The sequence below is a fragment of the Indicator indicator genome, chromosome Z (genome assembly GCF_027791375.1).
Source record: "Indicator indicator isolate 239-I01 chromosome Z, UM_Iind_1.1, whole genome shotgun sequence".
Lineage (NCBI taxonomy): Eukaryota > Metazoa > Chordata > Aves > Piciformes > Indicatoridae > Indicator > Indicator indicator.
The window spans coordinates 70,894,280-71,038,458 of NC_072053.1; the positions used below are offsets into that span (position 1 = coordinate 70,894,280).

The 144,179-nt window shown below is 40.7% G+C and overlaps 2 protein-coding genes across 3 annotated transcripts; one reads left to right on the forward strand and one right to left on the reverse strand.

Moving 5' to 3' along the window:
- Positions 1-6,119: 6,119 nt before the first annotated feature.
- LOX (lysyl oxidase) lies at positions 6,120-13,662 on the forward strand. Of its 2 annotated transcripts, XM_054398049.1 has the most exons (7): positions 6,120-6,513; positions 6,574-6,852; positions 7,308-7,416; positions 8,651-8,788; positions 10,855-11,011; positions 13,296-13,391; positions 13,543-13,662. In XM_054398049.1, exons 1-7 carry the CDS (start codon positions 6,120-6,122, stop codon positions 13,660-13,662), a joined length of 1,293 nt encoding a protein of 430 aa, XP_054254024.1. The 2 variants fall into 2 exon arrangements, with proteins under 2 accessions (XP_054254024.1, XP_054254023.1); XM_054398048.1 differs by having other exon boundaries at positions 6,120-6,852.
- Positions 13,663-28,192: 14,530 nt separating this feature from the next.
- On the reverse strand, positions 28,193-84,478 carry SRFBP1 (serum response factor binding protein 1). Its single transcript, XM_054397622.1, has 8 exons — positions 84,392-84,478; positions 82,893-82,981; positions 81,911-81,983; positions 55,217-55,288; positions 31,107-31,188; positions 29,538-30,279; positions 29,093-29,130; positions 28,193-28,399 (listed from the first exon to the last, which is right to left on the reverse strand). Exons 1-8 carry the CDS (start codon positions 84,476-84,478, stop codon positions 28,212-28,214), a joined length of 1,371 nt encoding a protein of 456 aa, XP_054253597.1. The 3' UTR covers positions 28,193-28,211.
- Positions 84,479-144,179: the final 59,701 nt, after the last annotated feature.

The window sequence follows — 144,179 nt, forward strand, 5'->3', positions numbered from 1 at the left end:
ACCTCCCTTGACCTGCTGGCCATGCTTCTCTTGCTGCAGCCCAGGATCTGGTTGGCTTTCTGGGCTGCAAGTGCACATTGACAGCTCATGTTGAGCTTCTCATCCACCAGCACCCCCAAGTCCCCCTCCTCAGGGCTGCTTTCCAGCCAGTCACTGCCCAGTCTGTATTTGTGCTTGGGATTGCCTTGACCCACATGCAGGACCTTGCACTTGGTCTTGTTGAACCTCATGAGGTTGGCTTGTGCCCACCTCTCCAGCCTGTCAAGGTCCCTCTGGATGCCATCCCTTCCCTCTAGCGTGTCTGCTGCACCACACAGCTTGGTGTCATCAGCAAACTTGCTGAGGGTGCACTCAATGCCACTGTCCATGGCACCAACAAAGACGTTGAACAAGACTGGTCCCAGGACTGATCCCTGAGGGACTCCGCTTGTCACTGGCCTCCACTGGGACATGGAGCCATTGACAGCCACTCTTTGGGTGCAGCCATCAAACCAGTTCTTTGTCCATCTCGTGGTCCACCCATCAAACCCATGTGTCACCAGTTTGGAGACCAGGATGTGGTGTGGGACAGTGTCAAAGGCTTTGCTCAGGTCCTGGTAAATGACATCAGTTGCTCTCCCCTCATCTATTAATGTTGTCACTTGTTCATAGAAGGCCACCAGGTTTGTCAGGCAGGATTTGCCCTTGGTGAAGCCATGCTGACTGTACCAAATCACCTCTTCACTATTCTTCTGTCTCAGTAGTGCCTCCAGGAGGATCTGCTCCATGATCTCACCAGGCACAGAGTTGAGACTGACTGGCCCGTCAGTCAGTTCCCTGGTTCTTCCTTCTTTTAGAAAATGGGAGTTATGTTTCCCCTTTTCCAGTCAGTAGGAACTTCCCCAGACTGCCAGTTCTCTCAGTACCCATGGGTGTATCCCGTCGGGTCCCATGCACTTGAACACTTTCAGGTTCTTTAGGTGATCACGAACCTGATCTTCACTTATGATGGGCAGTTCTTCCTCCCGGTCCCTGCCATTATCTTTCATGACATAGAAAAGTTAGAAAACAATATTCAGAGATGAAACACATTATAAATTCAAGAAGGGGGGAGTTCTGTGTTTAATGAAAATCTAGGTTCAAGTAAGAAATCATGCAATGGCATGTTGTGAAACCATTCATATTTTGCTTTATCAACACATCAACATTCTAACCTTAAAAAAATACCGTTAGTAAAACCTCATTGCAAAATGATGATTTGAAAAACATCCACTGACATCAGAAGGCTTTTGTCTTAACACCTCATGCAAGAAAAGAGCAGCTATCTGACATCCTGTAGCTGTCAGATCCTGTAGAGGCAGACAAGTATACTTAATTGCCTTCATCAGGCATAGATATGTGCAGTTCAGTAACTCTACCCAAACTGTACAAAACAAAGTAACTACAAACTAGTTTTGTAATGTGGACAAATAAACTCAAAATTTATTAGATAAGCAGCCAGGTGGCATTTTGGCTAATAATTCTGAATTAAAGTGATTACCTACTAACAAAATGATAATGATTTTCTTTCTTCAACAAAATGAAGCAACAAAAATCTCAGTGATCCTTTATAAATTCAGAGAAGGAAAAAAAGGATGAAGTTAATTTTTTCATTTCTTATGGTTGCAGGAATCTGCATGATTAAAGATTTCAAAATCAGACCTATAAATGGTGGCTAAATTTAACTAAAAGATTAACTTTTGTGAAAACAAATTCTTACAGTCTCCTCCAAAGACTACTGATGTCCGAAAAAGCCTATAAACCTGGTCTCTAATTAGAAAAAAATAATCTCACTGTTAGAAAAAAATAATCTCACTGCAGGCCTGAGTCTGAAAATACTTATGCATTCTTAGTTTATAGTGAAGTTCTACTGTAAAGAACATCTTAATTCCAGCTGTTCAGGACAATTCATTATTATTAGAAATCTCTGAATCCAATGCACTGACAAGTGAGTCTTTAAACAAAGACACCTACACCTGCTGTAAAATGTGCTTCAGAAAAATCCACAGTGTTCTAATGTGCAACAAAATTCACCAGTGTTGAATATCTGACTGCAAAGAACTACAAGGTATTTAAAATATTATAAGTATGATCTGCAAAACAAGATGAGCTTGAATAATCTACTTGCAGCCTAGTGTTTATGCAAAGCAGAAAAATAAAGTTGTCTATTTGAGCATAATTCAGATGAGCAAACATTTTTTTCAGATACAGAAAGCTGAATCCAATCACTCCTTTTCAAGCATTTCCTCAGAGCAACTCCTTGATAACCAACCCTTTGATCCCAAATAACTAAATAACTACCAGCTTCAAAGAAATACACTTAACCCATCTAAGTTTGCCTAGTTTCATGTTACGAATTTATAAAAGTATTTGTATTTCTTGCCTCATGTATGTGACTCTACCAAAGCCTTCCAGTTTAACAATAAACAAGAACACAAGTTAGCCACCCTATAACAACAGAGTTGGGGTTTTTTTTGGTTGTTGTTTTAAATAACATTAAAATTAACAAACAATGTGATTGGTATAAACTGTCTTTAATTTAAAATCACTTCCCCATTCACAGGCTAAGATTAGAAAACCTTATGTCTTTCTTGGGACATGTACTAACCCATGCCAATTTCAAATAGCTTTGGTTCTGTTTGAGGTTCCTCTCTTTCTGTTTTTTTGTTTGGGGTTTTTTGGTTTTTTTTTTAGTAACAGGTTGATCTTTTCCCATTTTTGAGATTCACAACAGTTGTTTAACAGTGGTGTACACGCAAGATCTCCAAATGCTACACATGCCATTGGTGATGTTTGTACTCTCTGAACAAGGACTGCAATATGCCAATTAAACATATATATAGAATACCTCCTAATCTCAGGTTTTGAGGAATTACTGTGATTACTTCTTTATACCTGCATTGATTACCATCATTTTCTGGTGAGGGGAAAATTAATTTCTCAGTTGGTATAGACTGTATTCATTTCTATAGGTGACAGAAATCAGCATATCCAGTGTAACAAGGATCTAAGCATGCCTGTCATTCTGGACAAAAAAGAAAGAGGTAGGCCAATGCCTAAGTAACTACATTAACTTCAATCCATTAACTTCAGGGCTGGACATTACACAGTATCTGTATTAACCTCGTGAGAAAGCTTAGTATCAGCATACTTAGCAGTTTTTAAGGTATTTGTAAAGCAATCAGAACACCTGCCATGTTTACAACACTTTCAAGGTATTTCAGATTTTTACATCCATTCCTCTCATTACAGATACTGGTGGACTCTTTTTCATGATCCTGAAAGGCTAAAGACATAAAAGCTAGGTATAATTAGACAACCTATGAACAGAGGACAGTAGTTGCATGGACATAGGCACCTAATGAAAGAGAAAAACATGACTCTCTAGGGATGCCAACAATTATTTTTATCTTTTATGACACCTAAAATAATTAACAAATAAAATTTGTGCCATGGGGAAAAAGAGGAAACAGTGTGAATGGCTAATAAACAGACAGGGATAGCCTCAACTACGCTTTCTCCATTTAAATGGAAAATAATTACTTAATCAGGCAACCCCCTCTCACTATATGACTACAATCCCACTGTGTGGAAACATTGTCTAATGTCACATTGGGCAACAATCTGCTGTTTGTAACACTAGGAAGACTTAGAGGAAGATTAGAAAGACAGAAACCTCATTCCTTCAGTGTTGTACTTTCCCTGTCTTCAGCCTTTCCATTTTACTCAGTCTTAGTCACTGATTGTTCCAGGCAAATCCATAAACGGAAAATAGTATTTTCAAACCCTCAATAAGAAAGATTAGAGGGGATGAACAGCCTGCAAATGCGATGACTAAGGTCAAACCCACTCATCTCTGTAGCAGGCTGCCTAGCATACTAACTGGAGTGTCAGGCACAACCTCCTTGTGGATATACACCACTTACTGGTTCTGGTTGAGGGCCCAGTGAAGCTGATGCTCCCCACCAGTCTGGTGCTGGCTAGCTGTGATAACAAACGCTCACTTTGCTACTGGGGGTATACCCAAACAACACGACTTTGCTTTCCCTGCCCTTTGCTCCTCAGTGTTACCCAGACGGGGAATTTTTGCAGTTAACAACTGACTTCCCAGTGATTTTAACTCTCTAGGTTGTTTGGGTGATGGCAGGGAAGTGAACAGTGCTTAAGACAGTCCACTAGGCTGCACACTTGTCTGCAGCACAGGTCTCCCAAGATCAAGAGCAGAGCAAGCAAACCTGGCTTGGTAAGCAGCTTGTACCAGGTGCTAGTCACAGCCTCCCACCACCTCTCCACGGGGTTACCTTTGATGTCCCCGAGGGCAGCACTGATTTCAGGAGTCATAAACAGCTACTTTAAAGCACAGTACTACTACTAATTGGACGACAGTGTAAATCAGTATTCATGACCAATCAGTTACAAAGCAGGACCACATTTTGCTGGATTTCAATTATTGTGAACCACTTAAAGTAATATGCAATTAAAATAAACCACAATTGAAAAAAAAACCAAAACCAAACACACACACAACCCCCCCACAAACCCCCAAAAGACTAAACTGTATGAAGAACATTAAAATGCAGTGGCAAACATCTGCCTGGCCACTAGTGTGTGAACTGTTAATGTGACCTGGAGAACCTGGTGGCAGTTTGAAGGTGCCCTCCATCTGCCTCGTGAGGATACAAACTACCAGCCTGGGCTGATTATCTTTGACAGGAATCACTTAAGAAATATCCTCACTACCAAACTTTTGTGCATTCTCTTCCATTCCATTGCAAGGATTCATAAGCAAACAACCCTTGGAAAAATACATTCAAAAGGAGTTTGGCTGAAATCCACAGGCCTTAATTCATTTCCCTTGCTGGGTGATTTGCCTTATCAAAACACAGCGTTGGTGAGCTCTTGTAAAAAGCAGTAACGGAGTTCTGGGCCACAACTACAACTTCTTCTCAAGCATGGTTTTGGGGAGATGCAGGCTTATTGGTTCTGGTGACAGGGCTAAACTTCTCCCATGTGAAATTTCACTTTTTAGTGAAAATTCACTCCGGGAGGAGCACCTCCAGTGTATTTCTTGTGTGACTCATACGCAAAACCCCTGAAAGTCAATAGTCAGGAACTTATTTGATGGAAGTTTTCTCCTAGTAAAGAGGTCATTAAGTGGACCCGACTGTTAACGCAGCGCCGAGACGAAAGACCCCAGCAGCTGCTCCGGCCTGGGAGATGTGCCGGCCAGCACATTTTCCAGAAACATGTTTCCTCTCTCGCTAGCGGCCCCTTCCCCCTCCCCGCCACCCCGTTTCTAGTCTCTCCAGCGCTGATGAGCTAATAGCATTTTTCCTTTGCATACTTTGGCGCTGCCCCACGGCATACTCTGGCAGTCTACGTGTGTCTGAGCGCGCCCGCCTGCCGCAGGCTCGGCGCGGCCCGCGTTGCGGGCGGAGGCAGAAGTCAAGCAAGGAGGCTGGGACGGAGGGAGATGGGGAGCCCTTGCCGCCGCGCTGGCTCTTGACGCCCCGTCTCGTCCCCCCTCCCCCCGTCCCCCACCGCGCGGGGGGGGCGGGGAGCGGCCGTGGGGGGAAACTGTCAGGGCCGCACGTTTCCAGTCGCATTACGTGAACAAATGGCGGGGGCGCAGCCAGCCCAGCCAGCGGGGCTTGTGTAACTTTGCGAGCGTGCCAGCAAGTTTAAAGTCCCTGGTCTCTCCTCCTCCGCCTCCTTCCCTCGCTCCAGACACCAGCGCGGGCCGGAGGACGATGAGAGGCTGATTGTTTGCTCCGGCTCCCATTCGCATCCCCTCGCCTATAAATACTAGGGAGAAGAAAAGCCGCTCCCGCTGCCACCCCCGGGCTGAGTTTCCTTCCCGACGTCCCAGCCTTCCCGATGGCACCGACCGGGTGCTTCCGCGACTGAGACCCCGCTGCCCACCTAACCCTTACAGAGGCACAGCTCGCACACGCCCGGCCTCTCCACACATCCCCGCTCCACCCCGGGCAGGAGGAAGCCCCTTTGCTCTCCGGTCGCCCTTTAGCCCCGTATTCCCCCAGCTCCCCGTTTCGCCCGTTTCGCCCCTTTCTCTCCTCCATCGGCACCCAGAAAAAGAGAAGATGCATTTCGCGCCGTCGGGGCTCCTGCTCGCCCAGCTCCACGCGTGCATCTACTGGAGCTGCCTGTGGCCCGCCGGCTGCCAGCAGCAGCCGCCGCCGCGCCACGACCCTCCGCCGCCTCCCGCCGCCTGGAGGCAGCGGATCCAGTGGGAGAACAACGGGCAGGTGTACAGCCTGCTCAGCCTCGGCTCCCAGTACCAGCCCCCCCGGCGCAGGCAAGCGGCGGAGGCGGCGGGCAGCCCCATCCTACTGCTGCGGAACAACGGCACACTGTCGCGGAGAGCCGCCTCTCGCGCCACCACCGCCGCCGCGCAGCCCCAGCCCGCCGCCAGCAGTCGGGGGAGTTCCGGCGCACGGCACTGGTTCCAGGCGGGCTACCAGGCTCCCTCCGGTGGTCGCGGCGCTGCCGCCGCTGGGCAGCACAGCCAGGGGGCCGCCACCTCCGCCGGGGCAGCCAGGAGCAGCACCTCGGGGACGTCGCGCCCCAGCGCTCCCACCAGCCCCGACAGCGGCACCGGCACCGACGGCAACCGGAGCAGCACCGGGGCCGGCGGCCTGCCACCCCTCAGCAACTTCAGACCTGGGCGGGAAGATGTCATGGTAGGAGATGACCCCTACAACCCTTACAAGTACACGGACGATAACCCCTACTATAACTACTACGACACCTATGAGAGGCCCCGCCAGGGCAGCAGGTACAGACCCGGCTATGGAACCGGCTACTTCCAATATGGTAAGAACCCTCTTCCTTTTTCACGTCCCGTCCCTTCCCTCCCGCCAGCCCCGGTCCCGGTGCACCGCCTCGCTCGTTCCCGCTCACGCCGGCGCCAGAACGGCGCGTCCTGACGGGATTGCGGTGCAAGGCGGCCCTCCCATTACCCTCGCTCGGGGTAAAACCTGCCGGGACGGGCGTTAGCAGGGCGCCCGGCGGGCCGGGAGCCCAGTCAGTGCGCAGCAGTCCGTGCTGCTCTGGGAAGATGCGGGGAGAGCTGCGGGGAACACAGCGGGAAGCCTACTGCGGGGGTCTTGGCTAAAAGCCAAAGGGACTGGCAAAAGGGAGAACGGACTTAATGGGGACAAGGGTCCGTAGTAAAACGATGTCTCCTAACGACTGGGATGAAAGCCAGCCATTTGCAGACGTGTCCTGGGTTGATCTTGCTGTTATGTGGTTGGTTTGATGAACTGCAGGTCTCCCTGACTTAGTGCCGGATCCCTATTACATCCAGGCGTCCACATATGTTCAGAGGATGTCCATGTATAATTTGAGATGTGCTGCCGAGGAGAACTGCCTGGCAAGGTAGGCATCGCTCCGGCTTTTGCCTGCTCGCTGCAGGTTCTTGTGCTTCCGCATCCATCGCAGGGCACCTAAGGACATGGTGAAGAGCGGACAAAAGTGAGCCTGGAGGGCCCTTGGAAATACAGCCCCGTTTGTAACCTTCTCAGCCTATGGCAGGTGGTGCACACCAAAAAACAATACCACCTTATTAGACAAACTACAGATGATTCCAAGAACCTACGTTTTGTGAAAAGTTACACTGCACATTTCTATTACCAGTCTCGTTTGAATATAGCTGAGTTTTGCAAAATGGAGACATGTAAAAAAAACCCAAAAACGTTTTAATCCAGTGATTTCATCTGCCTCCTCTATTCCAGTTTATATTCTACTCAGTTTTAAAAGACTCTGTTCTTAACCAGCATTACTATTAAAATTGTAACATGCTAATTGCTAGGCCTAGCCATTGTAATGTCTCTTAAGACTAAAATCTCCCTGAAAAGTGTTTCAGAATCTTTAGTGGGTTGAAATAAGGGCTTTGGTATGATGTTAGGTCCTATCCAATTGGCAAAGTGTGATTTTTTCCTGTTTTGTTTGGAAAGAAAACAACAGGACTGTTTTTAACCATTTGTTTGATACATTATCATGCAAACCTGATTTATTTATTTACTAGCATCATTAACTAATGTCAGGCTGTTTCCAGCATCATGTTCTTTTTCACTTGCTGGAAAAATAAAATACGGTATAAAACTAATGTTTTTTAACTACTTTGACAGTGAAGATTAACTGAAATGTTCTTACTGGCTATCAGTTGATTAAAATATTCCAGTACTTTAAAGACTGTAATAGCTATATGAAATAGGAGAAAATAGGCAGAGGCATGTATTTTACAACAGAAGGAAACATCTGTTGTGTGATCTTACACACACAGTGAGTTACCTTGGTTAACAGCAACTTAAATAATGGTATTTTTGGTACAGTTTTACAGCTAAGTGGTGATCTGCTTCAGACACAGAGGCAGAAAATCAGTGGTCAAACTCCTGTTTGTACTATTGGAAGCAGATCTGAATCTTATTAGGTCTTGGCCTGACACCAGATGCTTGTGAGCACACCAGGTGGAATTCTTGTGCACCTCCAATTCATGAGCCCCTCGCAGGGGGCTGAAGAGATCTGTGCTATCAGTTGCTTCTGAGACAATGTAAAGCATTTTTATAAAGTGTCCTAGGTGTACTTATATCTCTTTTCTATGTTATTACAGTTCAGCTTATCGAGCAGATGTTAGAGACTATGACAATCGGGTACTCCTGAGATTCCCGCAAAGAGTGAAAAATCAAGGCACATCAGATTTCCTGCCCAGCAGACCCCGTTATTCATGGGAGTGGCACAGTTGTCACCAGTGAGTGAAGTGCTCAGTATGGTACCTTCTAATTACCTTTTCCACTTAACAAATTATCACTTACAAGGTGGCATTTTTGAAAACATCAATGAAGAGGGGGAAGCCATGGGGAAACATTAGCCTTTTACTGCCAGATTGATTTTATTGTAGTGGTAATTGCACTTTATATAGCCACATGAAACCAAAATGGATATGAAGCTTACCTTTAAGTGTAAAACTCTTGTAAATTCGTTATAAATAGTTGTCTCAAATCAGTTTTGACAGTAGCACCTTCTCCCTTTAGGTATGTTTTACACAGGTTATTAGGTTATAGCCCAGTTGCATTTATGTGGAACCAATAAATAAAAGTCCCAGTCGTTAAAATAACTGTGGAGGCCCTAAACTGTGCATTGTAAATACTGACCCGTATGTCTTGCCTTGAATTTCATGGGTAATTCTTGACAAGGAGTGGGGTGGTCAGAATGGAAAAAAGAGGACACTAGGTTGACCAATACCATTATTAATAACCTTATGATATGATGCTTTCACATAGTAGTATTGTTCCTGAAGTTGTAAAAGTGCTAGAAACATGTCAAGGCAGATGTAATTGAACATTTCCAGCATTTTGGGAGTAGGTAATGCTGCAAACTGATAACTTTTCAGAAAATTCACATGCAACAATTTGCAGGTTTGTTCCAATTTTCACTATTTCATAGCAAGACCAATTGTAAATATTAGAGAGCTTACCTTAATTTCACCTTACTTAAAATGCAGTTCTGCTGTTACAGATACATAAGTGGTAACTTAGTATTACTCCTTTAAAAAAAATATGTGGGTTTGGTCTGAAGTCCTCTGGAGTAAATAAAAAATTTCTCTCTAGCTTCAGAGGCTTTAAACTTTGAATGAAAACTCAGTATCATTAGAAGAAATTATTTCACAAAAAGACTTAACACTACTAGTTAAGGATCAAAAAGCTAAAGCTAAACCAAATGAACAGCAACAATAAAAATTTTCTGTAAATGCTGTAGTTTTCACCCCGGAAAAAAAACACCACTGAAAGAAAAACCCCACCTCTGGTGCTGAAAAAAGATTGATAAAGATTGCTAGAGAGCTATTGAAATCTTCCCTCTGTAGAAACAATTTCTTACTCTGCCATGATGGCCCAACTATCACTATCCAGATGCAAAGTGTCACTGGTGTTGATTCAGTTCTTGGACAGAAAATGCATTGCCTATAAGGAAAAACAAAAGGCATTTCTTGTGATCATTTCCATGACAGTGAAACAAGTTCATTTAGAAATGAACTGTAACTGCCAACTGCCATCAGACATCACTGTTAGTCATCATCATCTGTGGACCAGCTTTAGTGTTCTTGACAAACATGCTTGTGAGACTTTTGTGCTCTTCTTCATTTTAAGAACACATTTGAATTCTGTTTAATTATATCTTTTTTCATATACCTCTTGATCTGAAAGCATTCATCAGTAACATAAATACGTAAGTATCAGGAGCCAAATGCTGCACGAAGTAGATTATACAAGTTTATTTTTCTCTGTCTGGAAGAAGTGAAATTACAAGAATAGTAGGTGTTTAAGACCACAGTAAGAGCTAGAACTCTGACTGTGCATTTTCAAAAGAAATACATAGTTTTGAAACAATATGGTAGTGTATGTACTAAGTACAGACCACAAAAATTGTTGATATCAGACAAGATCTGCATTTCCAGTACACAGAAGCTGATTTTCTTTTGAAGATTTTGTTTTCATTAATGTTAATGAATATGTTCCATTGATTAAGAACCTTGGAAAAATGTTAAAGCAAACTGTTAGCAAGGAACAAACTTCCCCAGAACTGATAGTATGTAAGGTAAGAATTCCTAGTGAAACTCTGGCTGAAGGTGGTTGAGAGATGTACAATTAAAATACAAACTACCTGATACTTGCTTTTGATACTGGAAAGGACCTGAAACAGGAAATTTTGGAAAGAACAGTGCTGCTAATGCAGCCTTTCCTTTTACAAATTACAATCTATTTTTTTTTAATTGATGGGATCTGTTGCATCTTTAATAATATATGCATGGTTTAACAGACATTATCACAGCATGGATGAATTCAGCCACTATGACTTGCTGGATGCAAGCTCACACAGAAGAGTTGCTGAAGGACACAAAGCAAGTTTCTGTCTTGAAGATACCTCCTGTGATTATGGATATTACAGACGGTACGCATGTACAGCGCATACGCAGGTGAGGGTTGGTCAGAGACAACCAAATTTCTTTTCCCTCTCTAAATCTTTGGACAGTTTTTCTACCAATCATCTAATGCCCTAACCAGCTGTGAAATTCTCCACCACAGAATCAACGAAAAGCAGTGTGGAGGCTTGCAATTTACTTGGGTGCTGCCAGCTGTCCAGGTGTCGTTACAATGCAGGGACACTCATTAGCCTGACACTGGTAACTGAACTATATTAAAACATACCACAAGTTCTTCTCCTTATAAAGGCAGGTAAAGCAAACTCAGTAAAGGAGTAATTACTGCTGTTCATCCTCCCCTAAACTGCTTGGTGATGTCCTTGGTTGGTCCCAGAGTTCACAGCTCGTATTTTCTCCCCCGCAGAGCAGGAGACTGCAGGGTCCTGAATTCCCTTTCTACCTATAGCTACCAGCTGGCAGTCCAACACAGAAAGCTTAGAGCAGAGTTTTATGTGTGTATAAGGAGAACTAAGGCTGTTAAAAACATCATGATATGTAAATGTCAAGTGAGGGGTTAGGGCTTGTTCCGGGAATAGATAGGGATTATACCATTCTGTATTACACAAATTCATCATCAATTCCTACACTGAGTATGTGTGGATTTCTGGTCATGATCTCTCAAAACTGCAATAAGATAGATCAAACCCCAAAACTGACAAACCTTTGGAGCAAGGATAACCAGCAGTCATCAGTACCAGGCTACCTCATAAAGAAGTTTCATAGATACTCCATTTGTAAGACCAGAAATAATGGGAAGAGGAAGCTGTTGATACTGACTGTTTCTCACAGTACAAGAACTTAGGGATATCCAAAAGAACTGTCAGACAACAGCTTTAGAACAGACAAGAGTGCTCTTTTGACATGTGAGTAAAGTATTACATTCCTTGGCATCGAATATTGCAGAGATCAAAAATACATGGGTTCAAAAAATGTAGACAAATTAATGGAGGCTATTACTTACAAAACTCTGATGGTACTGCATGTCTTAAATACAGTTAAATGCCTGCTGGAAGGAATTTGCCTGCATAAAGGGACACTATACATCTCATTTCTTACATTCTTTTCTTAAGCATCTGCTGCTGACTACTCTCAGACATGACACTGAGCTTGATGGATCTGTGGTTTAACTCAATATGGCCGTGTTTATACGTAAACTTCTATCCCTTATTCTGCAGTGTTTAATCTAGGAGGTAGTTATTTTATCACAGAGAAATGACAGCTGTGCTTCACTGGCTGGCGTGTCCACATTTATGTTTTAAATATAATGAATGATCTGCAATACATAAAGACTTTGAAGAGGTTTTGTAAGTATCTTTCTCCTTCTGTAGACTATGACATCTAGCTAAGCAACGTATATATTTTACAGCTGGAGTATTTGTGTCACTAGAATCATGGCTGTGTCAGCATTTCCACTGGAAGCCCATATTTCAGGGTTTGCAATTGGAGTGTAAAACTTTCCGCCAGCCTCAGACTTGGCACATACGTGCGAGAGTTTGAGATGATCACCACTTGGGTCAAGAGGGAATTCCTGCAGGATCTGGGTTTTGTGTACTTTGTGTGTTGCCAGAACAGATGAGCTTTGCCTAGAGCAATCAGTATCAGTCACAGTTGAAGTCACCAGATCTGAACCACCAATATATCAATATTTGGAGGTTTGTTCTTATATTTCCAACAGCTAAGAAGTTTTCAGAAAAGAGTTGTCTGGAAGGAAGGCTACATTTTCAGTTCTCTAAGATTGTTCTGTCACTCTTTGCCTGAAAAGATGCCATTTCCATGCAAAACTCAGTGTCAGTGGCAGAGTACATCTATAGCACAAAATTTGCATCGTTCCTAAGAGTAGGGACAGTTCATACTCAAGGACCTCAGAAGCTATTTCCTTGAGCTTTACAGATATTTAGGGTCAGTCTTTGGTCAGTTTTGATTGTATTCCCACCCTTTATAAAGAACAGGGAGTAACAACATCAATAATGTCTACATAGAAAGGTTTCTGTAACAAACAATAATAAAATACTGATGAAATACAGATACCTCATGGATGACTGACTGCCAGTAATGTAGATGTTTCTTAAGTAGTAGTAATACAGTGCTGTCTATAAGAGTGATGTTAGGCTTATGTGTTCTAGTTCAGATATTCAAATAAAATGCCAAGAAAAATAAGCCTCTTTTCCTGAGGTAATTTTGTTAGTGAAACGTGATATTTAAGTAAACTTCATTCTAAGTATTTTTTGTGTAACTATTCCTACTGGTTTTTGACTTCCATCTTAACTGCATTTTTAAGGGACTGAGCCCTGGCTGCTATGACACTTACAATGCCGATATAGATTGCCAATGGATTGATATTACAGATGTAAAACCTGGAAATTATATTCTAAAGGTAAGGGTGTTGATATTGGGGTGGGGTGGCATGTGTGCTCGGGGTTTCTTCATTGTTTTTATAAAGAAGTGAGTCATATTCATGTGTCCTTTTGAAAGCAAGCTACAGCTCAAACCTGGCAGTAGACCACACTGTGCTTTCTCCCCTTAAGGTGAGTGTAAACCCCAGCTATTTGGTGCCTGAATCTGATTACTCCAACAATATAGTACGCTGCGATATACGCTATACAGGACACCACGCATATGCATCTGGCTGTACAATTTCACCGTGAGTACATTCCTTTGTCTTTGCAACTGTTTTGTATTTGTAATGCTAAGGTTGACAAATAGATTTATAAAGCTTGCTTTTAGCTTTCTTTAAAGATTTACTTTTAATTGAAAAAATAACTTCCCACCATTAAGTCTAGTGAAACCAATTTCTTTGGTTTGTTGTTTCCTGGGTTTCAGGATCTAGCGTGTGAATTCACATGGTACTTTTCAAAGGTCTTTGTTTGGCAGGAACGATGTGAACAGTTGCTTCACTGTTGATAAATGCATAGCCTTCTAATCCTGACCTTTGTTAATTAAAATGTTTCCATAAGGCTAGCACTGATTTTTAAAAATTACTTAGGCTTGAAAAACAATCCTAAGTTAGAATTTTGCTCTTGCAGTTGTGTCATGAGGATACATAGCGATACGTAGCGCTTTCAAAATTGCTGCTAGATAACTGCCTCTGGCTCACACCTTCTTTGTATTTGCACTAAAACCTTTCTGTGCTTATTCAATACCCATTTGTAGCATCCACACAGAACTGCTGAGCAGTTCCAGAGCAGTTAAGACATTCTGCAAAATCCCACACATACATGTTACTGTGCTGATGTTGCTGACACAGCAGCCATTCTCCCTGGAACTGTTCTTCCAGACAGTTCTTTCCATTGACAGTTTGGTAGTTTACAAGCTTAAGCAATGCCATAATTAACCCTTTTCTTTTTTTTCCCCCCTCCAAAAAAGCAAATACGTTTAATTAATGTTCTCACAGTAGATCTATTGTAGCTTAATCTATGTGAAACACATTCACTAAGAGGAAGCAGTTGTCTGTAACAGAGAGGTAAGCAGTTCTCAGGATAATATATTCATTGCTTAAACAAAATATTTATCAAGTAGTTTCATTTGGATTGCATAAGAAGTGAGTGTTAATGTTGTATAGGGGTAGCTCTGAGATAGATTCCATAGCAGTATATGAAAAGTAAGATAAATGGTCTGCTCTAACAGCATCAGTGAAAAAAACATACTGAAGGCATGTGACTAGTGCTTAACTGGTGCTTAAAATATTCCTTACTTTGTATTAGGAAGTTAGTAGTTAAATGAGGTTAAAACAAGAATCATTGTTTCACACCAGTGTGGAAGTCTGTATTTATAATCAGACTTTGGTCATAAATGCGATGAGTTCAGTGGCTTCAGCAAAGTCCTCTATTTGTTTCACTGTGTGGTGGTCAGACTGGCAAGAGATGGAAGAAAAGAACAAGCTTCTTGCAGCTCATGAGTGATTTTTTCTGGCAGACCTGTGGCAAGGGCTTTTAAAGCATTTCCCTCTAAAAGGGAAACTAACTGGCACTTCTGGGACCACTGTTTCTGCTCACATTCACATTTCATGCTTCAGCCTTTAACTTTTAGTTTTCCCATCTTGCCTCTGTAATTGTTGTCAAGTAAATACATTCATGCAGGATGAGGAAACAAAATTTCCTGTATTGTTTGTGGACCTGTATCTTCAAGATGACAAAAGGATAATTAGCAAATACTTTTTTTTTATCTGTTTAGTCATATGCATAACCTTGTTTCTTTTCTTTGGACAGATACTGAGAAAGATGCAAGAAAATGGATGAGACATTGCCAAATGTTTTGAACTGAAGTATCATTATATAAACTTCAATAGGATGTAAACACTATAGAAACAAAACTACAGAACATACACTCATACACCCACACACCTTATGTGATTTTGAAGCACTTCAGCAGCTTCTCAACCATATCTGTAACTGGATTTTGAATATTTAAATTGGCATTGCTTCTATTACTATTGAAATGTGTGGAACTGGTTATTCATGCACAGATACTATAGATTTTGAAATCTAATTCATTCATAAAAATAGGAGCATTTCTTAACTCCTGGAAATTTGGAGTTTAGGTGATAATAGACTTCAGTGGGAATATTACTGGTGAATGAGTTGAACATATTTTAGAAGGTAGCAAAAATTTATGTAAAATGAATTCAATAAAATGCAATAGAAAGTACTAGTGTCAGCTATCTCAGAAAACACCAGAATGAAAACCAGCTTAAGGGTAATGCTACAGTACCATTAAAGTAAAACTTGCTAGGACATGTTGATATGAATGAGAAAAGTACGTTCAGTTTTCAAGGGATATAAACATATCAGAGAAATACACATATATATTCATATAGATACATACATATATATGTGTGTGTGTATATATATATATACATACACATACACACATATATACACACACATACATGTATATATATATGTGTGTGTATATACATATATATGTATATATATGTGTGTGTATATATATGTATATGTATGTTATACCCCTGCAAGAAAAGTTCCATTTACATTGTTAATACCTTAGAAGTTTTTCCATTTTCTGAAGTATAAAAAAAACCAGGTGAGGTTTTGATAGAAACCTGTCATCTGCAGAAGCAAATTTAAATACCCACCTTTCCATGTTGATGTTTTTCCAGGTGGGGCTTTTTAAAGACTTCTGTAAACTTAATGTGTGGATAAACATAAATACCTGTAAAAAAAAGGGCTCTTGGAAATGATGAGTCCCTGATGCAGTCATGTGTGTGAAACCTTAAACAGGTTACCCATCAAAACAATACAGGCATTTAACTCAGGTGGCACCACAAACAAAAGTAGGTTAGAACATCTAACAAAGGATTTCTATTGTGAAAAAGCCTAGTACCCGTTTCCCCCTTAAGTACTGTATTTGACTTTGAAAATGTGTATCTCAGTATTCAAACAATGAAGCTGGAAACATACTACATATAAAGAACAAAAGTCAATGTATTTAACACTTTTATTTAGGCTCTTCAGGAATCAAATACAACATTGTTTAAAGGGAAAAAATTCCAGCCCAAATTAAAGTTTCTGCTGAACTGCTTAACTGGTGCTGAGTACACCACTCTTCCTCCCCTCCCCAGATTATTTTGCTTTTTTAGTGCACCCTGCTGTAAACTACAGTAGCTGTGACTTTGTGTTTAAGCTGTGAAATAACGTATCACAAGGGGATCTGGTGTTTTTGATTTTTTTTTTCAGAAGATTTCTGATTATGTAAAATGAAGATCTACATTTAAAAGAAAGGGACCTAGAAATACTGATATTGGTATTGGTACTGGTACCGGTATTGGTCAAGTTTAATTGGCAGTTTGAAACACCTAATGAAACATAGAAAGCTTGATATCTTTAAAAAATGCATATGCTATTCAGTATAGTTAAAAAATGAAATACCTGAGGAGTATGGAGAGGTTTTATTATCACTATTGAGAGTACTTCAAGCAGTATTTGGAAGTGTTTCATGCAATAGAACCCATGGATTTAATTAGGAAGTTTAATGAATTATCATAATGTCCTTTAAGGATCAGTTTGTTCTTTACCACACATAATTAATCTTATCTCATGATTATAAAGTATTTCCATCAACTTGATTACAAATTTACACAAGTAGCATGTATACTTTAAAAGAATCTAAGAATCAGCAACTGAGTGATTATTACCCAACATTGGGAGTAGGTGCAGAGTGAATATCATTTATAGCTGCAGGTCCATTTTTGTTTGCTGAGACATCCATTTTAGTCATCAGTTACCAGTGTGGGAAATAAACAAAATTTGGATGCTAAATTTATTAGAAATCCGTTTATTACATATGTCTGCAAAAATGAGGGTCTGTTTAAAGTCTGAAATCTCAGACCAAAGAGAGAGTAGGAGGTATTAAGGCGTGCAAGTGCATTCACCTTTCTATAGACTTAGGTCAAAACTGGGGTGAAAGTCCTGATAGTAGCTTGGGCAGTGGACACAAAAGCTACTGTAATGGAAGCTAGGCTGTGGGCATGGGCTGCTTCCTGGTAAGAGGTTGTGAGCTCGTACCTCATTGTGCCTGATGCTGAATGTGAGATAAGAGCACTAACTGGACACAGAGCAGCCACAGAAATTTGGTTTATCCCTCATATTACAAGGCACTAACCTGCTCACAAGTCTATACCCAAACTACTTGCAGAACTCTGCTGAAGTCAGCAAGGAGCCTGAGGACCGTGAGCATCTGCGTAGGTGGAGCTATTTGTAATCCTGGACTTAGCCCTTTCAGTGGGAATGGCCTGGTTCAGACAGATGTTGAACGCCGTAACTTTGAATATTGGGGATATTGTGGCTACAAAAATGTAGCTTTTTTTTCCGTAGCAAAGTATTATATTTGTTTTGAAATGTGTATTAAGCAACATGACAGTGATGTACAATAGCACAAAAATTGCAGAAGATAACAAGAACAATATTTAGAAAAACAAGGAATTTTAGGATTAAAAAAAATGAAGGAATGTGACTTTTGCTTCCCCTGTGTAACTACAGTAAATCACAATGCAGTAGAAGAGTATTATTATGTAGCATGTGTAAAAGTAGTTCTAAATAGGGGAGTGCCAACTGGTATTTACAATATCATGGCTCTGCAGTTTTGACCCAGACAGACATCTTAACTTACTTTTTTTCATACTGGAATATATTTATGGGATTAAATGCATTTCTGTTGAGAAACATTTATAAACTTTGTTTTGATAAAAGCTTATTTTATACAGCAAATTATATTTTGGAAGCCTTTTTACCAGATGTGGGGCTTATGCCCATCTTTGAAAGGCATTGGTCTCAGTGGGAGCAAAATCAGATTTAAATTTTGTAAGAATTCTGGTACAATTTTATTTTTTTGTTTGTTTTGCAGTCTGAAATTTCCTTAGAAAAGCCAAATTGCAAAAATGTGTGTGAAGCAATTACCTCCCACATTTCAGATCTTTAGCTAAAAATTGCACATAAGGAACTTAGTATATCATGCTCATTACAGGAGGGGTTTGTTATATATATTTTTTTTTTTAATCCTGAAATACATTTGCTATTTGCATATTTCTAGACAAAAGTGTAACAAAAATGACAGATTGGTCACCAATGGAACCAACATACTGCATAGATTGTGTTTTTGTGTTAGTAGAAGTGTACTCATTTTCTCTCTGCTCCAGAGTTTACTGTTTAGTCTTGAATGAGTGCAAACACCTAATGTGCCTTTTTATAGTAATTCATGTGTTGTTTGCAGTGTACTCATTCAAAACCAGCAGGGTGAATTTCAGAAATGAGACATTGAAAGGTGGTTTATCCTGTGTCTCACGTTTATGCTGATTAGGCATTTTCATTTTCTCCAAATCCTAAAAGGTGCTGAAAGATTTTAACTTGAATTAAAACGAGAGAATATGTTATTGGGAAGTTTTTATTATGAAACTAAGTGCTACAGATACAGTGAAATGCCACTTGTTTTTGCAACTTTTTTTTTTTTTTTTTAGATTGTTCATTATTTCTTTAATTTTTCTTCCAAGAGTTTTAATTTCAGTATCTTTGCATCTTTATCTGAAGAGCTCTAATTTATATTCAGGCACTAGCTTTGTATTCTTCATTGCACTTTCATATTCTTGTGTTACATGCTGGTATTATGGTTGCAAGTTTATGTGAAAATGACTTGAATAAAATGTTTCAAGCGTTGTACTTGTCAAAGTATTGTACTTTGTGCATAGGCCAGATACATCTCTCACTGAAAAAGCTTCAATTAGAGTTGTTACCTCTATATGAAAATGAGGAAGACCCTGTCATGATGACATGGTCTTAGAAAAAATGTCACAAGTTAGAAATCAGAAAGAAAAAGTTACAAGGCATGGTAAAAGTACCTCATGCTACCCAAAGGCTTACTAACACTTGAAGGCAAAACAGGATGAAGTGGGGTTCATCCGGATGCAAGATTTCCTTGCCATATTGGCTGTTTCTGTAGGAAGAGGAACTTAAAAACTACTTTCAGAGTTTCTGCTCTGAAAATTTAACTTTTGTGTAAAGTACATTTGAGCAGTCTATGGTAGAAAGTCTTCATACTCTAGAAAACTGACTAGCACGTTTAATTCTCAATTACTCCAAACCCATTATAGCCTTTGTTATTTACATTCTGTGAGTACAAAACAATGTCCTTGCTGTCTCTTCAGTATGTATGCTAAACTGATGAAATAGAATGAGTTGTGAAGCATCTTTTGTACATTCACTGACAGATTAAAAACTTTGGGGTGTTCATTCTAGTAAGAGGTTGTCAAACGCTTAAATACCAACTACTGGCACTCTTGCCTTTGAGTAAATGGAGACAAAAGCAATGTAGTATCTTAAAATTTGTTAAATAAATGTAGAATTGCTTCAGATATGAACAATGTTGTGATGTTTCTATAATTTCTTAAAATTATTCCTGTACTGTTATGTAGTACATCTAAGAGCTTAACACTGAGAAAAGTGTGATCCATAGAGTGCAGAACTCAGTGTAGTTCAGAATCCATGCAGATACAAAAATGCAGTAAAAAATGCACACAATGATTGCCGAAAGCATATTCAAATGTATTGAAAATAAAGTATCTCCTAGTTGGCAAATGCCTTTATTCTGCTCTTTCATTTTTACATGACTGGTGTTGCTAGATGATCTATCACCAGTTTACAAGTAGAAAGGCCCCCCAGCATTTTCAATTACGAAAATACTCCTGTAACTGAATTTTCATTGAAGTTCTATGTCTTGTGATCTATCAGTCCATAAAGTGATGAGCTATTTGTGCTTGTTTGGAAACCTTCAAACTAATGTCATCAGCAGTACACACTTATTATTTTTTCTTTCTTTCCCCCTTTTTTAAAAGAAAAATCACATTTAAGCTAATAATCTGAAAAATCAGACTGTTTCATCAGTAGATTACTCTCTCAGTAAATCTGAAATGAAAAATGGTGTACCTGAAGCAGTCTAACAGTATCTGACAGTACGTATCCCGACAGAATGTTTCTTCTGTGGTATGTTACTGACCTAGAAAGCATGATTCTCAAGAGTTTTTGAAATCTGATAATCACAGAGTGTAATGAGTTTCCATAACACTATAAAAATAAATTTGCTATACTTTGTGAGACATCTCTGTCTAAACAGTATTGCAGATATGAGTTATGTTAAAATCATGTATATACTAAAAGTGTTACATTGTTATAATGAGAAAGTGTTGTGTGAACTTTATCAACAACCTCCAGGCCAAGTTCACTGGGTTTATCCGTTCACAAAAAAAAATGCCCAGTTGTAGATAAAAAAAAAATCTTATCAGGTTTCAACCATTGCAACTCTTTTACAGAGTGCATTAAGGCTGCGATTCAGGTGTCAGTAAGTACCAGCTAAAAGTAGTAGTAATACATTAAAATATGAAGTAATGCCAGTAACCTAATCTCTGTTCTCCCAGTCATGTTCAGTCTGTGCTATCTTTTTTCCTTTTCTTTAAAATAAGCTCTGAAGTGTTTGTAAAGATGAAAAAAGGAGATATTTTCGTTAAGTCAGGCTTCCTTCAGGAAGAATACTACAGCCACAAATTACTGCTCTAAGAATGCAGTAAGAAGCATGCTCAAATGCCAAGATAAACCAATGCTCCTAAATCTCTAAGCACATGTTAAAAAACACCATTAGAACATATCCTTCTTAAAGAGACTTTCCCCCCCACCCCATCTATTTGCAGTCTTTAACTTTTTGTTCTTTAATGTGTCTCACTTATTCGTACTCATCTGCTAAAACAAAGATAGCCATCCATTCAAAACATTATTAGAGTTGATGACATCTACTACTTGCCCTTTTGTTGGAACCATACCAAACATTTGATGGCATAGGGATCACTTAGGATCTATTTACTTATTTATTTAAAGCACTAAAGATTAGCATTTGCACCTGGAAATATTAAAGAAGTTTGCATACAGCAGGTAAATGCATGGCTTTTTCTACAAAATGTGATCCTTCCCTACAAAATGTAAACATTTCCATGCTTGATGCTCCTGGCCTTAAATGTTGTTCTATATGGTATAGTGAAAATAACAGCAACAAGGGCCACTGGGAAATGGAAGTTTATCTGAATCTGTAATTCCTCTGAGTGACACTGCCATTCAGGAGGATAATACCAGATGATGACATTTGTTTAGGATGCAAAAGAGAAAGCCTAACCTGAGTGGGGCAAGGATGAGCCTAGATGATAATACAAAATGGATCAGCCAGAACGTTCAGCCTTCAGGAACTTCACAAAAGATGGGAGAATGGGCAGAAACTGCTGGTGCATAGATAGAAAGTCTGCAGGAGAGAGAGGTGGGCATACCTGCAACAGAGTCACATTACATTAAAAACCCTAAGCTTTTTGCTGCCGTTTGACTCTAATGTCATCCCAAGCAGAATAGACTGAAGTTATCACACAGTGACTAACTACATATTCTAGGCATACCCAGTAACTCCTTTGTGGAGCTGCTTCTGGTTAGAGACTCACTGCTTAACTCAGTCCAAAGTACACAAAATCAAAAGGAGTAGATAGAATATTAAGACATCTCTGATTATCATCTAGTTCCAAACCACTGTCCAAGCAGGATCATCTTGAGACTGCAACTCAGGACTGTGTACAGGCAGATTCTGAGTATCTCCAAGGATGAAGACTCCACAATCATTCTGGTCACTTGTGCCAGTGCTCTGTCATCCTCAGCGTGGAAAAGGGTTTTCTTGTTCAAGCAGAATTTCTTGTATTCCACTTTGTGCCCACTGCCTCTTGTTCTGCCATTCTGGCTTGATCTTCTTTACATTCCCCTGCCACCCTGTATTTATAAACACTGACGAGATCTCCCTGAGCCTTCTCTTCTCCTGAACAGTCTCAGTTCTCAGTTTGTACTTGTATGTCATATACCCTAAGCCCTTAATCATCTTGGTAACTATTTGCTGGAATCATTCTTGACTGTCCTTGTCTCTTGTGTACTGGGGAGCCCAAACTGAACCCAGATTTGGTTCAGGTATGGCCTTGCTGCTGCTAAGTACAGGGCAATGCTCTGTTGTCAATACTCTCTAATGCAGCCCAGGGGGGTGCTGGCCTTCTTTGTCAACATGTAGTAAAATACTGTTTTTCATGAAAGTGCAATATATAGGGAAGAATTCTACAACTTAAAGCTTTGATTCCACAAGTTTATGTGGACTTAAGAGCAGAGAAGGAATCATGGAATCATTTTCTTTGGAAAAGACCTGTAAGATCATTGAGTCCAAACATTACCTAACTTCACCAAGTGGTGATAAACCATGTCCCTTAGTATCACACCTATACAGTTTTTAAACACCTCCAGGGAGGGAGATTGAACCACCTCCCTGAGGAGACTTACCCAGTGTTGATAACCCTTTCAGTGAATCCTTTCTTCTACTATCCAATATAAACCTCCCCTGGTGCAGCTTGAGGCCACTTCCTCTCATCCTATCACTTGTTACTAGGGAGAAGAGACCAACATCCAACTCATTACAATCTCATTTCAGGTAGTTGTAGACAGCATAAAAGATCTCCCCTCAGCCTTCTTCAGACTAAACAACCCTAGGTACCTTAGCCACACCTCGTAAGACCTGTCTTCCAGACCCTTCGCCAGCTTTGTTGCCCTTATCTTGGATCTGCTCAAGGACCTCAATGTCTTTCTTGTTGACTAAACACAGTACTCAAGCTGTGGCTTCACCAGTGCCAAGTACAGACACATAATCACTTCCTTAGCCCTATGCTGACACACTATGCCTGATACACGCCAAGGTGCTGTTGGCCTTCTTGGCCACCTGAACACTGCTGGCTCATGTTCAAGAGGCTGTCAATCAACGTCCCCAGGTCCTTTTCTGCTGCCCCCAAGCCTGTAGCATTGCATGGGGTTGATGTCACCCAAGTGCAGGACCCAGCAGTTCACTTTGTTCAATCTCATACAAATGGCCTCAGCCCACTTTCAAGTCCGTCCAGGTCTCTCTGTAGAGCCATCCTACCCTCAAGCAGATTAGCACTCCCTCCAATCTTTGTGTCATTTGCAAACTGAGGGTGCACTCAATTCCCTTGTCAGGTCATCGATAAAAGTACTAAAGAGAAATGGCCCCAATGCTGAACTCTGAGGAACACGACTTGTGACCAGCCTCCAACTGGATTTAACTCCACCACCACTCTTTGGGTCCAGCCATCCAGCCAGGTTCTTAACCAGCAAAATGTCCACTCATTCAACCCACAAGCAGCCAGTTTCTCCAGGAGGATGCTGTGGGAGACAGTCTCAAAGAGAGGCAGGTCTGTAGTCCCCTGGATCTTCCTTCTGGACCTTCTTGTAGATAGGTGTTACACTTGCCAAGTCTCCACTCAACTGGGACCTCCCCAGATAACCAGGACTGCTAGAAAATGATGAAAAATGGCTTGGTGAGCACTTCCATCAACTCTCTCAGTACCCTCAAGTATATGCTGTCCATGCCCATAGACTTGTGTATGTCTGCATGGTGCACTAAACATTTACCCTTTGATTATGTGGGCCTCATTCTGCTCCCCATGCCTACCTTCCAGGTGAGAGGGTGGTCATCCAGACAACAACAGGTCCTGCTGCTAAAGATGGAGGCAAAGAAGGTATTGAGTACCTCAGCTTTTTCCTTATTCTTGACCACTATGTTCCCTCCTGCACCCAACAAAGGACAAAGACTCTCCTTTTGTTGCTAATATATTTGTAGAAGCATTTATTTTCTTTAACAGCTGTAATTTACAGCTGGGCTTTGGCCCTTCTAATTTTCTCCCTGCATAGCCTCACAACAACTTTGTTATCTTCCTGAGTGTCCTAGCCCTTCTTCCAAAGACCATGAACTTTTTACCCCTGAGTTTGAACCGAACCTCTCTATTCTGCCAGGACATCCTTCTTCCTTGCCAACTCATGTTCCAGCACTTGGGGAGGGCCAGTTCCTGTGCCTTTAAGATTTCCCTCTTGAGCAGTGTCCAGTCTTCCCAGACTACTTGGCCATTCAGGATTGCCTCCCAAGGGACTCTGAACCAGTCTCCAAAACAGGCCAAAGTCTGCTTACTGGAAGTCCAAGGTGGCAGTTCTGCTGACTTTTCTCTTCACCTCTTCAACGACTGAGAACTCAGTAATTTTGTGACTGGGGCTGTGCCCAAGAAGGCCCCTGCCCATTACATCACCCACAAATTCTTCTCTGTTCACAAACAGCAGGTCCAGCAGGGCACCTTCCCTAGCTGACTCCCTCACCAACTGTGTTGGTAAGTTATCCTCCATACTCTCTAGATACCTCTTGGAGTGCTGCTTCTCTCTTGTGCTGTATTTCCAGCAGACATCAGTGAAGCTGAAGTCCCCCACAAGAACAAGAGCAGTGATTGTGCTACTTCTTCCAGAATATTTTATGTGTCTTTTCATCCTGGCTGAGTGGCCTGTAACAGACACCCACCACACCTGCCTTGTTGGCCTTCCCCCTGATTATTACCCAAACCCACTCAACGCTATTGTCACCATCATTAACCTCAAGACAATCAAAATGCTCCCTGACATACAAGGGGCACCCCAGGACCTCTCCTTCCTTGTCTGTTCCTTCCAAAGAGTTTATAGACATCTATTGCAGCACTCTAGTTGTGTGAGACATTCCACCACACTTCTGTGATGGCCACTATATCAGTTTTCCACATGGAGAGTGGCTTCCAGCTCCTCTTGTTCGTTTATCAGGCTGCACGTGTGAATGCACTTCAATTGGTCAAATGGTCCTCCCAAGTTTTTAAAGGGAGAAGTCCTAATTCCTATCTGACCATTATCAGGTGCTCCCATGGTTACTAACCCACCAATACCCCTTGTGTCTTTGCTGCCATTGAGTATTAATAAACACAATAAACCACAGGACATTACCAGATGTCCTGGAGTTGCAAAACTGGAAGCTCAATGAGCTGGAAATTGGATGATCAACTGGCGCATTTCTCTTATGAGAGGCTGAGAGATTTGGGGCTCTTTAACCCTAAAAAGAGACTGAGAAGGGATCTTATCAGTGTACATAAATATCTAACGGGTGGGGCTAGGCTCATTTCAGTGGTCCTTGCAGGACAAGCAGCAGGTACAAACTAGAACACAGGAGGCTTCACTTGAACTTGAGGAAAAAATTCTTTGAGGGTGATGGTGCACTGGAACAGGCTGCCCAGAGAGGTTGTGGGGGCTCCTTCAATGGAGATTTTCAAAACCCACTTGGACATGTTCCTGTGCAACCTGATATAGGTGTACCTGTGTTAGCAGGGAGGTTAGACTAGATGGCCTCCCATGGTCCCTTCCAGCCCCTACCATCCTATCATTCTGTGATGTATCACTGTGTGCTTCTCCTATCCCTGTGCTTAAAATACCCCTTTTTGAGGACTGTTGAAGATGGCCAGATGAACCTTTGGTCTGATGCAGGGCTATTCTTCAGGATTTAGAAATGCTACGTGAATTCTACAGTGTATTGTCCTATATCCACTGCAGTTATTACCAAGCTTCTGAATTCATCTTGACCTCAGTTCCTGGCAAGGTTATGGAGCAGCTCATCCTGAGTGCCATTAAGTGGCATGTTCAAGAAAACCAGGAGATCAAGTCCAGCCAGCATGGATTTAGGAAAGGAAGGTCCTGCCTGACCAACCTGATCTCTTTATATGACTGGATGGCCTGCCCGGTAGATAAGGAGAGGGCTGTGGATGTGGTCTACCTAAACTTCAGCAAAGCTTTTGACACAGTCAAAAGAAAAGCTGTCATCCCATGGCTTGGAGAGATGTACCCTTCGCTGGGTTAAAAACTGGCTGGATGACTGGGCACAGAAAGTGGTGGTGAATGGTGTGGCATCCAGTTGGTGTCCAGTGGTGTCCCCCAGGGATCAGTACTTGGCCCAGTTCTGTTCAGCATCTTTACTGATGACCTGGATGAGAGGATCAAGTCTTCTGTTAGTAAATTTGTAGGCGACACCAAGCTGGAGGCAAGTGTTGATCTGCTGGTAGGTAGGCAGACACTTCAGAGACCTGGACAGGCTGGGTCGATGGGCTGAGACCAACAGTATAAGATTTAACAAGGCCAAGTGCAGGGTCCTACACCTTCGCCACAATAATCCCTGCAGTGCTACAGACTGGGGGATAAGTGGCTGGAGAGCAGCCTGGCAGAGAGGGACCTGGGGATACTGGTTGGCAATTGGCTGAACATGAGCCAGCAGCATGCCCGGGTGGCACAGGTGGCCAATGGCCTCTTGGCTTGTATCAGGAACAGTGTGGCCAGTAGGACTAGGGATGTAATTCTGCCCTGTACACAGCACTGGTGAGGCCTCATCTGAAGTACTGCGTGCAGTTCTGGGCCCCTCACTTCAAGAAAGATATTGAGGTGCTGGAGCAGGTCCAGGGAACATTGAGACTGGTGAAGGGACTGGAGGGGAAGTCTGATGAGGAGAGGCTGAGGGAGCTGGGGTTGTTTAGCCTGGAGAAGAGGAGACTCAGCGGGGACCTTATCACACTCTACAACTACCTGAAGTTGTAGTAAGGTGGGGGTCGGGCTCTTCTCCCAGGTCACTTGTGACAAGATGACAGGCATGGCCTGAAGCTATGCCAGGGGAAGTTTAGGTTGGATATTGGGAAGCACTTTCTCACAGAAAGGGTAATTAGACACTGGAATGGACTGCCTAGGGAGGTGATGGAGTTGCCATCCCTGGAGGTGTTTAAGGAAAGATTGGATGTGGCACTTAGTGATGTGGTCTAGTCACTGTGGTGATGTTAAGTCATAGGCTGGACTTGATGATCTCAGAGGTCTATTCCAGCCTCAGTAATTGAGTCTGTAAAGATTATGAAGTATATCTATATTTACCAAACAACACTGTTAACGTTTAATTACGAGTTCAGAACTTGTTTCAACTAAGCAGTAGGAAAAGCTCTTGAAGGAAAGTACAATGAAGACTTTACCTCATATCCAAATTAAATGAAGACCCAAACTTAGAATGATACTTGAAAGTCAGATGTTTCTTAGTGTACAAAGACCTTCCAGTCTTTCAGCATTTTTTCAGAAAGTGCAAGACAGACATGTTGGAGCACCCCCAGATAACAGTATTAAAGACACTCTCAGTTGTATAAACTGGCAGTATAATCAAGTGACACAAGATCACAACTTAACAGGCCAATATTTTATTGCTCACCAGAAATTTTCACATCAAGCATACTACTGACTTGGCTTCTCCAGCTACCTGACACATCATGAATCTGTGAAGTCTGAGCAAGTTTAAGAATCTCTTTTTAACAGCTGAGATACGTTTCATAGGATAATCACTTCAATATTTTGTATTTTCTCCTTTGTTTTGACATCCAAGTCCTGATGTAGCTAAAAGTACATTTTTACCTGCCACACCCCCCCCACCCCCAAAAAAAGAAGTTCCAAAGAATCTCTACAAATAATGGTCCTAAAACGCATTCGTTTGCATTAAGGTATATTTCATAAATGGTGGCACAGCATCCTGGGACTTAAGAATCAAGACCACACAACATTAATCCACAGACTGCACACTGAATAAATGAAGCAATCTTCATTATTAACAAAGGGTTCAGTTCTAGCAGTTACCTTTTGTAGGCTGCAAACGAAAACGACAGCATAAGAAAAATGTTCAAACAAGCACTTGTTACTTCATAAGAAAATACCACTGGATGCAAAGCTGAGATTTAAAAAAATCTCAGTTTACATATAGTCTAGTCATCAAATTTGATCTTTTTCCCTTGGAATGCTGTAATTTGAGACATTTGTTCCCGGCGTCTCTTGCTTGCTTCCCATGACGGATGAAGAGGCTGCTCTAAATGTGCTTTCTTATTGTCACCCTTAATACTTCCAGCTTTTGCAAACTGTTGCTTCTTGAGATGTGGTTCCTTTTGAAGAAGAGCTGTGCAAGAAGTACAACATAAAATGCTAACTACACCACGAACCTTCACAAAAATATGCTAAAATTACCTTGGCATTGCAGATACCGACAAGAATTTCTTAATGAGCTTTGGGAAGGACATTAATGTGAATGTTTACAGCAAGATTTTCTCATCTTGCAGTCCAGATTTATTATTACTGACCACATTCAACATTTGTGTAGACAAATATTAATCACCATCTCCCCTTTTTTTCCACAATAAACAATGTAACACAGTATGGTTTTCAAGATGGTACCACACTCTATAAATTGAATAGAATATTGAGGAAGGTATTGAAGGAATTACTCACAAGAGAGACTACTTGTTAAGTATCATAAACCAGCACCTTTACCTGTGCACAGGTTAACACTATCTTCTCAACATGAAGGCAGACGGAAAAGCACTTTATTGTATAAACCCTACTGTAGGCATTTCTAATATTCAAAGCTAGAAAAGCACTTTACTGTACAAACCCTATTGTAGTTATTTCTAATACACAAAGCTAGAAAACAATAAACAATATCCACAGTCTAAAATGAAAGCTCAACAATTGTTACAGTATGTGCCACAAAACTGAAATGAAACAAAACCCAGCATAACACTATTAAACTGCAGAGGCAACAAAATCTCACCATGTTTTTACTCATAACTTTACCAGATTAAGTAATACATACCTTTTCTTCCATTTCTAAGAGCCTGGTCTTTAGTATTTCTAAAAATAAAAAGAGAATTTAGGATTTTTTGTGAAACTTGTATGTTAACCAACACCTGCACACAAAGAATTTTCATCACCAAAACACTTGTGCAGCAACTTTTCAAACATTAACATAGAAACCCCTTCTATATCTTTATTAATAAAGAAATAAAAATAAAAGTATTCAGTAGTGATTTAATTTGGATGCAGGGCTAGCCAGGAATCCTGTGCATATGTCACTGCTAATGTGAGTATGAAAAATATGTAAGTGAGCATAAGAAAGCATAAGAAGACTGAAAAGTAGTTTATGTCAATATGTTTTAAGCTGTAATTGGCTGCAATTTTCCTTGTTTGGTAAGGGCTACAATTTCCATCAGTGGGAATATGGGAGGGAACGGAAAACATAACAAGGGGAAAAGGTTTACCTTCTTCTGCTTTCAGATTTCTGATTAGAGGTAGACAAAGAACTGCAGAACATTGATTCTATCTTGCTTCCTTTTGCATGTGGCTTTCCTTTTTCCATGATAAAATCTTGTGCTGTCTCAGGTGCTGTGTTCTTTTCTTTCTTCAGAACTTTTTCTCCCTGAAGCCTATCTTTTTCTTTTGCTGAAGAAAGATCAGTAACTGCTGCTATCTTTTTCTTTCTTTTTACTTTGCCAATGAAGAAATCATCATTGCTGTCACTGTCAGAATCTGATGACTGGTTATAAAACCTCTCCTCAGTGCTATCATCAAAGTACTCATCTTCATTAGGATGCTTCTGTTTACTATCATTCTTGCTTTCTTTTATTGCATTTAATTTGTTCACACTCATATTTTCTTTTCTTTTTTGATAGGCATGTTTCTTTCCTGTCTTACTCTGAGTGACTGCTTGAATTTGTACTGCCTGAAGTGAGGAGTCTTCTGGAGCACATGCTTTCTCTATTTCCACATGTTGCTCAGAGTCACTCTCACAAAGTTCTTCAGGCACTCTGTCAGTTTCTATTTTCATACTAATCTTTGTTTTGTGTTCACATCCTTGCTGTTTTTGAGCTAGTTTAAGAGCTTGGTCATCCAAATTGTTATTGAAAGGTTGTGCTGATTTAGCCTCTTCTTCTGATGTAGCCTTTTTTGAAGGACTGGATTTGGCTGGGCTCTTTCTTGAATCCTTAAAAGCTGTTACAGCAGCTATACAAAGGCAGAAGAAAAGCCTTTTGTTGCAGCTATGCATGAGTTTACATAAGTTACATTAAAATAAATAAACATTTTTGCAGGTTAAGTGTGTTGTATTAAGTAAGCATATTTTGAATGTCCTTATCAGTCATTTACTGAACACATGGAGCAAGAAATACCTTAAGAGTCCAATATCAACAAAAGTTAGGAAAAGAAATTATCAACTGAAAACATTAAACTTGAGTTTAACTGTGAACTTTCAGCAAATAATCTGCAGCTGGTAATCATGTTCATTTAGGGTGTTACTCTGTGCATAAAAACTGCAGACAAAGAGTACATTACTCACATATAATTAAATGAGTATTTGACATTGTCTGTTATTAACTCTGTGTAATTATTACTAGGATTTGACCAATTTTTGCAACAATTTTAGTTAGAAAATTAGTTTAGAGAGAACAGGAGTTCTATATACAGGACTTGACTTTGGAAACCCAGTTGTAATGCTTCTTTTATCTGTCAGTTCAATCCTATTAAATTTAAAGATTCTCCACTATATCCATTAGATTTTTAGAGTTCCAGTTATGAACCCTGCTTCTCCTACACCCTGTATCTTAAATGTCATACAGAATACCATCACACATAAGCACACTGCAAACAATGTACATGAATACAAACTTGTGACACTCGGTTCACTGCAGCTAGTTAAGGTAATTACAGGAGTTTTTTGTTAGTGGTTTTCTTTTACTTTTCATACTTGTTGTTCATGTCAGGAATATACAGGAACAAGGTGACACAACAGTAAGCGACAGAAGTCATAAGCCAGTTAATGTAAATTTTCATACCTTTAAGTTCAACAAATTTGGGTTTCAAGATGGGATGTGATGCAAGTCTTGCAATGGCTCGCTCAGTTGCAGTACAGTTTGGCTATACAAAATAAATTCCAAACTATGAAGTCAACAGAATACTTGAGCAGTTCTGCTACACTGCATACTAATGTAATTCACTGAACAAGAGGAAAAACTTATAAAACTATAATATTTTTCCTGTTTTCCTGTCATTCTAAGTAAGGAAAAATCTGACTGTCTGAACATTGACAGTAATGCAATAGACATGTAAATCTACTGTGTCTCAGGTAATGAATAGGAATAACATGATTTTTTCTTTAAAAGCATGCCTTTTAAAAGGATACATCTTTCAGAGATAACACACTGATCTTACATTATTTCTTATAATTGCAAAGCAAATTCATAAACCCCTCAAATAAAGAACACCACACTGGTAGAAGGCATGAAGGAATACAACAGCATGCAAGAAGTGCAGTACGTATGCAAAAAGCAGGTAAAATGACATAGCAGGTGCTGAAGGAATATACACTAAATGTGGTTGAGAGGCAAGGTCAAACCTTGTGGCAGAATACTATAACTCTGCATACTGACTCAAAGAACAAATACCATCTTCCTGCTTTAATGTCAAGTAAAAGAAGAAGAATGGGAATTCCATTTCTGACTTCCTCTTTCCTATATTAGAAGTTACAGGTATAACACATTGTAAAAGCTATCTCATTTTTAGTTCTTTATCATAATTCTGCTTGAAGAACAAAATAAGCAGTTTTTAAGACCTTGCTAAGGACAGTTTTGACTTTTTGTTGGAAGGGAGGGAGAAGTGGTGCAATAGGCTTGTAAAACTAAAACCTACAGTGGAATATTTTTGGGAGACAGAAGATGCACCTTTCTTCCTTTCTCCAAGTAATACTGTAATGGGTACAGGTTTACATTGTTGTTACCTGTGACTTGAGCTACAGAAAGCCACACAAACCAACAGATGATGAGCCTTGCAAAGAGTAGGGCAAATGCCCCATGACCCAAACTGTGCTACTTCTGTGCCAAACAACTCAATACAACACACTGCCTCCTGTCCTGAGTGACCACCACAAAAGATGGAGTCCAGCTCACAGGTATGTATGGAATAAAGGGTGGAGACTGTACTTTCTCTGCCCTGAAATAGAGTTAACTTTCTCTGTGGCAGCCAATATGGTGCTGTGCTTCGGATTTGTGATTAAAATATCACATACAGAGTACATCAGAGGCTGGAAGGGACCTCAAGAGATCACTGGGTCCACCCCCCTGCCAGAGCAGGATTGCTCATGGTAGTCTGCACAGGAATGCATCCAGGTGGGTTTTGAAAGTCTCCAGAGAAGGAGATTCCACAACCTCCCTGGGCAGCCTGTTCCAGTGCTCCGTATCCCTCACTGTAAAGAAGTTTCTCCTCATGTTGAGGAGAATCCTTCTGTGTTCTAGTTTGAACCCACTGTTCCTTGTCCCGTCACTGCGAACCCCTGAGAAGAGCCTGGCCCCCTCCATTTGTTGCCCACCACTCAGATATTTATAGACATTGATCAGATCCCCTCTCAGTCTTCTTTTCTCAAGACTAAACAGCCCCAAGGATCTCAGTCTCTCTTCATAGGGGAGATGCTCAAGTCCCCTAATCATCCTCATGGCTCTCCGTTGGATTCTCTCCAGCAGGTCTCTCTCTCTTGAACTGGGGAGCCCAAAACTGGACACAGTATTCTGAGAGTGGTCTCACCAGGGCAGAGCAGAGAGGTAGAAGAACTTCTCTAGACCTGCTGGACACACCTTTCTCGATGCACCCCAGGATCCCATTGGCTCTCTTGGCCACAAGAGCACGTTGTTGTTCCATGGAGAACTTGCTGTCCACCAGCACTCCAAGGTCTTTCTCTGTGGAGCTGCTTTCCAGCAGGGCAGCCCCAAACCTGTACTGGTGCATGTTGTTATTCCTCCCCAGATGTAGGACCTTGCACTTGTCCTTATTAAACTTCATGAGGTTTGCCTGCACCCAGCTCTCCAGCCTGTCCAGGTCACGTTGGATGGCTGCACAGCCTGAAGGGGTGTCAGCCAACCCCCAGTTTTGTATCATCAGCGAACTTGCTGAGGGTACTCTCAATGCCCTCATCCAGGTTGTTGATAAAGATACTGAACAAAACTGGACCCCGTACTGATCCCTGGGGGACACCACTTGCTGTGGCCTCCAAGTTGACTCTGTGCCACTCACAACGACTCTCTGAACTTGTGGAGCCAGTTTGCAATCCACCTCACTGAACAACCATCTATGTCACATCTCCTGAGTTTGTCTACGAGGATGTTACGGGAGACAGTATCAAAAGCTTTACTGAAGTCAAGATATATGACATCCCCTGCTCTTCCCTCATCTACCCACTTGGTCCTAACTTCATAGAAGGCTATCAGATTAGTCAGGCAGGATCTCCCCTTGGTAAACCCATGTTGGCTACTCCTGCTAACCTTCTTGTATTCCCTGTGATTACAGATGCCCTCCAGGATGAGCTGCTCCATCATCTTTCCAGGGATGGAGGTGAGGCTGACTAGTCTGTAGTTGCCTGGGTCCTCCTTGCCTTTTTTGAAGACTGGAGTGACATTTGCTTTCTTCCAGTCATCAGGCACTTCTCCTGTTCTCCATGACTTTTCAAAGATGATGGAGAGAGGTTCAGCAACAGTATCAGCCAGCTCTCTCAGCACTTGTGGATGCATCCCATCAGGGCCCATGGGTTTGTGTGTCTTCAGTTGGTATAAGAGATCTCTAACCTGGTCCTGACTGACCAGTGGAATGTCCACATCTCTCCAGTTCTGCTCCCTTGCTTCTACAGTCTGAGGTTCCTGAGGGCTGGTCTTAGGAGTGAAGACCGAGGCAAAGAAGGCATTCAGCAACTCTGCCATCTCTGCATCATCAGTTACGATTTCTCCCCTCTCATTCAGCACTGGGCCTACCTTTTGCCTGCTCTTCCTTTTATCATTGATGTATTCAAAAAAATTCTTCTTGTTCTCTTTCACCCCTTTGGCAAGACTCACTTCCAGGAGGGCCTTGGCTTTCCTTGTTGCATCTATACGTTCTCTGGCTATGTCTCTATAATCCTCCCAATAGTCTAGTCCTTTTTTCCCACATATTGTAAACCTCCTTTTTGAGTTTACCTAAGAGTTCCTTGCTTATCTATGCAGGTCTTCTGCTTGCCTTACTTGATTTTTTTTTCAAGGGAATACATTTCTCCTGAGCTTGGAGGAGGTAATGTTTGAATATTAACCAACTCTCTTGGGCCAGAGCCCTAGTCCAGAGCCCTAGTCCACTGGATATTTCTGAGTCTTGAAGAGGGGAAAGTTGGCCCTTTTAAAGTCCAGGGTTGAAATTTTACTTATCACCCTGCTTCTTTGTCAGTTGATACTAAATTCTAACATGTCATGGTCACTGCAACCAAGATTATCCCCAGTCTTGACATCTACAACCAGTCCTTCTTTCGTTGTTAATGCCAGGGTCCAGCATTGCACTTCTCCTTGTTGGTTCTTCAACTACTGCAGGAGAAAGTTGTCATCAGTGTTCTGCAGGAACCTGTTGGACTGTTTGTGCTTGGCTGTGTGATCTTTCCAACTAATATCAGAGTGGTTGAAGTCACCCATGAGCACAAGGGCACTGGATGATGAGGCTGCTTCTATCTGCCTGTAGAAGGTCTTGTCAGTAGCTTCCTCCTGGTTCGGTGGTCTGTAGTAAACACCCACAACCATATCACCCATGTTGGTATGTCCCTTCACTCTTGCCCATAAGCTTTTAACACTTTTATCATCTCTCCCTGGGTTGAGCTCAACGTATTCTAGTTGCTTATTCACATACAGAGCAAGTCCACCACCTTGCCTTGTCAGTCTGTCCTTCCTAAAAAGAACAGAGTCATCCATAACCACACTTCAGTCATGGGAGCTGTCCCACCATGTCTCTGTAACCCTGTGACTGCACCCAGATTTCCAGTTCATCCTGCTGATTCCCCATGCTTCTTGTGTTGGTATACAGACACTTCAGAGACCTAGCAGAGGAGTATTTGTTACCATTGTAGGAGTTGCATAATCCACTATCCCCTACAGCCCCTGGGATAGCAGTGGAGCTGGTACCCTGCCTCACAATTGTCCCAGGAACATCCTCAGTGAGGCACATTTTTCCCTCCTCCCCTTTCAAAATTAAAGACCTGTCAATCAGCCCTGCCAGTTCTTGTCCCAGGATTCTTTTCTCTTCTCAGAGAGAAGCAGTTTTTTTTCTATAGTCAGCAGGCCTGGAGTCCTGTAGAGTAGCCTGTGATCAAAGAGCCCAAAAACCTGCTGCTGACACCAGTCCCACAGCCAGGCATTAATCTGCTGGATTTTCATGTTTAGTCCATCATTAGGCATAGCTAGTGGGGGGACAGAAGCAAATAGTACTTGTGCTCCTGACCCCTTAACCATTTGTCCCAGGACTCTGAAGTCTTTCTTCACTGGTCTCAAGCTTCTTTTTGAAATTTCATCATTGTCTACTTGGAAAACCAACAATGGGTAGTAGTCAGTTGGGCAGATCAGAGTAGAAAGTTTTCTTACTACGTCCTTGACCCTGGCCCCAGATAGGCAACAGACTTCCCTAAGGAGTGGATCAGGTCTGCATATAGGACCCTCAACGCCCTTCAGAAGCGAGCCCCTGATGACAAGCACCCAGCGTTTCTTCTTGACTGCAGATGTTTAACAGGAGGTTTGCTCACTCCTAGCCTCTCTGAAGAAATTAGACAAGGTTTCATACCTGCTCTTAGTTGGCTTCACTTGCTGAACATTGGTTTTGGTGAAAACAGGTTCACTAAGAACTCAAGATCTATTATACAGGGGCACCTGAGGGGGGTTCAGTGGATTTTGGAGTGCCATGCCTGGAGCACTTGGGAAGCATTTGTCTCCATTGCTCTCCAGCTTCTGAGGCATTCCATTAGGGAAGCTGGTAAGAGAGTAGGGAGAGCTCAGTGTCCTTACTACTACATGTGTACATGACTACTACAGCATCCTGAGTACTACAATTTTCAGAGCTGGTAACATACCCATCTTTTAGTCATTGCTGAGCAATGCCTCCCCCAGCATCAAGGTCTTTGTTTCTCACGCTACTCACACAACAAGCAAGCAGGGGGTGGGCAGGAGGTTGGGAAGGAAAACCACACTCTGAAGAGCTGACCTAAACTCACCAAAAGTATATTCCGTTCCATGTCAAGGCACGCTCAGCAATAAAAGCTCAAAGAAAGGAAAAGGAAAAAGGGGAGGTGGTGGGTGTTTGTGGTTATGGCATTTGTCTTTCAAAGTAACCTTTATGTAAAATGGATAAAGAACTGGCTTGATGGCTGCACCCAAAGAGTGGCTGTCAATGGCTCCATGTCCCAGTGGAGGCCAGTGACAAGTGGAGTCCCTCAGGGATCAGCCCTGGGACCAGTCTTGTTCAACATCTTTGTCGGTGACATGGACAGTGGCATTGAGTGCACCCTCAGCAAGTTTGCTGATGACACCAAGCTGTGTGGTGCAGCAGACACACTGGAGGGAAGGGATGGCATCCAGAGGGACCTTGACACGCTGAAGAGGTGGGCACAAGCCAACCTCATGAGGTTCAACAAGACCAAGTGCAAGGTCCTGCATGTGGGTCAAGGCAATCCCAAGCACAAATACAGACTGGGCAGTGACTGGCTGGAAAGCAGCCCTGAGGAGAGGGACCTGGGGGTGCTCGTGAATGAGAAGCTCAGCATGAGCTGTCAATGTGCACTTGAGGCCCAGAAAGCCAACCAGAGCCTGGGCTGCATCAAGAGAAAAGTGGCCAACAGGTCGAGGATGGTGATTCTCCTCCTCTACTCAGCTCTGGTGAGACCCCACCTGGAGTAATGCATCCAGTTCTGGAGCCCCTGTCACAAGAGGGATATGGACATGCTGGAAGGTGTCCAGAGAGGGCCACCAGGATGATCAGAGGGCTGGAGCACCTCTCCTATGAGGACAGACTGAAAGAGTTGGGGCTGTTCAGTCTGGAGAAGAGAAGGCTCCGAGGTGACCTTATTGTGGCCTTTCAGTATCTGAAGGGGGCCTACAAGAAAGCTGGGGAGGGTCTTGTTAGGCTATCAGGTAGTGATAGGACTAGGGGGAATGGAATAAAGCTGGAAGTGGGGAGATTCAGGCTGGACGTGAGGAAGTTCTTCACCATGAGAGTGGTGAGAGCCTGGAATGGGTTGTCCAGGGAGGTGGTTGAGGCCCCATCCCTGGAGGTGTTTAAGGCCAGGCTGGATGAGGCTCTGGCCAGCCTGATCTGGTGTGAGGCAGGGGCGGTTGGAACTAGATGATCCTTGTGGTCCCTTCTAACCCTGACTGATTCTGTGATTCTAAAATGAAGCCTTGTTTTCTGGGATGTGCCTAAACATCTGCCCACTGATAGGAAGCAGTGAATAAATTCCTCATTCTCCTTTGCTCGCACATGCAGCTTTGCTTCCCTAACTGAACTGTCTTTATCTCAAGCCATGAATTTTTCTTACTTTTGCTCTTCTGATGCCATCCTCATCCTACAAGGGTGGGGTAAGTGAGCAGCTGCTGGGTGCTTTGTTGCCAGCTGGGGTTAAACCACAATGACATGAACACTACCTAATACATCAGCAATGCATTCTAAAGTATCTGACATGCTTAACATGAGAGCACTCAGTGGGGAATCTTACTTGGTTGTATGCACATGTTCTTCCAGCAGAATGACGCCACTTAGTATGAACAGTTATGTATGCATTGTATAAAGGTAGAGGGTCAAAGATGAGCTTACTTTCAGGCTAGCTTAGCTCTAAGAACATGAAATATAAATTCTGATTCCTATGTGACAGTATTGCATGCTGCCACCAGATTCCTTGGACAGCAACCTCACATTTCGGAAGATCAAACACCATTTCTTTGTTTTGAGATTTTTCTCTAGCTGGAAAATCTATTTCTGAACTTAATTAACACACTTTTCCCCTCAGCTACTTCCTGTGGGTTTTGAAAGAAGACACCATGAAGTCCAGAAAGCAGCAGCAGCTTCTGTGCAACATCTGGTGTCCTTTAATTACAGAAAGAGTTTAAGCATATACATGCCAATCCATACAGAATAACCACATTTTTTACTTATGGAAAAATGCTTCACAAACACTACGTTCACTGACAGACGGCAGCTAGCAAACATACAATATGACATTTACATTCTTTATACTTTGCCTTTTTTAAATTTGTGTTTGTTTGGTTGGTTGGGTTTTTTTTGTTTGTTTTGTTGTTTGGGTTTTTTTTTGGTACATATCCAATGTTCAATTTATTTTTCCTCAAGTATTTTCCAGTATATAAAACTTTGGCAGAAAAGAAAACTTCCAAGCATCAACTGAATTCACACCAAGAACACCTCTTCTCTCCTTCTGGCCCCAGTATGTAAGCTGCAGACAGAACCACCTGACAGTCTGGTCAAATTTTTTATCTCAGTAAGTTGCTAAATGACGCATTATTTCTGTGTACAGTATTAAAGACTTCTGTCATCACTGGTACATTACATGCTCACTAAGACAAAAACAGATTCACAATATACATTTTGAGACGTACTAGGGTAAGGGTCAGAAGAAGTATGGAATGGCTTTGAGAGCTGGCAGCACTGTGTAAAGATCAGGCAGAAGTGCATACTGCTTCATAAAACACAGGTGAGAACGGAAACTGAGTGCGGCAGAGCCTTGGGGCAGATGGGGTTACAGGGGTTAAAAGGGAGCCCTTGTACCATATTTGAGATAGCAGAGCTTCAGGAAGAATCAAAGGGCAGAAACCTGAGATTAGTATGGCAACATGAATGGAAGACTTCTGACCATCACTTCATTCTGATTACTCTTCCTATTAAAGTCTACTTCGGTTTGTACTCTCTGACATAATCACCGAATCACAGAATCAACCAGGTTGGAAAAGACCTCAGAGATCATCAAGCCCAACCAATTAACTAATACCTAACACCTCCTGACAACTAAACCATAGCTCCAAGTGCCACATCCAATCTTTTTTTTAACACCTCCAGGGATGGTGACTCCACCACCTCCCTGGGCAGCCGATTCCACTGGCTAGTTACTCTTTCTGTGAAGAAATTTCTCCTCACCTCGAGCCTAAACTTCCCCTGGCGCAGCTTGAGACTATGTCCTCTTGTTCTGTCACTGGTTGCCTGGGAGAAGAGACCAACCCCTACCTGGCTACAACCTCCTTTCAGGTAGTTGTAGATAGCAATAAGGTCTCCCCTGAGCCTCCTCTTCTCCAGGCTACAAAACCCCAGCTCCCTCAGCCTCTCCTCATAGGGCTTGTGCTCGAGACCTCTCATTGACCTTCTCTGCACGTTCAAGTGTCTCAATGTCCTTCTTAAATTGAGGAGCCCAGAACCAGACACAGTACTCAGGGTGTGGTCTAACCAGCGATGAGTATAGGGGTTAATGACTTCCCTGCTCCTGCTGGCCACACTATTTCTTATGCAGGCCAGGATGCAATTGGCCTTCTTGGCCACCTGGGCACACTGCTGGCTCATGTTCAGCCTACTGTCAACCAGTACCCCCAAATCCCTCTCTGCCTGGCTGCTCCCCAGACATTCTGACCCCCACCTGTAGTGCTGCAATGGTTGTTGTGGCCAAAGTGCAGAACTCAGTACTTGTTGAATGCCTTCATGTTGGACTCTGCCCATCTGCCCAGCCTGTCAAGGTCCCTCTGCAGAGCCCTCCCAGCCTCCAACAGATCAACACCTGCTCCCAGCTTGGTGTCATCTGCAAGCTTACTAATGGTGAACTCTATCTCCTCATCCAGATCATCAATAAAGATATTAAACAGGATTGGGCCCAACACTCATCCCTGGGGGACACCACTAATGACTGGCTGCCAGCTGGCAGTGGCACCATTCACCACCACCCCCTGGGCCCAGCCCCTTAGGCAGTTCTTAACCCAGTGCAGAGTGCTCTTGTACAAGCCATGGGCTGACAGCTTGGCCAGGAGTTTGCCATGGGGGATGGTGTCAAAGGCTTTGCTGAAGTCCAGGTAGACTACATCCACAGCCTGCCCCACGTCCACCAGGTGTGTCACCTGATCATAGAAGGAGATCAGGTTGGTGAGGCAGGACCTGCCCCTCCTGAATCCCTGTTGGCTGGGACTGATCCCTTGGCCGTTCTGCAGGTGTGCTGTGATTGCCCTCAAGATGATCTGCTCCATTCTCTTGCCTGACGCTGAGGTCAGGCTGACAGGCCTGGAGTTTCCAGGATCCTCCATCTGGCCCTTCTTGTGGATGAACATCACACTGGCCAGCATCCAGTCGTCTGGGACCTCTCCAGTGAGCCAGGACTGGTGGTAAATGAAGGACAGTGGCTTGGTGAGCTCATCTGCCAGTTCTCTCAGTATCCTAGGATGGATCCCCTCCAGTCCCACGGACTTGTGAGGTTGCGAGTGGATCAGCAAGTCTCTATCTGCTTCCTCATGGATTTCAGGGGGACTATACTGCTCCTTGAATGCATCAACTGGTTTAGGAGACCAGTTATCCTGAAGCCCACAAAAGCTGCTCTGTCACTGCCTCTGCTTAGCTGAACAGGCACACGTTGTTTCTGTGAACTCCCTCCTCAGGGGGAGGGCTGCAGTTGTTCATTAACTGCTCTACCGTGGGTCCTTTCCACAGGGTAGAGTCTTGAAGTAACAGACTGTTCCAGCATGTGTCATTCCCAGAGCCAAATTCTGCCAGCAAATCTGCTACAGTGTGGTCCTCTACATGGATCACATGTCCTGCCAGAAGCCTGCTCCAACATGGGTTTACCATGGAGTTATGGCCTCCTTCAGAAGCATTCATGTGCTCTGGATTGGAGTCCTCCATAGGCTGCAAGTAGATGTCTGCTGCACCATCAATGTCAGCCTGCACCTGTCTTGGTCTTCACCATGGACTGCATAGGAAATCTTTAGGTCAGTACCTGGAGTGCCTCCCCTTACTCCTTGACTGACAATGGTAGCTGTAGGGCTGTTTCTCTCAAATATTTTCATTCCTCTCTACAGCTAGTTACACAGGCTTCTCCCCTCCTACATTACCAGAGACATTACCACTGTTGCTGACAGGCTCAGCCTTGGCCAGCAGTGAGTCTGTCTCTGGAGCTGGCTGGCATTGGCTCTATCAGAGACGGGGGGAAGATTTTAGCAGCTTCTCAGAGAATCCAGTCTTGTAGCACCCCTACTACCAAAATTCTGCAAACAAATCCAATACACTCACCATGAAAACAGGAGGATGGATCAACTAAGAAATGCAGGATACAGGTCTGTTGGAATTGGCAAGAGTTTAGAAAAGCATGGTTCTCCAAATACAGAAATAACAGATTCCATACTATTAAATTACCAGCATATTCAAAGGAGAGAAACGTCAGCACTAAATGCTTCAGACTCTGGACTGCAACTGCATAGTTAAAACTAGTTATATTCACAATCAACTTTACACAGTTTTCACTCAAGCTTTCCCCATTTTCCACATAGCATCAAAATGATGGTACACGTTACTAAGAAACAGGCAAGTTCTTATGGCAATTACTTCTTTATGGATCTCAGGAAATCAGGCATGTTTCAACAGATATTATTTTTTGGTACTACACTGAAATTTTAAAACAGACTGATGAAAAATGTACAATTGAAGCTAAAATGTATGTCCAAACTGATATAAAGCCTTTGCAAAAAATGATGGATCCATTATCAGCAGGTTAACGTCTGGTAATAGGACAGAAGAAAACCTGAACAATTGCTTACCAAACATCCAGATACACAAATAAATCTGAAGAAGTCTCCCTTGGCTTCTTGTTTAATTATTAGTCTTCTCAACACTTGCAACAACTATGTTGGTTTACATTATTTTCTGTTATCATGATAATTAAACTATAAAAATATTTGGATATTTATTTACCATGCAAGCATTAAGGAAGTTGAAGGCCCATGGCAAGAGCTGTGCTTGGACCATTTTTCTGGCTCATCTGCAGAACTGCACACAATAAAAGGTAAAAGTCTGGAGAATATAATTGACCTTGCACTGACAGCAGCAGCACTGCCTGTCATCTCATCACTGACTTCTGCAGCCTCTTGAATCCAGCATCAGAAAGATGGATGACATTCTTCTAAATACTATCAAGGTGCTTACACTGTCATAACTTCACTTGTATGTCTGGACCGAAGCTACTATTTTCCCGATAATTTCTTCACTTAGATTTACCTTTACTCCTACATACAGCTTGGCTTGTCTTTTACCAAAAAGGATTGCAAGTATAAACTTGTTTCCAGCACTGTCTCTTTTTAAAATACAAATTTCAAAATACGCTATAAGTTTGAACAGAAATAGCCTTCTTGATGCTTTTTGCAGCAAGATAAAAAATACTTACTATCCAAGCATTTGAAAAGTTTAAGGGTCCTTTAAGAAGCCCATCACTTGTACAGCTGCTTGCAGAACATATTTATTTGTAGTATAAAAGCATCGGTAGAGTTCCTCTGGATTAACCTGTCACAACTAACTTAACCAACCATACAAATATGAGCTAAATGCTTATTCTCTGCTTTGGGAAACGGTCAAAATGGAATGAGTGTTTCATCCCAACTACCACAGTGATCTACAGAGATTGGCATAAACCCTAGACCTGCCCAAATACCAATTATGTACTTACCTGTCTACTAATTTTTTCCTTCTTCTCTTTATACATAAAATAATTCCTGTGATTGTTTCAATAAAGGAAAGTCACAGTAAAAATGTCCTGAACAAAGTAGGCATGGATTCTTAATTTCATCTCCTCATGGAGAACAGGGTCAGCTTTAGGGGTAAACTAAAATAGCAAGACTGTGGGAAAACTAAAATGCTGCTAACTCTTCTTCACATCTCCCAGGGCTAATAAGAATGTGTCTATAGTTTTCTCAGTATGGCATCCCACACAAGCAATGCACATATCTGAAGAAAGAAAATGTTAACTTCTCAAAAGTTATGGAAGAAGACATAAAACAAGCACCATGCCAAGTCTTCCACACAGTTGTGGTGTTTTAACTCATTGTGACTACCAATACTGAAACCTTGCTGGCCTTTACAAAAACCTACAAGCATGCTGAACGTTACTTTATGCTATGGACAACTATGTGTGTCTATGATGAGGACAAATTCAGAGTGGAAAGCAGATGTGAAGAGAGTACTCCCAGTATCAGATTTAAAAAAAAATTTTAACATATATCTGTAATGTAAAATTATTACATAATTTGAAATGTACATCCAAGTACAATTAGGCAGTATGATGTATGCACAGTTCTGAATTACAGCAACGTAAAATAAAATATGTAACTGTAGAGAGGATAGATATTTTTGCTTTTTATATAGAGCTTTGTATAAACTCTATTTCCATGTATTTGGACATTCAAACAACTGAGGTGCTGTGTCACTACAACATACATGTCTTGCCAAACTGAATAAAAAAATTCTGGGACACAATACAGCCAAACGGATGCCACTGAAAAAAACAGCTCAAGTCTTCCCCAACCCAAATCAAGCAAAGGACAATCATATTGAGAAAGTAAACTGGAAAGCAAAATATGATGAAATAGAAACCCTGAAGCAAAAAGTGTACATCAGGGGAAAGAGAAACAAAATGCATTTTGGGTAATAGGCAGTACCTGTGGACAATACAAAGAGAATAAATAGTCTTTGCCACAAAATTCACATACATTTCTTTGGAAAACATAATGAAATTTGGATGAAAGGTCATATATAACTCAGTTTGACAATCACTATGTATCAGATCTGAAATCACAACTAACTTTTGCAGAAACATTGAAAGATCATTTGCTTCCTACTGGCCATCTAGAATGAAGGTGTGAAGACTCAGGCAGTGGTTTATTAACTCCAAACAGAGGGTGAAGCTGGCCAATCTCAAAACAAAATCTGAAACAACCACTATTTGGGAAAACAAAATCAAAGCCACTAATTACTTATTTGTTACAGAAAAAAGCTAGCAGAAACACAAAGCAGACCAGCAACACTTATGCAATGCTGCGAGTCAAGCAGAATTGTCCCAGTTCGCTATGATCTGAATGCATCTGAGCTCCCAAGGTTCAGCTGTGCATCACAGGATGAGCTCCACATTGTTAGTACTATTTAAAGGACCAAGAAGGTCACCCTATTCTGCCTTGAAGGAACCTGAGAAGTTTCAGAACTGAGATATCCACTAGCAACTTTATGAAGTTGAATTGGTTACAAAACTCTGTATTGAAAATTTCAGGGATGAATCTTGAGAGCCTTACAGTACTTTACTGTAAAACAGATGCTCATACCTCAAATTATCACTTGTCAGATGCAGCCTGATACAGCACTATGTGTACAAGCATATATGAAAGAGACAGAGAAAGCAGACATAGGTCTTAAAATTTAAAACAGATGCGAAGCTTCAAAAATAGCTAACACCTGACAACCAAGCTGCAATTTAAACAAGTACGTTCCAGGTGATTTATAATGTAATCCCTGCCAACAATCCCTTTCTTGAACTTCACAGTTACAAGCTTGCTACCAGAACACACACCGAGATAGATATACATATACATATGCATATATATATATATATGAAAAACTAAAGTATTGTCAGGTCAATGTCTTCAGATAAAACTCTTGGGAGAGATGTATTTATGTTTCAGAGCACTGCTGAAAGAACTAAATATGACAACCAGGGATTTGGAGGCACAGATGACTTAAAAGACTTCATGAACACAGCACACACCAAGCAGGGGTAGGCCATGTTATAATATACTTCTCAAAACAAGACAGAATTTCTTGGCATACCACATCACAATTTTTGTACACAATTGAAAACAGATTTATTTTAATCTATATGTGTTCCAGCCACTTTCTAAAAAAGACAATGGAAATACAAATTGTGTTCACTAAAAAAAAAACTATTAAAACATCTGAGATAAACATACCAGATTTTTGGCACTGAAATATATGTTTTCCATCATTAAGTAAGTCTATTGAGAGAGTATATATACTTGAAACTTCCTCTTAATGATAAACACATGTCAGATATATATGGAAGCCTTGATACTGGCTTGAGCCCATCAGTGGATGAGGGATGCAAAATAAATGAAAATCCTGGATGTTCACATTTTATAGCAGGTGTTTCACCATATGGTACACAGAACAGATACCTTTATGCTTAGAGGCTCTTAGGCATCTTGTAGGCCATTACATTATTATTACTACTGAACTCTGGCATGCAGAATTTTCCTAAAATCATTGTCCAGTTATTTGTATCCCAAATCTAAGAAAATTAGACCATCACCTTTTAAATTAATGTTATTATACTTTAATTGACAAGTTACCTCACATTTCCCATACTTTCTCTTACCTAGTAATCTTGCCATAGAGAGGCAATAAACTGTAAATTTATACTCTCATTTTCCAAAGCTCTAACTTTTTTATGTAGACAGTTTAGCAGCTATATTGACTGACATCCCGGTCAAAGAGATTTTCTTTAAAGAGAATTCCAATAATTCAAGACCATCTAACTTTCCTCCTTCTACAGTCAAGTTTTAGAAAGTTCAAGCAATAGTGCCTCCAGCACTTTTCATCTAATTTTCCAGTGTTAGCAGACTGATGGGCTTCATACTGAGCTGAAAGAGCCCTCCTAATTTCTTAACATATAGTGCTTCACAACACAACATCAGTCTCATGCACATAAATCTTACTCCATTATGGTACCTTTATTATCTTGAAGATCTGTTGGAAGGAAGATATGTATTACATCTGTCATGACCTTTTATGTCAGGTATTCTAGTTTCCCCACATTAATTTTTTTTTGTTTGTTTGTTTCAAGGACTAGTATGGAAATATTAATAATTTACACCCTTTCACTAGCATTAACTGGAACTGTAGACAGTCTGATTTACCTTCAGTATTTATTGGATCAAGCTATTCCTCATTGGTCTCTAAACAACATTCTGAAAAGCAGCCATGTGGCCCCTGTTGGTCATGTTGTTGTGAATCAGATGTTCCTCCATGCATATTGTTTTTTTCATGTTTTTAGTTTAAGCATTAATTTATGAACTTTAAAAATATCAGTGCCAGCAGTCTGACACATTCATCTTTCCTGTCCAGTCTTCTCTTGCCCCAAATGCTCCCCAAACACTTAAATCTATTCTTTCTATACCAATACCATACTCCTATCCATGCACTGAGATTCTGGTCCTCTATCCTCCTCTTGGGCATTGTATGCAAGTCTGAACAATATTTTGGAGAAGGATACCAAAGAGATTCTGGACATCAGTAACTTGGCTTACCTTTATTTAAAACAAACAAACACCAAACACAACCAGACACAAACACCTCAACAGCACACACAAAAACTTACACCCCCCCCCACAACCAACATACCCCCTGAGAACCTCATTACACTACAATTTTTTCTTCTGCTTTTTCTTCAAGGAGAACACAAAAACAAGACTACTTCTAACATTTTCCTCTACTGTTCCCCAAACAGCTCATATCCAGTAAGATATTTATATACATCACTTAAATAGTCAAAATATAAAGGCTGAGAGCTGTCTCTCATGAGTGCTATGATATAAATCTGAGACGCAAAAATAGTGCACATGAAGCACCATGCAAAACATCAGTACCACAGACATATCTGAGCTTGAAAACACTGTTCTTCTGCACACACCGTTTTATCCATTTACACTCTTGAGGTATGTTTACTGTGCCTGAATTACCTAGATGATCCAAGACAAGTACCATTTACAAAAATGTGAATCAACTCCCTCTGAGCTTGATTGACAACAATATGGTAGCTCACATTCTGGTCTGATACACCAAGTAATATTCAAATTAAAAGCAATCCCATTGGTTTTGAGATTGAGCCTTGTCCAAGGACAAGAACCTTGAATAATCCAACAAGACAGGCTACAGAATTAAGTAATATAGCTTTACAGTAATGCTAGGAGTGGCAGAAAAATCCCTGGACTAGTAATTTAAAATCTGACATGAGGCAGCCTTTCTGTGTCAGAGATAAATGTATTCCTCTGAAAAACTGCCAAAGTTACTAGCAGTTTATGTCAATACTGAACTTTAAAAAGATTCTTTCCCAAATGGACAAAATCCAAGCTGTAATTAAACTGAGCTCCCTGCAATCACTACTCTGCAGTTGAAGATGATGGTAGCTTTGGTCTGTCTCCTTGTTCTCAAACAGTGACTCCATTGAGGCACATATTTGGCAGCCTAGTTTAAAATGCAAAGAGGCTAATGGAGAACAGACTGGCAAATTGGTCTAGACAAAGTAACTGAAAGAGTGTAAATGTATGTGTGGAATGGCTAACCAGAGGTAGGCAGGCAATGGATAGAATGTGTCATAGACAGGAGCCTGAACTCTCCCATTGGAAGCCTGGGAAGGGATTGAAACTGGTTGGTCTGGCAGACAGACAACTAGGTGAAGAAGTAGGCAGGAGCAGAGAAAGATTTATCAAAAACTGACTTAGTTTTATACAGACACAAACTTCAGTTGCAGCCACCACAATCAATGACAGGCTCTGAAGTATAGAGGAGTACATATATAAAAGACGGGCTAAACAACTCACAGTTCAAGTGATGAAATTTGGAAAATGGGGAACCTTCAGAAAAGAAAACAAAACCCATAAGTCACACAGAGAAAGTATTTACGCCTGAATGTGATATTCATCACTGAATGTAAAATTCTTCACTTCATAAGTAGTCTTAGAAGACCACAGACATTCCTGTTTAAGGTTAACATCTGGTGTTTGACATGGAAAATTCTCAGGAAACAGTGGCTTCACGTATTCAGTGTAACTTCCATTCAGAGTCAAAATACTCAGGACAAAAAGAATTCAGCTCTGCAACAGCGATTCCCCAGCATCAAGCCAATTATTTTAGCCTTTGTTACAGGAAATTGTGCTATTAAATCAATGCAATACATCTCCAAAAACATGAGATGTTGACAGACGCAACTATTACCTAGAGAAAAGTGTATCTGGTCTCTGTTATGCAAATGAATACCTTTATTTCCATACTGAAACAAGAAAGGAACATAACATTTTAACATGCAAGGAAATAAATGGTATTATTTTACTATTTGCAGTATAAACACACTGTCGGAGAACAGAAACAACACCTGTAGTACAAGGCAATACACTCACTTTTTAAGTTAATGTTAAGTGAAGTTGATAATGTTTCCAATAACTGGGACTTAGAAAGAAAGGGGCTCTGGAGTGTGTGAAGAATGAGGTAGAGATTGTTAACAGAGCCCAGGTAGGTTATCATTAAGCTAGTAAATTATTGCACATTCTTCTTATAATTATGGTATGATTTCTAATTTAGGAGGACTATAGCAGCCAGAGTTTAGATAAAAGAGAATGGAGTTTTTCATGGGTCCCTCAAAATCACCAGCCGTACACCCTTCCATTGCCAAAATCAAACCATAAAACACTTAAAAGAATTAAGAAATATATTATACAAAGTTGATGGACTATAAGATCTGTATTACACATAAGACTGATTATTCATACAGTATTTCTCTCCCTATGGTTTATGGATTGCAAACAAATTATTTTCATAAGCAAAGAATGTTAAAAATCCACATTAATTAATTATCCAGTTATACTGCTATTAAAGGTACCATCAACACAAGTTTTGTATCAATAACAATATCTATACTAATCAGAATGTTTCTGTAGTGAGTAGGATTCTTCAGGGGGGCTTAGGGGAGAGAGGGGAAGAGAACGGACAAGGTTGTGGAAAAATACCCCAAAGCCCAAACAAAAGACAGCAAATATTCTGTGCTTGATCCAAAGCTTTGAAGTTAACGGAAAGTCTTGAATTAAACTGCAAGAGACTGCACCAGGCCCCTTTTATGATTTAGTGCATTTCATTTCCTCGGATTTAATTCAGAGAATAGAGAGGTTTTGTTTTTATTTATTTTCCACTATGAAGGAAAGAGGCAAAGGCAAAGATCACAAGTGTACATTAACAGCTTTGTATTTTCCGAAGTTAGAAAATATTACTGGTCCTCCTCAAAGGTAGAGGTGTATTTAACCAAAAATTCTACTTAATTCAGAAATTACATCTTTCTATCCCTTAAGAAATAAGTGTATTCATTGGAAGAAATGCTATGCATTTATTGGTCGTGTAGCCATTTTGTATGTGTTACTGTCTTGTAACCAAAGATTACTGTCTAGTAATATACTCTGGGGATCCTGATACTCCAAGTAATTCCTTACTGGCTCTGAATTAATGCCTCAAAAATGGTTGCCTTTCATAGATTGCCTTTCACAGACTGTTGGTGTGAAACACGTTTTCAGTGTAAATCCACAAGCACAATAACTACCCTATTCTTGCTTTTTATTTTTTACTGGTGACAAAGATGTTGTGGACTGACAGACTAATCTCACACTATTGCCACATAGTTTAGGCAGGTGATATGAATCTGAGAAATACTACTTTCATAATGTAATTTAAACATGCTGTTTAAAGAAATAACGGTAATCAGTCCTTTAACTTCATCCTTTTTGTTTCTGCTTATCCTGGGCAAAAATACTTTTCTACCTCTTTCTCAAGTCCTTCTTGCCCAAGGGCTTCCTTACTCCTACAATAGAGATCCACTGAATTCATGAAGAAGTTTAGGACGCAGAATAGAGCCTTCTCACATACAAACATGTTGAACTCTTATTAGATGAATCACAGAAAACCTTTTCTTATTACAGTTAATTTTAGTTGGTTCCCTAGTCTCAACTTAATTTGAGACATACAGGCATATAGCCAAATTCACTCATCCCTGAAATAACCCAAAGAACTGAAGTATAACACTTTAGTAACCTAGTAAAAATATCTGGACCTGAAGCAAGACAGAACTATGTTATCCCTTCAAAATCATGTCAAGTAAAGCTGTCCTCACCAGGCAGCTTAGACTTTTAATGACTAGAATCATACTGTGCACCAGGCTGTTCAGTGAAATCCTGGCATGTCTCTCCACGGCTGTGCATGAGCTGCCTGAGATCCTGTTTCTGAAGTCTTCGAATTCCTTTTGAATTCCAAACAAGACAAAGCTGGTTCTTGACCATGAAGCAATCCAAAATAAGCTCACCAGGTCTTACATTAACAAAAGAAAAGCTTTTAAGAGCTGGTATTGGCCTATATTCTGGCTTAGAAGAAATTTCTCAACTCATTTTAATTGTGTCATGCTTTTCAGTAAAGCTGAGACTCAAGAAGGATGTGGCACAGCCTCAACAAACTCTGAAGACCACAATATACTCAAAATTTGCTGTGCAGAACCCTCTTTGCAGACAAGTATCTGCATAATTCAAATGTCACAGGATTGGAGTAATGTGAAAATACAGGATTTAGCAGGAAAAGGTGGTGCTGTTCTAGGACCACAGATTAAAGCTCAGTGGGGAAAAAAAAAAGAAAAAGAAAACTATGCTACTAAGTTAATGTGAAGATTGTATCTGTAAAAAAAAAATAGAGGACGTATTTATCCTCTGCATATATTGTTGGTATTTCTGCAAGTTAGAAGCATGTGCTCAATTCAAGCTCTGACAAAAACGTCTACTCTTCAAGAAAAAACACAATAGTCTTTTGCAGATTCAGTCTCAATTCCTTTTCCCTCCAATATTCTGAAAGTCACTGAATTCTGAAGTGCACAGACTGTATTGTATAGAAAAAGTATTTTGACTTAAAGCATGATGACACTCCAGATCATTGCTTGTAGCAGAGTTCCAATAAGCAGAATTTCGTCATTCTTAGTGTTTAAAACAGGTAAGTTCTTTTCTTATGTCTTCAGACTTATTGGAATAAAAACTAAATAAGATGCTACAATAAGTTAGTCAATATCTGTTTACCATTAGTGCAAATGCAACAAAATTAACATTGGTTATAAAGAAGATATTCACAGGTGGATGGACCAGTGTTCCCTGTTCTGGAGAAACAGCACAGATGATACAAGTAATTCCGCAAATACCGGAAAAATATTAAAACATATTAATCTGTCCATCTTGCCCATCTTAATTTATCTAGATTACTTTACACTTCTGCTAGCAATAAGTTGAAGATAACAGTTAAGACATTTGTCAGTTCCCAGGTCAGTTTCCTGCCCGTACGGAACAACAACTTTAGGATTAGCTTTTGATTTGTAACTTGTATGCTGGAGCACAACACTAATGAAGCAAGTCTGAATGGTTACAGGTAGGTTTGCAACGAGAAAACTTCAAAATGCAATCACAGTTCTCTGAAAAAAAAAATTAGACAACGGATCTGTCACAAAAACTTAAGTCAAAACCTAGAAAATACAAGTTCCTTTTTTCAACAGTTATAACTAAGCACCAAAAGTATAAAGTCTAGCTAAAGTTGCCTGGCAACAGTCATTACAATTTTTTCAATATAACTTGTTACCTGTTGATTGCAATGGTGCCAGCTGGAGCAGTATTAAGATAGGTTAAAAGTATTTCATCAGAGATACACAAAGAAGAACTGTTCATCTTATCTTAGAGTAAATTTGCTAAGCTCTGTAACATTTTTATGAATCAGAAAAGGAAGAAGTCTTTTATCACTTGTATCACTGGCTGGTGGCTCTTGCCAACTCACTCTGCAACTATCACAAATCTCATCTGCTTACCAGCAGCTATCAGAACCGTGATATTGGCAGATAAATTACAGAATCACAGAATTAACCAGGTTAAACTTTAAGATCATCAAGTCCAACCTATCACCCAACACCATCTAATCAACTAAATCATGGCACTAAGTGCCTCATTCAGTCTTATTTTAAACACTTCCAAGGATAGTGACACCACCACCTTCCTAGGCAGCCCATTCCAATGGACAATTTCTCTCTCTGTGAAGAATTTCTTCCTAATATCCAGCCTAAACCTTCCCTGGCACAACTTGACACTGTGCCCTTTAGTTCTGTCACTGGTTGCCTGGGAGAAGAGACCAACACCCACATAGTTACAGCCAACCTTCAGGCAGTTGTGGAGAGTAAGGTCTCCTCTGAGCCTCCTCTTCTCCAGGCTAAACAACCCCAGGTCCCTCAGCCGCTCCTCATAGGGCTTGTGTTCCAGACCCCTCACCAGCTTTGTTGCCCTTCTCTGGACACATTCAAGCAACTCAACATCCTTCTTGAATTGAGATGCCCAGAACTGGACACAGTACTCAAGGTGTGGTCTAAGCAGTGCTGAGTACAGGGGCACAATGACTTCCCTGCTCCTGCTGGCTACACTATTGGTGATCCAGACCAGGATGCCATTGGCCTTCTTGCCCACCTGGGCACACTGCTGGCTCATGTTCAGCCTACTGTCAACCAGCACCCCCAGGTCCCTTTCTGTCTGGCTGCTCTCCAGCCACTCTGTCCCCAGCCTGTAGCTCTGCATGGGGTTGTTGTGGCCAATGTGTAGAACCTGGCACTTCGACATGTTAAATCTCATGCCCTTGGACTCTTGCCCATCTATCCAGCCTGACAGGGTCCCTCTGCAGAGCCCTCCTACCCTCCAACAGATCAACACCTCCCCCCATCTTGGTGTCATCTGCTAACTTACTGTTGATGGACTGAATCCCCCTGTCCAGATCATCCATAAAGATTGAACAGGATGGGGCCCAACACTGGGGGACACCACTAGTGACTGGCTGCCATCTGGCAGGGGCACCACTCACCACCACTCTCTAGGCCCAGCCCCCCAGCCAGCTCTTAGCACAGAGCGCACCTATCCAAGCCACGGGCTGACAGATTGGCCAGCTGTCATTCTAAGAACTCCAGTTAGTGTGCCACTTGCTAAACACTTAGCACGTTTTTATTGTACTTGACTGAAATCTATGTAGATTCTTTTTAAATGGGAAAGGAAACTTATCTTATTCTCAAAAATACATGGGGAAACAGTAATGGAACATAAAATCTCAGTGGGTAGAAGGAATTAAACAAATATCTTGACTACATGTCCACTGCAAAACTAATATTCAGCATTCCAGAGTGAATTAAAAGCAGATTGCCTTTTATCAATGAAAACAAACCTATTCTGAAAATGAAAACAGCCACAGGATGTTTTTGTTCAAATATTTTGAAACTTGAAGTTAATGAAAAGGTAAACAATGTGGTCTGCATTTCATGTGACCTACTGAATATTGCTAGGGATAGAAAATCAATGACTTTTAATTTTTTTTATTGCACATATAATTAACTGGGAAAATAAGATATAATATATTGGTAAATTAACTGTTGTTAAAGCACAGAAAGAATGCCTTTAGTTATGAAAGCATATCCACCACTTGTCAACAATATGTAATAATTAATTTTGTATGTTCTTCTCCTGCAGTGTGCTTGAAAAAATCATCAGCATCCATCAAATTTGATTTGAAACATAAGACCCATTCACTGCAAGGTGTGACATTTAACAGACTTTCATGCCACTGGAAAACAAGACCAGAGTAGAAAGAAACAGAAATAACAACAGTTTTAAAAAACCAAAACAACTCCATGAAGGTATCTGTATTATCTGGTTTCTTGGAATACAGCTAAATGAAAGCCTATTTTAATTAAAGAAAGAAAGCATATAGTCAGTTATGATTATGAATACATCAAAAATAATGGGATAAATGAGTAAGATTAATAATATTCCTTTTGTATTCTTCAGAATAAAATAATCTGCTTAGAAAGTAAAATTCCAACCATAAACCTCTAAATTTTTTTAAAAGAAATAGTAAAATTAATTTAATTTTGGGACTTCTTTATTTCATGTGATGATTGTAAGCCTGATGGATTTGAAATCCTGGCAAAATAATCTCCTACAGAAATTGACAGATGTCTTACTGTTTGAATTTAGCATCCTTCTTCAAGCATGAAATCCTTCTCCATGTGTCCTCACACATCCAGAGTCTTCACATCTGCATCACTACTAACATTACAGTAGCCAGTTTCTGACTGGTTTACCTTCAGACTCCAAAATCTTGATCAAACATGTTTAAAAGAATACTGCTTTCTAGCTCCTCGTAGTATATATTTATGACCTTCTCCTTACTATTTTCTATGATTAAAACAAGGGAAAGAAATAAGATGCTTCCAATCGAACACTGCTCCAGAAATACCAAATTCCTATGATGTTTTCCCTATTAACTCATTTTGCTCACATGAAGCATTGGAACCCTACTGCACATTATGCTAATAACTGAACTACATCACACATGACTCTGCTCTGCAACAGCCCAGCTGTTCTGCTAGTGGTGCCATCATAGAAGGAAATACTAAAACTCAACCCATGAACTATAAACATTTCAGACTCCCTCAGCAGACCACCAACAGGAGTTTAGGATAACAAGGAGGAAAATATACAACATCATGTATTGATGTTTTTTCATCAGAACTGCTTTCTGGCATCACTTCTGCATTTCTCTTAAAAGGTACTTATTTCTGCTCTTCTTCACTCTGCTGTTAGAGTGCCCTGTCTGCTCTCAAACTCAGCTGCTAAATTTGAACAAGCATCTTCCTAACTGTATTTCTTAATTTCATCTCTTACAAACATCACTAGTTAGGAGTTAATAATTAATAGCATACCTTCAGTGAGCTTCAGAACCATTGCACTGAAATTAATGAGCCACAGAGGTGTTAAAATTCCACCTTTATTTCAGTCTAATGTTTGTCACATTTTGTTCATATATGGAAAATTCTCTTTGCATCTTAAAGTATTCAGAGCCTTTTTCCAACTGTTGTTGAAAGCTTACATTATTTACACTAACTGAACCATCTTTATACACTATATAAACAAAATAAATCTATTTATAAAGACTTGAAAACCACTATTATGCCTCCTAGTATTTTGTTGCAGTTACTAAGGATTAGCTGCCATCTTAGAGGACAAGTCATTTGTACTAAACAGATATACAATATTTTTTTGTAGTTCCATTGTAGTTGACAGAGTTCCTTAGAAAAGGAAGTAAGGTCTACAATGAAGACACAATACAACATAGAGAACACACTGTGCAAATGCATGCAGTCCCACCCACATATGCACCTTTTCCTAAGGAGTGCTCTCACACTTACAGAAGCAGGGGAAAGCAAACAGAAACCAACAAGCCTTACCTTTCTGCAGACACTTTCAAAATTAACTTCTGTCCTAAGAGCAAGTCTGGTAACTTCATCTGGCTTTACTTCCTGTGAACAAAAGATATATTTACTCTTCTTATGGGCAGATGTTATGAAATCTTTCTAAGGTTCACCCTCCTCAAACATTCTAGCTTCATGGCAACTGATCTCTTGAAGGAAGAAAATTGGTTTGTTACATATAGCTTTTTGTGTGTGTATGTAAAAATTACATTTACTGATTTCCGAAACATTACCTACACCTAAGCTGACTGTATCTCCTATTACTGAGGCCAACAGAGATTTTCAACATCAAAGTACACAGAAGGGTGATTTGATTTACAGGAATGGTTAAATTGTCTGTATTGTGCTACAAATAAACTTTGGAAGGTTTGAAATGACCCACTTAATCTTTGACATTATATCAGAACCAGCATATGTGAACATATGAGTTTAAGTCAATGAAAATAAAGTTAAGAAGAAAAAAAACCTAAAAGAATTTCTCTTTTCTGAAGAGACTGACTACACATGCAGTTTTCATTCCTGGACTTAAACATTTCCATTGGCAGCTGAAACAGGAATGAAGTGGATTTTGTAAAAAGTTGACTACTTTAAACACACAACAGATTCCTTGTTATTTTAAAATACACATTTTATAGATACTGTATTACAAAATTCCCTATTAAGCTTATCAATTGAATGCACTGAGCATTAGCTTCTTCCTCCAGGGCACTGCATCAAATAAATCATGTCACATACCAGCTGTTTGCCAGACGGCCATTTTAAAAGCAGTTCCACTACTGTTATGCAGAGACCAAATAACTTCCACACATTCACAGTCCTGAAAAATGGAAGACTTTCTACAAAAAAACCTAGTTATGCTGACAGTTTTCATCTAGAGCTAGACTATGCTGGTGGCTTCAAAACCTGAAGAAAATTACGTGTCTGATGAATTTCTAAAACTCCAAGAATGAAGATGACTTAAAACATAAAATATGGTATTGACTTGTAATCAATAAAGAGGAAGAAAGCCTAAACTGGAATCACCCATACAAATTATTATAGCTTGATAAAATGAGACATGTCCATGTGCTTGGGCTGCACCTTTAGTTAACATTATGCTCAGATCTGGACAAGAAAGATGCTAATGGAAAACCTTTACAAGCAATTACTGTAAGTACTGATTCAGAGTAATTAATGTATAAATAACAATTCAAATGCAAATCAGATTACGGAAGACACAATAATTTACAAATGTCTAGGGGAAAAATACTGTACAATAGGGAAAGAATTCCACATTCAACTAAAAAACAAATACACTTTTTATTTTCTTTGTCTCTATTTAATCATCCTTGATAAGTATTTCAACAGTTTCATTTAATATCCTATTCCATTATGTCTCCATCTTCTGTCCTGTTTCTGCCCTAAATGTGAAGCAGTCTGCAAGCCTCCTTAGATGTAATTTGACGGAGAACCAAATAGCTTACCTACTTCCTTATAGAGGATCATATCTTACATTTCAAAATCTTATGTTGTCCTTCCTTCTATATATTGACACCCTACAGAGAGTTTGCATCTTACCTACATCTTTAAGTGTTGCATAAACTCCATATGTCCTAAAAGTGAAAGCAAGTATATAATAATGGAAATAAAATTACAGAATGAAATATAAATTACCAAATAAATAATTTTTTTTAATAAATGTCAGAGATTCCCGACAATGAGGTCTAAAAGTCTGCAAAATCATCTCCCAAAAGTACTGGTGGAAGCCCAATAAGCTGGAGGACAGAATCCAGACTGGAAAAACACTGGTGGATGTAGGAAACAATCTTCTACTGGCAGGTGGACAGTTGGATGATCTAATAGAATCTAGAGATGGAAAAGGCCTGTGATTCAGTTTCCCATGACTTTCCAAAGCATTTCACAGATGGCAAAAGTAGGACATGGTGGCTAAGTGACATGCTTACTGTCACATAGCTAGGTAGGGGCTATGAAAGAATCAGCCAGGTTGGAAAAGACCTCAGAGATCAACCTATTACCTAATACCTAACACCTCCTGACAACTAAACCATAGCTCCAAGTGCCACATCCAATCTTTTTTTTAACACCTCCAGGGACGGCGACACTACTACCTCCCTGGGCAGCCGATTCCACTGGCCAATTACTCTTTCTGTGAAGAAATTTCTCCTCACCTCGAGCCTAAACTTCCCCTGGCGCAGCTTGAGACTATGTCCTCTTGTTCTGTCACTGGTTGCCTGGGAGAAGAGACCAACCCCTACCTGGCTACAACCTCCTTTCAGGTAGTTGTAGAGAGCAATATGGTCTCCCCTGAGCCTCCTCTTCTCCAAACTAAACAACCCCAGCTCCCACAACCTCTCCTCATAGGGCTTGTGCTCGAGACCTCTCATTGACCTTCTCTGCACGTTCAAGTGTCTCAATGTCCTTCTTAAATTGAGGAGCCCAGAACCAGACACAGTACTCAAGGTGTGGTGTTACCAATGATGAGTACAGGGGCAGAATAACTTCCCCTGTCTTGCTGGCCACACTATTTCTTATGCAGGCCAGGATGCAATTGGCCTTCTTGGCCACCTGGGCACACTGCTGGCTCATGTTCAGCCTACTGTCAACCAGTACCCCCAAATCCCTCTCTGCCTGGCTGCTCCCCAGACATTCTGACCCCCCACCTGTAGTGCTGCAATGGTTGTTGTGGCCAAAGTGCAGAACTCAGTACTTGTTGAATGCCTTCATGTTGGACTCTGCCCATCTGCCCAGCCTGTCAAGGTCCCTCTGCAGAGCCCTCCCAGCCTCCAACAGATCAACACCTGCTCCCAGCTTGGTGTCATCTGCAAGCTTACTAATGGTGAACTCTATCTCCTCATCCAGATCATCAATAAAGATATTAAACAGGATTGGGCCCAACACTCATCCCTGGGGGACACCACTAGTGACTGGCTGCCAGCTGGCAGTGGCACCATTCACCACCATCCCCTGGGCCCAGCCCCTTAGGCAGTTCTTAACCCAGTGCAGAGTGCTCTTGTACAAGCCATGGGCTGACAGCTTGGCCAGGAGTTTGTCATGGGGGACGGTGTCAAAGGCTTTGCTGAAGTCCAGGTAGACCTCCTTCCACATCCACATCACCACATCCACCAGGCAGGTCACTTGGTCATAAAAGGAGATCAGGTTGGTGAGGCAGGACCTGCCCCTCCTGAATCCCTGTTGGCTGGGCCTGACCACTTGGCCATCCTGCAGGTGCACTATGATTGCCCTCAAGATGATCTGCTCCATAATCTTGCCTGACGCTGAGGTCAGGCTGACAGGCCTGGAGTTTCCAGGATCCTCCATCTGGCCCTTCTTATGGATGAACATCACACTGGCCAGCTTCCAGTCATCTGGGACCTCTCCAGTGAGCCACAACTGGTGGTAAATGATGGACAGTGGCTTGGTGAGCTCATCTGCCAGTTCTCTCAGTATCCTAGGATGGATCCCATCCAGTCCCATGGACTTGTGAGGATGGGAGTGGATCAGCAAGTCTCTATCTGCTTCCTCATGGATTTCAGGGGTGCTATACTGCTCTCTGACCTCATCTACGTTCAGGAGGCCACTTATCCTGAAGCTCTGAAACCCAACAGTATTCAGTAAATAATTTTTTTTAAAGGCAGTTTTTATGATCTTTATCCCAAATGCAAGCAGCTATTTCCTGTCTCTTTAGGGGTTATATGTGGCAGCCCGTTTCAGAGGGTGGCAGGTAAACTTCATTGTTCCCTGGGACACTAGAATGTCAAAGACTTCATTTTCATATGATGATACTGCAAAACATCCTTAACATTGCAGAATGACGCATAATAATGGAAGAACAAATGACAGGCTGGAATGTCAAATTATGAGTGGAGCTTTACTGAAATGCTTAGCATACAGAATGAGACCAAGAACCTCCTGTTAAGGCTTAAACCCCTAAATGTATAAAGCATCCCTTGACTTCTCTTAAAGCAAAAGCATTTTTTGACTTACATAGTCTTCAACAGCACCCTGGTTTTGTAAAAGCAGCCATAAATAGACCTTTCTTCTGAGGCTATTAGAAGTCAGCAGCAGACAAGGACATAGGAAAAGTGGTATTTTCCCAAGCACAGGACTCAACTTTTTGATGCATATAGCTCAAGAACTCCTGACTCACAAAGGGAACCTTTGTATTGGTTATCTATTACGACATCTTCTTTCACCAGTTATGTTAAGGGATATTGTTAGTGACTGCTACCTCCAACATTTCCAGGACCAGTCCAAGGATTCTTCCTGCCTTGCTATCTGAGCAAAATCCAGCACATCCAGAGACCTGGACGTCTCCAGCCCAGGATGACAGTTCCTTTCTCATCAGCAGCATCAAAACGTGGTGAAGTTCAGTTATACAGCTAGGTGCCACAGACAAGGCACACGTGCATGTATCACTCCCAGGACTCACTTGAACTTTAGTACAGCCAGAAAAGACCTCTTTCTCCTTTTCATCTGATCAGGATGGAAGCTCAGAGAGTATGTCCCCTTCTGCCCCCTCTAGATTCGCAAGCACATGTACATTCATGGATCCCTCAAATATCTATACAGTGTATCCCTCTATCTAATACCCCTCTGCCTGGGTCCAGAGCCTTTTTATCAATTTCATGTCTCTCCTACACGCTGACTGACAGCAAGTCATTAGCAGGCAGATGCACACACTCACACTCTTATCTTACAGGTACCCTTGTTTTAAAGGCACCCCATACTCACAGGTACCTCCTGACCTGCTGGGCCCCCCTGCCCAGATCTGGCAGTTTTTACTTGCTGGTAGTACAACTTTAAGTTTGCTAGTGAATTACACGTGCCAAAGACAGATAGAAGTGGGGTGAAATCACACAAAAAACCAGGCACTGCCTATCTTCCATCAGCATCAGGCACCAGACACAGAGGCCTGGGCCCTGTGGTCCCAGTCCAGATACTGTGCTGTGAGCTTCACTTGTTTCACTCACCCCAGTCCCACCCATTGCTGCCCCTAAGGCACACACAGTCTTCCCAGCTGGGACACATAATGCTCCTGTTCCTGTGGCTGGAGCTGAGACCCACATCCACTTCTGCTGCTGACATCACAGGCATGCTGGCCTGTTACCTGCTCAGGCTACTTCCTCCAGTAGCTGTCAACCAGACCTTACAGCACATACAAACACAAGGTAAAGACTGAGATTACACAGAGAGCTAAGAAAAGATTTATGAAAAGATGACACATGGTGACAACAGGACACAGGACTTGGCCAGTTAAGTGTACTAACACACTAGTTGGGATAGGCCCCTAAAATACATGCTCCCACCTATGCCTCCTAAGCATTGTTTAGTAAGTTTCTGAGAGTTGACAGGTAACCCAGTATGTCAAAATCTCATGTTCATTCTGTTTCCCCTTCTTGCCAAAATTCGGACTGGCCTTCTCAAGTGACATTTTGTCTTTGTCACTCTCTGTTATGCCTTGTCCACCAGCTCAGTTCTTCTCTGTTCTTTTGTCCACCCCTTCCCCCTTCATCTATTATCTTTTTTTTAGCACTGAAAAGGTCCACTACTGGAGAACGAAGAATGAACTCACCACCTTCCACATGCCCTCAGACTACAGCTGCTTTCTGAAATCACGTTAATACTTGTTATCATATCCTGTGACATCATGTTTCCAAGATTAATGAAGTGTTATGTTCTAAGTCAAGAGCAAATACAAAAGATGGAATCAGATAAGTATGCTACTTTATGAAGTATTTGGCACACAATAATCCAGATTAGTTAAATACAGGTGAAGACCCTCTACCAACCAACACACACACACACACACACACATACACTCCTTCTCTCCTTGAAAATAATCTGACAAACATTTTAAACAACCTCCAAACACCTAAAAAAGGAAAAAATTAAAAACCAGAAGGGTAAAAAGCACCATTAAAAATAAGGTGCTGAAGTATTGACTGCCTCCTCAGGGATAATATAAAACAACTCTTGGGATCAACAGACCCTTCTCCCCTGCAAGATGACCTTGTTTTCTTTTGTGGGAAAGAGACAATTACAAAAGCTACTGACTTTCAGATACACTGCCAGCACCACTTGCCCCAGTACCCTCTCTTGCTGCCAAATGCTGCAACAAGGGGTACAGATAATTTCCTTTTAATTATAGACTGCACCATTATTTCAACTTCTGTCACAAAACACTTTAAGAGTCAGAGAGGTGAGCAAGGGAGGACTTTCTGCAGGCATTTAGTGTACATGACGCAAAGCTCAAAGTACATATGTAGCCCTCTCTGTACTGGTGCCTGTGCTGAGCCAACAAGATGAGACTAGAAGGAGGTGATGAAGGCAACATAGGAGCAGCAAGACCAGCCTGGCTCTCAGTGCTGGGATTTGCACAATTTTGCTACGATTTCACAATGTGGAGACTAAGGCTCCTCCACGTGTTCAATGCTCCAGCAGCTGCTCCATTCTCCAATGGGCAGTGGGGGACGCCTGGCAAACCAACCCATCAGCCAGTTGGACCTCATCACGACTGCAGGCAGATGACTAGGCCTTGGCCTGAGATTAAGCTGAATAAACAGGATGTGAAAAACTACTGGACATGACATAAGAAAATTGCTGGATATGACAGATAATGCAAGAAGCTGACAGAGTGGCTGGATTTTACAGATCATTAAGGGAAAGTTACGTGAAAAACAGACAAGCTCCATGGAAAGGTGGAGTACAGGGCAGCTTCAGGAGGAGGGGATGGATGAGACACATCTTGCAAAGCTGACAGTACCAAGGTAACCACGCTAGTAATAGCAGGCAAAGCCAAGACCACCTACCAAGTCAATCTGGGGAAAAATTAACTATGGGTGGGCAAATACTGGCCTGTGCTGGGGCACAGAAAGGGATATGGTGGTGTGCAGCAGGGATAGCTGTGGAGGAGCCCTGAAGCTCTGAAAAGTCTCAGTACCAGTGGCCATGAGCTCATGCCACTACTTATAGGAACAGTAACGTTTGGGTTTTTTGATTTTTAAATTAAGAACTTATTTAAACAAACCACAATTACCTTACATGAAGGCAAGTGTACATCGAACAGAAGTACATCAAGCATAAATGACATCTGAAAATATTATTTCATGCCCATATTAATTATGGCTGCTCAGAATACACTTATTCAAGTGACACTGAAGAAGATAGAGTTTCTAACTTAACAGGTATTCAAATACAATTTATTGAACAGCCTTCAAAATACAGCAACAATATAAAAAAAAAATCCTGTCAGATGAGGCTTTGAGACACTTCAGAAATGCAAGATTATTCCCATAGAATGTATTCCCAGCTTTGCCGTCTGAGGCAATTTTAGATGGTATCAGGAAAAAAAAGATTTGCCAGTAGTGGCCTGTGGAAGCAATTTAGGAGTCCTCCCACTACCAAAAACTACACAATTTCAAATTTGTTTTGACTAGTACTTCCCTTTTACCTTTATCATATAATTCATTAATTTCCCTCTTTGTTTTTTCACATTTCCTTAGCCATATGAGTGTAAAGGCTTTCAGTACAAAATTATTCACAGAATGTAGGGCTTGGAAAGGATGCCTAGTCCAACCCCCCTGCTAACGCACGTACACTTAGATCAGATTGCACAGGAATGTATCCACGTGAATTTTGAAAGTCTCCAGAGAAGGAAACTGGGCAGCCAGTTCCATTGTTCAATCACACTCAAATAAGCTTTTCCTTAAGTTCAAGTGAAACCTTCTGTGTTCTAGTTTGTACCTACTGCCCCTTGTCCCATCACTGGGCACCACTAAAAAGAAGCCAGCATCATCTTCATGACCTCCACCTTTTAGATATCTACATGCACCAGTAAGATTCTCTTCCAGTTTTCTCTCTTCCAGTTTAAAGAGCCCTAGCTCTCTCTGCCTCTCCTCATAAAAGAGATGTTCTACTTCCCTAATCACCTTTGTGGCATTCCATTGGATTCTCTCCAGTAGTTCCATGCCTCTTAAACTGGAGAGCCCCAAACTAGACACAATATTCATAGAATCACAGAATGGCCCAGGCCAGAAGAGACCTTCAAAGGTCATCCATTCTGACCTCCCCGCAGTGAGCAGGGACATCCTCAACTAGATCAGGTTGCCCAGGGCCTCGTCAAGCCTCACCCTGAATATGTCCAGGGAAGGGGCCTCAACCACCTCCCTGGAAAGTCTGCTAGTGTTCCACCACCCTCATAGTAAAGAACTTGTTCCTGATATCCAGTCTATATCTGCCCTTCTCCAGTTTGAAGCCATTGCCCCTTCCCCTGTCACTGCAGGCCTTTGCAAACAGTCTCTCCCCATCCTTCCTGTAGGCCCCCTTCAGGTACTGGATGGCTGATATGAGGTCTCTCCAGAGCCTTCTCTTCTCCAGGCTGAACAACCCTAACTCCCCCAGCTTGTCCTTGTAGCAGAAGTGATCCAACCCCCTGATCATTCTCGTGGCCCTCCTCTGGACCCTCTCCATCAGGTCCATGTCCTTTGCTATATTGAGGGCTCCAGACCTGTACATAGTACTCCAGGTGAGGTCTTACCAGAGCAAAGTGTCAGAATCACCTCTCTGGATCTGCTGGCAACACATCTTTTGATGCAGCCCAGAATGTGATTGGCCTCTGGGCTGCAAGCTCACACTGTCTGCTCATGTCCAGCTTCTCATCCATCAGCACCCCCAAATCCTATTCCACAGGGCTGCTTTCTATCACTTCATCCCCCAGTCTGTATTGATAGTGAGGATTGTTCTCGCCCAGGTGCACAACCTTGCACTTGTTCTTGCTGAACTTCATGAGGTTCACCTGGGCTCACCTCTCCAGCCTGTCCAGGTCCCTCTGGATGATGTCCCATCCCTCTGGTGTATTGACACATCTTGGTGTCATCTGCAAACTTCCTGATGGTGCACTCAATCCCACGATGTCATTGATAAACATTTTTAACAGCACAGGTCCCACTACAGAACCCTGAGGAACACCACTTGTCACACACAGAGTCCCTGCTCTCCATCTGGGCTTCAAGCCATTGAGCACCACCCTCTGGATGCAACCATGCAGCCAATTCCTAATCAATTGAACATTCCACCCATCAAATCTGTATCTCTCCAATTTACAAGCAGGATGTTGTGGGGTCAAAGGCCTTGTGGAAGTTCAGATAGATCACATCCATAGGTCATCCCTTATCCACTCATAGAAGTCTACTAGGTTGGTCAGGCAGGACCCACACGTAGTAAAGTCATGCTGGCTGTCTTGAATCACCTCCCTGTCCTCTATGTGCCTTAGCATGGCATCTAGGAGGACCTGTTTCATGATCTTCCCAGGCATGGAGGTGAGGCTGACAGGTTGGTAGTTTATCATGCCCCATGGACTTCTGTATCTTCAAGTTCCTCAGCTGATCCCACACCTTATCTTCACTTACAGGGGGAGCGGCCATGTCACGCTAGTCTCTAACCTGTGGTCCATTGACATGAGAGCAATGAAGAGAGGGGTTGCCAGTGAAGACTGAGGCAAAAAAGTTGTTGAGAATCTCAGCCTTCTCCTCATCTGCTGATGCAAGTTCCTCACTGTTGCTCATCACAGGGAGGGTTGAGGTGGGGAAAATGCTTTCTTTAACCCTCCTTTTCTGATTAACGCACCTGTAGAAGCCTTTCTTGTTTTTCCTTACATTTCTTGCCACGATCAGTTCCAGCTGTGCCTTGGCCCTCGTCCCTACACAGCCAGTCAATGTCCCTATACTCTTCCCAGGATGCCTGTCCCTTCTTCCATTTCCTGTGTAGCCCCAACTTGCCCTTTAGCTTGACCAGCAGGTCACAGCTCAGCCAAGGAACTCAACCATTGCCCTACTTGCCCAATTTCTCACATGTGAGGATTGAGATCTTTATGCTCTATAGAGACCATCCTTAAAGATGTGCCAGCTCTGTTCCGATCCCTTGCCCCTGAGGGCCATTTCCCATGGGGTCCTATTTACTAACTCCTTGAAAAGTTGGAAGTTTGCTTTCCTAAAATGTAGAGTCCTAACTGTGCTTCTTATGGGCTTCATACTCCTTAAGACAGTGAACTGCACTAGCACATGATCACTGCAGCCCAGGCTGCCTTGAACTTTGACATCCCTGATGACTTCACTAGCATTTGTGACCAGCAGGTCCAACAACGCATCTCCTCGAGTAGGGCTGTTAATTTCTAGGTGTGACCTCACTAAGGCAGAGTAAATGGGGAGGAGAACCTCCCTTGACTGGCTGGCCACACTATTGTTTACGTACCACATCTTTGCAAGATGATTTCTGTTTTAAAATGGAGGAATTTCTATGAAAAATATGTAATAGACTCAGAGTATATACAACTAACAGAATACCCATATTAAAAATGAAGCATTTCTGGTAAAATTTCAAATGTAGTTTGCTACTAATTACATCTACATGTTTTAAAACATTATCATAATTTTTACCTTTGAAGAGGTGTTTAGGACTATTTTCTCACACAGTTCTTAAGACTTTTCCACAACACCCAGTTTCATTTTCCTGATTTCTATTATTTTTCTAGATTCCTTCATGAGGAGAAAGGAATAGGAAAAAAATCCAAACCTCATTTCAGAACAGGACTTTTGCTTCTTTTTTCCCCCTGCAATTTCATCACTTCATGGCTTCCTATTAGAATACATTTGTTCCCTAAGCCTGTGAAAGCTTGGTATTTAAGTCATTCAGAGCAAAACTAGTCTTTGACTTCTTAGTGTATATACTACCATTGCAGAAGTGCCCAGGTATCTTAAAAGTAGTGAAATAAATCAGCCATGGTTCATCTGAAAGCTTATACACTTTTTCCAAAAGAAATGAAAACTATGGTAAGAGTACTATGAATGGCTGCTTTCAAGAAATTAAGTATTCTGGGTATACCAAAATGATTATGAGGAAAAGTTGCTCTTCTTTCCCTCATTTTACCAGATGTGAAGCCAAGATGAATAAATAGTAGTACTGATGGGAAAGGAATTTGGATAAAAGAAACAGAACATCAGGACAAAAAATTTAAACTAGTGATTAAAAATGTGGTATTGTCTAGTTCAGTGGGACTTAACCTTATTGATAAGTTTAATAAATAGATAGGTATTACATTGAATAGCTGCTTTGTTACAAAATCACTTTGTAATTCTACCAAAAGACAAAATTAAGCACTTTTGAGTAGCTGGCTGCCTTTCTTTCCAGTACTTAAACACTACTATCACATCACTTCTCATGTCCCCTATTGCATTTCTAAATGCCCTGAACTTCACCTGCTACATAATGAAAATTTGCCTGTATTTAATCCCTGTAAGTCTCTTCTGCAGTTGCTCTCATTGTTTAACTATTTTTCAAGATAGGAATAGAATGGGATGCTGTATCTGTCTTGGTAATATCATACAGTAGAAAACAACTCTAATACTAGACAAAGCGACTTTAGTCTTCCTTACTACTGGAAATTTAATCTTCCGTTTGGCTTTACTTTTTTCCTCAGTGGAATCAGGGCAATCCAGGTAACTCTCATCTTTATCCATCACTTTTAATTTACATAAAATCCTCTGCGAGAGCTCTACTGGTTTGTCTCAAATTTCTGCAATCGTAACCTGATGTTAGGTAAACTCAGAACATGCTGGATTTGTTACTTGCATGTGACTGCACCTTCTGCAGCAAATTTTCTGACACCTGAAGGCTCAGACTTTTGTTTTAATGATTTCATGCCTTGTTGACTGTGACAAGTAATCCCCAAAACACATTTTATCTCCTTCAGATTAATGACAACACAAGAATACCCAAAAGATGCAACTGCAGTATTTATTTTATTTGATGCCAAGAAATAGACGGGGTAATCATATTGCAGCGTTTCATTCCTAATTAATAAATAGGAATTAAGCTAATACATTAATTTAGTAAGCTAATACATTAATTTAAATGGATATAGTTGCACTATATTCAAACTATAGTTTGATACTAAAAATCTTGTTGCCAGCAGCCCATAGAAATCTCATCTTTCCACCCAGCACAATCTGAAAGCATGGCAAAAAAAAAAGCAGATTTTTTTTCATCAGGAATTCAACCCAGTGTATCAACACATCAATTCTAAAAAGACCTGCCACTGCCTCCTGCTGCATACATAATGCTTCTCATCCCTGGATGTGAAAACATTATACCACAGTTAACTAAGAGTTTAAAATCACTGCTGTGGTAGGCACAGGGTTTCAGCGCACAAGTGAGAATCCAGGGGTCGATTACACTCTCATTAGAGGTAGACTGAGTCACAGTGAGTCTGCGATGACATTGTTAGGAGCACCCCTGTCACAGATCTGAATTTCACTGATGTCCAGAAAATTAAAAGGGTACACAAACTCCCAAGTTATTTGTTCAGAATGTTACTGCCCTTCATAGGCCAAGTATCTAAACATTTTTGTGCTAAAAGGTTTCATTACTTTTTTTTTTTTAAGCAGTCATTTGGAAATAACTGCACTCATCTAATCTAGAGGTGTTCAGCTCACTCACTGGCCCACATGAAGCTGAAATGGGGATTTATTCTTGGGGTTCTTGGGTGAAACACAATTGAGGCTCAGGGATGAGGGTGTGCTGTTAAACTTCAGTGCTTCAGCTTCAGAATCCTGCCATAGAACACAAAGAGGAACCTTGCTATGCCTCCCAAACCTCACTCAGTTCAAGCTAGCTTTAAGTAAAATACAATTAAAAGTATTTCTTTGTAATGCTTTCAACAGACATAGAAACATTTATAAAATACTTAGGTACATAAAAGACAAGATATGCTTACTTTACTCACAATAAGGTTGAAGATCTCCCTCTGCCTTGCTCAGGATGAACTTGCTGTTTGTCCTGTCAAGGTGACAGACACTCAGGGTTTTTAATGTTTGTGCATATTCATGCAAAATCCTACATCTTTTAGGCACAGAAAATAATGGAGTATATTTGGAAGCTACTGTCACAGACTCATGGGTGACTCAGCAGTACCTGACTGGCAAAAATCCTTGCTTGTTAAACTACAAATGGGCAAACATGTTAAGCTTTTAAAAATACACAGGACTTTACTGGGTACTAAAAGAGACCTAAAAAGACACTAATTAACCACTATGGGGTGAATGTGTTCAGCAAAATGGATTCCCAGTCCTTTTTATTTAATATCATGTAATATAATGACAAAGTAAAGATTGTGTGTTGAAGCAAAAGTGTGCTCAAAATTAATATAAACAAGACAAATAAATCAGCATATTACTAATGTATTTGTTTTTCTAAGTGAAGATGGAATATCACATTACAATAGGGATAAGAAAGTCTTTTCAATTAGCAATGCCCTGCATGTTGCGGGAACTTGTCACTATTAACTGTTTTCATACAATCAGTCTTGCAAGTTATTTACTAATATTGTTTGAATAAGCACGATTTCAGAAGTTTCCACATTTTCAGGATGCTATCTTCTTTTAATAGATGACTTTGAGAAGTTTAAACTTGTGCTAAGCTTACAGTTTAATAAAAATTCAAAGGATGTGATGTACAGATTTAGCTTTCCATACAAGTCAAGTTTTACTGTAAATACCTATGTCATAAAGAACACACAACTATAGGAAAGCAAAACCACAACAAAAAAAATTCCACAGATCTTTTTTTGTTCCACCAGTCTGGCCAACAAAGCTTTTCCTGGAAACCTGACTGTATGACTTGATTCTATATCATCATATACTGAAACCAGAGGTTTTATCCAGTAGAAATGAAGACATTTTCTCTCTAATTGCAGACAAATTAAGTGAATTATAATTTAAATACATTCCCCTATGTCATTAGGGCTTAAGATTATTATTATGTCCTCCAGTAATTATAGCATTTTTCACTTATCAAATATCTAGATTCCATATTATGAAAAGGAAAGCATACAAAGAAAGGTTTCTACAGTTGCTAATTTTCCTAAAGCATACACTAAAGAAATTTTGACATTATTTTTAATGACTTTGCATGTTTATTGATTGCTTCACATTTCTAAAAGTTTTACAGAATTCAATGTTGTTTTAAGTTGCCTTTTATTTTAATATACAACTTCTCAAAATAAAAATTAATTTTCCCTGAAACCATTAATTTTTAGCCTTGTTGGATTAATAATTTGGGCAGGAATACTGAAGAATAGAATAAGACAAAATAGTAAAACTTAACTCTCATTAAAAAACAAAACAAAACCAAGTAAGTCACTGACACTGGAGGAAATAGTTGTGACAGAACTACTCAAAAAATAATCAAAAGGTTGTACAACCATCTCAGTTTTAGATTAATATATGGCATTTGCTTTTGCTGGGAATTAACTATTACCAACCTTTATAAAAGAGGACTGCATAATTACAGTGAATCACTAGGAAAGCAAGAATGTATTTCAAGTGGAACTTGTCTTGCAATTGTTCTTTTTGTTAACTACACTGGTGTCAGGTTTTTGCTGGCATCAATCTTAAACATTACTAAATGTCTACAGTACTGCTGTCTCAGTTTGGATCCAAGTGAAATTCAATGTCAACCTGTGAGTTTTCATCTACTAATTTTCACACTACAAAATTTTATGGTTTTCTAGATTTATTGTTCTCTGGAAAATTAAAGTTGCTAAAATACTGAAACACAGCTACACAATATTCCTATAAACAGTTTTGTCCAATTGATTACCTTCCTGTAGCTACATATCGTTATTCTGCTATGCTGTCCAAGCTGTCTCAAAAGCAGAGCATGCAAAGAAGCAAAGTCTACTTATTCATGCCATTTAATAACAAAACAAAATGAAAAAACAATTCCCCAAAAGAAGAGTTAACATGCCTAGTTTGTTTAAGCTATTGTAAAATACCCAAACTTTATTTGGAAAGAAGAGACGGCTCTTTTCTGCCACGTTTATAAACTAATTTAATATTTCACGAGGAATGCAAGTCAAATGCCAGCAATTACATCAGTTCACCAAGATGAACACTGTGGACTTGGCATTTTATTTCATCAATTAGATTAAACGAATTGTTTAATTCTGGAGGTTCCCATCTTGATTCAGAAGCCATTCAGGGAGCAACAGTCACTGTTTTCACCATAGGGCAGAAAAAAAGAGTTAGCAAGTCTGTAATCTTGTGACAAATTCAGACATAGAAAGTATTATAAAAGTAAACTACAATTACAAGCACTCAAAAGAAAAGCACTAGAAAAAAAAAAAGAAAAAAACCAGCTCACTGGATTATTCAGTACAGCAAGCATGATGATGCCAGAATCATCATTATTTGAATACTTTTTTCTTCAAACATCTTTTAAATCTGAATGTCAATGTTCACTTGGACTGGTGCAATCTGTAATTTCACTCTGTACTGGCAATTTGTTCCACACGGCTTTTCTAATATTAAAATAACAACCACATGAAATTTCAGGGTTAACATATTTCCAAGCAGTCCTCTGCTGGCTGGAACTGTCTTTGGTTTTGAATTACTATCCCTGGTATTCACAATCGTCGCCAGTACCGCTGGTTGCCAGATGAACTGTTTTTGCAAGAATTAAAGAAAAACAGCATTACCTTCCAGAAGGGGACGCTGTGCACAACCAGCACAATGCTGCCTGTTTCTCAGTTCAGCCTCCCTTCTCCCAGCAGGGTCATGAGCCAGCAAGTCTGCCACCAAAGCAGCCAGGGAAAGGATGTGCTATATTCTCACAACATGCCCAATAAAGATGAATGACAAATTGATGCAATCCTGCTAAGAAGCCCCACCTGCCAGATTCTGGTTTGAAATAGAAAGGGAAACAGAAGGAAAACAGAATAACCCAGAAAGATGCAGGAAGAGGTAGAAGAGTGTGAATACATAGTCACATACATAGCCCCTTTGTCTGCTTCCAGAAGGCATGAAAGAAAAGAGTTCAAAGATTAAACACAACAGAGAAAGAATTTCCCTTTTCCATTCCCTTTCCCATTACACACTATCTCCAAGAGAAGTACTCCTCCTCCATCCTTTTCTTAAAGCACCAAGGGGAAGAAAATATTCTTTCCCTTTCCTAAATACCTTGAAACTTGAGCAAGACAAACCTGCTATCACATTTGGTCAGGGTGAGATGTAAAGGTGAAAGGAAGAGATCTGGCAATAAACCATGAAAAATGTGATTATTTTTTTCAGTATCTGCAGATGTCCAAATTGGGTGCTAAGAGCTCCTGCGCAAAATACTGGTAAACAAACTGCAAAAGAACTAAGCAGGACAAATGCATGAATTACATAAACTTCCAGCATCAGCAATTTACTTAACATCTTGGGGAATCCTATTCCAATTTTGTTACATCTTCTGTAGATGCTATGCTGTATCTCTCATCATCCTTTGCACTTTTCTTTACACTTCTACTAGTCTTCTTATATATTATATTATATTATATTATATTATATTATATTATATTATATTATATTATATTATATTATATTATATTATATTATATTATATTATATTATATTGTATTATATTATATTATATTATATTATATTATATTATATTTTATATATATATATATATATATATACATATATATATATTAGTGTTTTGGGTTTGTTTTTGTTTAACTACTCTAATGAGAAGACTTAAGCAGTATATGGTAAACCAATTGGTTTAAATAGGAGCAGACTATCTTCTGTTTGAAGACACCAAACAGCAACACAGCATTTTCACACAGGTGTCTGTTGTCGTTTCAATATCCACCTCCTCACTGGTAATAGCCAATTTCAATCCAGTGCAAAATGAACCACTGGCAACATAACTCTTATCATCACGTGCATTACTTTACATTATCACTACTGAATTTCTTTAGCCATTTTATTACCCAGTTACTAAATTCTGTAATATTATTCTCCAGTGCCTTATTGTTAGCATCTCCACTATCCTGAAATTGTCATTCATTCTCTTTTTCTGAATCATTTCCAGCACTGATTCCCACAGAATTCCACTACTAGCTTTTCAACTCCAGAAAAATTAACCATCTATTTATCTCTTCCACTTAATGTTTAACTCTGTAACTAGAAAAAAACTCATATCCATGAACAGCTTCTTAAAACAAACAAACAAACAACCCCCCCCCCTCCCCAAAATATCCCACCACACTACACCCAAAACACCAAAGGTTTGATGAAAGCTGGGCAATGGCTTTTTGGACATTTAAAACATTATACAGTATCAATCAGCAACATCCACATCCACTATATGTATTTATTCCTTCAAAGAGCTCTCACTGATTTGCAAGCCTTGAATTTCATCTCCTAAAGGCACAGTTATTCATCCATATGTTCACTAAATCCATTCTTTTAATAAAAGTGCCAATGAGTCTGTCCAGCACTGAAGTAATATTTACATTAGTATTACATTCCCAGAACAAACTTTTTTTTTTTTTTTTTTTTTTTTGCAAGCAGGAGGCAACCATGAGGGAAGTAAGATTTTTACACACAAAAGCATCAGTTGGAATAAAGTTATACCAGCTGCAGTCACCACTCTGATTTTTTCCATTTACAAGTAACTATAAAGATATTTACAATATGACTCCAATCCCCTTTTTTATTCTCCACTCCCAACCCTTCCAAATCAAAGAAATGAGAATAAAAACTTGCTATGGTATTCAATAATAATTTCTTTTATAGCTGTGAAGAACAGAAGCCCTAATTTCTGCAGGAATCTTTTTTCAGTAGATAGTTGATTACAAATGTGAAGACAGTTTCATATTGATCCACCACACTAAGTTGATTCACTATTTACTGAAGATATTCTTAGCTTTTTTGGAATAAATGAAGTACACAAACCAATTAGCATGGAGTAAGAAATTAACTAAAAGTGCTGCAGAGATAGAATCATAGGATGGTTTGGGTTAGAACAAACCTTCAAAAGTCATCTAGTCCAACAATCTAGATCTAACAAGATACATCTTATTTGGCAGCTATTAGCTAGCATTGTTAGTACATATCAGCATGGGATAGCCAAATGGTAAATGAAAAGTATGCCAAGCTCACAAAAATGTTATTTCCTATCTCAAGTTCAAAAGAATTACGGAGAAGGTCAATGAAGAGGTCTAAGTTTGTGCACCAAAGTGAAAAACATGGGATGATGAAAGAAGTCAACAACAGAAAGAAAGTAACTATTTGGAAAACACATAAATATTTTCAAAATGAGCTCAGAAACATGCTGATGCTTCTGTCATTATTTTGAATAATAATAAATGTTTTCATTTGTTGTCATTGCTCAATTTTCAAATAAATGAAGGCATATGGATTGCATTAATTTGTTTTTGTACTACTGCAAAGGTTGCCTCTTTATTAAACAATAAAAATAGTTATGCAGAATTCAGAAAGGAGACGGAGTCTCATCTGCAAGCCATATTTTTTAAAAAGTGAAAATAGCTTATTTTGCATTCTCTCAAAAAAATACAGTAAAATTCTTACACAAGAATCAAGAGGAAAAAGCTTCATATGCAGGCCATATTTTTAAGATGACAACCTTTACCAAGAACCTACTTTAATATTTTCCTTAGTTGTCTCAAATCCAACAAAAAGCTGCCTGTATGATCTGTTTTCACTCTGTAACCAAAAATCTAGTGGATAAGAAAAAGAATTACAAGATATCTACTTTTAAGTATCTTGTCAATGACAAAGTCTTGAAAATGGAGCTGGTGATATTTTTACTGACTTTTATTATATAAGAAATGCAGTCCAACTTTTTTATGAAATTCAAAGCAGTATTTGGTGTCAAAGAAAATCATTACTTCTGTTGTGCTAATGAAATAAAGCAGCAAAAATGGCTGGCAGGGTTTTTGTCCTGTTCCAGCTAAAATTGTACAGTACAAGACTTTCCCCACATACTTTTATGTCACTTTTCCTTATAATTCTAAGCATTCTTTTATGCTTGCTACCTAGGAAAAAAGCCCCAACTACCACATTCTACAGCTTTCTCATTGCTCAGTTAAGATATTTTGACCCCACAAGAGAAGCAAACAGGACAGTGACTTGGGAAGAGCTGTATGCAACATGGGTTTTCTCATTTTAGCATAAATGTGAATAGAAGCAATGCATAATATGAAATGTGATGAAGGTTAAGAACAGAAGGCAGTCATTGAGTGCATCAACCTGCTTCACCATAGTGAATATAGGTCCCAAGGACATGTCTATATCCACTTGGTTTAAATGTTTCCTATCCTGATCCTCCTCCATCAAGTGTAAGTCTTCTTTGGTCTGCACTTTCCCAGTGGCTTCAGGGACCCAGGATTCCCAAATGCTGCTTTTACCAGTAAAGACTGGCATGAAGAATGATGGATTACCTTGTCTTTTCTTAATGTTCTTTATCAGAAATCTCATGGCCACTCACCAGGGGACTCACATTTTTTCTAGTTTTCCTTTGGCTGCTAATACTCCTGCAGAAGCTTTTTGGTTGCCCTTCATGACCCTCACCATATTCAACTACAGATGCACACTTGGCCAATGACTCTGTATTTCCCTCAGAGGTCATCTGTCTCTGTTTTCACCTTGCACACTTGCCTTTTACATTTGACTTGGTCATGATCTCATTGTTCTCCTGCTGGACATCTTTTGTGTTACAGTGGTTCATTCTTGAGCTTAGAGGTGGTGATACCTGAAATATCAACCTCTCTGGAACTTCCCTCCAGGACTCTTCATTCATGGGATTATTCCAAGCAGCTGCCTAAGAAGGCCAAATTCTGCTCTCCCTAAAGGTCAGGGTTATGATCCTCTTTATTTTTTTTCATTGTCTTCTCTCATCATCCTGAGTTCCACCACCTCAGGGTAACTTAACAATGCTGCAGTTGACTTTTATCTTACGGACTTCTTTACGTATCACATCCAGCATAGTATCTTCTGTCGCTAGCTCCTTTATCACTTGCGTTAAGAGTTACCATTAGGACTGTGGTTTATATCTCTCCAGCAGAGGCAATACAAAACTGCAAGAGAAGGCTTTCTCAGCCCTGGGGAGGGTGTGGCTGAGGGAACTGGGCTTTAGTCTGGAGAAAAGGAAGCTCAGGGGAGACCTTATTGCTCCATGCAAGTCCCTGAAAAGTAGGTGGCAGTGAGGTTAATATCAGTCTCCTCTCCCACATAGCAAGTGATACGACAAGAGGGAATAGCCTCAAGTTGCATAGGGGAGATTTAGGATATTAGGAAAATTTTCTTCACTGGAAGGGTTGTCAAAGCACTGAACAGGCTGCCCAGGTAAGCAGTGGACTCACCATCCCTAGAGGTATTTAAAAGACACATAGATGTGGTGTTTAGGGACATGGTTTAGTGGCAGACTTGGAAGTGCTAGGCTAAGATTTGGACTTGATGACTTTGAGAGTCTTTTCTAACCAAAATTACTCTATAATCTATTATTTCTTTCTGATCAAGTGTTGTGTTGAAGATAAAAACAATATCATCTATGTTGGTGTGTCTGGTAATGCTGACCCTGATGATCTTAACTGGCTCATAATCCACTGCAAGGCAGAGTTGCATGAATTCTTGCTGCTCTCTTGCATGAAGTTCAATATTCTTTTCCTTGTTTTTCTGGCCTTAGTTTGGCTATAAAGAAATGATTACAGGAGACTGTGTCACAGGTTTTGCTGCAGTCAAGGCATAAAACATCTCTGCTTCCCTCCTGTCTATGCAGACAGTCATCTCATCACAGAAGGTAATAAGGTCTGTAATCAGGCACAATTCACTCTTGGTAAATCCATTTTGGCTATTCCCAGTCATCTTCCTGTCCTTCCTGTTCCTGAAACTAGCTTTCTGAAAGGCATGCTCCACAACCTTCCTGACTATTAAGCTGAGACTGAGCAGCATGTATTTGCTAATGTTGATGTTAAGTGTTGACGTTTGCCTTTTTCCAAATGTCGCTGATGTTTTTCAACTATTGTGACCTTTCAGAAACTATGAAAGCAGACTCATCTATTTCTGCACCCCAGATACAAGGTATCTGTTCCCACAGACTTGCATATGTCTATCTGAGCTATGCATTCCTTAATGACATAACTTTCTGCTATGGTTAACACTTCACTCCCATAGACTCTGCTTGTAAGCTCTGGAAACTCAAAAGCCAAACAGAAAAACCGACCAGCAAATCAAGAGTTAAAAAAAGCAACCAACACCTCACCGTTTTCCACATCCTCTTACTACGCTGCGCACCTTTACTTCCCTTTAGTTTTACTTTTGCTCCCAGTGTACTTAGAGAACATTCATGCAGACATTCATATTCCTCACTGGTTGAAAACCCATCTGAGTTTTTTTTTCACTGTCTCTGTGCATTCAGGCAGTGTCTCTACACCTCTCCACCTTTTGTGGACTTTCTTTTTGCATTCAGACTCAGGAACACACTGGTTATTCACAGTTGTTTCCTTCTACGTTGTTAGATGCTCCTTACATTGTGTTTCCTACTTGGAAGAGCTTTCAACTTCAGCCCTGACAGAATTTGAGATGAAAACATTAACCAAAAAAAGAAACCACACCTGTTAGAAGAAATACTTTATGGCTTTTTGAAAACGACTGATATTTCAGGATACTAAAAGAGAGATCTATCAAGCTTCATAGGCTGACCTACTCTAAAATCATCAGTTATCTAGCCCTGAGCAATAGCCCTTTCTCACCCATATCACTATTACTCTTGTGAAATTGGAGGATTTTTGTTTGAAGGCCAAAGACTCTGAAAACATCAGCAGACCGAAGCTCTACCTTTACAACATAGCTTGGCTTTCAAAAGCTTGAAAGTAATACTGGAGTTAATATGTAACTCTACTTCTCTTCATATCTTGCTAAAGGTTGACAGAATATGAAGTGCTACTTTCTTCCTGTATTTCTTGTACTAAACTAATTATTCTGTGACAAATAATTTGGTTTAAGTGTATTAAAACAAAAGCATTGTACCGGTGTATTCGTTTCTCCAGTGATAACTTTCAGGATAGAGAATGTTTCTTTTCAAGGCATTTAACAATGGTTGTAACCAACTGCTGCTTACTCCTAAAGACTGGAAGATATTTTCCCTTCAAGCACTGCAAATAGCCATATCATGAATGGGCATCCTACAAACACAATATTGCTATAGAAACTGCTGCCATAATACCAAGGTTTTTGTTATAAGATAAAGGCAAAATATACTCCTAAATACACAGTAAACAACCACATAAAGTTGTATTAAATCCTAATTTCAGCCAAGAACTTTAAGTAGATCAAGATAAGCTACACGTTGCTAAGAAATCGGCAATCAGTCATTTTGTGCAAAGAAACTTTTTGAAATATCATAGCTTCATAAATATGGGAAGAAGTATTCTCCACTGGATAATGATGCCATTTTGACATTATCATCAAGCTTAACAAACAATTAAACATTTCCTGTAAGTATAGAATCACAGAATGGTTTGGGTTGCAAGAGACCTCCAAAGGTCATCTAGTCTAACTGCCCAGTACACCATTTTGCATTTTAAAAGAGCAGTATCATAGTAGGACTAGAAAGGATCTTCCTGTTTTTTTCCTCCCCATTATTTCATGAACTGTTAAATAAGTATTTTATACTATTTGTGTAAAACAATATCTGAAGAACTCAAAAAACAGTGTACTAGTCCAATAGCTTTGAGAACTCCTGCAAACAACTACCTCAGTTCCTGCATCCATGTAGTTGGAATTTTTAACTGCTCTCATTTCCCACAGTGCTGACTTTTCATGTTGTGCTTGAGACATTATTAACTGTATTTGCCAATTAAGTTACTGATAATCTCTTAAATTCAGTGAAAACCTATAGAATCAAAAATTGTCATTCCAACAGTAACACAATATATGCTATTTGCAAATCCAAATAACACAAAAATTTCTTAAATATAGCCTAGCACCAAGATTTCTTAGGTCTTCAAAATATGTAGAACTGTACATTGTATGCATATGCACATGATACCAAAAACATACACAGAAACAATATTTAACCTGAAAATTGAACATCTAATTATGTCCCACTCCTAGGAAATAGTGTCATCACAGTGAAATTATGCCAGTAGTGTCTGTTAGTCTACTTGAAGACAGGAAAAAAGCACCCCCCAGGAATTAGTGATGGAACAAGAGTTATCAATAATAGTAGGCATTTTCTTCATTCTATACCATAAGCTGTAATTAGTAAAGATGAACTCTAGAAAAAGGAGTTAAGTTCTTGCAACTGAAAGTTCACACTTGTCTCATTCAGAAGGATAGCAGCTCTTACAAGGCCTGCTAAGCAGCAAGCAGTCAGCCTCTAACAGATGCAACATAAGGCAATTGATTTTTATTTTTGTACTAATATTTGGGCTGAAAGATAAAAACAGTTGTTCCATGAAGTAGCAGCAGTCCTATTGCAACACTGTGCCTACCATGAACTAATTTCCCAAGTAAATGAACTGAGATTCCCCAAGTAACCCTAACCCTAATACAAAAGGTTTGTGGGTTTACAGGAAGCTGAACACAGAAATGCAGTTCTTAAGAAAATAAGGAAACCCCTTATTAGGGTTGTAACTTCTCAGGCTTTATTACTGAGTATGTCATTGCATTAAGAGAGACAAGTGTGTCAAAACCTCAAGAGAATTCCAGTCTGTCTTCCCTGAGATTGAAATAAATTCCCTGCGAAATGGATCCTCCTCTTGTGCCTTCTGAGGTCATCATAAAACCCTTCTGTTCATGCCAGAAGCCTTCAGAAGGCCTTTTCTGGGTATGTGGTAGGGGAAGGGCGGTCTGGGTCTGTTCTTGACTGATGGAACTAAAATGCATCTAAAGAAAGAAGTGTGCTGTCTTTGGCAACTTGGAAAAACTCAAAAAACATTTGTACAATTTCCCTTTTCTCTCAAAGATATATTTTTTCCAATATACAGCAACCTTTCATGCTTTCCAACCATTAAAAACAGTTCAAGGAGTTCTAAGTAGCTGCCATGGATTGAGTTGAATCTTCTGCTGTTATTCATATCACACTGCAGTCATGCCAGCTTCAAAAAAAGAAAAAGAAAGTGCTAACTGGAGAAAAGTATTATGGGGTTTGAAGTTCAGATTGCAACATGGGAGGCTTCCTCTTCCAGTTGCTGCTTCTAGGTTCCGACTTCTTTGGTGCTGGCTCTTTTATGCAGACATGGCAGCAGAACATGTGGGAGTTGGGTAGCTGCTGGTTTTGGTTTTCTGTTTTACGCTGGTTTCCCCTCCCCCCCTGTATTTCATTGCCCTTGTACAATGCATTATATTATTAGATTAATTAGATTAGTAGCTAAGGTAATTATGCATTGTGATTATGGTATGTTATAGTAAACTCTTATCTCTTTATCTCAGCCCCAAGTTGTGTGTGTTACTTCCCCCCTCACTTTTGTGTTGGGAGAGCAGGCAGGTTTGCCCTTGCGCTAACCCATTAAAGTAGCCATCTCAAGAAATCTCTTGATTTGACCACATACGTAGTGTCAGACTCTGGTGTAACATCTGCTTTCTGATGCCAAACCACTTTGGATGGTGTAATTACTTTTGTTGGGTTTTGTCTTTTCAGCTGAACTTCTCTTTGCAACCTGCTATACTCCTCAAGACTAGACATTCCATAAGAGAGAAGGCAGGCATTTTTTCTTACATAAAACATTTAAGTAGAAGTTTATGGACTATTTCTGCACATTACGTGAAAAAGGACCAATTCCTGTATTATGCACACAGTCAGATGATCAGTTTTGTCCTCTGACAAGAGTTCGGGATCCGCACAGTCAAAACTATGAGAATAGTCTGAATAATACAATCCTGCTCTAAGTTGCAACTTTATAGAACACTTACCTTATTAATCATTCCTATGTGGTCCATTCTTTTCTAGAGATTCTAAAATAACCATCCACGTTATGCATAAAGTACTTTATGAATCCTGTGATCAGTAACTTAAGACAAAAGGTTGCTGGGGGTGACATTATACCAGTAAAAAAATCCCCCATTATCTATAATAATAACAATTATTTCGTGAAAGCTGCCTAGTTATTCTTCCAAAAACTCTATGACAACTCTTAAAAGCTCTCGTAGTCTAGAAATCAAGTGGTGAAAAAAACATGTAAGTAAGTAGTGTCTTTTAGGCTGTGATTCATAAGAAATGGTAACTTTTCTCTCTGCTAAGAAACGAACACATTGTGGAGCTAGTAAGTGTACATTTCTTAATTTTTAAAGACAAAACCCTCCCAACAAACCTAACCTTTTTGCTATAAAAAATTATTGATATAAGGGTGCATTTTTTTTACCGGACAGACCACTTATAGCACATTTTTCAGAAAATTAAGAATGTTTAATAGTTATTTGCCTGAGAAGTGAGAGAGCTTTTCCTCTTTCTCAGATGCTCATTCTGAAGACTTCTTCTGTTCCATAAATTATTTCAAAGCAAAAATTTGTTTGTCCTCATCTCTCCAGGTTACAAATCCATCTTCCCTTAACAATTGCTCTTACATTCAGCACTTTCAGGTGCTGCACTCACTAATGTTCACTGAAGAAATAGCTTGAATGTACTTGTCCAATACAGTCCCTAGTGCAGGCAGCCTTTAAGATGCCAGCATGAGCCAACCCTGGAAGGAAAACCACAATGTGGACAAACAGAACACTTCTAGAAGGTGTGTGCAGAATGGATCTTCAGTGAAACCCTCTTAGGAACACTCACAGAAGCCCCAACAAAATGTGAGCTTTTGAGCTCCATGGTGCACCACACTTGATCGCTTGAGATATGCTGTTTTAACTTGAGAGACGTTTACAGAATCCTCATCATGTTGAGTCATTAAAAAAAAAAGCAATCAAAGATCAAGTTTAAGACTGATGGCAAGCCCGAAAAGCAGAATGCCTCAATATGACTGTCATGTTGCCTGACCAGTACTTTTCCGCTCTAGTACCATGCTCTCCGTTCTCTTTTCCCCCTTTACTGATTTGTTTTTAAGAATAGTACTAAAAATACCCATGATGAATCTGGCACAAAGCACATCTAGGTGGATCAGTGAAGCCTTTCCAGTTACCAGCTTTTTTGAAGATTAAGATCTGTGTGCACAACCCAGAAAGACAAAAACCCAAACCACAAAGGTTAAAAAAAAACCCAACACCAAAACTACCAAATGAACAATGGGAAGGGTGATTAATCACAACAGTCATCAAGGAAAAGCAACTAAACAGCCATTTTATGTGAAGCATTTGCTGCTAGGTCATAATGTGTAAGACATAAAAACTGTATGAACTGACAGCAAGGCTTAACAATAAAAAGAAAAGTCTGACTTCAGTGTTACTAGTCCCTTGCACCTAAATTTCCAACTGCTACAGAACTTTGAAGTCAGAAGTAAAAACACAAGTTGCATCATACTTAAAGCTAAGAGAACTGACCATAAGGATACTGTATTGTCAGGCACATAAAATTATTTCCATATTCCTGAGCAGCATGATAACTTTAATTTCTGCACTTTAACAGTTACAGGAAAACTTTCAAGCACCACACATTTCTAAATAAATTCATGTTTAGCCTGGCAAGCTTAAGACTCAAACTTTCTGACACCTTGACAAATGCAGCAAACAAACATAGAAATATACAAATATTCATAAATTTCCAACTGTGCTACAGTAATGACCAAGCTGACTCTGGAAATATTTTAATTAAATTTCAGCAGCACAATCACAGAAAACAGACAAAGCTTTTTTGTTATTAACTGTTGTAAATATCTAAAAATGTTATTACCTTCATGGCATGTATTTCTTCTATTAATCTCTCAGCCCGTTTTTGGTTCTTTAATTTCAAGTCTTCTGAACCGCTGCAAATAAAATTGGCCTTTATTAAAAAGCATCTGGGCTCTGTTCACTTTATTCCCCTGCAGGCTAGTACTAAGTAGCAAAATACAAGTATCACAAAAGTAGTCATGAACATGTTTCCATGTTGCTAAATTGTCATTGTAGCTAAGAGTTGAACATAATATAATGCTTCTGCTGTCCTGATCATGCAAAAAAAAACAAACCCAAAAGAACCCACTGAGGATTTACCAGAATAGTAAGAAAAACAAATGTTACTTTATTAGAAAATAGCAAGTACAGTTTTTATCAACAATACACAGGAGACACTGATATTTCAAATAAAATTCCATGTTAAGTTCTGTACCGTTTGCTAAGGTTGTGGGGAAGAGTATGCCCAGTTTACATACTGTACATAGTAACAGATACATTATCTCCAGTAAGACATGTTGTAAGCTACTTTGGGCCAGTTATTTTTAAAAACTTGATCTTTAAAATGTTGGTTTAAGTATTTATTTAAATATTAATTAATACTAATTACATTAATAATCAGGTATGACCTGTGTATCTGTGCAAACAGAACAATATTTTTTGCTACAGAACCTCGGAGACAACTGCAGTGAGAAAAGGTTGCACAACACATTAAATAGTAAAATAATATAAAAGATCATATCTGATACTGTGAAAGTGATTTGGATTAGCTTCCAATACACTGAATTACTTTTAAAAAATGTTATCCCAGCCCTCCTCCTTTTTAGTTGGTATTTTTACTCTATCTAAAGTGACAAATATAAGACAAATACAATTTTTGCATCATAGTGCTTATGTTTGAAATGTAATACACATTTTCCCTACTTCTCTGCTTTTGGAAAAATGATTAAGATAAGGGATCATTTATAAACACACAAATAAGAACACTGATTTTTAAAACTGACTTTTTCAGCTTCAGTTTTCTGATGTGTCTGGTTAATCTGCGAACAGTCAGGACTCTGGCCTTCTTCACATCTTTTCTCATCTTCACCACCTGTCAGAAACATGGGAGACATAAGAAAGCTTGTTTTCCTTGATTTGTTCCAGTATACAATGCATTCATTACATTGAACTAATTTCTAAAATTCAAATAAACAAAAAGAACGACTTTTGAAAACAGTGTGCATTCCCATGCAATTCCAGTTCAAATGAATTCATGTTAATTTAAAATCAAACTGCTTTCATAAACATCAGAAGAAGAACAACCATGTCTTAAAATGTGGTTGAGATCTAAAGAGAAGATATTTCTAAGTAGCCATACTTTAATATTATTCTTAGATCTAGACTGAACCAGAGATTTAAAAAGACTCACCTCTTGCCTTCAGTTTATTAATTTTTTGTCCCAGTGTAACGGCATCAACTCTTTTATATTGGTATATAGTATGTAAAAACATTTTTGTTACAAAACATTCTTAAAGATTAAGACTTCCAAACCAAACATTATTATTGCAAAGCAGAATTTGAGATATAAAAATCTTTTTCTGTATTTGAATTTTTTATTGAAAATAAAATTAAAGTGATTTCCAAATCACTACTCTATCCTTCCCATCACACTGTTCCCAAAACACATTACAGAGAGTATTAAAGAAAATTTGACAATGATGTTTCAGTCTCATTTCTCACCTCAAAATAACAGAAAGAGAACTCTAGCTGTTATTAAACACAGGACACAAACAAATCAATCTTTGGATTCTTTTTGCTCTTAAATTCTATCATGGGAATCCTTATGCCTCAGCGCTGTCTTGTTAATGACACCCGCTTTGGAGAGAAAAGGTATCAACAGTGACTTTTAACTTTGCTTTTTTTCAAGACACAAAAAAACTTCATTATGTATTCAGACATATCTTACTATTAGTATTTTGTTCCTAACAGTAAAACTTAGAAAATATTAGATTTAAAAACAAACAAAAGAATAAGTCTTCCTACAAAAAGCTGGATTTCCCTTAAATTTATCCAGTGGGATAAGTTTCAAAATAAGTTCTTCCTTTCTCAAGGAAGTTCTCTACCTCAGATTTCTATTTGCTTTTCAAAATTCTCTGAGATGACATCAAAAGTGATTGCTTGATAGTGATCACACCATCAAGTCAGCTCCATCTGGAATATTAGTGCTATTAACCTGGCCAAAAAAAAAAAAAAAAAGATTACAAAAACCCCATCTTCAGAATGTACAGAGGAACAATTCACACCTATGATGGGAAACCTGCACAAAGACTTATACAGGTGAGGCTACAAGAATTTATTTCAAAAAGCCCAAACCACACCACCCACATACTTTGCACACCTGATTATGTTTGTAGATAGAATACTGGCACAAGCAAGTAGTTAAGCCTTGAACTGTACTCAGCAGCATCTCTACTGAAGCAATCAAAGCAAAACAATTTCTAGAGAAGGACACGGTGATTACCAGCCCCACCTCTGGCAGGGAAGAGGGGAAGTGTGTAGAGCTGTGCTTCCCCAAAAAGAGGCGAGAGGAATTGTACTGGGGCAACATTACGCATATGGAGAGAAGGAAAAACGCTAAGATGGCTTCTGGTACATATATGACTGACTTAAAATTGGTCTCCTGTTCTAGAAGTGGCACGACCAAGTAAGTACTTCACTACCTATTGAAAATAACTATGCACACGTCAACCTAAAAAAGCATTTTTACCTTAGTTAACAGCATAAACCAAGTGCTAAAAGGTGTATACGCACTGTCTCTGCTGGAAGGCAGCACTGCTCTAGTCTCCATGTGCTAAGGTAGAAATCATCAACATTACCAATTGACATCTGAACGTGTAAACATTTCCTTTTACAATGTATTGAACACAATTATCATTGCTTCCTATAGTACCTAGAATCACAGAATCAAGCAGGTCGGAAAAGACCTCAGAGATCATCAGGTCCAACCTATCTGACAACTAACACCTCCTGACAACTAAACCATGGCTCCAAGTGCCACATCCAATCTTTTTTTTTTGAACGTGTCCAGGGATCGTGACTCCACCACCTCCCTGGACAGCACATTCCACTGGCCAGTTACTCTTTCTGTGAAGAACTTTCTCCTCACCTCAAGCCTAAACTTCCCCCGGCACAGCGTGAGACTGTGTCCTCTCTTTCTGTCACTGGTTGCCTGGGATAAGAGGCCAACCCCCACCTCCTTTCAGGTAGTTGTAAAGAGCAATAAGGTCTCCCCTGAGCCTCCTCTTCTCCACGCTAAACAACCCCAGCTCCCTCAGCCTCTCCTCACAGGGCCTGTGCTCGAGACCTCTCAGCACCAGCTTTGTAGCCCTTCTCTGGCCACATTCAAGTATCTCAATGTCCTTCTGAAACTGAGGAGCCCAGAACTGGACACAGTGCTCAAGATGTGGTCTAACCAGTGTTGAGTATAGGGGAAGAATGACTTCCCTGCTCCTGCTGGCCACATTATTTCTGATACAGGCCAGGACGACACTGGCCTTCTTGGCTACCTGGGCACACTGATGGCTCATGTTCATCTTCTAAATGGAAGAAAATAAAGCATCTTCTGCTTGAATACCTGTTAAATACTATATATGTTCAAAGAGTTTGGATGCAAATTTGGTATGCCTTCTTAAAAAGTCTAGGAAGGGAGGATTGTGAGTTTTTGTTTTAAATTTTGTTTGTTTCATTAAATAACCATTAAAAACATCCATGAGCTACGAACACATCTGAATTTAAATCTCATACTTTACATACTAGTTACTGTGTATCTAAACACAAAGTATATTTAACTGACTCTCAAAAATATTTTGTAATGTATTTTTTAACAGAAATATTAATGTAAACACAGCATGTTTCTGGGGTCTATAAGAGCCAAACTCTAGCCTCCTTCACTGCCAGCCAGTGAAGCCTGTAGAGACATATGACAGAAGGAATGAGGGAAGGTATTCGCTCTTTGGCAGACTGGGAATATCAATTTATGTAATCCACAGTCACTTCTTTCACACGGGACAGTCTGCATCAACTTTGTTCTTGGAAGTACTCACAAAGTTCTCAAGAACGCAGTCAGCTCTTTGGGATAGAAATCAAGAAAGTTTTGGTTTAGATTCACAGTGTGCCTCAAACAATAGGGCTTAGGCCACCATGGTGTCTCCCATGGCTCACTGAACTGTCCACCTCTTGTGTTATAAACTGAGATACCCAATTTCCTCCCAGGTAAAATACAACAAAACCACACCTCCCACCCCATCTCCAAAATAAAACCCAACAAACTAATCCCAACCCAGAAAAACAAACCCCTTAAAACTAATAATAGATTTTTTTAAAAACAACAGTGTTTACAGATGATTAAGATTATTTTAATATATACATAGGTTAAGAAAAGACAACAAAAGGAGAAGTCTTTGCACTGAAATACAGAAAGGCTGAAGTATAAGTACTTACCAATGCCTTAAGATCAAGCAATAAGGATTTTTGTGGTAAACACAAAAGAATTAACTATAAATGCATGATAATCTCAAAGCAAAAAAAAAAAAAAATTCTTCTATCAACAGAAACATATTCCACTATTCCTGGAAATTCAGGAAGCCTGCAACTGCACTTCAATGATTCCATGAAACAAAGAACTTTCTTTGTTGAAGAGCTTTTCTTTTGTTGAAGACATTTCTTTATTCTGTAGGACACCACTATCTACAAGGCCATTACTACATGACTTGCCTAAAGGCTCATAAGCATGACTCAAAATGAAACCCACTGTGCCTTCCACTGTATGCTGCATTTGTATTACTGCAGATCCTAAACAAAGATGAAATGTGAAGAAAATTTCATGGCTGCAGGTATTTCACAAAGAGAAGCTTCCACCACCCCAACAGTTTGAAACCTCCAGTAAGTATTGTCACAAAACATCACATGCACCAGCCAACCGCACACAAGACACTTCAGGCCATAGGCAGATGGTAGCCACTGCTGTTTCAAGAGAGAAAAGGCAAACAGCATAGCATGCGATCAACAGATTACTAGCCAGATAAAAAACCTGCTCCTGCAACTTGCTTTTGCCCAAGGCATGCACACTACTGAGGGGGGCTGCAACAGGAATTAATGACTTCTGTACAACCTGCATGATAGCTCCGAGTAGTCACTGCTAGTAGCAGCAGTATCTGGCAGCAAAAAGAGCCACAATCTGGATGAAGGGATACCAGTTGGTCCAAATGAACAACAGGATATATGTCAAAGCAACAGGGTGGTTTCCAGCAAATAATGCAGCTAAGAAGTGAGCAGAATTTATAGTAAAGGAAGGGAGAAACCAACAGCTTCAGCTGCCTTTCCTTATTTCAGGTTTCTCCTGCCTCTGAAGGGTGAATAACCCCTCTCCGAGACTCGCACTCTTGTGTGGAAGTCCAATCAAGGTTTCCTCAATCCTCAGCAGGCTCAAAACCTTCTCATGCCCAAACACAGAGGAATAAAAGGAGAGAAATGAACACAGGATTGTTTAACTGTACCTCTGATTGCCAAGTTTCCTTCTAGTATTTTTCAGCAAGAAAATAGTTAGGTGCGAATACTTATATTTTAGTCATAGTTACAGATTACTTAATTTCAACTACCAAGTATCTTGAAGGACTGAATTAATGGAAAGGGCTTCTGATCACATATATTATTCCTTTTAAATTAATGTGACATGGTTATTGCATGTTATACAACACAAAACACGTGTCATAGAAAGTGATCTTAAGAGCCTCACATATAATTAACTTGTTTCAAAACTCACATTTTATTAAAATTTTCAAGTTCCTTGAAGAGAAACCTCAGTTATTTTTAGATGAGAGAACGAAAAAAATATCTAATTTAGGTTACAAAAACCTAAATCACTACCGAATAGTCCTTCTGTTGGTGATGGCAACAAAACCACACCACGTAATGTGAACGAAATGACAGTACAGACACAATATTAAATTCATATTCACACGACTAGTCAGAAGTATTTGCCATCACATTTTTAAGACAACAGCAGCAAAGTTCTCAAAGGAACACTACATTAGAATAAAATGTTATACTTGGCTGCTTCTGAAACTTGTTTTGAGGTCTAGGTTTGTGCAGGCAACTTGACTCCAAACTAAGCTAGTGTTCAGCCAATTCAAAGAAAACAAAAAAAAGAAAAAAGGAAAAAACAGGGAAAGGGGGAGGAAAGGGGGAGGAAAGGGGGAGGAAAGGGGGAGGAAAGGGGGAGGAAAGGGGGAGGAAAGGGGGAGGAAAGGGGGAGGAAAGGGGGAGGAAAGGGGGAGGAAAGGGGGAGGAAAGGGGGAGGAAAGGGGGAGGAAAGGGGGAGGAAAGGGGGAGGAAAGGGGGAGGAAAGGGGGAGGAAAGGGGGAGGAAAGGGGGAGGAAAGGGGAAGGAAAGGGGGAGGGAAAAGGAAAAAAGAAAACTGTGACTGAAGATTAGTAGATGTGTCCAGAATTTTAGGTGTCCACTCTGAAGCACAGTATCAACTACACTTGATTACTTGATCAACTCCTCAAAATCAAACTGTTCTTAAAAAATACTTTCCAATGGATTAAGAGGCAAAGAAAAAGCAAGTGCTTCTGTATATTACTTGTTTAATATAACTCTATTTAAAAGTACTGAAATATTAGAACTGTGTAGGTTTACAACCTGAAAAGTGTTTTTTTTTTCACGTTATCATGTACAAAATCTAGTACCACACAATTTTCATCTATTTTCCAGGTATTTTCAACTTAAAAGATTCAAAATGTCTTTTTTTTTTTAATTTGTAGTTTGAAGATACCACTTCTAAGCAGTGCTTTTTAATTTTCAGTAGATATAGAAACATAGAATTGTTTCAGTTGTAAAAGACCTTGAAGATCATCAAGTCCAACTAACACGTCCAAACCTACTTTGCAATATAAGGTCTCATGTGTTTTCCACCATTTGATGCCTGAAAAGAAAGTGGGTTGTTCTGCTTCAGTTTCTTCCTCTGCTCTCAAGGCTAACAGGTTTTATCTCATAAATTCTCACAGGAAAGAATCTATTTTAAATATACTTTATCATATGGCTATCAACATATTACCATGTATTTGTGCAGACTGGGTCTCCTGAATGAATGATGGTACTCCTGGTGGAGATCCTTCATGCCAACAGAACTCAGGTTGAAATGAGAGTCTGATCCAATAAGATCAAATTGGTTAAAAGAAAGAGACAAAAATAATTTACATGTGCTCAAAGGTACACAATAGTTTTTCTCTTTTTACTGCATTAAGAAATTTCCTTTGAAGCCCCCTCAAGTTTAAGGAGCACTAGTAAAGTAAAAAGGGAAAAAGTCATTAAAAACACACCTTGAATTATGTGTGTGTTACTTAAATTATGCATCAATTAAAAAAAATCAAGAAATCCATCTTTAAAAAAGTGAAATATATTTCAGCATTCAAGATTTCTCCAATACCTACAAGAAAAACATGGAACTAAGTAACGTTTCTTTCAGTTCTCACTGATCTTCTTTTCTTTCCTCATTTTAAGACACACCAAAAGCATTGGTTTGATTTTATAGTTACTTGGCAGTCTTCTAACCAAGAAATTACCATGGCAACAGAGTAGGCTAAACCTCTGGTGCTATTTGGCACCAGGGAGTTTTAAAATTCAAACCACCTGCAGCTGGATCACATATTAGCCAGAACTAACAATAGTACATAATCTTTTGAGTGAATAATCTAAGTGAAAAAATGTTTCTGGAACTTCATTACAAATATTTCTCTCTATTTTCTGGAATGTCAGCTTGAAAGATCTGATGATTTTAAGATTCTCTGGAAAAGTTAGGAATTCCAAATTTACTTTTTTTTTTTTTTTTTTAAGAAGAATCACTACATTACAATATATATTTTATTCATGTCAAAATATCTGGAAATAGCCAGTCTTAGATGTATTACGACTTCACATGTTTGCACATAAATATAGATATATAAATATAAAAGGAGGTAAAGGCAGCAAGAACAATGTAAATACACCTATCTGTACCATGAAGGTTCATCTGTTCAGTTCCAGGACAGTTTTACACATGTATTTATCCACAAAGAAAGGAAAAACATCGCATGTTCTAACTTTTTACAAAAAAATAAGGTGAGTTTTCAACCAGATCAACTTTATGAACTGCTTCCCCACACATGATTACATGAATGCTAGCTAGTTACAGGGCAAAAGAGTAGAGAGAGAACATGCAGAAGACAGAGAGATGGCCTACAACAAATCAGACTACAATAAATGAGCTATCCCTGTATTAAATATAAATATCAAATACCATCATAGAGAGTGCTAAGAAACACACAGTTTCTTCAGCTAGAGTCTGACATACCAGTGTAGTACTCAGTCTTGCCTTTGCCACCTTCAGCTATGCATGCAAACAGGTTAAGATAAAGGGTACTGAATTATATTACAATACATCTAACAAAATGTAGACAAGTTCATGAAACACAAGGCAACGTTTTCTCTGTATTAAAATATAGCCCCCTGCTCCCCAAACCAGGCAGAAGCACCATCACTAGCTGGAGGCAGTCACAAAGCAGGACACCTGCAGTCTCATCCCGTTAGGCTTTCAAGGTGGAGCTGCTAAAGATGGTTGGGAAAAAACACACTGTCCACTTCGACAGTTTTCCACCCTTATCATGGGAACAGCAATATAACACAGTCTTTGGAGTTACTGTAAAAACCTTCCTCCACAGTCTGTCTATGGTGCCTTCTTTGGACTTTTCTCAGTCGAAGCACTGAAATATGAGCTTCTTTCTTTTTTCGGTGTAGCACTATCTTTCCTCCTACATGAAGAATGATTGTCATTTCTAGCATAATTTCTCCTAGTGGAAACCACAATGAGTACTCAGACTGCTAGCAAAGATCACTTTGATCTAAAGGTTTTGAAAAGCAATTCCAAGTATTTCAGATAGTTGGGAGAGAGTAAAGCTAGTTTAGAATTATTTGTCCATTGCCAAAGACAAAAAAATTAATGGATTTACTGCTTCAAGGTTGGCGTCTCACTGTATGGAGTCACGCTTTTATGTAGTACTTCAGAAAGCATTTGAACTTCCAATTCTAAACCAGGATCACAAGCTGGCTAGACACACTTCTAAAACCTAAAATAAACATCAGTAGTTGTAAATGTCCAGATAAGATATAACTGTGATAAACTAGCCCAAAGATGCTACACTACATAAATCAGCACATAGGTCACCACATGGAAATAAAAACTACACAAGTCTTCTAAAACAGAAGACTACCTGAAGGCAGCTTCTAACCCTGCATTTAACTGAATAGGTAGACATAAGTTTGAAAACTCCAGCTAGCGCTTTCCTATAAACATTTCCATGGAATGCTGCGGGAGGATGTGATCAAGGAATTCAACACAGCTAAGCTGAAATGGATTTCTATGTCTAGGATTTCTTAATTAAACCCAAGCTCTAATTAGAAGCCACATGTGAACCTCATGCTCACTTATGCTTCGGTTTCACAGCAAGACCATAATAGTAGAAGCTACAGTATTGACAGACAAATTATCAAGATGAATACACACAAATAAATAATGAGAGTGGTGAAGAGGTTTCCCGTTTTTTCTTCAAATGGCTATGCTCACTGACAAGGCTTTAAACTAGTTCTAAAGGGGGATGGGGACTTAGCTGGCCTTGCCACTGGGAACCCTGGGTGTAATAACCCAGTGTTTTGGAGCTGTGTGTTGGCACCTTAAATAATCAGAAGGTCTACCCTGCTCAAGGTTGATAACTATGTACTCAACTCACTCCCTCAAATGTCTATACACCAATGCACGCAGCATGGGTAATAAACAGGAGGAGCTGGAGGCCATTGTGCTACAGGGAAACTATGCTGTAACAGCCATCACAGAAACCTGGTGGGATGACTCCCAAAATTGGAGTGCTGAAGTCAATGGGTACCAACTTTTCAGAAGCGATAGGCAAGGAAGAAGAGGTGGTGGAGTGGTCCTCTACATTAGGAGACATATGAAACCATGCAAATTAATGAAGGTGATGATAAGGTTGAGTCCTTATGGGTAACAATCAGGAGTAAGGCCAGCAAGTGATATTGTGGTGGGAATCTGTTATAGACCACCCAACCAGGATGAGGAGGGAAATGAAATTTTTTTATAAGCAGTTGAGAGAGGTTTCACAATCGCTACCCCTTGTTCTCATGGGAGACTTCAACTTTCTAGATGTCTGCTGGAAATACAATACAGAAGAGAATCCTGGAGGTTCCTGGAGTGTGTGGAAGATAACTTCCTGACACAACTGGTGAGGGAGCCAAGCAGGGAAGGTGCCCTCCTGGACCTGCTTCTTGTGAACAGGGAAGAACCTTGTGGGGGAAGTAAAGCTTGGAGACCATCTAGGGCTCAGCTATCATGAGATGGTTCAGTTCTCTCTCTTTGGGGAAGCAAGGGGAGGGATTAGTAAAACTGCCACCTTGAATTTCCAGAGGGCAAACTTTGGAGACTGACTGACAAAGTCCTTTGGGTGGCCACCCTGAAGGATACAGGAGTCCAGGAAGGCTGGACATACTTCAAGAATGAAATCTTAAAGGCTCAGGAGCAGGCTGTGTGCCAAAAAAACAAGTTGGTGGGGAACACACTCACTCTGGCTGAATAGGGACCTTTGGCCAGACCTCAAGAACAAAAGGAGAGTCTGTGGCCTTTGGAAGAGGGGACAGGTCTCTCATAAGGACTAAAAAGATGTAGTGAAGCTATGCAGTGTGCAAATTAGGAGAGCCAAATACAGCTACACCTCAACCTAGTTACAGCCATTAAGGATAATAAAAACATTTCTATAAACTCATTAACCACAAAAGGAGGACTAGGGAAAATCTCCATCCTTTATTAGATGCAGAGAAACTAAGGATGAGGAGAAGGCTGAGGTGCTCAATGCCTACTTTGCCCCAGCTTTTAGCACTGGAACCAGCAGTTCCCTGGACACACACCCTCATGAACTAGGAGTCAGGGAGGGGAATCAGAATGAGGTCATCACAATAAATGAGATAGCGGTGAGTGATCTGTTATGCCGCTTTGACACACACAAGTCTATGAGGCCAGATGGGCTACGCCCAAGGGTGCAGAGGGAGTTGGCAGATGTGCTCACCAAGCCACTTTTAATTATGCACGTGAAGTCCTGGCTAACTGGGGAGGTCCAAATGGACTGGAGGGTAGCAAAACCAACATCTATCTACAAGAAAGGAAGAAAGGAGGATCCAGAAAACTATAGTCAGTCTGACCTCAGTACCAGGGAAGGTCAGGGCGTAGGTCATCTCAAATGTTATTACAAGGCATATAGAGAACAACCAGGGATCAGGCCCAGTCAGCATGAGTTTATGAAGGGCAAGTCTGGCCTGGTGAACCTGATCTCCTATGACAAGATGACCCGACTACTGGATGAGGGAAAGACTGTGGATATTGTCCACCTAGACTTTCGTAAAGCCTTTGACACTGCTTCCCACAGAATACTTGTGGACAAACTGGTTGCTCATGACTTGGGTAAGCACCAGCTCCACTGGCTAAAGAACTGGCTGGGCAAGAGGGCCCAAAGAGTGGTGGTCAATTAAGTTAAATCTAACTGGTGGCCGGTCACAAGTGGTGTTCCTCAAGGCACAGTGCTGGGACCACTTCTGTTTAACATCTTTATTGATGATTTTCACCAGATCACAAGATCATAGGATGTTAGGGGTTGGAATGGACCTCTGGAGATCATCAAGTCCAATCCCCTGCCAGAGCAGGACCATAGAATCTAGCACAGGTTGCATAGGAATGCATCCAGATGGGTCTTGAAAGCCTCCAGAAAAGGAGACTCTACAACCTCTCTGGAGAGCCTGTTCCAGTGCTCCATGACCCTCACAGTAAAGAAGCTCCTCTTCATGCTGAGGTGGAACCTCCTGTGCTGTAGTTTATATCCATTGCCCCTTGGCCTATCACAGGGTACAACTCAGAAGAGCCTGTCCCCTCCCTGTTGACACTCAGCTCTTAGATATTTATAAACATTTATTAAATCTCCTCCCAGTCTTCTCTTCTCCAGACTAGAAAGCCCCAGGGCTCTCAGCCTCCCCTCATAGGGCACACGCTCCAGTCCCTTAATGACACTCATAGCCCTCCATTGGACATAGATCCCTGTCCCTCTTGAACTGGGGAGCCCAAAACTGGATGCAATATTCCAGGTGAGGTCTCACCAGGGCAGAATAGAGGGGAGAAGAACCTCCCTCAATCTGCTGGACACACTCCTCTTAAGAAACCCCAGGATACTGTTGGCCTTCTTGGCACCAAGGGCACATTGCTGTCCCATGGATAACTTGTTATCCACCAGGACTCCCAGGTCCTTCTCCACAGGGCTGCTCTCTAGCTGATCACCTCCTAACCTGTACTGGTGCAGTTTATTATTTCTTGCCAGGTACAGGAAATATCCTTGTTGAACCTCATTAGGTTCTTCTCTTCCCAGCTCTCCAATCTGTCCAAGTCTTGCTGAATGGCTGCACACCCTTCAGGCATATCAGCCAAGCCTCCCAGGAGACACTGGACCCTTATCAATGTCATTGATGAAGACGTTGAACAGGATTGGACCCAGCACTGATCCCTGGGGGACTCCATTAGTCACAGCTCTCCAGCTGGACTTGGCACCATTGCCCACCACTCTTTGGCCTCTACTGTGTAACCAGTTCTGAATCCATCCCACTGTCTGTTCTTCTATCCCACACTTCCTGAGCTTACTCACAAGGGTGATATGGGAGTGCCAAAAGTCTTGCTAAGGTCAAGGTAGACTACATGCACTGGTTTCCCTGCATCTACCCATTCAGTTATGACATCATAGAATGCTATCAGATTAGTCAAGCAGGATTTCCCCTTGATAAATCCATGCTGACTACTCCTGACCATCTTCTTCTTGTCTGAGTGCCTAGAGGTGACCTCCAGAATGAGCTATTCCATCATTTTTCCAGGGATGGAGGTGAGGCTGACTGGTATGTAGTCTTCTGGAACCTCTTTCTTGTCCTTTTTGAAGACTGGAGTGACTTTGGCTTTCTCCAGTCCTCAGGCACCTTTTGGTTTGCCAGAATTTTGCAAAAATGATGGAGAGTGGTAGAGTGACACCATCAGCCACTCCTCTCAACACTCTTGGGTGCATCTCATCAGGCCCCACGGAATTGCGAATATTCGGTTTGTGTAACTGATCCCTAACCCAATCTTCATTGACTAGTGGAGAGTCTTCCTTTCTCAGTTGTCTTCTCCTTCATCCAGGAACTGGAGTTCATAGGGGAGTTCAGTGTTAGGAATAAAGACTGAAGCAAAGAGGGCATTCAGCAACTCTGCCTTCTCTGCATCCTCAGGTATCAGGGCTGCCTCCTTGTTCAGCAGTGGGCCCACACTTTCCCTATTCTTCATTTTTCTACTGATATATTTGAAGAAGCCCTTCTTGTTCTCTTTTACTTCCTTTGCCAGTTTTAGTTCCAAGAGAGCTTTGCCTTTCCCTGTTGCCTTCCTACATAGCCTGGCAACTACTCTATAGTTCTCCCAAGTGACAAGGCCCTTCTTCCATGAGCTCGAAGTATCTTTCTTCTGTGAAATTTCCTTCAGAAGCTCATCCATGCAAGTCTACCTGATTTTTCACTCAAGGGAACACACCTATGTTTGGCTTGGAGGAAGTGGTATTTAAAAATTGACGAAGACTGAGTGTGTCATCAGTAAGCTTGCAGATGACACCAGGTTAGATGGGAGTGTTGGCCTGCATAAGGGTAAGGAGGCTCTACAGAGGGACTTGGATAGATTGGATTGATGGGCCAATGTTAACAGGATGAGCTTCAACAAGGCCAAATGCCAGGTCCTGCACTTGGGTCACAACAACCCAAAGCAACGCTACATGACTGGGGAAGTGTGGCTAGAAAGCTGTTTAGCAGAAAGGGACCTGGGGGTTCTAGTCAACAAGCAACTGAGTATGAGCAAGCAATGGCATCCTGGCTTGTTTTAAAAATGCTGTGTCCAGTAGCAGTAGGGAGGTGATTGTCCCCTTGTACTTGGCATTAGTGAAGCCACACCTCGAATATTGTGCTCAGTTTTGGGCACCTCAATACAAGACAGTTGTGGAGGTACTGAAGCAAGTGCAGAGGAAGGCAACGAAGCTGGTGAAGGGCGTGGAGAATAAATCTTATGAAGAGCAACTGAAGGAGCTGGGGCTGGTTAGTTTGAAGAAGAGGAGGCTGAGGGGAGACCTCATCACTCTCTACAACTACCTGAAAGGTCATTTTGGAGAGGGTGGTGCTGGTTTCTTCTCACAGATAATTAGCAATAGAACAAGAGGGAACAGCCTCAAGCTGTGACTGGATAGGTTTAGGCTGGATATTAGGAAATATTTTTTCCATGGAAAGTGTAGTCAGACATTGGAATGGGCACTGTAATGCACTGCCCAGGAAGGTGGTTGAGTTACCAACTCTGGATGTGTTTAGAAGTCATTTGGATGTGGTGCTTGGGGATATGCTTTAGCGGTGAACCTTGTAGAGTAGGGTTAGTGGTTGGACTTGGTGATCCCAAGCGTCTTTTCCAACCTGAACATTTCTGTGATTCTGTGACGCTTCATTCCCCAGCCTGTAGTGACACCAGGGAATGCCCCAGCCCAGGTGCAGGACCTTGCATTTGTCCTTATTGAAACTCATGAAGTTCAAACTAACAAGCTAGAAAATTGCACTTGATTTAAGTGTGCATTTTAAGTATCCTCATACCGTTCTCCTGTCCAAACAGATGTTCTCTATATGCTACACTTCACTTTCAAGGAACTACATGACTCTGGCATTTGTGGATCATCCATCCCTCATAAATAGGCCTCCAATATGCCAGGGCCACACTGTCACCAGGTCAGCTGTCATTCTGTCTCACTCAAGATTAGGATGCAAATGTGCTGTGTCATCAAGTAAAACATCAAGATTCCTTTTTGAACCACAAGAAAGTTGCTTGGCTCCAGCTGTCAGAAGATTAGTCTGCTGTGCTAGAGAGTGGAACGAGTGGAACGAGAACAGGGAAATAGGGACAGCGGCAGTTGCATGCCAATTAACCCTAAAGAATACCTGCAGCCTCTTTTTCTTGCAGTGGCAGAACATTATTCATGCATTCATGTGCTTTGGAAAATCCACACTGAAAACAGTTATTTGCATCCAGAAAGGTGGCACAGTTTATGATGGGCTTTAAAAGCAAGTAGAGAATCAGCACCTGAGCTGACTCAAAGTGTAAGATGCAAATTCTGAAGACTGCCGTCAAGCTGATTCTTCTATGTATATTTTTAATAATTTACTTACATTTGAAGTTCTTTAAATGTTGCATTGATTTGTGCAACTGCTTTTATGTGACACTGATGTTAAATTAAGGTAGTTACAACCTCAGAAAATTAAGGAAAACACATCCTATCATACATTTAAAACATATTGTGTCCGTATCATCTTAAGAGACCCACTTTCTCAACATTTCAACAAATGGCTTCACGGTCATTAAAGAAAACATAACTTGACATCAGCTGAGTAATGATCAAGTTGGATAAATACCTATTAAATAATTTCTCAAATTCTCTGTAAATCTCAAGAATAAAAAAGAATAAAATACCACAATTTTCAGATTGTCCATAAAGTATATGTATAACCTATTTTTGTGAAAACTGAGAATAGTAACTGATCTTAATTTTATAAGAAAAACCAGCATGTTTTGTTTTAAAGTCGAAACAACTGTTCTTCAAACTGCTCCTCAGTAAGGTTCTGCCTTACTTACACCTGCCCATACATGTAAGAATAGTACTGGCAAAACAAAAGGCAGGAAGGTTCTTCAGGTATGTGAAGAGTCTCATCAAAAAAGCAGAAGATTGCAATCATCAATTCCCATTGCTAAACTGAAAGTCAAGTTAAATTAGCTTTCGGACAGAAGCAAACCACACACCAAGTTAAATATTGCACAATTAAAGCTAATTTTAATTATATGAGTTTCACCAATACTGATGTATTTTGGAGGAATATCACAAACTCTCCTCAGTTGAAAGATTTTCCACTGCACAAATATAGTTTAATGATAAAATTTTCTCTGGTCTCTATCTGTAACTCTCAAGACTGTCTACTTTCTTGTCTGATGCTCAAATATGACACTTCCAGAGTTGGGACAGAAAAAAATAAATATTTCATTGGAATGACAGTATCATAACAAAAAAAAAAAATTGTGCAGGAGATAAGGAGAGAGGTATGTCATAGAATGAAGGTTGTAACAGGTTGAGTTTAAATCTGCTACTGTTATTATTCAAAAACATCCTGCCTCATGCCAGCTTCAAAATGGAAATGCTGGCTGGAGCAAAGTATTATAGGGCTTGAAGTTCAGATAGTAACATGGGAGGCTTCCTGTTCTGGTTGCTGCTTTTGGGTTCTGTGCCCAGGTGCTGGGTCTCTTCTGCTGGGACAGTAGCTGGACAGGGAGGGATGTGGGGGTAGCTCCCTGGCTTGGGGTTTAGTTCACTGGCTTCTGCTTGCTGCTGCTTTTCTCATTTTGCTGTGCTTTTTTCTGCAAATAGTATAAGGTGCATTCTATTTCTGGAAAGAAAAAAAAAATAAAAGAAAGAAAAAAGCTGGGGCCATAAACATGTAACAAGGATTTAACAGTCATGCTTTCAAAGGAAGAAATCCTTTATTAAAAAACCATGAAAACAGGGAGAGAACATTTGCTGCCTTTGCATACCTTCTTCAAAAACTGTCATCTTTATATATAAAAACTGCTAATAGAATCAGATTTTTTGTCATGTACAATAAAGTTTAGCTTAGGGGTTTTCCTGTGCTTTATGCCGCCAAAGGCCATCTATCACAACACACACAGAAAGTAGAGTTCTCTATTCAGACCTAGGGTACTAGAGTGACTGACAAAAGCCATGGAGAGACCACACTGACATAAGGGAAATCCAGACTTGGGTGACATACTTTTCTGACTTACTCAAACAGGATTAGGCCTGTGTCAAATGAAAATAAAATCACTAGAATGTGAGGTGAGCTTCTGTTAGCTTGAAACATGTTTCAATATTATTGGCTGGCCAGACCCGGAAACGCTATTGCTCCTTAAACCGAAAACCAACCTGTTCTTCCATGCCCTGGGTTGAGTTGAATTAATTAGATTATTAGCTAAGCTAACTATGCACTGTGATTATGATATGTTATATTAAACTCTTACCTCTTTATCTCAACCCCGAGTTTTGTGTGTTACTTTTCCGCTCACTTTTGTGTTGGGGGAGCAGGCAGGTTAGCCCTCGCATTAACCCATTACATTCCACTAAGCTGATTTCTGCTACCACATCTCTATGACCTATTTATTTTTGTGAGAACTCCTTGCCTCACACAGAAGTTACACATTATGCTGAAAAATAATCTTTAGAAGTTAGGTATTTTAATGCCACTACCATAAGACTCAGTTCTCAGTCTTTTTGGAATGACAGGAAGAATTCTTCCTAGTGGGAATGGAGATGTACCTTGCTACAACAGTTAAGTGTTCTTTATTCTGAGAACAGTTTTAAAAAAATCAATTTCATAATGAGAATTTACCATAAATACAAACACATGGGAAAGTCGGTGCTCAAAAAATAAAAAAATCTAATAATGTGCATTCTTCCAAGAAGTTCTTCATGACATGAAACAGAAAATGGGGAAAAGAGAGAGTATAAAAAGTATGAGGAATAAAGATCTTAAAATATCCATGACAGATGTCTGACAGACACCACTCTTTTGTTTAAAAACTATACCTTCAAACAATTAGTTTTCAGGCAGGCAGCTGTCAAGACACCAGATACACAAGATGTTGTGTAACTATCCCAGTATCAGTTGCTAACAACTTAAGGCAACATCTGAAGGTTCCAGCAAAATAAGCGCTCAGATTACCCACCTATTTTAGGTATGGTATGTTTATTGTCCAGCTATTTAGAACTTCTCTTCCACACAAAGTGCTGGTTCTTTCGGTGACTCCCTTTTTCTGAATCTTGCAACTTTCTTCTTCAGTCTCCAGCTTTTTCATACCAAACACACATTTGCCTTCCTTATGATCTTTTCTTGCTGCTTGTCTGAATTCCTCTTGCCCAACCACACACTATCATTTTTGACTGCTGCAATATTTAAACAATTACCATCTCTCTCTCCCTCTTCCCTGCCATCATTCTCCTTTTTTTAACTGCTCCACAAGCAAACAATCACCTTATCTGCCCTTTTGCTTTCCATCATCTGGAATTCCAATTTTTCATGCAACTAAGTGTAAGCTACGCTCTCTTGCTCCTATGCTACTCATTTCCTTTTCAGCCGTCCCCTAGTGATTGTTGCCTCTGGATGAAATCCCTTATTCATTTCTCTGAACCAGTTGCTACTCCAAATGGTTCTTACCAGCCTCTCACGCAACTCTCTTTTACTCATCTCTTCCAGCTTCAGCCTATCTTTAGAAGACCTCAGACTTTTTCTAATGCACTCTCATAAAATAGCAAAGAGGAATTAATGGAATCATGTAGGCTGGAAAAGACACTTAAAATTATCAAGTCCAAACATTAACCTATGACTGCCAACTCCACTACCAAACTATGTCAATAAGCAACACACCTACATATCTTTTAAATTTCTCAGCAGCATGTTCAAGTATTTGACAGCCCTTTCAGTTAAGAAATTTTCCTAATATCCAATTTAAACTTACCCTGGGGCAACAAAGCCATTTTCTCTTGACCTATTGTTTGTTACTTGGGAGAAGAGATTGACACCTAGCTACAGCCTCCTTTCAGGTAGTTACATAGGGCAACAAGGCCTCAACTCAGCCTCCTTTTCTCCACACTAAACAATCCCAGTTTCCTCAGCCGCTCCTCAGAAGACTTGTGCCCTACCCCCGCAACCACCTTCACTGTCCTCCTTTGGCCATAACTCTAGCATCTTAAGTCTTTCCCGCAGTGAGGGGCCCAAAACCAAACCCAGTATTTGAGGAGCAGCCTCACCATGCTGAGCACACCTCACCATGCTGAGCACAGTGGCATGATCTGTTCCCTGCTCCTGCTGGTCACATGGTTTCTGATACAGGCCAGGATGCTGTTGGCCTTCTTGGCCACTTGAGCACATTGCTGGCTTGTGTTCTAGTGGCTGTTGATCAACACCCCCGGGTCCTTTTCTGCCAGGCAGCTCTCCAGCCACTCCTCACCAAGCCTGTAGCATTGCATGGGCTTGTTGTGACCAAAATGCTGGTCCCAGCATTTGGTCTTGTTGAATCTCATACAAATGGCTCAGCCTATTGATCCAGCCGGTCCAGCTCCCTCCAGTATATCAACACTGCCTCCCAGCTTGGCGTTATCTCCAAACTTACTGAGGCTGCATTTGATCCCCTTGCCCAGATCACTGATAAACATATTAAAGATAACTGGCCCCAAAACGGAAGCCCTGGGGAACACCACTTGTGACTGACTGCCAAATGAATCTAACTCCATTCACCATCGCTCTTTGGGCCCAGTAATCCAGCCAGTAGCATACAGGAAGCATATGTCAGTCCAAGCCTGGCCTAGCCAGTTTCTCTACAAGAATGCTGTGGGAAACAGTGCCAAAGGCTTTATTAAAGCCAGGTAAACAACATCCACAGCCTTTCACTCATCCACTAAGTGGGTCATCCTGCCACAGAAGATCAGGACCTGCCTTTCACAACCCCATGCTGACTGGGCCTGATCACATGGTTGTCCTGTACATGCCATGTGATGGCACCCAGGATGATTTGCTCCATGACCTTCCCTGGCATCAAGGTAGAATTACAGGCCTGCAGTTGCATGGATCCTCCTTTCAGCCCTTCCTGTAGATAGGCATCACACTAGCTAACCTCTAGTCAACGTAGACCCCCCCCAGCTAGCTAGAACTGCTGACAAATGACGGGAAGCAGCTTGGTAAGCACTTGTGCCAGCTTTCTCAATACTCTTGAACGCATCCCGAAGTTATTGCTAATTCTGAACATAACAAAGATAGCTTGTTATCACGGTAAGAATTTTGAGATGTCATTACCTGATACATCATAATGATTACAAATTTAAGGGAAAAAGTTACCCTAACCACTTAGGAATTCAGATATTCATATTCAGCATTTACTGGTAGCTCTGTGTTTGGGGATTTTTATTAAAAACTGGTGTGTTCATTGTTACCATTATTTGGAAACTGAGTAGGCCAATTCATAAGATGGCTCTTTTTCTAAAATAGCTTCCAAAGAAAGAGCTATTCCAGATCCACTGCTTACATTTGCACCTTACTTTAATATACAGTTATCTTTTAAGAGAAAGACAAATCCAGCATTTGTCGCATTATAAAAGAGAAACAAAAAGTCCCTCACATTTTACTCTGAGCTCTAAGCTCCTGCCCCTAGTCAGGGTATAATTTTTTAGACTGAACACTTCCACATTGCATTAATTCTAAAGACCTTACAATCTAACATCTCACCTTACCAAGCTGATCTACAGTATCTTAAGGTCTACAAACATACAATAAACTATCTTCCAATACAACTGAATGAATCCAATCAGATAGTACACTCAAACTTAAAACTTGTGAATTAGAACTTATAGGCTTATTCTTAGTCTCAGGCAGAGAGATGCCAGTATCAAGCTTTTTGGTGATTTATTTGAATGGACGTTCTCTAAGAGCCATTACATAAATACTTTGCTGGGCCCAATTTTGATCTGTTTACATTACTCAGAAATTACAGAATAGAAAGTATATCAGAATAAAAATTAAGAGAGATTTGTGTTCTAACAAAAATATAAATAAATTACATTTTAAGTAGTTGGTTCTGTATACATACACACATATGCTTCTGGTATTATATGCCGTATGAGTAACCACGTATCATTGTGACCAGTCTTTGCAATGGAAATAGTAACTTTTTTCATATACAATCAGTACAAGAATTTAATGTCCTCTTGTATGATTTAAAGAGCAATCAATAAAGTTACTGAATTTAGCGGCTAGTGAATTTCGTGCTGAAAATCCTAAATATTTTTTTTCTCTTAATTGTTCCTCAGTTCTGACCACGTCATAAGACAAACTGAAAACAACTTTAACAGTTGGTAATTTGCAACAAATTCACAATTGATTACTATCCTTCTAGAAACCCTCCATGTTCCCAGATCCTCAAATTCTATTGGGAAGAAAATCCTTCCCACCACACCCATTTCATTCTTGCTTCCTTCTTCGACAAGAAGCTTCAGGCTCAACAGAGCAAAGGTTGCAAAAAGATGTCTGCAATGACAGCAGTAAGCAATTAAGCATACTGAATGTAACAGAACCATTTTTTAAAATTGTATTTTATGCATGTATATACACCCGTAAGTTACATCTGATAAAAGACTATACTGTGTACTGCAAGTATCTCCCAATTACATTAAGCAAAGTTGCAAAGTTTCCCATGACTATGTTTGCATGTTTTTTTCATTACTGTATACTACCACTCTAAGAAACCACAGATGTTTTGGTTTATGAGAGCATCTTACTAGTCTACGTGGCCTACCACACACACTTTATATAAACCACTTGACCTAAGGAAAAATTTTCATTTCTGTCATGAAGTACAGTAGTTTGATAACAATATACTGTATATAGTATTATCAGAAGCAAAAAACTGCATAGTTTGCCATGTTTAATTGGTTCACTAATCTGCTGAAATAAAATCTGTGTGAACAGCAGATCAGAATTTGCTGTTAATAGTAGTATAACTGATGATGTGGCAACTCTAGGAACAGCTGCTGGAGTGGTTCCTGGGGATAAAAAAATGAAAGGAAGGTTTGGGAAGGGAAGGTTTGGGAAGGGAAGGTTTGGGAAGGGAAGGTTTGGGAAGGGAAGGGAAGGGAAGGTTTGGGAAGGGAAGGGAAGGGAAGGTTTGGGAAGGTTTGGGAAAGTTTGGGAAGGTTTGGGAAGGGAAGGTTTGGGAAGGTTTGGGAAGGGAAGGTTTGGGAAGGGAAGGGAAGGTTTGGGAAGGTTTGGGAAGGTTTGGGAAGGGAAGGTTTGGGAAGGTTTGGGAAGGTTTGGGAAGGGAAGGTTTGGGAAGGTTTGGGAAGGTTTGGAAAGGGAAGGTTTGGGAAGGGAAGGGAAGGGAAGGTTTGGGAAGGTTTGGGAAGGGAAGGTTTGGGAAGGGAAGGTTTGGGAAGGGAAGGGAAGGTTTGGGAAGGGAAGGGAAGGTTTGGGAAGGTTTGGGAAGGGAAGGTTTGGGAAGGGAAGGTTTGGGAAGGGAAGGTTTGGGAAGGGAAGGTTTGGGAAGGGAAGGGAAGGTTTGGGAAGGGAAGGGAAGGTTTGGGAAGGGAAGGGAAGGTTGGGAAGGGAAGGTTGGGAAGGTTGGGAAGGGAAGGGAAGGGAAGGTTGGGAAGGTTTGGGAAGGGAAGGTTGGGAAGGGAAGGGAAGGGAAGGGAAGGGAAGGTTGGGAAGGGAAGGGAAGGTTTGGGAAGGGAAGGTTGGGAAGGTTTGGGAAGGGAAGGGAAGGTTTGGGAAGGGAAGGTTTGGGAAGGTTTGGGAAGGGAAGGTTTGGGAAGGGAAGGGAAGGGAAGGGAAGGTGGGAAGGTTGGGAAGGGGAAGGGAAGGGAAGGTTTGGGAAGGGAAGGTGGGAAGGGAAGGTTTGGGAAGGGAAGGGAAGGGAAGGGAAGGGGAAGGGAAGGGAAGGTGGGAAGGGAAGGTGGGAAGGGAAGGTTGGGAAGGGAAGGTTGGGAAGGGAAGGGGAAGGGAAGGGTTGGGAAGGGAAGGTTTGGGAAGGGAAGGTGGGAAGGGAAGGTTGGGAAGGGAAGGTGGGAAGGGAAGGTTGGGAAGGGAAGGTTGGGAAGGGAAGGTTGGGAAGGGAAGGGAAGGGAAGGTTTGGGAAGGGAAGGGAAGGGAAGGTTGGGAAGGGAAGGGAAGGGAAGGTTTGGGAAGGGAAGGGAAGGGAAGGTTGGGAAGGGAAGGGAAGGTTTGGGAAGGGAAGGGAAGGTTGGGAAGGGAAGGTTTGGGAAGGGAAGGGAAGGTTGGGAAGGGAAGGTTGGGAAGGGAAGGGAAGGTTTGGGAAGGGAAGGTTGGGAAGGGAAGGGAAGGGAAGGTGGGAAGGGAAGGGAAGGGAAGGTTGGGAAGGGAAGGGAAGGGAAGGGAAGGGAAGGGAAGGGAAGGGAAGGGAAGGGAAGGGAAGGGAAGGGAAGGGGAAGGGAAGGGAAGGGAAGGGAAGGGAAGGGAAGGGAAGGGAAGGGAAGGGGAAGGGAAGGGAAGGGAAGGGAAGGGAGGGAAGGGAAGGGAAGGGAAGGGAAGGGAAGGGAAGGGAAGGGAAGGGAAGGGAAGGGAAGGTTTGGGAAGGGAAGGTTGGGAAGGGAAGGGAAGGGAAGGGAAGGGAAGGGAAGGGAAGGGAAGGGGAAGGTTTGGGAAGGGAAGGGAAGGTTGGGAAGGGAAGGGAAGGGAAGGGAAGGGAAGGGAAGGGAAGGGAAGGGAGGGAAGGGAAGGGAAGGGGAAGGGAAGGGAAGGGAAGGGAAGGGAAGGGAAGGGGGAAGGGAAGGGAAGGGAAGGGAAGGGAAGGGAAGGGAAGGGAAGGGAAGGGAAGGGGAAGGGAAGGGTTGGGAAGGTTGGGAAGGGAAGGGAAGGGGAAGGGAAGGGAAGGGAAGGGAAGGGAAGGTTGGGGAAGGTTGGGAAGGGAAGGGAAGGTTTGGGAAGGGAAGGTTGGGAAGGGAAGGTTGGGAAGGGAAGGTTTGGGAAGGGAAGGGGAAGGGAAGGGAAGGGGAAGGGAAGGGAAGGGAAGGGAAGGGAAGGGAAGGGAAGGGAAGGGAAGGGAAGGGAAGGGAAGGGAAGGGAAGGGAAGGGAAGGGAAGGGAAGGGAAGGGAAGGGAAGGGAAGGGAAGGGAAGGGAAGGGAAGGGAAGGGAAGGGAGGGACGAGAAGAAAAGAAAAGAAAAGAAAAGGAAAGAAAAGGAAAGGAAAGGAAAGGAAAGAAAAGAAAAGAAAAGAAAAGAAAAGAAAAGAAAAGAAAAGAAAAGAAAAGAAAAGAAAAGAAAAGAAAAGAAAAGAAAAGAAAATAAAAGAAAAAGAAAAGAAAAGAAAAGAAAAGAAAAGAAAAGAAAAGAAAAGAAAAGAAAAGAAAAGAAAAGAAAAAAGAAAAGAAAAAAGAAAAGAAAAAAGAAAAGAAAAGAAAAAAGAAAAGAAAAGAAAAAAGAAAAGAAAAAAGAAAAGAAAAGAAAAGAAAAAAGAAAAGAAAAGAAAAAAGAAAAGAAAAGAAAAAAGAAAAGAAAAGAAAAAAGAAAAGAAGCCACAGTTCCTCAGAATTCTATCTCACAGAGTATAAGTTTGGAAATGTCATAATCTTTCAAAAGACCTTTTCCTTAGGACATTTACATGGCCTGTAAAAGAATGTCAGCAATTTAACACTTGAACTGTTTTAAGCAGAATCCAAGACCAGTCCAGCACAATTTTCTTCTTCAAGAAACTGTTGTGCTTAGAATTATTTATTAGTAACACAAGTAACACAAGAATTTTTACATGCATTTCCGTAGAGCTAAGATGACTGCCACCAAGTATTCCAGGGTTTAAAGAGAAATTCCTGTTTGCACAGACTTGTAATTTACAGAAAAAGGAGTGATTTGTCAGTATATTTGTCAGAAATAAACTGAAGGAAAAGATTAGCTATTTGGTTTTGCATTGTGTAGAAATTTGTTTTTCTTGGTTCTCACAATTTATTACAAGACATTAGACCAATTTCAGTGCTATATAAGAGACTGTATGACCAGCTTTATGGAAGAACTTGTGCAAATCAGGGATACGCAGGTCTTGGCAGTGCCAGAATTCAGCCACAGCTTCAATTTAGACCACAGAGTACCCACAGGCAACTACATTTTTTCAGAAGTATCTAGGTACTAACTACATTACCTTAAGAATAATTTTGAAGTGATCACAAATGAACCTAAAGCAGACTTAAGATATCCAAGAGATAGAATCTCTCTAATAGAATATAACCACAATGACAGACAGCTCAGAATAGTACTAAAAGTGGTGTCCACCATCTAAGGATGTCTGGATGTTGGGGAATTTACAAGAAGCAAAAAGCCTAAAATTACAGACCTTCCTCAGTGTGAGAGAGTCTAGAACAAATGTATTTACTTCAACATAGTGGCTTGGTCAGCATGCTGGATAAGTGCTGGGAAGAACAAGGCTTGTAAACCAGAGATGAAACAGTAAAAGGGAACCCATGTGTAGACCAGCAAGAATAATTTCCTCAGGGGTACATATCTGAGTTCCAGTATTTCCTTTAAATAAGTTAATGCATTTTATGTTAATTGTTGGATAAGCTGCCTTTGGAGCACTGCCAAGGACTTTTCCTGCAGAAATGCCCCCACTGGTGAAATACAAGACCAGGCTCCCCTCTTCCCATAAAATCTCCTTTCTTTGACAGACAGTAGCCCAGCATTAGCATTTGTGGTTAGTGCACTCTGCTGGTCATTAAGATTACAGGATTCATCTCAGACTGAGGGAATCTATACACCAGCTTTCTCCACTACTGGGAAGTATTGTAATGACTAAGCTATTAAACAACAAATGCATAATTTTCCCCCTCAGACACAGGTAAGCTTCAAAAGAAGGTATGATATTTTGAATTATGAGCATTAAGACAGCTCAGGCCAATAACAGATAACTAGTAACATAAGTCATATCCTCATGCCTCACTTTCACTTCACCTTTAGGCAGCTATAAAGTCAGCACATATCCTAAAGGAATTCCTAGATTCCCACATAGCCCAGGAGACAGTACATGAAATAGATCTTGGAAGGTAGCTATTTTAAAAAAAAGCCCTGCATTACTGCACTGGACTGGTTGCCCAGACTGCTTATACACCATTACGCTTATGGCACTCAGTCACCGTTATTTAGGAAGTTAACATCTATGATTCTTTTTTATCACTGTTAAAGAAGGTTCAGAAATGCACTTAATATCACAACATAGCTTAGTTAAAACTAGCCATTTGGGTATAATACCAAAAAACAAACAAACAAACAAAAAACACAACAACAAACCCAAAAAACAACAACAACAACAAAAAAAAAAAAACCTGAATGCTCCCATTAGCCTGTTCCTGATTACAGAAAGCAATTTTCAAGAAAACCTAAGAAAGAAGGCTTATGTGTTAATTTCTGTGATTACTGTGGGAAACAACTCCTGAAAATGACCTGTTGCTTTACTTATTATTGGACTGCAACTTGCTCTAGGAATTCTTTTGCAATAGGTGAAAGGCCAGGAGTTTTTTTCCCTTTCATATACCCTTCTCCAAAAGTTTTTATAAACTTATTTGTTGCAGTGACATTATGAAGATTCTTCTTTCAAGCTGATTTGCAACTACTCTCCAATTAACTCATTGTGTAACATTAGCAAGATCAGACAAATCTAAGGGCTCCTTTGGCTTCCTCTTTGAACCTTGTAGTTCTCCTGCCTTTGTAGCCTTGAACAGTAGTTAATTTCCGTAGCATAACTACCAGACAATATAACTGCACATCGTATCATTCTGTTTCAACACTGTTCCCAAATCGCATGCTTATTTTGCAGAAATGCCACTGCCTAAAGATAATTACTTAAGTGAGACAACAGTACAGTTCTACCACCCCACAAGGCAACTGAACTGCTCACTATGACAAAAGGGGGACATCCGTCTCCACTCCTCCACATCCCTCCCATTCGTCCCTGTTCCCATTTTCCTGCTGCTCCTTACTCCCTGTCGGACCCTGCTCCCTTAAACCAGTAGCAGAGTAGGCAGAAGCACATGGCAGAAATGGGTGAGGTGCAAGGAGAGTCAGAAGCCACAGCTTCCGAAGCAGTGAAACCGCCCGCTCCGGGAAACATGGAAAAAACCCTGCATGGGCATGTTACATGTATCCCAGACACCAAACTTTGAACAGGAAAGCAGTTCTTCACAAAAAGCTTCACATGAAAGGTCTATGTTAAAAACTGTCCCAGTTTCTACGCTCTAAAACATTGGGAAAAAGTTATTAATAAACAAAATCTTGAATTATATGTCTAAATTGTCATGTCAATGAAACACAGGTGTATGATATCTGAGCAATGTGACAGTTACAACACTGCTGAAGGCTGAAAATAAGGAAGATCTTAAATAACTGCAAGTAAATACTATGGTGAAATCTTAAACTCACTTTGTGTGAAATGTTCTCCTGCAAAAATGGTGATCTTTAAGTTAGTTTTGTTTCAGGTCAAGTTAAAAGTGACATTTACACAAACATGCTGGATTTTATACCAATAACAGGAACATATAATGCCCTAAAGGACTAGCATGGGTAAGTAATCAGGTTTTTCATATTTAATGCATCTTACAAAAAATCGTGATGCAGTTCATGCCTATACACACTAATTCAGTTTCAGGACAAATGCATAACCCTCTCAAATTCCACCCCCCCTTCATTGTTTAACAATTCCACTTGATATCGTGGCCAGAGTTGTTTACACTGCTATACAGAAACTTTGATCACCAAAACTGATGTACTTGGCCTTTCTGAGTGAAGGCATAGATAAATGTGATTTCAGTAGCTGTTTTTCTACTTACATTTATCTTCACAATTTAATGGCAGAAACGACATCTACCCATGCTACACCAGGCCAACCCAGCCTTTCCATAAGCATCTCCAAATACACATTTACTTCTGAGTGCACTATATAAAAGATGCAAGTTTCATAGAATTACAGAAATAACTCAGACTGCAGTTCCAGACTTTCAGAGACCATATGTCAGTCTTTATTCACAAGTTAAGGTTATTTCCCAAGGATTTTTGGCTGATTTTTTGTTTTTCATAATAAGCCACTCTCTCTATCTTTGACTTTGTTGTACAGCAGCCTAAATCTCTGAGTAACATGCCCAGATTTCTTTCTGAACATGTAATTCACTAAATGGCAGTACAGGCAACTCAGAAATCAGAATGCCAGTCCTAAACCTAAAGAGTAAAAAAGGCTTGAGTACTGCCACACTGAGTATCCCAAAACAAAGCGCTGGGACCCAAAACACTGCTAAGAGAATCCACTACCTTAAGCTTCATTCCTAAGTTTCCTACATAGCATTTTTTAAATTTGCATTTTGTTTGACAGATTGAATAATGTGTGTGCACACACTGAGGACATATTTTCATCTTGACTCTCCCTGTTAGGAAAAGAAAGTGCACTTCAAAAGTTGATGCCATGCATTATGTAGACATTGTGGTCTAAAAACCATAGCTTTGGTAAGAACACGTAACCTTTTCTAATATAGTAAGATGTCTATAACATTTTTATAGAGTATTTATTCTGAATGCATGCAATTGGTTATCAAACATAAATTTAAGAGAAAAATTCACCTGATCACAAAGTTTTCATACCCAAAGAAGTTTGCCAAATTCAATTCATATGTCCTAGACACAACCCCCAACTGAGAGCATTTAAGTTTGCTTTACATAAGGATACCTTACTAATATTCAACTTCAGCCATTACCACATCATATTAGAACACTTATTTTTAAAACAATTCATAAACACATAATTTGTGTTAGCTTCAAGAGTTTTCTGCTGCTTAATTCCTTGAGGTTGCTGTAAGCAGCATTTAATTGAAAAATAATAAATAAAAAACGGGGGCAGAGAGCAATTACTATGTACTGTAACCATGATATTGGCAGCATATAGGAAGCACACATTCTGAAAAATCACAAATCTGGGTTGTATCCCATTCAAAAGCTTCACTTTAATGCTTCTGTATAGAGCTAATTAACAATGGCCATTTTTCACATTAAACATGACCGGTCTCCCTTTATACTTATCTCTGTACATGGCAGTTGATGATAATGTGCTGCCATCTAGCAAATGTTGCTAGAAGAATTTAACTTTGAAAGCTATTCTGGGAAAAAATACCTGAAAATTACTCAAAAGCTTTTTAAAACAGGAAACATATACAAGACAGCAATTGTTTTTTTCAAGAAAGATTCCTTCAGCCTGCATGCATATAAAATAAAAGAGGAGATGATAATACAATTAGGTTTAACACAGACAAACACTGCAAAAGCGTGATCATATGCAGTTGATATAGAACGAAAAAGTTCAGTTTTGCAATTATGTAAGTAACGTCTTCCCTTGCATAAAAGAACGTGATGAGTTGGGAATGGTAAAAAATACTGTATTGCTCTCTTATTTCTCAAAAACTCTTCACTGCTCTGCTTTGTTCTGAATTTCTTCAGTCTTTACTTGCTTCCTCCCTCTACTTCTTCAGGCACAGAAAAAAATACAGTAATCTCATATAGGATTAGGATGTTGGACTTGTAAAAAGTATTTGTGTTTTTTAACTCTTTTCAATCCTAATTTCTCAGACATGCAGTTATACTGAAACTGTACCATGTGGTTTGCCAGCACCAATATGATGGCTTGTTAAAATTACCAGACCTTGCTGACTGTGGGTTCTGCCAAATTCTTCCATTTTTCTGTTATTATCTAGATACATACACCATTAGAGAAAAAGAACATTTTACACAATGTGAGATTTAACATAATACCCACTTGTTAACATGGAAATAATAGGAGTTTCTGAAGCAGTTACACTGATGCCAAAAAGTTGTATTAAAAAAAAGGAAAACACCATAAAACAACACAAAAAAATCTAAACTAATTATTCTGTGAATAGCTGAATAAATAATTAGAATTGATTTCTTACGTTTTTCTGTCTTATTTATCTCATCACAACTGCAATTCTTTTTTTGCTTTCACCCAGGATCCTTACAACTTGTAATGGATGCACCCAATCCCCTTAACCAAATCAGCAGCAGTTTGATACATGCTCTTAAGGAGGTAAAGTCTTGAGCCATAGCTGGGCCAAGAATTCTTCTGGGAAACCCACAAAGCAGCAAAGTAACACAGTACACACCATGACTGAGTTATGGGTACAACGAATCTTAAAGTACAGCACAGGAAGATCCACTTCAACATAAGGAACTTCTTTACTGTAAGGGTCATGGCACACTGGAACAAGGTCTCCAAAAAGGTTGTGGAGTCTCCTTCTCCAGAGACTTTTAAGACCCATCTGGATTAGTTCCTGTGCAACCTGTGCTAGATTCTATAGTCCTGCTCTGGCAGGGGCATTGGACTTGAAGATCTCCAGAGGTCCATTCCAACCCTTAACATCTTGTCATCCTGCACTGTATCACTCTGAGTTTTACAAAAGCCAAAGCTTGCGAATTGGCTTTGGGAAACTTAGATTTCAAACTAACACCAGGCTGAAAGGTGTGAACTTCAGAGCAAATGAACACCTGACATTTGGACAGAAGGTAAGTGAACAGGGTATAAGCATGATGAAACTTGATAGAAAGGATTGAGTAAACATCGATAATCTGTTAGCCATGAATACACATAATGCTTTATCCATAAATATATATAATCCTGTGGCCATAAATCACTGACTAAGTCTGGAACTCAAACTGGAACTAGACTCCACATCTAGACTTCTCTCCGAGAGGGAGTTTAGAATGGAGATAGGGTCTTTTCTGAACCTTATGACAACAACAGCAAGGTCTCCTTTAGCTTTCTGCATCTCCAGTCTCTGTGTAAATCATTCCAAATCAACTCCAACTCAATTTTCTCTTGTATGGTTTCTCTGTGTAGAAAGTAACACAGTGAGCCTTTTAACTTCTATGAATTCTTTAAGTGATCTAAAACACTCATCTGCAACAAACTGGCATAGGTTGACAGGATCCTCAGTCAGGATTTGTGACACTAATATAGAGTAACTTACTACAACTTCAGAGATCATTATTTTTTTCAACTTCTCTGAGATCACCCAAAGTTAAAAACCTGTCAGAAGAGACACACATCACAGTTCTTTGTTTGCCTAATTTTCTCAGAGGATCAAATAATAATACCAACTTTCAAGTCTCTTTGATGACAAGAAGTTAAATCACCATCCAATTAAATGTCTTTTAACACCAAATCACATATACACTTCACTGAATTACAATAATAGAACCAAAAGTTTGATTTTGACACAAAACTTTTCATTAAGAATGTGAAGGGATTTTGTGGTCATCAAGACACTAATACCAGAACTCCTGCCATTAAACTGCACTGAAACTACCAACTCAGGAAATAATTATCCTTTCCATGCAGAAATAACATAAACACGTATATCTTACCCGTACAAACCAGATGCCGTGCAACATTTCCCTGTGACATTACTTTATAGGAATGCTGCAGACACTTCAAACAAAGAAGTTTTGGGACACAAATAACTATTTGTGTAGGTACTAGTATCAAATATATAACAGGAAGTAATGAAAATAAAGGTCAATTAACATTAGGAAAGCTAGTGAGAAACACTAGTCTGCGACCACTTGCTCTTCCTGCAAACAAAATATGACTTGCTAAAACAAACAAATTGACACTTATCATCCTAGAATTTCTTAAGACTCCATCAGTTAGCAGGCCATTATAGTTTATGATATTAGTTACTACCAGAAGTTTTCCTTTACAAGAATTGAAATCTGGAACAAGCAAAAATAGTACAGCTCAATTTTTAAGGGCTTACACAGAACTACTGTAAATCCAATTAAGAAAAACAAGTTTATCAGCTACATAAGGTCACAAATTTCTTTCTGCAACAACTACCATCATGCTCATTTGATCTACTCTAATGGGAGGAGAAATTTGTACGTTTTCTAGCATTCCTTGATTGCAGAATGAAAAACGTGCCTGGATAGGGTGACACTGGAACTACAGGGAACAGGATCTTTAGTGTCCTTACTGACATTTTAAAATCTTTTTAGAGAAACTTATTGTATTCTATCTTTTCCTGAAGAACTGTTTGTGTTTTCTGCAGTCAAATAATGTTTCTTTTTTCATCCCTTGTTATATGAGTATCTCTTTTGTGCAAAACTATGAATTACCACCTGAAATTAATCAATTAAAAAAAATCCCTGCTTCAGCAATGAATGAAAGACTCTCTTCTTTGGTGATTCACTAGTGCATTTCAATGCAAAATCACTCACCCTGACTTTACATTTCTTAATAGCAAGGACCAAAAGCTTGTAATAAATTACCAAGTAAACCTCTACATTTTGGGTAATACCAAACTACATTTTTTTTCTAACAAATGGGCTATCTCTCACCAAATTCCTGATTTGCAAATTAACATTCCTCAGAGTTACTATACACCTACAAAATAAAATTTACGTAAATAAGCATAATCCAAAAATGCTTGTAGAATCTGTCATTTTGGTTTTGATGACAACAAACTGCAACCATGCTACAAATTACCTAGGCATTCTGAAAGTGCACAATGCCATCTGCAGAAGCTGATCCAATACATGATCAGTACAACTGACAGCTATTCTTTAGGTGTTGTAGCAAGGATTTAAAGAAGCCAGTTTATGTCAGACTTACTCTATACAACGATCTGCAAATGTGTAGTGAAAACTCATCACAAGCTAAACACATCTATGTTAATTCACGTTACAGAGCAAGCAAAAAATCCCCTATGAAACACCAAACTTCTTGCAGAACAGGAAAACATTTGCTGGAACCCATTAATTTTTCATTCTAAGACCCCTGAACTCCATGAAAATAGAACACCATCATATCTCTGCTAGCCATAAGATAAACAGTAAAGACTTTGGTAGGTCTGCTAGATGCACCTGTAAAACTCTAGAGTGAACAGAAACACAGTAAGACATGACGTACAATGATGATATGCCATTCAATGACAGGATGTACAGCATAAGTGCACATTTATACTTGCGTTTTACCCCTCTAAAGATAATTTATTTTCGCAAGACAAACCTTGAATTCCATCATATAGCCCTTTCGCTGAGAGCCAGCACGGAGCTCAACATTTCCCAGGGCGACTGCGGCAGTCCTCAGGCCACATGGTGACGGCGGGGTCCGCCCAGGGGCCTTCCCCACTGTGCCAGGTAGCCACATCGGACCGGGGCAGCATCGGGTCCGGCTCGGCCAGTTCGAAGAGTGATACGCCACCCTCCAGCTCTGCCACTTCCCTCCCGGTTCCCCGGCCCCTTTCAGGGGCCGCTGCCTTCACCTGCCCCGCCGGGCACGCTGCGACCCAGGCCTCCCCAACCGCCCCGCCTCGGCCTGCCCTGACCGCCACCGTAGAGGACGGCCAGGGGCCGATGGCTCACCTCATTGTTGAGATTCAGCACGGGAGCCATGGCACCAGCCCCTGTCTGGGGGGATCCGCTGTACCCCTGCACGGTCCTAGCCACCCGCTGCCCTCCGAGCTCTTCCCACGCCGCTACACAGGCAGGGCAAAGCGAAAGTGCACGCATGCGCGGGGCGGGGCAACGACCCCTTTAGGGTGCAGCTCTATGGTAGGAGCTTCTCTAGGCGTATGCTCGAAGGCCCTCAGTCCTCCAACCGCAACTGATCGCGGTTGCGTTGCATTTTGTGCTGCCACTTCGCACCATTGGCTTGGCTCACTTAAAGACCCCCAAAGATGTACGTCTCTAAATCCCAAGACATCTGCCCCTCCGAATAGGTTATAATCTGAGAAATAACCTCGTTTGCGTTTCTCATCATGTTGCTGCCATTATGGAACCAACAAAAACCAAAACAACAACAAAACACGCACAGACACACACAAAAGGGCTTGAGTAAATGGTGAACAGTGATGTATTTATTTCTAGATTTTATTTTATGCTTTCCCCCTTTCCCTCATTTTCTCTATGACATCAAAGCAGGCTCTGTTTTCAGACCCCTTTGGAATCCTTTGATTGACAATAATTTATGTTTCGACAGAAAGGAGAGTACAAATAGTGCAGAAATTAAGTCACCTGGAGCTTTAGCTCTGTAATATTTAATAAACGCAATTCATTTTATGTAGCCTTAGTAAAGTGAGGCTGAGCCCATATGGATTTTGAACTCTGAGAAGTCTCAGTCTGAAAAGTTTGGCAACATTTCATCAGACCTTTTCTTCATTATTCCCAGTTTATTGTGCTAGAACGAATTGTTGATCTAAATTGTAATAAATAGTTTTCTATTTTACAACACTCAGTGCTAAATATAAGAATATCTGAAGAATTAATCCAATTTTCTTTCACAGTACTGTTTATCTGCTGCAGTAGTTAAAAGAACTGAGGTAATATTTATAAATATAAATATAAGGAAATAGTTTTAAATATAATTTGTTTGTTTGTTTATGTGAATAAAGTAACTTTCAGGAAATTCACTGGAAGCTCGCCAGCAATTGGCTGGCCCCTGGATGGCACTGTTGCACCTGGAATTCTCTGCTTTGAAGTCTGTATATTTAAATAAATCAGCTGTCTCTGCAATACAGTTTGTCTGCAGGATCTAGCATTTAGACCTTGTTATATTTTAATGTTTGGTTTCTAACTGTGCTCAGGCATCTTCTGAAACGGAACTGTAGCTAAATCACCTTTGACTGAACTGTAGCTAAATCACCTTTGTAATTTTTGCCAAGTCATACATGCAAATGGGATCAAGCCAGGCTAGTCCTTCAAAGTAAGACTTTTGACTTCCATTTGGGATGTTTCAGCAAGTGATGCTGGTTGTTCAGTAGCAGTCTGGGTTTCATATGGATCTATAGAGAGTCAGCTGAAATTATTTTTGAGCCAATCCCTTCATAAGATAGTAAATGTATTTTATTCCAACAGCAGCTGAATTTCAGGTTAAACGTATAACTGCTGAGAATACTTTTTCTCTAACTGAGAAAAAGCTGAGGGGTGCTTATCACAGCTGTTGTTTCAGAATTCTGACATACACCTACCTGAAGTCAGCTGACCATCATACAATATTCTTTGCTTTTTAATACTACTGATGTCAAGCTATAGTATTCTACATGAGAAGTAGCTGCATTTGATTATGTCTGCATATAAAGCAGTCATAGGTGTTATGCACTCAGTACTGACAACATATTTTTAAAAAATATGGTCTCATATCTAGATTGGATTTGCATGCACTGAACGTAAAATTGGAATCAGAAACTCAGTAAGGAAAGATATTCCAAGGAAAAGAAAGATGTACTTCCCTTTGTCTTATCTGTTATGCAAACCAAATTCCTAGATATGCCAGTCTTGAATTCCACTGTGCGTCTTAGCAAAGAGAGAGAGGGAGAAGCTGGACCAGGGAGCCAGCTGCAGTTCAGAGACTCCAAGTAGTGCGAGCCTTGTCTCACATCAAATAGAGTTGTTCAATGTCAGTGTAGCCCACTGAGTTGCAATGAAAATTTTCCTTTGCTTTTCTTCTGGACACTAAAATAACTTGCTTTGTAAGTTTCCCACAGACCCTGATGACATACAAATATCCAAAGGAAAACAGTGTGTTCACTCTTTTGGTAATTCAATTGTTTATCCAATTTACTTCCACGCACTGAAATATTACCCAGAATTCTAGAAAAAGCAGCAGAAGATTTTTAGTTCAAAGATAGAGCACTAATTGGAATCTTAACTGAATGACACATTTCTGAAGTTGGAAGCTTTTTCTATGGCTCTTCTTCATCTGACAATTTTATTTTCTTGTTCCTCAGTCAGATACCCATGAAAATAAATTATTGTTTTCATCTTTCTAAACTTCACTGGCCTTCCAAATTTTAGGACTGCCTCACATCTAGTTTCTTGACTCTTTTTCATCCTGTTTTTTTACTTAAATTCATTTTACATCAAGATTTGTCAGCTTATCACAGTCAGGATGCTTTGAGATACAGCCCCATATAATATTTTCATACTTAGATCCTTTGTTCTGACCTTTCCTCCTTTCATGTCAGTATTTTGCTCAGATACTTTGGCATGCATTCTCAGTATTTGAATGAATTATTTTCTGGGCCATCTTCTCTGAGAATAGCTGCCTGGATGTGCACATGGCAGGACAGCCTGTATATGTAGGACATAATATGTTGCAGAACAATATAGGGGAGTTGGAGTTGTAAGCTATTTAAGGAAAAATTTTTATTACTGTGTCCCATTTCCCTCTCTTTGTCATAGCACTTCAGACCTATATGATGTCATAGCATCTGTGCAGATTATCTGGCAGCTACCTCCAGCCTTGATCCTGGAGACCATGCATTAAAGTTATATTTTTTGAGTACTTACTGAATTTTGTGACTTTTGCAGACACTTATATTTCTATGCACAGTACTCACATAATAAATATGCAGTGTGTTGTGTTGAAAATGACAAAAAGTAAATTATAGCAATTTCAATCAATTGTTCATGTTTTATGAACCATATTTAAGAGCTCTCACAGAATTAACGTGTCAATTATGTTAACTAGACATTAAGGATCACAAAATCAGAAGGTGTTCTGTGACTTGTAACTGCCTAGGTAGCAGCTTGTGCGCTGACGTTTCCTAGAGGAGTTTCTTTATACTGATGCCAAGGAATCTGATCTGAGCTTGCACCTATTCTTCTATATATAAAATTACAACAAAAGATGAAGTATCTAGCTGACATTAGGATCCCATTTTTTATTTAGCTCTCCATATATGTGTAGTAAGAGAAAATCTCAGCATTACACAAATGACTGAAATAGGCAGGTGGACTATTGAAGCTGCTTCTTATAAAACGAAATGGTATGCTATAGGAATTATTAAGTGATTCACAGAAGAAAAAAAAAGTGAAAGACACATTTAATCTTAAATGTCCCAGGTTGGAGTTCACCATAAGAACTGGCTAAGCTCTGTGTTTCATATACATTAAAATACTCATTAAATTAAGAAATATATTTGAAATTTGAGTGCTCACAATGGGACTGAATGTTGAATGGATTCCAAATAGGAAGCAGTCTCAAAATTAATTCTGCTTCTTTAATAATAGAAGAGTGTGATCACTTAGGATTAAAATACACTGAATTTCACTAAAGAGCTGTGGCAGTTCAGGCTGGGTGCCTCCTGTTACTGCCATATGAGTTACACCTCTGGTGTCCTGAGTGTCCAACCCAGTAAGGTGGACACAGGAAATGGCATATTGCTACCCATAAATCTTGCACCCTATAAATCCACCTGCAAAGTCATTCTCTCCCTCTTTCTTCCTTCTCTGCTCCCGTGGGAGATGCTTCCCTATTGGGTAATGGTGAGGGAGTACCTCAATGCCTGTTTGGCCTGTCTAGGCCTAATCCCAGGGGGAGAAAGGAGGCGGGGGCAGTCTCAGACCTGGTCAGCCTGAGACTAGCCTAGCACTGGGGGGGAGAAGAGCGAGCCCTGAGGGTCTTTGGGTATACCCTCAGGTGGGGAGAAGGGAAGAGTTGGGAGGTCTTTAGGTGTTATGTAAGGGACTCTCTACGCTTTGGGATATCTTTGCCACTATGCTTTGTAGTTTTTGTAGTTTCACCAATTGCTTTTCCATTTAAACTTTCCATCACTCTCCAATCTGTTTGTGTGAGTGTCATTCTTTTGTCTCTCTTGGGGCAAGAGAGGATCTGTCTGGCCTCAAACCAGCACAAGAGCACATTCTAGTGTGTACTTAACAAGGGTACTATCTGATAATGGTGTATGAAAACACAAAAATTTTACTAAGAAAAATATCTGCAATAATGAGCCAATTTTTCTATTCTGCCCTACAAGACAAAATAACTTATTTCACAATTTTTATAGACTATGAAGAAATTATTTTAATAGGACTGATGATCTCTTGAGGTCCCTTCTAACCTCTAATATACTGTGATACTGTGATACTTTTCAATATTTTTTTTATTTAAATAAGAATTATTTCAATATGATAGTTGAATTTTTAACCAGGTTTATTATACATGAATATATGTCTTATTAATGTGATAAAAAAATCAGTTGCATTTGCTGACTAATTTTTTCTAAAAAGCATGTTTGCTGAATTTTTACTCTGAATTAGAATCATTAAATCACCCACATGAAAGCAAATATATGGCATTCACAAAACACACCCTTGGAAAAATAATGTGTTGGCTTGTCTGGAATAAGATTCAACTATAACTGGACTCATACATAAATGTATGACATAGACTCTGCACGTTGAGAATATAACACAAGAAACTTAAATGGAAAGTATTTCACATGTTAAGCATAATCTTGTAAATTTTTATATTACAGCCTAAGACTTTGTTAAAGTTTAAATTATTAGATACAGAGGAGTCTAGAAACACTCCATCAGAGGAGTAGTGTTGTTTGGTATAGCAATTTTTGCAGCTGCTTTGCTAAGAAATTGAGATTCTTCAAAGTATAAAAGTAGCTTCACATCCAACAGAGAAGAGCATATAACAGTTGGTTTTCTGCAAAGGATTGTTGCATTCTCACATTTCCTAGTTTAACACCATTTTAGTGTATAGTTGTCCTTTTCATACTGCCCTGTAAATGTACTATATGAATTGTGAACAGACACAAAAATACTGTTCATCTATGTCAAACAGTATTTGATCTTATTAGAGGCATACTCAAGCTTGTTTTGCTCTGAGTTGTCCAGAAGTCATATGAATGCAATATTTATGACACCATTTTTTTTGTTTGCACTAGTGAGCAGCACTAAGAGGCGAACCCGAGATTTGGTAATGCTTGCTTCCTCACCTTACCATGTTTGTACACAATTTCCTTTTGATTTCAGCAGTGTTTGGGAAAGAAGTGAAGAAAAGAAGCTTGTATTTAATTCATAAAGAAGGCTGTAAAGAGAAGGGTGGTAAGGTGAAAATTACTATTTAGGAAGATGATCTATGCTTACAGTGCCAGGGCACAGAACTGTATTAATCAAGACTATAGACTATGATATGACAATAATTATAATACACAAAGCGGTAACAAAAACCTTGATGAGTGTTGCCTCCATGAGTGAACAGGAGAGACCATACATACGCTGGGCTGCATTAAGAAGAGAGTGCCCAGTGGAAAGCTCTCCTCCCTCTCTGCTCTGCCATAGTGAGGCCACATCTATAATACTGTCTCCAGTACTGGGCTTCCTAGTTCAAGACAGACAAGGAACTACTGGAGACACTCCAGTGGAGGGCTACAAAGATCATTAGGGGACTGGAACATCTGTCTTATGAGGAGAGGCTGAGAGACCTGGAATTCTTTATCCTGGAGAAGAGAAGACAGAGAGCAGATCTTATCAGTACTTACAAATCTAAAGGGTGGGTGTTAAAAAGATAGTGGTGCCCAGTGATAGAACAAGGGACAGTGGACACAAAATAGAACACAGGAAGTTCCACCTAAACATAAATTAAAACTCCTTTACTTTGAGGCTGATAGAGCACTGGAACAGGCTACTCAGAGATGTTGTGGAGTCTTCTCTGGAGGCTTTCAAAAGGGTTGGACTAGATGACTTCCAGAGGTCCCTTCCAAGCCCTACTGTTCTGTGATTCTGTTTTAGGCAAATCATTGCACCTTAGACCACAAATTTTTATGAGTATTCAAGTCTCAGTGTATGGGTTCTGATGACCAGTATATGTCTACTGAAAGGATGATGCTTCTGTCATTTTTAATTCAGGAAGGACTTGGGAGAAATGGCTCGAGATTAAAATAAAGAAAGTAGTCTACCTGATGGTTAGACCTGACAAGACAACAGGAAGGCAGGCTGAAACACAAGTTTGAGGTGTGAGTTTGGAGTAGAAAGCTCCATCTGTGTATTTCAGTCCAGAGATGACTGCTGAATTTGGCATAGCAGTAAAGATTAGTCAAAGGTAATATTCAGGGGGAGAAAAGGGAAAAAACCCAACCAAACAAATCAAAAGAAACCCCAAAAATAAGGTCTTTTCAAATCCTTGCATGAGGACCGCTGAAGCATTCTAGAGTGATCCTATGAGCAGAAGCTGCCTGAGCTTATGGTACCAAGTCTAACCGTGAGTCTTTTATCACAGTACATAAACAACTGCTGTGCTGGCAAAGATGAGACTGAAGTGGATCTGATTCTGGCTCAGAGAAAGATTATGTGAATTCATAGTAAAAGAGGTACTGGCGGTGTATATGGCATCTAGGGTGAAAGCTGTGTAGGATGAGTCCTAATACTGACTCCCTGCAAGGGAATTTGGAAGTAGATGATGGAGCCTGGAGATGGACAGGGAAGGGTCTATCAGGCAGTGGCTGGAATGACTGATAAGATCTGTGGGGCTGTGTGCTGACTGTATGGTAAAGAAAAGGTGGGAGAGAATGAGTGGGCAAGGAAAGGATAAATTGTAGTATGAATGGGCTGCCCAGGGAGGTGGTGGAGTCACGGTCCCTGGAATTGTTTAAAATAAGACTGGGTGAAGAACTTAGTGCCATGATTTAGTTGATTAGATGGTGTCGAGTGATAGGTTGGACTTGATGATCTTGAAGGTCTTTTCCAACCTGGTTAATTCTGTGATTCTGTGATTCTATGAAACTGAAAGCAAGTGTGATCAGGAATAGCATAGGGTCATTAGTGCAAATGGAGAGGTGTGAATAGGCAAGTAGAAAAGAAACTTCTTGGCTAAAACAGAAGAGAATTTTTTTATCTATAGAATGACGTTAGCTACTTGTGTAAAATTGTAAAGGAAAGCATTATCATTTAATTCTATTCTAACAATTCAGAAATTATTTTATTCCAGAGTTTAAATTTTGAAAGCATAGATCTTTTGTATAGAAAAGTCTGAAGGCCAAAGCTCATCATACTCGATGTTAGACTTTTAAGCAGTATGTTTATTTAAGAGTCAGATCAGCATTAATTGTCCCTTCCATTCCCTTCAGAGAGAGGTAAAGTGATAATCCCAGAGAGCACTTAAATTTATCTAAGATCTTGCTGCTTAGGATAATAAAAGGATGAATAGATTCTTAACTTAAATATAGGATGAATCTTGTCATGGGTGCCATTGTTGTAGTTACACAGAGTCACAGAGCCACATAATGTTAAAGGTTAGAAGGGACCTCCAGAAATCATTGGGTCCAACCACCCTGCCAAAAGTAGGATCACTTAGGGCAGTCTGCACAGAAATGCATTCAGGTCGGTTTTGGAAGTCTCCAGAGAAGGAGACTCCACAACCTCTCTGGGCAGCCTGTTCCAGTGCTCTGTCACCCTCACTGTAAAGAAGTTTCTCCTCATGTTGAGGTGAATCCTTCTATGTTCGAGTTTGTATCCATTGTTCCTTGTCTTATTACTTACTGTGCACCACTGAAAAGAGATTGGCCCCCTCCACTTGATACCAACCCCTCAGGTATTTATAGACATTGATGAGATCCTTTCTCAATCTTCTCTTCTCAAGACTAAACAGCCCCAGGGATCTGTCTCTCTTCATAGGGGAGATGCTCAAGTACCCTAATCATCTTTGTGGTTCTCCATTGGACTTTCTCCAGCAGGTCTCTGTCTCTCTTGAACTGGGGAGCCCAAAACTGGACACAATATTCTAGGCGTGGTCTCAACAGGGCAGACTAGAGGGGAAAAAACTCCCTAGACCTGCTGGGCACACTTTTCATGCTGCACCTGAAGATACCATTTGCCTTCTTGTCCACAAAGACACATTGCTGTCCCAATTGTTGTGAAGCAAAGCTCAAAAATGTGAAGAGTGAAGTTGCTATTTACTGTTCTTGTAAGTCTGAAATCATAAACAGATGTGTTTTATTCCAGATATTGCAAGGTGTTTCTTGAATGCTCCCATGGTAATTAAAAGTCATTGTTTGAGTCAGTGTCTGTGTCGTGTCCGTGTCATGTCTGTGTCATGTCTTTTCAGGATAACACAAGTGTCATCTCTCTTCAGGCTCACATACAAAGGGATCTGGGGGACTGGAGTCTCTTAGAATATTCCAAAGAGCATCTGATCATAGACCATAGAATCATAAAATTAACCAGGTTGGAAGAGACCTCCAAGATCATCCAGGTCCAACCCATCACCCAGTCCTATCCAATCAACTAGATCATGGCACTAAGTGCCTCATCCAGGCTTTTCTTGAACATCTCCAGGGATGGTGACTCCACCACTTCCGTGGGCAGCCCATTCCAATGGCAAATCACTCTCGTTGTGAAGAACTTCCTCCTAATATCCAACCTAAACCTCCCCTGGCACAACTTGAGACTGTGTCCCCTCGTTCTGTCACTGGTTGCCTGGGAGAAGAGACCGACTCCCACCTGGCTACAACTTCCCTTCAGGTAGTTGTAGACAGCTATAATGTCTCCCTTGAGCCTCCTCAGCCAGATTGGAAAAGATGTTAGAGATCATCAAGTACAACTCATCACCCAATACCATCCAATCAACTAAACCATGGCACTAAGTGCCTCATCCAGTCTTATTTTAAACACTTCCAGGGACGTCACTCCACCACCTCCCTAGGCAGCCCATTCCAATGGCCAATCACTCTTTCTGTGAAGAATTTTTTCCTAACATCCAGCCTAAACCTCCCCTGGCACAACTTGACACTGTGTCCTCTTGTTCTTCCTCTGGCTGCCTGGGAGAAGAGACCAACCCCCACCTGTCTACAGCCTCCTTTCAGGCAGTTGTAGATGGCAAGAAGGTCTCCCCTGAGCCTCCTCTTCTCCAGACTAAACAACCCCAGCTCCCTCAGCCACTCCTCATAGGGCTTGTGTTCCAGACACTTCGCCAGCTTTGCTGCCCTTCTCTGGACACATTCAAGCAACTCCACATCTTTCTTAAACTGAGGGGCCCAGAACTGGGCACAGTACTCAAGGTGTGGTCTAAGCAGTGCTGAGTACAGGGGCAGAGTGTCTTCCCTGCTCCTGCTGGCTACACTATTCTTGATGCAGGTCAGGATGCCATTGGCCTTCTTGCCCACCTGGGCACACTGCTGGCTCATGTTCAGCCTACTGTCAACCAGTACCCCCAGGTCCCTCTCTGCCTGGCTTCTCTCCAGCCACTCTGTCCCCAGCCTGTAGTGCTGCATGGGGTTGTTGTGGCCAAAGTGTAGAACCCTGCACTTAGCCTTGTTAAATCTCATCCCATTGGCCTCTGCCTACCCAACCAGCCTTTCAAGGTCCCTCTGCAGGGCCCTCTTACCCTCCAATAGATCAACACCTGCTCCTAACTTGGTGTCATCTGCAAACTTAGTGTTGATGGACTCAATGCCCTTGTCCAGATCATCAATAAAGATATTGAACAGGATGGGGCCCAGCACTGATCCCTGGGGGACGCCACTAGTGACTGGCTGCCAGCTGCAAGTGGCACCGTTCAGCAACACCCCCTGGGCCCAGCCCTCCAGCCAGTTCTTGACCAATTTCAGAGTGCTCCTGTCCAAACTACGAGCTGCCAGCTTTGCCAGGAGCTTGTTGTGGCAGATGGTGTCAAAGGCCTTGCTGATGTCCAGGTACATTACATCCACAGCCTTCCTTACATCTACCACTTGATGAATCAAGCTCACTGTTTGCTCTTCCCTTTAAAGCTGTTCCAAGAGTTAAGTGTGTGGAGCTGAGAGACCTTGTGCTGCTTAGCCTGGAGAAGAAAAGGCAGAAAGGGAATTGGATCAGTATTTACAAATACCTTAAGGGAGGGTGTCAAGAAAATGCAGCCAGTCTCTTTTCAGTGGTGCCCAGTGATCGGATGAGGGGCAATAGATACAAACCAGAACAGTTCTGTGCCAATGTGAGGAAAAACTTCTTTATTGTAAGGGAGGCATAGCACTGGAACAGGATGTCAAGAGAGGTTGTGGTGTCTCCTTCCCTGGAGACTTTCAAAACTTGGATGTGTTCCTGTGTGGCCTGCCCTAGGTGAACATGCTTCAGCAGGGGGGTTGGACTCAGTGATCTCTGGAGGTCCCTTCCAACCGCTACCATTCTGAGATTCTGGAAACAGAGCAGAATTCATCCAGCATTTCCCCCTCAGAGAAGTAAAGTCAAAGCAACTCATCAAACACTACAGACCAGGTCTGGTGGAGGCTGCTTGCTTTCAAAGTGAAGCCTTAGTTTGGCAGCTCAAATGGTTACAGTTTTTCATAGTCAGGGTTTGGAAGAGTAATACTTTGGAAGAGCATATTTACACAATATTGTCTGGGTGGTGATTAGTGAGAATCCTGCTTCAGCATCAATAATAATGATAGTTTGGGTATATTGAGAAAGATAATAGACACAGAAGAACAAATTTGCTGCAGTGTAGGTTTTCTGAGTTTCTTGCAGTTTACTAATTAACTGCTGTTTTTACCAGAATGTGCAAAGGATTCTTACATTTTAACTTAAGCTTCTTAAAGGATTTGTTTCCTATTATATTGTTCTCAAAGTAAACTAAATATGTACTAGAAATATATTCACTTTTTAACCTTTTTTTTTAACCAAAAAAAATCATCAAAATGTATACAGAACTCTAGAATGCATTTATAAGTGTTCTTAAAGCAATCTGTTATTCACAATAGTTTTTGGGTCAGTTACATTTTCTGCTACTGGTCTCGCTTCAAAGAATCAGCTGCCGGCATTTATGATCATAATCACAGAACTAAAGGAGGTTGTGAAAAGTTTTGATAGCTAGGAACATGAGTAAAAGCACAGTTTTAGGTGCATACTGTATTTTATGTTATCATATATACTTAACTGCCCTTACATGTCTTGACCTGACTATGTACTGTAATTCTGAATACGTAAGTACATTACTGGTTAATTTAACAATAAGTATAATATAAGGGATGAATTGTAGCAACTTCAGAGCAGTGAATTCTATTTGTAAATGTGTAAGTCCAATTAATGCATACTCATTTGTAATAAAAAGGTTTCAAAGATGAAAGCAAAATTTCTTTCATTGAAATGAGAAGAAGGCTAAAATTAAATTTCAGATAATTTCTGTTCAAAATGTGGTTTATAAAACAGGCCTGGTTTTGTTTTATACAAGTTACAGGATCAAAGAATCTGGGAGACTTTATGCTTTTAAGTGTGAGGGTTTTTTATGTGGTTCAGTCTTAGAAATAGTTTGCAATTAGTTTTTAAAACCTAATGTTAATTTTTAAAATACAATTTTATAATATAGCTTTGAGAGTAAAAGTCTGTAGTGGAAATGCTGACTGATGAACCCATGACAGCAGCAGTATGAGGAGAATCGTGTTTCAAGGTTTTTGTAACCTGAGTTGAAAAATGCAGATAAAAAATTAATAGATATTCTTAATTTACAAGGTTGATGAACCATCACAACTCACAAAAAGGGTTCCATTTAAAAGCACTCGGTATCATTTCAAATAAAGTACATGATGTGAAATACTCAGCGTTTATGTAACATGTAATTCTTTGGCAAAGATTAAATTTACTGAGGTTTCAAGCCAGAAAATGATGGGAAAAACCTGGTGCCTTTCCAATGTCAAAGCAATTGTTGAATGTTTGCTGTGAAACCAGTGAAAACTGGACATGATTTCTCAAATTCTGAATACTTAAGATTGTTTTAAAAATTTAAATCTTCTTTTCTCTATTACAGCAATGTTCCAAAGTAACATTAGTCGTTACACACTAATTTTTATATTCAGTTTGAAGAGAAGTGTGTTTAGTATGAAAGGGATGATGTGGGAATCACTGCTGCAATATTGTGCTACAGACACAGACACTGCTTATTCTTCAGCTTCCAAGAAATTTATGGTACTGATATTGTGTTTCAGTTTGATTGTTTTTTATTAAAAAAAAAAATCGGTGTGGTATATAATATATAAAACTTCTAGATACAGCTTGTGTTTCTTAATATGTTCTATTTATTATTTGTAATTTGTGAGATAATTAAATCCTTGGTTATACTTTTCTTTGTGATTTGGCTGGTTTTGAAAGCCTAGCAAAATCACACACTAATAAACTCAACTGAACTTTTAAGTCTCTTTCAGCATTACCAGTAAAATAAAAAAATTAAGGCGTTGTTTTAAAAAGAGTATTTCAGAAAATTCCAACAAGAAATGTCTCCACCCTCGCACCCCCATCCTCCCTGTCCCACTTTTTTAATGTCACGAAAAGTGAACTCTTCTGGATTTTGTGAACACTAGAGCATAGATACTGAATACAACGAAGTGATCCCTGAGGTAGGCAGTATTGTGTTTGTTTTTTGGTGTTTTTTTTTTTTTTCCTTTTTCTTTTAGTTTTGATGGAATCATAGAATCAGTTGGGTTGGAAAAAACCTTAAAATAATCAAGTCCTACTGTTAACCTAGCACTTCCAAATCCACCAATGTCCCTAAGGATGACATCTATATGTCTTTTAAATACCCCCCAGGGATGGCAAGTCTACCACTTACCTGGGCAGCATGTTCCAGTACTTGACAATCCTTCCAGTTAAGAAAATTTTCCTTATATCCAACATAAACCTCCTCTGATACAACTTGAGGCCTTTTCCTATCACGTGTGGCTTGGGAAAGGAGACCAATACCAACCTCACCAGAACCTCCTTTCAGGGAGCTGCATGGAGCAATAATGTCTCCCCTGAGCCTCCTTTCCTCCAGACTAAACAAGCCCAGTTCTCTCAGTAACACCCTCCCCAGGGCTGGGAATACAACCTTCTGACAGCTTAATAGGCCTTATGTCCACAGTCTCTTGCAGACTTCTGTTGCCTCTGCTGAAGAGATGTAAACCACAGTGCTAAGGTAGCTCTAACACAAGTGATTAAAGAGCCAGTGTCAGAGGATGCTTTGCTGGACCTGATGCATATAAAGAAGTCAACAAGTTGAAGGACAGGTGCAGCATTGCTAAGGGACTATGAGGTGGTAGAACTCAGGATGATGAGAGAAGACATCAAAAAAAAAAAGGAGGATTATAACCCTGATCTTTAGGAGAGCAGAATCTGGCTGCCTTAGGCAGCTGCTTGGAATAATCCCATGAATGAAGAGTCCTGGAGAGGTTGATATTTCAGATATCACCACCTCTAACCTGAAGAGTGAACCGCTCTAACACAAAGTGCAGCAAAGGCAGCAGGAGGCCTGTGGGATGAACATTGAGATCATGACCAAGTCAAATGTAAAAGGCAAGTGTGCAAGGTGAAGACACAGACAGATGGCCTCTGCGGGGAAAACAGAGGAATTGGCCAAATGTGCATCTGTAGTTTAATATGATGAGGGTCATGAAGGGAAACTCAAAGGCTTTTGGAGAAATATTAGCAGCCAAAGGAAAACTAGAAAAAATGTGAGTCCCCTGGTGAGCAGCCATGAGATTTCTGATAAAGAACACAAAAAAAAGACAAGGTAATCCATCATTCTTCGCCAGTCTTTACTGGTAAAAGCAGCATTTGGGAATCCTGGGTCCCTATAGCCATTGGGCAGACCAAATGAAACTTATACTTGGTGGAGGAGGATCAGATCAGGGAACATTCAAACCAAGTGGATATAGACATGTCCATGGGATGTGCTGGAATGCACACATAGTTGATGAGGAATCTAGACTCTTTCACCAGTTTCGGTCATTTTTGAAAGGGCCTGGCAGGACTAACTTGGTGGGGAGAGGCAGGAGGAAGATTCCTAACATCTAGGTCGAAGTGAATGTCATGCCTATCTTCAGGAAAGGCAAGACGGAAAATCAGTGGTACTGCAGACAGGCAGCCTCTCATCAATAGCTGAGATGATGCACAGAGCAAGTGCCAAAAACTATTTACAAAAATGTAAATCACCAGCATCTGACTGGGCATAGTTGGCACAGATTTACAATGGGGAAAATCATGTTTGACTAACCTCATAGCCATCTACAGCAAGGTGACTAGCTTGGTGGGTGAGATGAAGGGTGTTTGTTTATCTCTACTTTAGGGTCCAAAGGGACACTGTATTGCACAACATCCTCTCAGACAAACTGAAGTAGCAGGGACTAGTTAAAAGGACAGTGAAGTGGGTCAAGAACCAGCTGGACTGCTGAGCAAAAACGGTTTTGGTAGCAGAACAAAGACCACCTAATTGGAATCCAGTAACTGCTAGTTACTCAGAGTTCAATGCTGGGCCAACAGTATTTAACATCCTCCCTAAGGACAGTACAGAACACATACTTAACACATTTGCAGAAGATAAAAAAATGTGATGATAAAAAGCTGGCAATACACCAGAAGGTTATAAAATGAACAGACAGGAAATCTCATGAAGGTTAGCAAAATAAAACATAAAGTCTAGCCTTTTGGTAGCAGTAAACCTTCGGCCCCATCTATGCTGCAGAGTGACAGACTTGAAAGCAACTTTGCAGTAAAGGACCTTACTGTCCTGACGGACACTAGCTGACCATTAAGAGGTAATGCACCCTAACAGGAAAGGATTACAATGGAAAGGGAGTTGCCAGCAGGTTGAGGGAGGTGATCCTTCCCCTCTACTCAGACCTGGTGAGACACATATAAGTGCTGGGTCCAGTTTTGGGCTCCCAGTGCAAAAAGGATATGACTATCCTGGATCAAGTCAAGTGAAGGGTCATGAGGACTAGAGTTTCAAAGATCAGGTGAGAGAGCTGGGCCTGCTTAGCCCTGAGAAGTCTCAGGGGGGTATTATCAATGTTTAGAAATACCTGATGAAAGTAGTGGTGCCTGCTGATAGGACAAGAGACAGTGAGCACAAACTGATAACAATAATAATAATAAAACTCAGAGTATAAAGTTTTTTGTGTTTGTTTTTCTATTTCGAAACAGCACAGGCAAGTTATGGAAAGAAGAGTCTACGCAGTTCCTAAATGATCAGTGATTATGATGCAAATCTGAATTATGTGGGGGGTTTTGAACAAGTATAATGTGGTATCTTGGGGGTACACAAGTGATAGATTGTAATACTTTGGTCAACCAGTTTTCTGCTAGAATGGTAAAAAGACATTTGTCAACACACTTGAATGATACAGACAAAAAAAAAAAAGACAAATTTCCAATTCTGATTTTTCATTTTATCACAGTATCACAGTATATCAGAGGCTAGAAGGGACCTCAGGAGATGATGGGGTCTAATCCTGCCAAAGCAGGGTCACTTAGGGTAGTCTGCACAGGAATGCATCCAGGTGGATTTTGAAAGTCTCCAAAGAAGGAGACTCCACAACCTCCCTGGGCAGCCCATTCCAGGGCTCTGTCACCCTTACTACAAACAAGTTTCTCCTCATGTTGAGGTGAAATCTTCTATGTTCAGATTTGAACCCGTTGCTCCTTGTGTTATCACTGTGAACCACTGAAAAGAGCCTGACCCCCTCCACTTGACACCCACCCCTCAAATATTTATACACATTTATGAGATCCCCTCTCAGTCTTCTCTTCTCAAGACTAAACAGCCCCAGGGATCTCAGTCTCTCTTCAAAGGGGAGAAGCTCAAGTCCCCTAATCATCCTCAGGACTATCCACTGGATTCTCTCCAGCAGGTCTCTGTCTTTCTTGAACTGGGGAGCCCAAAACTGGACACAGTATTCCAGCTGTGGCTCACCAGGGCAGAGTAGAGAGGTAGAAGAACCTCCCTAGACCTGATGGACACACCTTTCTTGATGTATCCCAGGATCCTATTGGCTCTCTTGGCCACAAGAGCACATTGTTGTTCCATGGAGAACTTGTTGTCTACCAGCACTCCAAGGTCTTTCTCTGTGGACCTGCTTTCCAGCAGGGCAGCCCCAACCTTGTAATTTTCTGAAAAAATGAATTTGCTATAGCAAGTGAATAGAAGAGTATGCTAGGCTTGGGATGCAGTTGAGTGGGTGCCCCAATTTGTTAAGAACATGGGTTACTGTCTGCTGTTACTCTTTCATGCAGGCATGAATGACATTGCAGCCTGTAACCTGGGTAGAATGAAGAAATTCTACTGTGCTTTGGGGCAATAAGTGAAAAATTTTGGGGCCCAAGTTATCTCTTCCTCCCTTTTACCAGTTGGAGTCACAGGGACAGCCAGAAATAGGTGACTAAAGCATAGAAAAACCTCTGGCTATGTGACTGGTGTCATTGTGAAGGTTTTGTGTATTACCATAATGGGATGTTCTTTTCTTACCATATCCTGTTAGGGAAGAATGGAATCCATCTGTCTGGTAGGGTCAGTGGGATCTTTGGCAACTAGATGGCCAACTTTCTTAAACAGGTGTTAAATTGAAGAACTTTGTGGGGGTGGAGGCCAAAATGTCAATGCTTAAGCCATTACCTCCACTTGAGGAATAAGCCTGGTCAATCAGAGCAGTGAAAAATGTTGTTCAGCTACCTGCCATGGTGAGAATCAGAAAGCCTTCTACCCATCTAGGGTGAAAACTCTGCTCAGCTTTCTCTGAAATGCCTGTACACCAATATGTATGCAGCATGGGGAATAAACAGAAGGAATTAGAGATCTGTGTGCAGTTGAAGGGCTACAATCTGATTGCAGTTGAGGATACATGGTGGAAGAGCTCACATGGCTGGAATGGTTATGTACTTCTTAGGAAAGATGGACCAACAAACAAGCTGCACCACCTCTTCACATGAGAGAGGAACCAGAATATATTGAGTTCTGCACAGCAGGAGGTGAGGAGCAAGTTGAGAGTTTGTGGGTAAGAATTAAAGGGCAGCCAAATCTGGGAGACACAGTTGTGGGTGTCCATTACAGGCCAGCTGATCACGATGAGGAAGCTGATGAGGCTATATGCATACCACTGAAAGTAGCCTCACAATCACAGGCCCTCTTCATGGAGGACTTCAATTACCCTGATACTTTGCTGGAAAGGCTGCACACAGGCACACACAGTCCAGGAGGCTCCTCCAGAACACTGATTGTAACCACGTGACACAGGTAGTAGAGGAGCCAACAAGGAGAGGAATACAGGTGGACCTTGTACCGACAAAAAAGGAGGGACTGGTTGAGAACCTGAAGGTTGAGAGCAGCCTTTGGCTGCAGTGACTATGAGATGGTGGAGTTCAGAATCAGTGCAGTAGGCCCAGAGCAATGAGCAGGATCACAATCCTAGACTTCAGAAGAGCTAAATTTAGCCTCTTCAAGTATCTGCTTGGAGAAAACCCATGGGACAGGGCACTAAAGATATGGCAGCCCAAGAGATTTGGTTAGTATTCAAGCACCATTTACTCCAAACTCAGCAGTAGACCATCCCAAAGGGATGTCATCCACAGGGACCTGGACAGGCTGGAGAGGTGGGGCCAGGTGAACCTTGTGAAGTTCTACAAGAGCAAGTGCAGGGTTCTGCACATGGGCCGGAACAATCCTTACTATCGATACAGACTAGGGGATGAGATGAAAAGCAGCCCTGTGGAGAAGGATTTGGGGGTGCTGATGGACAAGAAGCTAAACATGAGCAGACAGTGTGAGCTTGCAGCCCAGAAGGCAAATCACATCCTGGGCTGCATCAAAAGATGTGTTGCCAGCAGATCCAGAGAGGTGATTCTACCACTTTGCTCTGGTGAGACCTCACCTGGAGTACTATGTCCAGGTCTGGAGCCCTCAGTGTAGAAAGGACATGGACCTGATGGAGAGGGTCCAGAGGAGGGCCAAGAAAATGATCAAGGGGTTGGGGCACCTCTACTATGAGGACAGGCTGAGGGAGCTGGGGTTGTTCAGCCTGGAGAAGAGAAGGCTCTGGGGAGACCTAATAGCAACCTTCCAGTGCTTGAAGGGGGCCTGCAAGAAGGATGGAGAGAGATTGTTTACAAAGGCCTGTAGTGACAGGGCAAGCGGCAATGGCTTCAAACTAGAAAAAGAGCAGATTTAGACTGGATTTTAGGAACAGGGTGTGGTTGGGGCCCCATCCCTGGAGGTATTCAAAGAAGCTGAACAGGACTCTGGGCAGCCTGATCTAATTGCTTACTGCAGAGGGGGTTGGACTAGATGACCTTCAGAGGTCCCTTCCAACCCTGACCCATTCTATGGTTCTGTAAGGAACTACTGAAGAAAGACAAGAAAAGATGATTAGGGGACTTAACCTTACAAGGAAACTCAGGCCACAACAACCCCATGCAGCACTACGGGCTGGGAACAGAGTGGCTGGAGAGCAGCCAGGCAGAGAGGGACCTGGGGGTACTGGTTGACAGTAGGCTGAACATGAGCCAGCAGTGTGCCCAGGTGGGCAAGAAGGCCAATGGCATCCTGGCCTGCATCAGCAATAGCAGGGAATTCATTGTGCCCCTGTACTCAGCTCTGGTTAGACCACACCTTGAGTACTGTGTCCAGTTCTGGGCCTCTCTTTTAAGAAAGATATGGAGTTGCTTGAATGTGTCCAGAGAAGGGCAACAAAGCTGGTGAGGTATCTGGAACACAAGCCCTATGAGGAGTGGCTGAGGGAGCTGGGGTTGTTTAGTCTGGAGAAGAGGAGGCTCAGGGGAGACCTTCTTGCCATCTACAACTGCCTGAAAGGAGGCTGTAGACAGGTGGGGGTTGGTCTCTTCTCCCAGGCAGCCAGAGGAAGAACAAGAGGACACAGTGTCAAATTGTGCCAGGGGAGGTTTAGGCTGGATGTTAGGAAGAAATTCTTCACAGAAAGAGTGAATGGCCATTGGAATGGGCTGCCTAGTGAGGTGGTGGAGTGACTGTCCAAGGAAGTGTTTAAAATAAGACTGGATGAGGCACTTAGTGCCATGGTTTAGTTGATTAGATGGTGTTGGGTGATAGGTTGGACTTGATGATCTCTGAGATCTTTTCCAACTTGGTTAATTCTGTGATTCTGTGCAGAAGGACGTTGACAGGCTGGATAGATGGGCAGAGTCCAACAGGATGGCATTTAACCAGTCCAAGTGCTGGGTTCTGCACTTTGGCCACAACAACCCCAAGCAGCACTACAGGCTGGGGTCAGAGTGGCTGGAGAGCAGCCAGGCAGAGAGGGATGTGGGGGTACTGGTTGATAGTAGGCTGAACATGAGCCAGCAGTGTGTCCAGGTGGCCAGGAAAATCAGTGGCATCCTGGCCTGTATCAGGAATAGCGTAGCCAGCAGGACAAGGGAGGTTGTTCTTCCCCTGTACTCAGATCTGGTCAGGCCACACCTTGAGTACTGTGTCCATTTCTGGGCTCCTCAATTCAAGAGAGATGTTGAGGTACTGGAACGTGTCCAGAGAAGGGCAACGAAGCTGGTGAGGGGCCTGGAGCACAAACCCTATGAGGAGAGGCTGAGGGAGCTGGGGTTGTTTAGCCTGGAGAAGAGGAGGCTCAGGGGAGACCTTATTGCTCTCTACAACTACCTGAGAGGAGGTGGGGGTTGGTCTCTTATCCCAGGCAACCAGTGACAGAAAGAGAGGACACAGTCTCAAATTGTGCCAGGGGAAGTTTAGGCTCGAGGTGAGGAGAACGTTCTTCACAGAAAGAGTAATGTGCTGTCCAGGGAGGTGGTGGAGTCATGATCCCTGGACATGTTCAAAAAAAAGATTGGATGTGGCACTTGGAGCCATGGTTTAGTTGTCAGAAGGTGTTAGGTGATAGGTTGGACATGATGATCTCTGAGGTCTTTCCCAACCTTGCTTTATTCTGTGATTCTGATTCTGTAAATGAATAGCAATTGTTTAACTAATAAATGCATGAACATAGTGATCTTGTCTGGTTCTCAGTCGATGCATATACAAATCCACATAGCCCATGATAGTACCTTCCAAACAGTTGTTAGGTGTTGCAAGGGACCTCTGAAGATCATCGAGTCCAACTCCCCTGCCAGAGCAGGACCACAGAGCAGGTCACACAGGAACACATCCAGATAGGTCTTGAAAAGTCTCCAGAGAAGGAAACTCCACAACCTCTCTGGGGAGTCTGTTCCCCAGAGGCTGGAAGCTCTGGGTTGAGGTGGAACCTCCTGTGCTGTAGTTTATATCCATTACCCCCTGTCCTGTCACAGGGTGCAACTCAGAAGAGCCTGTCCCTTCCCTGTTGACACTCAGCCCTTAGATATTTATAAATATTTATTAAATCCCCTCTCAGTCTTCTCTTCTCCAGACTAAAAAGCACCAGGTCTCATAGCCTCTCCTCATAGGCACACGCTCCAGTCCCTTAATGACACTCATAGCCCTCCATTGGACTATCTCCAGCAGATCCCTGTCCCTCTTGAACTGGGGTGCCCAAAACTGGATGCAATATTCCAGGTGTGGCCTCACCAGGGCAGAATAGAGGGGGAGGAGAACCTCTCTTGGTCTGTTGGACACACTCCTCTTAATGTACCCCAGGATACCGTTGGCCTTCTTGGCACCAAGGGCACATTGCTGTCCCGTGGATAACTTGTTATCCACCAGGACTCCCAGGTCCTTCTCCACAGGGCTGCTCTCTAGCTGATTGTCCCCCAGCCTGTACTGGTGCAGTTAATTGTTCCTTCCCACATGTAGGACTCTGCACTTGTCCTTGTTGAACCTCATTAGGTTCTTCTCTGCCCAGCTCTCCAGTTTGTCCAAGTCTCATTGAATGGTTGCACAGCCTTCAGGCGTATAAGCCAAGCCTCCCAGTTTGGTATCATCAGCAAACTTGATGAGCAGACACTGGACCCTTATCAATGTCATTGGTGAAGACTTTGAACAGGATTGGACCCAGCACTGATTCCTGGGGGACTCCATCAGTCACAGCTCTCCAGCTGGACTTGGCACCATTGCCCACCACTCTTTGGCCTCTACTGTGTAACCAGTTCTGAATCCATCCTACTGTCTGTTCTTCTATCCCACACTTCCTGAGCTTACTCACAAGGGTGATATGGGAGTGCCAAAAGTCTTGCTAAGGTCAAGGTAGACTACATGCACTGGTTTCCCTGCATCTACCCATTCAGTTATGACATCATAGAATGCTATCAGATTAGTTAAGCAGGATTTCCCCTTGGTAAATTCATGCTGACTACTCCTGATCATCTTCTTCTTGTCTGAGTGCCTAGAGGTGACCTCCAGAATGAGTTATTCCATCATTTTTCCAGGGATGGAGGTGAGGCTGACTGGTCTGTAGTCTTCTGGAACCTCTTTCTTGTCCTTTTTGAAGACTGGAGTGACTTTGGCTTTCTCCAGTCCTCAGGCACCTTTTGGTTTGCCAGAATTTTGCAAAAATGATGGAGAGTGGTAGAGTGACACCATCAGCCACTCCTCTCAACACTCTTGGGTGCATCTCATCAGGCCCCACGGAATTGCGAATATTCGGTTTGTGTAACTGATCCCTAACCCAATCTTCATTGACTAGTGGAGAGTCTTCCTTTCTCAGTTGTCTTCTCCTTCATCCAGGAACTGGAGTTCATAGGGGAGTTCAGTGTTAGGAATAAAGACTGAAGCAAAGAGGGCATTCAGCAACTCTGCCTTCTCTGCATCCTCAGGTATCAGGGCTGCCTCCTTGTTCAGCAGTGAGCCGACACCTTCCCTATTCTTCCTTTTCCAGGGGAAGTTTAGGCATGAGGTGAGGAGAAAGTTCTTCACAGAGAGAGTTGTTAGATGTTGGAATGTGCTGCCCAGGGAGGTGATGGAATCACCGTCCCTGGAGGTGTTAAGAGGGGATTGGGTGTGGCACTTGGTGACATGGTTTAGTAATCATGAGGTCTTGGGTGACAGGCTGGACTTTGGTGATCATTGAGGTCTTTTCCAGCCTTATTGATTCTGTGATTCTGTGTGATTTTGTGATATATTTGAAGAAGCCCTTCTTGTTCTCTTTTACTTCCTTTGCCAGTTTTAGTTCCAAGAGGGCTTTGCCTTTCCTTGTTGCCTTCCTACATGGCCTGGCAACTACTCTATAGTTCTCCCAAGCGACAAGTCCCTTCTTCCGTAAACTGTAAGTATCTTTTTTTTTCCATGAGATTTCCTTCAGAAGCTCCTTGTTCATCCATGCAGGTCCCTGGCATGTCTACCCCATTTTTTACTCAAGGGAACCACCTATGTTTGGCTTGGAGAAAGTGGCATTATTAATACCTGATCATAATTCTTGACAATCATGCCTTGAAAATGAACAAGTGGTATTCAGTTTGCTCTAATTAGAAAGAAGTATATTTTAAGAGCAATTTTCAAATGAATACATGAGTAAGAAATCCTGTGAAATGATTTCACATGCTCTGATTTCTTGCTGTCCAGTGATGCATACCCAACTATAGGAAAATTTTAGAGAGAAGGACAGCCATAACAGAGATGATAGGAAGGTCTTTTAAAACAGTACATAAGATGTAAGAATTTAACTTGTTAAGGTCTTAAGTGGCTTACTCAAAATTCTTGCTCAAATTTGTGATCAAGCCAAGGAGATAAATTTGGGTTCTGTTTTTCAGCTTCATGGCTTATCTACTGAATTAATGACATTTTAACCACTCTTTTCCAAAGAAAGGTTATGCCAGTCCTTCTTCTGGGTTCTTATCAATTTACTTCTAGGTGAAAGTCTCTACATAACTGTTGTGCAGTAGTTGTGAAAAGTAGATAGAAAATTGATAGCACAGCCTTCACATGTCTTCTCTGGAGAACTTCTAGTGGGAGTATAGAGTGCTAATGGATTTTTATTGTACTCCTCACAGACATGGAAGCTCCTGGGGAAAGGAAAAAAGGTCAGGAAAGTCCTTAACCATTGAATTGTTCTCTTCAGTTACTGGCAGCAGGCTATCAGGACGATTTAAATTATAGGAAGGTCAAGTAAGCCAGTTGCAGAGCTGCTGGAAGTTAGAAACTGGGAAAAACTCACTGCTGAGCATAGCTCAACTGGGAATCAGAAAATCTATGACTGAAATTGATGTAGCTGAAATCTGCAGCACATAAGCACCCTTGTCTGTAGGCTTCACACATGAAGAGTTTGGCTTCAGCTCATGTAATTCATTCACTTAGCCAGATCTTATTTATAAAAATTAATATCACACTGATTGTTAAAGCTCATTAATTAAGATTACTTTAGAGTCCTGAGTAGTTTTGGGGGACAGGAGGTTAGTCTTATTTTAAGGATCTGAGTGGTGGGGATTTTTTGTGCCTCAAGGAGGTATTTCTTTTAGAGTTGGTGAGTTTGTTTATGATATCATTCAAATGAAAAACTGGTAAAAAAAGTGCAGAAGCCAATTTTCATACTGCTTTTTGAATGATTATACAGTTGTAAGAGTAATACATAAGCCTCCATAGACTATGCAAGTACAGCTAAAGGAATGAGGAGATTCACCTTGCATGAATAACCTGAAAAATGCTATGTCGATAGTTTCTTATTGTGGCCTGGTGTTGAATCTGGAGATGAAGTAAAATAGTTCAAATTTACCTGATTATAAATTTAAAATAATGGTAATTTGTACCAAATTAAAACCACAACTTCCCTTTTGTGTAGAATAGCACTTTCTTGCTACACTTTTCTTTGTATTATTGTCTGACAAATTACTGAAAAGTTATCAAGAAATTGCCACCACTTTATTCAAAGAAGTTGCTGCACTGTCTTTGGTTTGCTGTATTGTTTTTGCAACGTTTTTCTGAATGGTTAAAAATCCCTGGTTGCTGCCATGTGTGAGGCTTTAGACTATTCTATTACCGAATCACGAAATGCTTTCTCCACTTGAAGCCCATCATTTGGGTTGTCTGTGGTAGATTTCCATTATAATAATATCACTGCCAAGTGATAAATTCTCATTTCCTGATTTTATAAAAATTAAGTTATTTTCAGCAGGTTTTCCCTTCCAGCCCCTAACATTCTGTGATTCTGCACTGGCAGCAGAAGTCTGTAGTTCTCATGATGGTTTGCAATCTGAAAAAAATACATAAATCTTGCAACCCAGATTTTATACGACTTTCAGAAGGCCACTTTGCAATTAAGGTAAGGCATGTAAATGAAGAAATCCTACAGAGTTTCTTATTGGCTGTTATCAGTAGGAGGTCCAAACCCCACCAACATCCATCTGCATGGACATTCAGATACATTTTGTAGCGTATTTTCAGTGAGGTTTTGACTAAATGGATTTTCAGTCTAAGTCAGGAGACAATAGTTTAGAATCATTCTGAATTAATACCTGACAAATTCTGTCTGCTTTGTGTATACAAGTCCATGAAAGGTGTTTGTCAAAGTATGGAGAGCAAGTTTTGTGTCCTATGTCTGATGAGTGGTAATTCTACATGATAGGCATAATTTATCCGCATGATATGGGTCATGGGGTACACCACATGTATTAGAACAGCATGTGTTTTCTTTCTTTTATAAGAAGGAGTGAAAATGTAAGGCTGAGATTTGTAACTTCATGTTACACAGTTACTAATTAAGGAGGATATGGAGGGACAAACTCTCCAGCTTTTAATATCACCGAGAGCTGCCTTCAGACATTATGCAACAGTCAGATAAAATCACATACTACAGCTCTTACAAATTTTGCCCTCTTACAATTAAATAGCCTGTCTTCTACTACCAAAACCTAGAAGTACCTTTGGGAAGAAAGTATTTACTGACCTTCCCTAAGGAAACTTAGGTATTTTTCAGCATATGTGGCTCATCTTTTGTTGTGTTGATAGTGAAATCCCCTTATTTATAAGAAAAGAAATTAAGACTGCTGCTGGAATTATTCAAGGGCTTGGAAATTCAAGAAGGGACAGCTTTCTAACAGTTCACACTATTTTTCTGAAAGGTCACACTGTTTAAAAGATTTTTTGATTTAAAAGATTTTTTAAATTTTTGTCTTTGTTTTGTGTTTGGTTTTTGTTTGTTAGTTTGTTTGGTTTTTTCAGTCTTGGGAAATCTTGACAGTGAAGGTGAGAGGAAGGAATTTGGGTTACAAAAGATCCCTTTTTCAAGATACTAAACTCTTAACACTTGTGTATCATTAGCTGGTTTTACTGACCTGGAGTGTTTTCTCCTAACTATGTTTAATACTTGAGACTCAGAAAACATCTGAGTAAATTAAACATTTACAAAAGTTGATTTCAGTCACAAATTCCTTGATATTATTTAAAGTTGTGAAAAATCAATCATGTGCTTTTACTTTGTTTTGAAAGTAACTGTTCTCCAGTATTACAAGCTTAATATCTGTTACTTCAAAATTTAGGTTCTGGTCTAACTAGAATATGTAATATATCTAAGTATATTTGTATAAAGTACATATCTGCACATAATAAAATACTTAGGATCTTGACTTTAAAGATGTATTTTCCATTTTTTATGAACAGTTGGAGAACTTCATTCTTTCGTGAAAACCTTGTAGCTTTTTAGAGTGGTAGAAATAGTTTTGTATATACATTCTTAAATCCTGTGCTTTCTTGGGAATAGAAAACTTTTCTTTAAAAAGTCTACCAAGGCTTATCTAAAGTTTGCTTTATTATTCACCTCCACATAAGTAAAAATAAATTACAGCTAGAACCTCGGATTTTCTGAAATATGCAAAATAGATTCTTCTATCTACAAGCCACTGTTAAACAATTTTAGATGTCTGTAATCTCTAGTTTTTGACAGAACATGAAATGTGAGGAATAGAATTGTACTAACAATACTGTCACTGTTGAGTTACTCCAAATTGCTTGATACCAGGGTAATTATTGCAGCAGTCTTCTGAGGGAGAGCTGTCATTACAGTTGCTTATTGATAATATGTTTTGTGGAAAAGAATATGATGGGCAGTATCTGAAAGCAGAATTGAAATCAAATTACAGCAGCTCAAGTTAGAAGGTAGCATTTAAAAATTACTCCAGATGTTTGAACTCTTTGGCAAAGGGCTTCTTCACTACTGCAGGAGAAATGGCAAAACTCAAGATTTGTAAAATATGAAAGCAGTGAGATACATACACTAATACAAATCAACCAAATTAATAAACACATGAATTTGTATATGAAGTAGTCAGATATATAACTGGGTGCAGTTCAACCAAGCTAAGAAATATGTTTCTTCAACTGTTTCTTTTGACTTCTTTGCAAGGTATGATAGCAATGTGCAATGAGACTGCAGGAAAATATGACTAATCAGGCATGGGCATTGCCAGTGCAATGTCAGGAGGTTTAAATGCACTGTAACTGGAACTAACAGCTGCTTTGGAAGAGGTTGGGCCAGCAGCTGAGAGATCTTGGTGACCACATCCATGCCTTTAAAAGAAGCCTTCAGGGAGCCCCGTGACCAAGTTGTTGAACAATGAGCAAGAAAACAGGGCATGTGACATCACACAGGATATGTCACAGGAATTCACACAAAAGAGCTTGCAAGGAAGGTGCTGAAGCTTGGCCAGCTGGACCAGGGAGTGATGGTATCCACCTGGCAGAAGGCCATGGCATCCCTGATCACTACACTCATCAGCTCTTGATGCAGCTTCTCAGATGAAGCTCCAGTGAAAACATGCTACCATCTAGGTATCAGGCAGCAGGGTGTGTCCCACTCTAATGTCAATGTCAGAGGGCAGCAGCGCTGATGCCTGTGGGAGGGGTGCCCAGGTAGAGGAGCTCCTCTGCTTAGTGATGGAGCTCCAAGCGTGTGTAAGTAGGTTGACGAACATCAGCGAATGTGGTTCTTGCAGTCATACCCTGCCCTCTGTGAGACAAACCCAACATGTAGACAGAGCTCAAGATCTAGAGAACTCCCTGTCCTCTCTCCTCTTAAGTAATGTGGTGACTCAGAAGACAGAGGGTAATGGCAAGTTCCTGCCTGGTGCAACATGCGCCACAGGTATGATCCCCCAGATTTTTTTTAAAGCTGTTTTTAAAAAAGGCAGAAATAAGCCTTTTTAATCTTTCTGCTCTTTCACTGCAAATTCTGAGCTGTGCTGGATGAACTGAATTTGCTCCATTGAATGGATGACTCAGTATCATTGATGCTTCTCTAGGCTTATCACATCCTTCTACTGGCTCCAGGTCCCAGATATCCCATAACCTGACATTATCAGTCTCTCCTCCATCCTTTGGGAATGATTGCCTCCTCCTTGAGAACAAGGTGATGTGTAGGGGGGTATCATTGCCATGGCCCAGGAAGTTTTAACTCACACATTCACTTCTGCTATCTTTGCTAATCATCCTCATTAGACTTCAGACAGACACCCATATCCAGTATTCTCTAAAGAAGACACTTCTGAGACTGTAGCATTTTTTATCAGTCACTACTTTCCTATTCAAGAGAAAGACGTTTCACTCAGAGGGCACTAAGGGGTTTGGCTTTCCTTGTTAATGCCTTACTTAGAACAAAATTATTCTCTTTCCCTTGAAATAAGGTGAGAATTTTTCCTTTATTTGTCCATTCTCAACGTTATTTTGGAATGGGATGTCAGCAATCAAAGACTTTAATGAAGTCACTGAGCTAATGATGATGCCATTAAAATGTTGGTGTATCTGAAGATATAGATAATACTGCAAAAAGAAAGAACTTTAAATATTATTTATTTTTCTTTTCAAATGCTCCAAAGAAATTCAGTGTAATTAATATACATTTTAATTATTCAAATAGTTCTTTAGCTTGAACAGTCAGGAAGGGGCTTTCATTTGGTCAGAAATTAAGGTGTGAATGACTAAAGCTTGGTATCACAGTACTCTTCAGAGTTTTAAGTCTTCGTGTGGTTAGGACAACTTTTCAACAAAATAATGTAAGCCAGAAGGAGCAGACAAGTATAGGTTCACAGACAGAACTATGGGAATCATTTGTAAATTTGCAGATTTACTTTATTTAGGAGTCTAGAGTTTGTTATATTGAGTATGACCCTGATAATGTTCTCAGGATGGAGACTTGTCCTTGTAAACATGCTGATTAAACAACTGTTGTAAAAACAAATTGCAGAGATAGCTTCCTGGGTTTCATATTATACTACTGCCAAATAGCAACCAAGGACCTCATTTTACTAGGCAAGCAGTGCAGTAAAGTTGTAAACCTTACAGCCAGAACCAAAGTGCCCTTGTGCTCATCACCCTTAATCCAGTGGGGCTCTAGAGAGGAAAAACTCCAACTTTAGAACCAAACTGGCAAAAACATTGTGCAGGGACTGCCCTGAAATCTCTGTGTGTGTTCGCTGCTTTCATTGATGTGGACTGTGAATAAAAATATGGGATATGACTTTGTGAGATTTTAATGGGCAGAGCCTTGTATCAGAGCCTGGGCCACCTCAGCTCATGCCTAGGCTTCTGCCAAGCGTGTCTGTGAGTTCTCGAGGGTCAGGCAAAGCCTCTGATGGTGCTGGGTGGTTTTTTGGGAGCCACCAGCAGCAGCTCTCACTGCCCGTCCCATCAGCGCAGGCACTCCGGCCAACGGAAATGTCGCATTCACTCTACAACAATGGCATGGTTTGGCCCTGCACCTCCAGTACCCACCTGCGTCTCCAGGGAATACCTTCTTTGTTGGTTAGAGGCAACATACTGCTCTTGGGCGATATCATTTTCTAAATACTGATCTTCAATCATATGTACCCATTCCTGTAATCTGCAGCAGTGAACCTGTAAATAATAATTTATAAATTTGTATATAAGTTACGCGTGTGGTGGGATTCCTAAATTAATAAAATACATTATATTATATCTATTTCCTGCCTGTATCCCTTTAGCCATAACAGCTCCCAAGGGAGCTTGGTGACTTTTTGCTTAGCTGGTGCTTTCTTGTTCATCCCAGACTTGCACTTGAGAATCACCATGAATCATCACTTCCTATTTCTCTGAAGCCCAGGAGAGAACTGGCCCCCTGGGGCAGGGGTTCCCGCAGAGGTAATA

Coding starts and splice junctions, on each gene's coding strand:
- SRFBP1 (XM_054397622.1), bottom strand. CDS start 84,478: ATGTTGCCCCAGTACAATTCCTCTCGCCTCTTTTTGGGGAAGCACAGC. Junction 30,280..31,106: donor CAAATTTGTTGAACTTAAAG/GTATGAAAATTT, acceptor GCCTTTGTATAG/CTGCTGTAACAGCTTTTAAG. Junction 28,400..29,092: donor TCTTAGAAATGGAAGAAAAG/GTATGTATTACT, acceptor CTTCTTGCACAG/CTCTTCTTCAAAAGGAACCA.
- LOX (XM_054398048.1), top strand. CDS start 6,120: ATGCATTTCGCGCCGTCGGGGCTCCTGCTCGCCCAGCTCCACGCGTGC. Junction 11,012..13,295: donor CATGTACAGCGCATACGCAG/GTGAGGGTTGGT, acceptor TGCATTTTTAAG/GGACTGAGCCCTGGCTGCTA. Junction 13,392..13,542: donor CTGGAAATTATATTCTAAAG/GTAAGGGTGTTG, acceptor TCTCCCCTTAAG/GTGAGTGTAAACCCCAGCTA.